The sequence below is a fragment of the Balaenoptera musculus genome, chromosome 16 (genome assembly GCF_009873245.2).
Source record: "Balaenoptera musculus isolate JJ_BM4_2016_0621 chromosome 16, mBalMus1.pri.v3, whole genome shotgun sequence".
In the NCBI taxonomy this organism is placed as follows: Eukaryota; Metazoa; Chordata; class Mammalia; order Artiodactyla; family Balaenopteridae; genus Balaenoptera; species Balaenoptera musculus.
Window position 1 is genome coordinate 63,802,285 of NC_045800.1, and position 119,000 is coordinate 63,921,284.

The 119,000-nt window shown below is 51.5% G+C and overlaps 1 protein-coding gene across 1 annotated transcript; it reads right to left on the bottom strand.

Moving 5' to 3' along the window:
* Positions 1 to 4,072: 4,072 nt before the first annotated feature.
* Positions 4,073 to 88,463, bottom strand: PALD1 (phosphatase domain containing paladin 1). Its single transcript, XM_036829671.1, is given in 22 exon segments — positions 4,073 to 6,129; positions 8,151 to 8,306; positions 25,801 to 25,941; positions 35,242 to 35,313; positions 35,550 to 35,690; positions 36,823 to 36,957; positions 36,959 to 37,003; positions 37,005 to 37,022; positions 37,335 to 37,490; positions 37,571 to 37,687; positions 38,194 to 38,313; positions 38,751 to 38,846; positions 40,765 to 40,869; positions 41,084 to 41,183; positions 41,538 to 41,689; positions 42,309 to 42,384; positions 42,582 to 42,742; positions 43,583 to 43,747; positions 44,865 to 45,044; positions 46,360 to 46,462; positions 49,426 to 49,639; positions 88,216 to 88,463. Coding segments are annotated over 21 exon segments (2,577 nt in total). The 5' UTR covers positions 49,611 to 49,639; positions 88,216 to 88,463; the 3' UTR covers positions 4,073 to 5,976.
* Positions 88,464 to 119,000: the final 30,537 nt, after the last annotated feature.

The following is a 119,000-nucleotide window of genomic DNA, read 5'->3' on the forward strand; positions in this document are numbered from 1 at the left end:
TATAGCAAACAGTCACCTCTACTAGTTTATGTGATCACAGATTCTCAATGTTTACATTTATAAGAACAAAAATAGGTTATCTGAAGATAACAAACAGAAAAACTTGCAAATGTGACCATGGAAAATATGTAAGATATTCATAAACATTAAGATTGAGAAAGAAGACAGTCACAGATGCACAGGAGCCTTCTAAATACTTAATAGAATATTACAAGGTTTTCCCTGGCGTTCCAGTGGTTAGGGCTCCGCCTTTTCCAATGCACGGGGTGTATGGGTTTGATCCCTGGTTGGGGAACTAAGATCCTGCATGCCGCTGGGTGCAGCCAAAAGAAGAGAGAGAATATTACATATGATTTTACATTAATAAACTTGAAAATCTTGACAGATGTCCATGTGTTATTCTGGGAAAATGTTGGTATTTTACCAAAGTTGACCCAAGGAAAACTACAAGTCCAGAAAAGAGTAATAAAGATTTTAAAAATTAAAAATCCACTCGAGATTTTTTAAACTCAGGATGGAAAGTCAGAGATGGTTGTTGGAAGATGAATGGATGCTAGAGGCAATGGCAATCACATGTCTACTGTACAGATCCATGTATACACAGGGACCTAACATATGACAAGGGTTGCAGTTCAAGGAGTAGAGAAACTTGGCTACTCGATAAATAACATAGGCCAACTGGATACGCATTTGGAAAAAAAATAAATTATATTCTCTACCATATGTCATTCACAAACATTTACTCCAGGTGAATTAAAGAAACATAAAGGACAATACTGTACAAGCAATCAAAGAAAACCAGAAAATAGATAAGTAACCTTGGGTAGAGAAGGTCTGCTGACACAAGACACAAAATATAAAAGGCAAAAATTTAACAAAATAAACTCCAAAACAATTACGGATAAACTGGAAGAAAGAACTGGCTGTATATCTATCTATCTACCTACGAATGAAACAGACTGTATTAAAATTTTTACGCCTATTAGTTTAAAAGAGACAACCCAGTAGAAAAATAAGCAAACACATAAGAGAGCAAATCCAAATGGCCAATAAACCTATAAAAGATGTTTCATCTCATTAGTAATTGGGAAAATCATATTAAAATAAAAACAAAAGACTGTTTCCTTATCAGATGGGCAATTCCTTATCAGATGGGCAAAAATTAAAAGACTGATGACTTCAAATGTTGGGGTGGGAATGGGGAAATGTGTGTTTTCATAAACTATTGATGTTTAATTCAGGGTGAGGTGGGCAGATGGTAGGAAAAGAAAGAATATACTAAGCGGAGGCGCAAAATGAAACTCAAAAGCCCCCATCATAGATAATCTATCAGAGTGACTCATAAGAAACAAGTACTTCTTGTGGTGTTGAGGGGAACCTCTTGAAAGAACAAAGGGGTTTGAAAAGCGTTGAGTGTGAGAACCACAAGACCTTGTAGGAAGGTTTTCAAAGTAATCATGCTTTCCCCTCACCCCCCTCCCAACCCGCCCCAGCGAGGGCACACTTCCAGAAGGACTGACATCTCTCTCCCCATCACTGAAAATGTCAGAGAGGATTCCAGTACCCAGAGCTGGCACCGACATCCACCTTTGAAATGAGCACGGGCTTGGAGTCAGACACTCTCTTGGCACATAGATCAATGGAACAGAATAGAGAGCCCAGAAATAAACCCATGCACTTATGGTCAATTAATCTTTGACAACGGAGGCAAGAATATACAACGGAGAAAAGACAGTCTCTTCAATAACCGTATGGAGGGTCCTCAAAAAACTAGAAAGAGAACTATCATATGATCCAGCAATTCCACTCGGGTATATCCAGAAAAAACAAAAACACTAATTCAAAAAATGCACCCCAATGTTCACAGCAGCACTATTTACAATAGCCAAGACATGGAAGCAACCCAAGTGTCCATCAGCAGACACACAGATAAAGAAGATGTGGTATTATATACGTGTGTGTGTATGTGTGTATACACACATACACACACACACACAAACATTACTTAGCCATAAAAAAAGAATGAAATTCTGCCATTTGCAGAAACAAGAATGGACCTAGAGAATATCATGCTTTGTGAAATAAGTCAGAGAAAGACAAATACTATATGATATCACTTATATGTGGACTCTAAAAAAATACAACAAACCAGTGAATACAACCAAAAAGAAGCTGACTCACAGATATAGAGAACAAATTATTGGTTACCAGTGGGGAGAGGGAAGGACGGATGGGTAATACAGGGGTAGGGAAGTAAAAGGTACAAACTATTAGGTATAAAATAAGCTACAAGGATATATTGTACAACATGGAGAATACAGCCAATATTTTATAAGAACTATAAATGGAGTATTACCTTTAAAAATTGTGAATCACTATATTACATACCTGTAACATAATATTGTACAGCAGCTATACTTCAATTTAAAAAAAGTAAATAAATAAAATATAAAATTAAACACATATGAGATTCTATTGTGAGCCACAAAACTAGCAAGAAGTTTTTAAAAAAGTGGAATAGACGGTGCTGGCCAGGCATGAGAAACAGCGAGCTCATTAACTGCTATTTGAGACTATCCAATAGGACATTTCTGGAGGACAAATTGAAAACCTTTATAATGGTTTACTCAGGAAATAGTCCCTCTATTTAGGAAATAATCAGAGGTTGGCACTGCCATTCGCAGATTTAGGGGTATCCACCCAGATAACTCTAAGCGCCTCAGTCCCGCCTTCCCCACCCCACCCCATCCACAGAGAAGGTGAGCAGCAATTTCCTTCCACACGGGCCCCAGTCCACAGGCCCCACAGCCGCACACTCAAGATGGAAGGGCAGGGCGGTGCGAGAGAGAGAAAGACAACTGAGTCTGGCTGGAACTGTAACATATGAAGCTGGAAACCGGGCTGGTGGTGTCCCTGCGCAGTGCCAGAGAAGGCTGCCTTAACCAGCAAGAGGGACAAAGAAGCTGCCCAGGGAGGCCAAGAAGAGGGTGAGGGTGTGTCATTCAGGTCCTCAGAGTGGCAGACGCCACGATGGGATCAGATGTGCAGGAGATTTATTTGTGGAAACCCCTGTGAAGGATAAAGGAGGAGGAGGCAGAAGGCAGGAAGAGCCTGCAGACCACGATGCGGGTCTGACGCCCGTGAAAGGAGAGAGGAAGCGAGAGCCCCACTTTGCAGGGTGGGTCTGGGGAACCCCCAGCCAGACCAACGGGGAGGCCCCAGGCAAGGCTGCCACGGGCAGAAACAGCGTGGCTAGTGGCTCGAGAGCCCTGCCGGCCTCAGTCATCGTCTGGGAGAGCCCGATCGGGGAGAGGGCTGGAGACGGAGCGCGGCCTTGGTGCGTGTTGGATCGAAGCTGCAGCGGCTGGAGCTGTGCCGTCTGCTCTTGCAGCGGGTTCTCCTGAGGGGGGATTGGAGCGGCGCACCCCCGTTGATGCTGCAGAGGACTTCTAGGGCTCCCTGGACAGTATTCCAGTTCCCAGTCCTGGTCGTCCCAAGACCCTGCCGCATCTCCATCAGGGTCCCAGGAGATCCTTCCACTGATCATATTTTTACAATCCCCTCATCCCCGGCAGAGAAGTGCTGAACCACCCCACATACGGACACACATGCACACTGGTGTATACACCACTGCGCTCACATTCAGAAGCCACACAGAGCATGCCTGGACTCTGCTGTGCTGGGAAGTAACCCCAGGAGGCCTCCGCGCCAAGGCTGGGGAGATCACCAACCCTATGCGGTCGGGGCTCCGGATTCCATTCTCACCACCCCCAGCTGACCCTGGAACTACAACCTAGAGGGTCTGATTCCCCTAATCCTGGAAGAGCTTAGAGAGAAGCCTCAGGTCAGCACTCTCTCTACCTCACTCTCCTTACTGCCTCTTTACACACCAATTTCTCAACACAAGTGTGTTCAAGCATTCAGGGGCCTAAAGGGACCAAGGGGAGCCTGTAGGGATAAGAAAAGGAAATAGAGGTTGAGGACCACCCTCCTTCATAGCCCTTGAAATTCCATTTTGTTCTGTTTCCCTGGATATAACAGTCCTTCACACTTTAGCGTAAATTAGCCTGTTATGTTGCTTTCTTCAAGAAGGGGCTCAGCACGTCAGCTGTGGGCATCCAGGGTGAGATGGTCAAACATGATTGGGGATGTGAAGGAAGGAGAGAGGCGTCCAGGAAAATCCACCTTCTCTGAGAATCAGGTGCACTACGGGCAGGTGCTCTTGGCTCTCCCTGCCCTCCCACCCTTACTCTGAAGGAGCAGGGACCCCAGCTTGCATCAGTTCTGTAACACCTGACCCACACTAAAGACAGGCAGCCAAGCGCACTTCACATTTAGCCACTTTTAATGCTCAAAAGCTCTGTACAAAAAAAAAAAAAAAAATCACGAATGAATCCTCACAACACCCCTGTGAGGTAGGTAGGCAAGTATTATTCTCCCATTTTACAGATGGGGAAACTGAGGCAGAGAGGTGATGTGACCAGCCAGTAGTCCCAGCACAGCTGAAAGTCAGGGCCAACCATGAGAATGCAAAGGATCCCTCCCAGTTCAGCCCTGATCTCTGACCCCTCCTCTAGACCTTGTCTGCAACAAAATTAACACTTTTTACTACATGCAAAAATAAAACCGAAAACAACAACAAATCTGAAAAGGTAGTGAACAGACATACAGTAGATTTGCAAAAGAATTCAGCTAAAACGGTCATAAATTTTCCAACACTAGGTAGACGTGAACAACTTTGGCCTCTTCCCCCTTTTCAAAATACCATGACCAGTGACACATCACCTGTTTCTCTGCACAAGTGCCAGTGTCCAACCAAGAGAGACCTCCCTGGCCCCAACGAGCCAGGCCAGGAGAACAGCGTCCACACCATTCAGCCCCTGTGCTTCGGGGGACACCAGCCCCCAGAGGGAGAGCCGCAGACTCAGCTCAACACCGCCTGCCTCTCCGAGCAACCCTCCCACTGTCTGCCCAGAGCTGGTCCCGGCAGCTGCTAACTCAGCAGCACTTGGCCCCTTCTGCCCCCACTGGAAGGCAGCTCAAGGATGCTCAGCAAGGATGGCCTCGAATCCAAGTGCCCCCTCACGCCATCCTTGGCCCACTCTCACACGCCCCACTGCTCGCTCAGGGTCACCCGGCAGTCTCCGGGGCTCCTGCCACAGCAGGTCGGGGCACAGGCCACTCTGGATGGCGGGGCAGGGAGGCAGTGCTTCCCTAGACCTCCCGCCCATGGTTCCAGAGAAATGGAGCTGGCCTCTTCCACAGGGCTGCATGCACCTTCTGAAAGCTCTTTCTTCCCCCGAGAGGGACTCCATTTCGTTTTCAGCTCCCTGGAAACCTCCACAGTCCTGCCAGCCCAGGGGAGGGGAGAGGGCAAAGGAAGGAGAGGCAGAGGCCCCTGCGGGACCCACCGGGCGTGTGGTTGTCCTTCTTCAAGTCTCCAGGTTGAGACGAGGCATGAGAGGCAAGAAAACTGGGTAAAGCTGCCTTTAAGGTAACAAATCAGCCAGCACACAGTCTACTCCCTAGGGATCCCGGGGCCCCCAGGGCAGTGCTCAAGCAGCAAAACGGGAGAAGCCACATGGGAGAGCCACGAGAGAGGGAAAGAGGGAAACCAACACTGGCCAGGGCTGCTCCTCGCCAGGGGCCATCAGAGCCGCTCGGGGGAGAGGGGAGGGCGAAGCGGCGAGGGGTTTCGCTTGGCAACTTGGGGAGTGAGCTCCTTGGAGACGTGATGCCACACCGGCCTTCCTGCGGGCCCTCCCCGCACCTGCCATTCACAAGGTATCACTGTGCGCCAATTGTCCGATAAAAACTCTTTCAGAAAAGGGGTCCCCACCCATGCCAGTCTCTCTGCTAAGCTGAGGAATCATTCCTCAGGGCCACTGTCAGTGAAGAGCACCGGCACCCCCAGCCTGCGAGGGTAGGAGGTGGCCCCGCGGGAGGCGGCGGTAGCAGGGGCAGGGGGAGCGCGTCCTACAGGAAGTCCCCCGCAGCGGAGGGCTCGGGGCTGTGGCTCTGCTCCTGCCACCGGCAGCGCAGCCTCGAGAAGGGCTGGTCCTCCACGCTCTCAAGCTCGGGGAAGCCCAGCTGGTTGAGGATCTCGTAGATGCCGGCCTTTGCTGCCACCTGGGGAGGACAGCAGAGATGGGGGCAGAGCTCCAGGGAAAGGGGGTAATCCTTCAGGTCCCCCGTCCCCCTCTGTCCCACCGTCCTCCCCTCACTGGGCTCCGCAGATGCAGGCGAGTCTGGGGCCCAGCGCTGCCTCCCCCCAGCTCAGTGACCTGCACAAGTTTGCGTCTTGATTACTATTAACTGCTCTGCGCTTCCGTTTCCTTATAACGGGACTGCACAGTGTGGAGGGCGACACTTCACAGAAAGCGCCCGGCAGGTAGTGAGCAAGCGGAGAGCAGCGCGGGAGGCCAAGCACGCCCCATGCCTGCGTAGCCCCGTGGGGACGCTCCCATGGGGACCTCAGGAGCAGAGGCCCAGCTGCTCCCGGTATTACAGCTGGGCCCCCAGGGAGCGCTGGGGAAGGCGTGTGGATCAGCAGCCAGCAGGAGCCCTTCGGCTGTGAGTTCCGGCTGTGGAGCAGGCAGGCCCACCAAGGGCCTCAGCTCAGGCGGGTTAACTGGGGCCTCCCTGGGCACTCTCCACACAGCCCTACGGCCCAGACCCCGGCACTAGACTCAAACTACTCAACGACCAGCCTCCTTCTCTCCCCACCGTCCTGGGGGATGCGGAGGATGCAGGCTCCACTCCAAACAGAGGTCTCCGGGCAACCCGCACCCCTGCCCTCTGTTCATCCCCTGAGGCTGGAACCCACGCTCGGGGCTGGACCAGCAGTTCTCGCCCTCCTTGACGTCCCCAAACACCCACCACCAGGGTTCAGCTGGTGAGGGGATCAAGCTCCTCCCCAGCCCCTGGTCTCCCTGATTTCAGCTCTCCGAGCAGAACCCAAGCAGAAGTGTCCTAGGTCCCCCACCACCTCCACCTCCAAGAGGAAGCTGAGCCCAAGGCCTGCTCAAGAGGGTGGCCCCAATGTGGCCTTGGTGTGACCCACGCCCTATCAGGAACACCCTGAAGGCCCATCTTCAGCAGAAACGCCCAGCAGCCACCACTCCTGCCACCAGGCCCTGTGGTGGCCTCCCTGCCTCTGTTCCCTCACAGCTCTGACCCCACGTGCACACCTACCTAAGCCCCCATACCCTTCCTATACCCATCACAGCCTCCCATCCTCCTGCCCACCTGCTCCACGGGAGCTAATTCCAGCCCTGAGTCCAGATTAGAACTGCCAGGACAGTCTGGTGAGGTCAGTAGGGGCCAGTGTCCCAGCGGAGGGGTAATTACAGGCTCCTCTGCCAAGGAGGGAAGGAGGCCTTTCTCCTGCCCTAGAGGTGCCGAGGCAGCGGCTCCTCCTCTAAAAGCAGGCGAGCCGGGGGAAGAACCAGGAAGAGCCAAGCAGAGAGGGAGGGTGGAGGCGGCATGAGAGGGCAGCGTCTTAGGCCAGACATGGTGGGCTTTGGAGCCAAACAACCTGCTCTAACGCTGACCGTGAACACGGCACTTAACCTCTCTGCGCTCAGTCTCCTCCTCTGTAGAATGGGAGCATACAGTCACAGTCGCCACGTAAGGCAGACCCGCTCACACAAGCTCTGGCAGACGGCACTGTATGCATCTCACGGAATCCCCACCACAGCCTCCTGAGGTGGTGCTGACGTGGTAACGCCGAGGACAGCAGCTCAGAGGGGTTAACTAACTCGTCTGAGGTCACGGTTGCAAGGCAGCAGGGGCCGAGCCACAGCGGGGAGCCAGAAGGGCACAGGGGAGGGATGAACACAACAGTGGGCGTGAAGCACCCAGGTGACGCTGGCCTTGGGGACGCAGGCAAGGAGGAGGGGCCCAGCCCAGCACCCGCCCTGCTCTGTCCCCAGGCGCCTCGTCTCCTCCCTCCTCCTCCTCATCCATCCACTCACTGCCTGCTGAGCGCAGAGGCCGTGCTGGGGACCCAGAGCTGAACGAGACACAATCTCAGCCACAGGGGAGCGTCCTGTACAGTGAGATGAGAACTCTGCCCGCTCAACAGGGAGCCTGTCCCTGGGCCCGGGGGAGACGCACAGGGCGGTCCCGGCCCCCGCCCCCGCCCTCACCTCCCGCATCCAGGCGCTGAAGGGCCTCTGCCAGGAGCCGGCCTTCTCCAGGTGGAGGTACGCGTTGAAGAGCACCAGGCAGATGTAGCGTTCCAGGTACTGCAGGCTCCGCAGCTGCAGCCTCCGGGCCTCCCGCTCTGACTTGGCCGCTTTCGCCTAGAGGTCGGATGGCACGGGGCGGGAGTCAGAGTGGGTGCTCACCCCCAGCCAGGGACGCTCCACACACGCTCTACACACATACACACACCCGACTCACACACTCACAGACTCTCACAATCGTACACACCACACACACACTCATACACATATACACACACCCACACACACCTCACTCACACACACCCCACACACAATCACACAACACAGTCACGTACACACACACGCACCGCATACACACTCCACACTCACACACAAACCATACACACAACACCCCCCCCCCCACATACTCACACACATACAGACACACTCTCACACAACACACACTCTCCAAGGCTGGGGACAGAGCACAGAAAGACCACAGAAGCAGGATCAGCAAGAGGTGCAGGAGCTCAGGGAGGGACAGGCTGGGATGGGGGGTGGGGCATCAGTCTTTTGAACGGCAATCCTGAGCACCTTCTAGGAGAACAGGCCACGCTAGGGAGGGAAGGGACAGCCAAGTGACTAAAGGTAGCTTCCCAGAGAGCACAGGATGCAGTTGGGCCTTGAGGGCCTGGGTGGACTCGGATGAAGACAGTGGGCACCAGACGGGGCAGCCCAGAGGCGAGGATGGTGCCCAGCAGGTAGGGGGACTGGAAAGGGGCTGGCTTGGCTGGAACAAGGGCACGAAGGGACAAGAGGGGAACTGGGCTGGCCCCCAACTGTGGAAGCCACCCTGGTGCCGAGAAGTCTACCCTCTAAAGCCAGCTTCCCAACCCTGGTGTGCAGATGCCTGGGCCCCACCCCGGACCAATCAGACGAGAAACTCCGCGGGGTGGGCCTGGGCACGGGGGCTGTGAAAAGTCCCCGGGGCCATTCTAGGGAGCCAGGGTTGAGCTCCGTGGCTTTAGCACTGGGGAGCCACTGAAGCTCTGAGAATAGGAGTGACCTGTTAACGGAAGACTCGCGGGAGACTAATGCTCAGAAGGAAGAGGACTTATACGGGGTCCTCTCCAGGTTCTCCTCAGTGTCCGGGTCAGTGGGTAGGCGGGGGGACAAGGCCCAGGACACACAGAGCCAGCTCTCCCCCTGCCAGGTGTCTGCCACCATATCTGGGCGTGCTCCTCCAACCCACCGCAGATGGACCGTCGCCCTAGGGGGGAGCCCGGGGGACTGAACGCCACACCTCACCTTGCACTTGCACCCTCCCCCCTTCTCGCCCACAACCGCCCCGCCCTGGCCTCCATCCAGGGCCCGAGGCAGCTCTCTCTGCTCCAAGAAGAGGATGTGGCATAGCGGCCGTACCTTCAGGCACCGGGAACACCCAGGGGAGGGCACAGCCAGCCCGGGAACCAGGAAGGGCAGTCTCCCAACAACTGGGCCACAGCTGGAAGCCCTCCCACGCAGGCACATGTCAGCCTACACGAGTCTCCTCTGGGCCGCTTCAGGAAGGCTCCTGGGTGGGCCCCCGCCCCCCGCCCCAGACATGACACGACCCACAGCCCTAAGAACCGCGAGCTGGAGTGGGCTTGCTTGTGGGACCTTAGTCCCCCACCTCCCACTTCTGCCTCGGGTGACTCAGCCTCTGGTGCCTCTGCCGTCTTTGCCCCCAGGGTCATGGGAGTGGACGGTTGGCCCTCCACACCATCCAGAAGGAGCTCTGGAACCTTGGGGACGGAGCAGGGGTGGAAGGCGGACAGCAAACAGGGCCCAGCTGGGGCAAGGGGACCACAGCCAGTGCCCTGACTCCCTGGGAGACACGACTGGGTTCTGGTCCCAGTTCTGCCATTTAAACTCTCAGCCCCACGTTGCTGGAGGTCACATTGCTCAGTAAAGTATGGCATGAGGAAGCACCTATAAACCCTGGGGGGCCACATGGGTCCAGCCATTCACGGAACGGGGGCCAGAGCCACGGCACAAAGGTGGGGCACACACAGGCCCTGCCTGCAGAGACACTCGTGGTCGGGGGAGACAGGGGACAATTGCCAAACACCACAGAGCAGCTGGATCACGGGATCGAGGCAAGGCAGGTAGCAGACGAGGGAGGGCCTCCAAGGGAGGAGGATTTGAGGTGCGTTAGACAGAAGGGGACAGAAAGGTGCCCTGAGAGGGGAGGAAAGGGTCAAAGAGTGAGGTGAGTTCAAGGGAGGCAGACGGGAAGGGCCTTGTAGCACAGGGGGCCCAGAGCCAGGCAAGCCCTATACCTTACACGACAAAGGGGCCAGGTGAGGGCTTCTGGCGGATGTGAGGGTAGGCAATGGCCCCAGGGCCACTGGTGCGGGAAGCTGACTGGGTCCGGTAGGGGCAGGACGCCTAACTGTTTTAAAGGATGGATCAACCAACTCAAGTGCCCAAAAAAAGCAGTTTTGTTTAGAAATTAGCCAGTGGACCAAAAAAAAAAAAGATTTTACCTAAATACAAACTGCGGCCAATACAGCACGACCTCTGCCTGTCTCTAAGGGTGACTACTTCATGCCGCGAGGCGCTGGGCATTCACCACCCGATCCCTTACGCTGCTCCCCAATCTCCATCCAAAGGCTGGGAGCCTAGTTAAACCACATTTTCTAGAAAGGAAGGAAAAGGAATTCACCCACAGTGCCACCAGGCAGAGTCACTTTAAACCTACTTTCAAGAGCTCAGAAGTAAGTTCCTGTGGGTGTGAAGAGGCCTCGGCTCGGGACTTGGCCCCGGGGGCAGAGCTCTATCCTCTTGGTGCCCCTGCTCCAGAGGGGACAGAAGCCTGCTGCCCCCAGAGATTCCAGCAAGGATTCTGAGGAACATCTTGGGTGGAGAGGCCAAGTGATTCCTTCCGAGCCCCTACTGGCAAGGTACGGTGGAATTATCTCTAAATTCAGACCCCTGGGTCAAGGTGACGCCTGACACCCACCGGAAGGTTCCATGGGCGCTTCCTGCCCGACCGCAGTCTGTGATTTGAGACAATGACCCATCTTCCTAGCAAAGCCCTGGTTTCCTTAAAATCACCCCATATTGGCACTGTCTGGGGAGGAGGAACAGGCCAGCCACCTCCAGTAGATAAAAATAGTGGAGCTGTTTTAGAGGGCCTGGCAGGCCAGGCTGTCATTAGCTGTGGTGGAGCGGGACAAGGCTTCCTCGTCCATTGGGGACTAAGCACTAAAACAGACGGGGCCCAGGGAAGGTGGCCAGGGCACTGGGTTCGTCAGGCCTCTCAAGCCTCCAGGCTGCCCAGCATCAACGCGGGCCCCGAGGTGCGCTGCTCCTTGCGGGCCACTTGGGAGAGGGCCCACGGAGGCAGGGCTGGAAAGCCTCCCCGGGTGTGCCCAGGCCCCCTGCATGCAGGTGCCAGGCTGAGCACAACGCACGTAGATCTGATGAGGAGATTCTAATATGCCCTCCAGCAAACCCATGAAGCAAAGAGGGACATCTCATGGTGCAGATGGGGCTCAGCAAGGTCACAGAGTTCCAAGCTGGGACATGAACTCCAAAACCCCAGCTCTCCTAACACCCTAGGCCTTCCCACCACAGTCAAGTTCAAGTGCTCCTCGCCTCACTCTTGCTTCTGGACCTTTACCCCTCTCTTCCTCCTGCCTGGAATGCCCTCCCCTCCGCCGGGGCTGGCCGCGTTCAGCTTTCCCTCCAGGCCCTGGACAAGCCACTGCTCTCCCGAGGCTCTGAACCATCCAGCCCCCACCGGCCGCTCTCAGCCTCCTCTGCTCTGCACCAGTTCCCTAACTACTGCGTGACATTCCATCGTGAGGGCTTCTATCGCTTCTCCAAGGCATGACTGGTCTCCTCAAGACAGCGATACGCCGGGGCAGCAGGCCCCAGATTACAACCAGGTTTCCATCTCCGCCTCCTTCCCGCCGCCCTGAGCGTCTACTAGGACCCAGCGTGCAGAGGGTGCTCAGCTGGTCAACGGGCACTCACTGCCTGGGTCATGTCGCCCTTTCAGTGTCACACTCTCAGTGGTCACCTAGGACCAACATTCCAGATTCCCTGGGGACCCCCACGTGTGTACCTGCACCGGGGCTCCGGACTCAGACGTGCAAACCGCTGCCTCAAGAGCTTCCGCATGGATAAGGTTCGGGCCTCCTCAAATTCCACAACGCGCTCCAAACGGACCTCGGGACCGCTCCCCAAACCTGCCCTGCCCACACGCTTGCCATCTCCACAGGCAAGCCCTGCTGCTCAGGCCCAAACCGACAGCCCTCCTCGACTTCTCCCTTTCTCAGCCCCACGTCCAGCCAATCAGCGAATCCTGTCAACTCTATGTCAAGACACTCCCAGAAGCTGCCCCCTCTCACGCCCCAGTCAAGCCACCTCCACCTCGGTGACGGCGCCTGACTGGCCTCCCTGCCACCGCCCTCAACCCCCGCCCCTACTGTCCAGTCCTCAGCGCGGCACCAGAGTGACCCTGTGAGAACCTGCGGTCATTACTGGAGCCTCCCTGCTGCCCTCTCCCCACCCGCTCCCCAGGAACAAGCGTGGCCTGGCGACCACCGCCCTCCAGCTAAGGCGGGGTCCAGACTGGGCGGGCGGCCGACAGCCCTCAAAGAGGGTCAGTTTCTAAGGGGCAGGGTCCCAGAGCTCAGACCCTACCCTTCTTCTCAAAACTGAACGCCACCCCTCTCCTTGGGGGCTCTGCATGAGTCCCTGCAGACTCCATCCTCAGGCCTGCGTGGGCTTGAGGGGCCTCAAGCCCAAGGATGCTTTCCGTGCCTAGTCCCCAGAAGGGAGAAAGTGGCCCTCGCCCCAGAGGCGGGTAACTGATTTTCCAAAGATGTCATATTTTGATCAGCACTTTCAAAGCATGAAGGGGCTAAACCTGGCGACATGTGCTTCTCTGTTGTTCATTCAACAAACACCGTTCACCCTTAGACCAGGCTCTGGGATTCAGTGCTGACCAGACAAGGTCCCGGCCTCAGGAGCCCACTGTCCCTACACATAACCAAGGGAGTCAGCCTGGTGTCCCGGCCACTGTACACCCTACTCCCACCTCACCGGTACCCAGGCAGGTGCTCACCACCACCCCTCAAGGCAGGCGGGGCAGCAGTAGTGACCCCGGGTGACAGATGGAAAAGCAGAGGCCCAGGCAGGTCAAAGTGATTTGCCCAAGGTTGTGCCGGAAGTTACTAGCAGAGCCTGGTTTAGAACCGGGGTTTCCAACCCCCTCCCAGGGCTCTTTTGGTTGCTGGAGAAGAGCACCCTCTCCTGGAGACCAACGATGTGGACAAAGAACCACAAGATACAGAGATGGTAGGGGGCGGGTTTCCTATTTAATCACACAATGACTTATTCAACTGTCCGCTTTCCATCCGCTCACAGGCAGACACCTGTGAAGCCCTACTTGTGCCAGGCAGGGTCTGAGCCAGGGTTTCAGGGATGAGCCCTTGCACGTGGAACAGAGATGAGCCGCAGAAAGGGCACCTTTAGTGATAACCACAAACTTGACAACGACAGCAATAAGCACAGAGGCAGGGTCTCAGGAGACGGAGAGGGTGCGGGGGGTAGGGGGGAGGCAGGGAGATGGTGGGGTTGAGATCTGAACCCCTCCCAAACCACTGAAAATCCCAAGCCTGATGGCGCACATTCAGAAACCACGCCTGGCACCCTGTCAGCGTTCACTGGATGGATGCCGTCGAACAAACCAGCATGGTCCCCCTGGAGGGTGGAAGCGGTTCCAGCTCAGCCGTATGATGGGGAGGAAGGGAAAGCAAGGGAGGTCGCAGCTACTGAGAACCTGAGCCTACTCACACACACACTCTCACACACTCACACTTACACACACAGACCCACACACCCACACTCCACCTGAAGGAAAGCCGCTCACCAATCCACTGGCTCTATTTTGGCCTGGTGTGAAAGAGCCTTGGGAAGCAACCCTTTTCTTCCATCACATTTTACGCGACAGCTCACAGCATTCCAGGGTTGCTCTAATTGCACTGCCTGAGACACTTTACCTACCAGAATGAGGTCTCCAGGGAACAACTTTGGCCAAGCCGGAGTCTTGGAGAGACAGAGAGAGACCCCACTTGGGGCTCAGGGCCAGAGTTGTCTCTCTCTACATTTCTCTTAAGAAATAATCTTCGGGACTTCCCTGGCGGCGCAGTGGTTAAGAATCCGCCTGCCAATGCAGGGGACACGGGTTCGAGCCCTGGACCGGGAAGATCCCACATGCCGTGGAGCAACTAAGCCCGTGCGCCACAACTACTGAGCCTGTGCTCTAGAGCCCGCGAACCACAACTACTGAGCCTGCGTGCCACAACTACTGAAGCCCGCACGTCTAGAGCCCGTGCTTCACAACAAGAGAAGCCACCGCAGTGAGAAGCCCACGCACCGCAATGAAGAGTAGCCCCCGCTCGCTGCAACTAGAGAAAGCCTGCGCAGCAACGAAGACCCAACACAGCCAAAAATAAATAAATAAATAAATAATAAATAAATTTATTTTTAAAAAAAGAAAAAATATTCGTCCTTGCGGCGCTGAGCTGGATCTCTCTGACCTCTTAGCAACTCTGCACCAACACAGGGCAGTGCAACCAGGAAGGGCTGGTGGCTTCCTTGCCAACCCTTTTTTTCTGCCACAAGAGAACTGTCCCCTGGGTCATGGCCACCACAGTGAAGGAAAGGAATGCAGGCCAAGGAGTTGGGAGACTGGTGCTAATCCTGCCTCCAGCTGGTCACAAAACTTCATTAGGCCTCAGTGTCTTCCTCAGGAAAATGGGTCTAATAAAACCCACCCTCACCTCCTCACCAGCTACTCTGTGGACCAGAGGAAAGACAGGGAAGTTCTTAGGAAACTCGAAAAGCACGGCTCAAAGTTAAAGCATCATAGTCTATAAAATAAATCTCAATTTGAGACCAAAGGATGTTTTACTTCTCTCCGTGTGGTTACCTTCACCTCAGATTTTCCTCAAACTCTTTCTGAAGGGACAGACGGGAGACACATCAGACTGTCTTAAACACAGAACTAACGCAGAATTAATGTCACTAGCCAAGGCTAAGGAAAAGTGCCCCTGGCATTAATGATTCTAACAGGACTTCCTTCAGGAGCCCTGACCTTGGTTTCTGTCACAAATATTTTCCCTTTCCAGGCCGAGCAGGAAACAACTCATTCACCAGATGGAGTCACCACTGTGGGCTGGGGGCCCCTTGCATTCTCCTCAGTCGGGGGCCCAGCCTTCTCACCTCTATTCCAAACTCATGGAGTGGCTTAGTTCAAAGGATTTTCTCTTTCTTTTTTCCTATTGAGGCATTTTTAAAAATACCCTGAGCATTCTGGCCGCCTCACACACGTGGGGTGATCAGGCCCTGACCCAAACTCACTGCCTCTATAGGAATGGAGGAGGCATCACGGGCTGCAGCCCCCAGAGGCCAGGCAGCCTGAGACAGACCTCGGCAAAGAGAGGCGTCCAGACTGCTACACCGGGGAAGGTCTGTCTCCACGGAAAACGTGTGTGCAGGTTTGGTCCCATGCCCTTCTACAGCCATGACCCGAGTGTGGGATGTCTTCTTGTCCTCTGGGCTCCTCCCCCTACTCAGGCAGGGAATACAAGGGCAAGGACCATGGCTTCCAGGCCTTATGCTTTCCCCCAGTGGGGCTGGAGATGGGCAAGGGAGGTGAAACTGCCCCCTCTTCCTTGGGCGGCAGTGTGGCACAGTGGAGAGGGCCTGATCTGGGAGTCGGGCGTTCCTCCTGCCATCAGCTACCAGCTGTGTGTCCTCGGACAAGCCCAGGGCCTCCCTTCCTCAAATGGAGGTAATGTTACAAGCTGCCTTGGTCAGGCACAGGCACACAGGGAAGACTGAGCCAGACTGTGGATGTGAAAATGTACAGTCAGCCTGGCGTGGACACCTCCCAGGCTGGTTCTGAGCTGCCCAAGGACACGTGGGGCCTGGGTCCCCCGGCCTCCAGCAATGGCCTCCAGCAACTCCCAGCCTCCCCTCATGAGCCCCTCCGTCTGCCCTCTCCCGGCCCACCCCCACCCAGTCACCCCCAGCCCCTCATCACAGACTCCAGTGCCATCCGAGTCTGGAGGAACATTAGGGCTTACTGAGTACCTCCCCTCGGCTTTAGAGAAGCATCTCCCAAACCTCCCCTGGGGACGGGTAAATCCAAGGGAAAAGCAAGCACCGGCCCTGCCTTCCTGCCCTCACTGCCATCTCGGGGAAGCCTCTTTCTGGAAGTAAGCAATTAATTAATGCAGAGGGAATGAGAGAGCCGGCGTATCACCATTTTACAAACCCCCAATGAAACAAGGAATCGAGGGGATGAGCACCAGCAGCTGCCAGGTCACAGTAGAGACCACAGGACCTTCCAGGCCCCCGTGGCAGCACACAGCACCACCCGCGACTGTGCCGGCCAAAAGCCAAGCCAAATCTGATCAAGCCTCTGCTCTACCCATTTACAGGAAGCACAGGAACTGCAACACGGGCTCAACTAAACCCACAGGTGCAATCAACAAGATCCAGACTGTGGGACGCCCGGGAAGATAAGCCGGTTACCTCATCACATTCACTTCAGGGGATGTAAGGAGGGGAAATGTTCCAGATTCATTGAGACTTAAGGGCCTCGTGAGCCAAATGCCACCTGTGGATCTTGTTTGGGTCCTGCTCCAACTGCAGAAATACGTCGTGAGATCAGTAAGTAAATCTAACACTGACTAGGTATTGGAGGATGAGAAATCACTGTCGTTTTAGGTGTGATAATGGCGTTATGATGGTCTTTTTTTTTTTTTTTAATAAATTTATTTATTTATTTACTTTTAGCTGTGTTGGGTCTTCGTTTCTGTGCGAGGGCTTTCTCTAGTTGCGGCAAGTGGGGGCTACTCTTCATCGCGGTGCACGGGCCTCTCACTATCGTGGCCTCTCTTGTTGCGGAGCACAGGCTCCAGACGCGCAGGCTCAGTAATTGTGGCTCACGGGCCTAGTTGCTCCGTGGCATGTGGGATCCTCCCAGACCAGGGCTCGAACCCGTGTCCCCTGCATTGGCAGGCAGATTCCCAACCACTGCGCCACCAGGCAAGTCCTATGATGGTCTTTTTTTTTTTTTTTTTTTTTGGCCACGCCGCAGCTTGCGGGATCTTAGTTGCCCAGCCAGGGATCGAACCCGTAACCCCTGCAGTGGAAGCATGGCGTCCTAACCCCTGGACCACCAGGGAAGTCCCTATGATGGTCTTTTTTTAAAAGATCCCTTCTTTGATGGATATGCTGAAATATTTATAGAGGAAGTAATATGAGGTCTGGGACTTGTTTCAAAATAATCCAGTTGGGGTAGTGGGTGGCACTGGTAGGGCTTCAGATGAAATAAGACTGGCCCTGATTCCTGAAGCTGGGAGGTGGGCACACAAGGGTGTGTGAAATTATTCTCCCTACTTTGAATTGTTCTGTTTGAAATTTTCCAAAATAATTTGAAAAACTAAGTTCCTATTTTTCAACTCAGTCAATAATCCTACTTCTAAGAATCAGCCTACAGAAACAAGCCACATGGATGAAAGAGCAGCATTCGCTGTGAGGCTCATGGTACCATCACCTGCCCAGAGAACAACAGGAAGTAATCTCATGGGCCACCTCCACAGGAAGAGCAGGTGATGCTGGAGTACATCCACTCAACCAGGTATTATGCCGAAATTACATAGGATGATGTAGAGGCTCTTCAACAGACAGGCTAAAGTGTCCACGAGCTCAAACTATTTATTAATGAGCCACTCCTCATTCTACTAGAATATAAGCTCAGTGAAGCTTCACTCACTGTCCCGTCCCCAGACACAGGACAGGCGCTCAGTAAGCATGTGCTGCCTGAGCACATGTTTAAATGCAAGAACGTCACCCAGGTGAATAAGCAGGACAGCTTGTGTACACACCGCGATCACCCCTGTGAGAGGAAGTGAGCGCACACGCACAAAGACCAGAAAGAGAAGGCAAAACTGAAACCAGCCCTGGGAGGCTGGGTAATGGTCTAATAACATTTCCAAAACCACAGACAAGCTACTAACAGTCCTCATCGCTGGTGTGTGACTTCGCCGTGCAGACGGAGACTTACACACACTGTGAGCCCTCCTTTCTGCTCCACGACAGAGCAGCAACCTCCACATTCTCCGGCTCTTCTCCACCAAGGGCCCTGAAATAGCTTTACTGCTGGCAGAAGTGCACTCGCCAAGTTCCAGGAGCCGTTTTCTTAATTGCTTGTGATTAAGGTGTAAGCTGACTGCTGGACCTGGCAGGGCCAGGGAAGGGAAATGCACTGTTTGGGGGATCTGGGGTGCAGGGTAGGGAGCTGAGGAGCACGTGCTGCTCAGAGTCTCAGAATCCCAAGGCTGTGGGATCCTGGGAGGAAACCTTCTGAGGGGCAGAATGTGGACAGGACCTGGAATGTTCCCAGGCAAATGGAGCCCATGTAGGCGATACACCCCCAACCTGAGCCTGGGCTCAGGTCCATTTCCATTCAGAGGTCCTGGGTGTCCAACCAGGCGAACGAGAGTCACCTGCACACGCAGCACCTGGCCTGCTCTGAGCAGACACCTGCAGGCTCCACCGGAGAGCACCCGGGGGCTTCCGGCTTGAAACCAGAGGGCAGGGGTCTAAATAAACAGCCTGGTACCAGGGGTGAGACATGGCTGCCAATTTCCAGAGGAGTCAGTCCCTCAGAGGGAAAGGGTAGAGGAAGCAGCTGCCTCTGGAGCCTCAGCAAGCCCACCACAGCCCACCAGGGCAACACTGACTGAGACCTGGGGTCAAGGGCATCGTGGTCAGGGGAGGGGCTCGGGGCTGGGAGTGAGGATCTTTGCCTCTCATCCCTGATCTGCCATCAACTCACGTGGGGCCCTGGGCAGTCGCTCTCCTGCTCCTCTGTAAACAGAGAGGTCACATGCTCTCTAAGTCCCCTTGGCACTAAAACCTGAGAGTCTGTTCAGGGGGTTTGAAGCTAGGAAGAACATCACAGGACACTGTGCCCTACAATGATCCTTGGGGCCTCCCATTTTCGAGCATTTACTGTGTCCTTCCCACACACAGCCTGCCCTGTGTCCTTCCCACACACAGCCTGCCCTGTGTCCTTCCCACACACAGCCTGCCCTGTGTCCTTCCCACACACAGCCCTGCCAGGAAGCAGCATTAGTCCAGCCTGTAGGCGGGGGGGACAAAGGTAGTCAGAGAGGATGAAGATGGTCCTGTAGGAACCCAGCTCCTTCCAGCTCCCACATCCTCGTTCCTTCCGCCAGTCAACCCAGGACAATCTAACCTGCTTCCTTCCCATCCACACGGGGATTGACGGTCATAATTAAGTCCCTTCCAGGGTCCACACACACACACCTAGCTGGCCAGATGGCCCCTCAAATCTGGAGGCAGCTGGGACCGCTCCGATCACCCTGACCTCAGGCAGGACAGGGGCTCTGGGTCCAGTCAGGCTGGGGCGAGTGCAGGGTGACCCTGAAGGAGGCATTCGGCCTTTCTGACTAAAGTAAACAGTGGCCTCGTCGCAATTTCCAAATCTAGGTCTATGACCAGTCTCACAACTCCACAGGAATTTAGAAATATAAATCTTTTCGAGGACTGTCCTCTATTCTGAGAACACCCACCCTACTTTTCTGGTACTAAAATATCCTTTCTTTTCTAAAATGCCAACCATGTTAGATGGTAGCTGGGTTTTTTCATTTTTGCTTCTTTACTTCCTTCCTTCCTTTAAAATGAACACATTTAATAAGGTTACATATTGGCAACCCTTGAAAGATCCTTCCCTTTGTTAACACTGGTCTGTGAAACCTGGGCTAGGAATAAGGTCTTTGGATTCTTTCTTTGTTCTCTAACAGCACTTCCAGGCGTCAATGATTAGACAACCTCTGAGATTAGTGTCCTTATAAGAAGAAATACCAGAGAGCCCCTTCCCTCCCTTCCCTTCTCTCCGTACACACAAAACACACACACACACACACACACACACACACACACACACACACAGAGGCCATGTGAGGACACAGTGAGAAGGCGGCTGTATATAAGCCAGGATGAGAGCCCTCACTAGAAACTCAATCAGCCAGAACTTTGATCTCGGACTTGCCAGCCTCCAGAACTGTGAGAAAATAAATTTCTGTTGGTTAAGCCATGCAGTCTGTGGTAGTCTGGTATGCCAGCCCAAGCTGACTAACACACTTGTGATACCCTCTCTCCCTCCCTAGGTTTCTGTCTCCCCATGACAGGGTAACATTGTATGAGGCCAATATTACCCTGATGCCAAACCAAACACATCATAAGAAAAGAACTCTACAGATCAATAGCTTTTATGAATTTGATGCAAAAATCCTCCACAAACCAAATGCAGCAATATATAAAGGAGATCGTACACCATGACCAAGTAGGATTTATCCCAGGGATGCAAGCTTGGTTTAATATCCAAAAATTAATTCCAGCAATATACTATACCAATAGAATAAAGGGCAAAAACCACAGAATCATCTCAATGGATAGAGAAAAAGCATTTGACAATATTTAACATCTCTTCATTAAAAAACACACTCAATAAACCAAGAATGGAAGAGAACTTCCTCAAAGGATATCTGTGACAAACCCACAGCTAATATCATACTTAACGGTGAGAGAATGAAAGGTTTCCTCTTAAGACCAGGAACAAGACAAAGATGTCTGCTCTTGCCACTTCTAGTCGACATTGTACAGGAAGATTTTGCCAGGGCAATCAGACAAGAAAATCAAATAAAAGGCATGCATATTGGAAAGAAAAAAATAAAATATCTCTATTTGCAGATGACATGATCTTGTATATAGAAAATTCTAAGGAATTCACTAAAAAAATAAAAGTATTAGAACGAAGAAACGAGTTCTACAAGGTTGCAAGATAGAAGATCCATATACAAATATCAGTTGTATTTCTACAGTAGCAATGAACAAAGTCAAAAAATAAAACTAAGAAATCAATTCCATAGCATAAAATAATTAGCATAAATAATTAGCATAAATAATTCCACTTTATTCCATAGCATAAAAATAATAAAATACTTAGGAATAAATTTAACAAAAGAAGTACAAAACTTACGCTCTGGAAACTATAAAACATCATGTAAGAAATTAAAGAAGACCGATACAAATGGAAAGATACCCTATTTTTTCATGGATCAGAAGAGTGACTATTTTTAAGATGGCAATCCCCAGGACCTCCCTGGTGGCAGAGTGGTTAAGAACCCCCCTGCCAATGCAGGGGACACGGGTTCGAGCCCTGTTCCAGGAAGATCCCACATGCCGCGGAGCAACTAAGCCCATGCGCCACAACTACTGAGCCTGAGCTCTAGAGCCCACAAGCCACAACTACTGAAGCCCACATGCCACAACTACTGAAGCCCGCATGCCTAGAGCCCGTGCTCCGCCACAAGAGAAGCCACTGCAATGAGAAGCCCGCACACCGCAGCAAGGAGTGGCCCCCGCTTGCCGCAACTAGAGAAAGCACTTGTGCAGCAACGAAGACCCAATGCAGCCAAAAATTAATAATTAATTAAAAAAAAAAAAAAAGATGGCAATCCCCAAACTGATTCCCTGCCTCTTCACAGCTGACTCTGACAGCAAGAGCACCCCACACACTCCCCCTCCCTCTTGGATCTGCTTGACCGCCACTCAGGGACCTTAGGGACCCCCATCCACTCCACTCTCTGCCAGAGCACCCAGACACGACCTCCTAGAGGGGCAGAGAGACGCACAGTCTCCCATGCAGGGAGCGAGGACTCCAGGCCCCATTTCACCCACAAAAGTCCTCAGTGACCAGCTAAGAAGCCACAGAATCATCTGGGCTACAGCTATAATGGATGGCTAAAATCAAAAAGGACAATCACCAGGGACTTCCCTGGCGGTCCAGTGGTTAGGACTCTGCACTTTCACTGCTGAGGGCATGGGTTCAATCCCTGGTCAGGGACCTAAGATCCCACAAGCCACGCAGCCTGGCCAAAAAAATAAATAAAATTTTTAAAAAAATTTTTTAAAAAGGACAATCACCAGGGTTAGCAAGGATGTGGAGAAATTAGAATCTTCACACACTGCTGATGGGAATATAAAATGGTGCAGCCACTTTGGAAAACAGTCTGGCAGTTCCCCAAAAGATTAAACCTAAAGTTATAATATGACCCAGCAATTCCACTCCTGTGTATATTGAAAACATGTCCACACAAATACTTATACATGAATGCTCATAGCAGCTTTATATTCATAACAGCGAGAAAACGGAAACAACCCAATGTCCGTCAACTGATGAAGAGATAAACAAAATGTGATATATCCACACAACAGAATAGTATTCAGTCATAAAAAGGAGTGAAATACTGATACATGCTACAATGTGGATAAACCTCAAAAATACTATGCTAAGTAAAAGAAGCCAGTCACAAAGGTCCAAATATTGTATAATTCCATTTATATGAAATGTCCAGAATAGGCAAATCCCCAGAGACCGAAAGTAGCTTGGCGGTTGCCTAGGGCTTGGAGAGGGGGAAATAGGGAATGACTACTAATGCGTACAAGAGGTTTCTTTTTGGGATGATGAAAATGTTCTAAAGTTGATTGTGGTAACGATGGTTACACAACTCTGTGAATATACTAAAAACCATTGCCTTGCACACTTTAAATAAGTGGCTTGTGTGGTGTGTGAGTTACATCTCAATAAAGCTGTTATAAAAAGGAGAGAGCAAGAGGGCAAGACACTACAGCGGCAGAACCCGCAGTGCGGTCCCCGCCCAGGAGCGTCAGCGTCATCTAGGAGCTTGCTAGACACCCAGACCTACAGAATCAAAAGTCTGGGGGTGGGCCCAGCAATATGCATTTTAACAAGTCCTCCAGGTGATCCTGAACCTCACTGAAGTTGGGGACCCCTGCTTAGAGTACATGGTACTTAACCTTGACTGTACTTTGGAATCACCTAAGTTACTTTAAGAAAAGCTCTGTGCCCTGGCCCCCATAGCAGACCAACTAAATCAGACTCTGGGGATGGAGCTCAGCCATGGGCCTGTTTTAAAGCTCCGAGGTGAATCTATTGCACAGCCAGGGTGAGAAGAACTGGATTAGAGGGTGTCTCAGGCCCCCCTCCTCTTCAGCTCTTTTGAGAGTTTGACCCCAGCTCGCTGGTGCCACCTGGTGGCCAAATTGGGGAATGAATCTACATCTTGCTTCTGCCCCGGACTCTTTTTTTTTTTAATTTATTTATTTATCTATATATTTATTTATTTATTTATGGCTGTGTTGGGTCTTCGTCGCTGCACACGGGCTTTCTCTAGTTGCGGAGAGCAGGGGCTACTCTTCATTGTGGTGCGTGGGCTTCTCATTGCGGTGGCTTCTCTTGTTGTGGCTCGCGGGCTCTAGAGCGCAGGCTCAGTAGTCATGGCACACGGGCTTAGTTGCTCCGCGGCATGTGGGATCTTCCCAGACCAGAGATCGAACCCGTGTCCCCTCCACTGGCAGGCAGATTCTTAACCACTGCGCCACCAGGGAAGCCCTGCCCCGGACTCTTATCCCTCCATCACCAACACCGGGAAGCCCAGGAATGGAGCTCAGGGATTCCCCTCCTCCCACTGCAGAGGTTGGCACCATCCTAGCCTTTGGAACGGAGATGAGGGGGCTGGCCTGGCGGGGAGGGGGGCGAGAGTCCTCTGCTGGGTCTGCTTCCATTAAAACACCCCACACCCCAAAGGCAGCCAGAGCATCTACTGCTGAACATAGCCCCAACAACACCACCCTTCTCTCCCACTGCCAACAGAGTAGAGCCAACTCACCCACCCAGCCTCATCTCTGACAACTTCCAACACAACTGTGTTCTCTAGCACCTTCACTGCTTCTGAACTCGCTTTGCACCTTTCAGCCTCCTGGCCTTTGCCCAGGAGCTCCCTCCCACCTGATGTGCCTTCGCCTGGCTCTCATTACTTCGGGATTGTTCAAGGCCAGCTCTGTGGGACCTCTCCTCTCTTCCCAAGGCTCACGTCCCCTTGATGCTCCCTGCTGCACCCTCGGTGTGCCCCACAATGAACATCCATGGCTGCAGAGCTCAGAGGAGGGGAGGGCCTATCACCTTTGGGGGGGAGGGCGGTCCCTGAACTGCCTAAAGGCAGTGAAGAGCTAGCAGGGCCGGAAGGAAGGGGCTGTGGAGAGGGGGACTCTGACAGAGTGTGGTCAGTGTGGGGAGAGGGCCTATGGTGCTCTGAGGCAGGGCTAGGCATCCTTTTTCAACTACTCGGGCCTCCAGCTACAGAGAGAAATGGAAGCGTCAGTTCTCCGCCCTCTCGGGGTGTCCTGAAAGGAGGAGCTCAGGCTCTCAGTTCACTGCTGCCACCTGATGGCAGTATACGAGACCACCATGAGTGAGACCCACAGGCAACTCCAAAGGGGATATACAATGGAGCTGCTGGCCCTGGGGAAAATGAGCCCATCTTCCAAAGCTCAGCAAAGTCCATTTTCTGAAACTCCTTAACCCCTTTCCCCACCCCAAATTTGGCAGCCCTTCCAAGTGACCTCTGACCTTGGGCATAGCCTGACCCCAGATGGCCTGCCTCTAGCCCAACACCCTTTTTCCCAACCATGGTCTGATCGGTGACCCTAAGCAAAGGCTGGCCTGGATCAGCCATTCACAACATGTGCCAGGTGCAGGCTGCGCGTGGGGCTGGCTTGGAGCTGCCCCTTCTCTGCAGGGGCCACAGGCAGAAGCTGACCTTGGGGACCGCTGGCCCACAGCAGACAGCACAAGGTCGGCACCCAGAGGGGTACTCCCTCACTTCAGGCTCGGTCTTCTCGGCTCCCCCCACAGCTGCTCCCTCCCACTCCAGCGCCCTCTTCTTCTCCAGCAGCCAAGCAAGGTCACTGGGCCAGAGGAGAACAGAAGAACAGGTCAGCGTGCTCCACACAGAGGCCAGAGGCCACAGAGTCTGATGCCCAGAGCGGCCCGGCGGGTTACATGGCCGCACCAGCTGGGCCACATGTGACAGAGCACGGGGAACCACAGCCGACTGGAGGGCACATTTTTTCTGGATAGGCTAAAAATCTGAGTGTTTATATGAAATCTGGACTTCTTTAGAAAACTTCGGATTTGTATGATTGAATGCCCAGTCCCTCCGGCAGCATCAGCTGTGAAAACACTGAACGGCTTCCCCGCCGGATATTAAACAGCCACTCTCCAGGACCCATCTACCAACCTGCGTCTTGCCCAGGACCCCCAGGGTCCCCGTGGCCCAGAAACCAGAGGGTGAATGCCTGGCACCACAGGGATCTAGGACAGGGTGCTCCCTCTGACTGCTCACATCCTTGACGGGTCCCAGAGCCGCAGTGGCTGCTAAATACCCCGTACCTCACCCCCGCACACACCCCACCGAGCGCTCTAGAACGCAGCCGGCACGAGCCGGGGCTGGCCGTATTTCCATGTCAGGGATCCCCTCCGCTCCCAGAAGGTGAAGAAGTGACCGAGAGCCCCTGCGGGTCCCGTGGGGCCCCCAGCCCTCACGCCCACGGTGGCCGCCTCCTGGGCTGTGCACGTGGGGACGGCACCCGGGCCGGGGCCGGGGCTCACCTGGCGGTAGGTGCAGATGATGATCTCCCGCAGGTGGTAGTGCATGGGCGTCATGGTCTCACTGACCGTGTCCAGCGCCGCGTCCACCTCCTTCTTCACGCGGTGCCCGTCAGGCAGCAGCTGCACCACCTTCATCACCACCTGGGACCAGAGGAGGGGGATGAGCAGAGAGAAGACGAAGGTGGGAGGGCCCTCCAGCCCCGGCAACAGGTTCACCCACACCAAGGGCCGCACTGGCCTCAAGGCCCGGGCCCTGACCACTCCTTGGTTCTCAGATGGGGGCAGGGAACAAGGGCGTTCCTCCGTATCTCTGAGGCCAGGGCTCCCGAGGTGCTTACTTTTTAAGCAGCAGGAACCTTGCTTCAAACGAAGCCTTATCCAGGACTCTAACCCGTAAAACAGATAGCTGTCATGTAACCGGGGCTGGCGGGGCGAGGGGCGGGTATAGGACAGGCCTGAGCTGGGGCCTCGCTGGCTCTCCCTCCACCCAGCAGCAGCCCCCTGGCACTTCGGAAACACCCAGCTCTGGGGAACGCAGTGTGGACACCGCTCATCTGAAGTAAGACCCCCTTTACTCGGGGAAACTGAGGCCCGTTAAGATCACTCTGCAGGGCAGGGCTCCTCCCCGCAGTCACCCTCCCGACCACGCCCCTGTGGACCCCCCTCCAGATGTGCCTACCCTGCAACCCCTGCGCCAGCACCAACCCAGGCCCCAAGCACCTCCCATCCCCACTGCAGCAGCCCCTCCTTCTCCTCCTCGCTGGTTGCCAGAGAGGCCATAGGAAAGTATAAGTGTGAGCACGTCCTGTTTGTGCAATTCCCGGGCTTCAGTCTCTTCCTGGCTCCCTTGCACTCAACATAAAAACCGAAAGCTTCCCCACGTCTACAAGGTCTCCCAGTGCCTGACCCCACTTGCCTCCCAGCCTCCCTCATAACCCCCCCCAGGGCTCCAACACCTTCCTGGGGCCCCCTCAGTCACCCCAACAGCCCGCACAGTCCTTTCAGAGCCCCGAAGTCGACTTCCACCTACTCATCCATCCCATCCATCCGTGTGTCCACCTGTTCACATCCACTCCCCACCAGACAAGAAGCTCCCTAATCCCCAAGAGCAATAGCTTTTCCACCTAGGAGGCACCCCGTGGACGATGCTAAATGAACGAAAGACCAAAACCCTACCCAGCTCAGCTCTTCTCTCAATCTGACCCATCTCCATGACTGGGCCCTAGCGGGATCGTGGCAGGGAGGGCGCTCCCTCACCCCTGCGTTTCTCAGAAGGAACTGGCCCAGGGATGGCACACCGGCAGGGGTGGAGCTACGGCCCAGTGGGAGAAGAGGACCCATCACCTGGGAGGACCCTCGGCTAATCCGGCTCAGGCCACACCCGGATCCCAAGCTCTGGGTCGGACATGGACATCTCACTTGAGAGGAGTATGGACCACAGGCAGGTCCCCAGGATGGCCCAGGGGCAGTTCCCCAGGCAGAGGGCTACAGCTTTTTCAAATGCAATAAACCAAACTCCTAGCCCCTCCCCCTAAATTGCTCCTCCCCTTGAATTCTTCATGTCCTTGGCTGTCACAAGTGCCAGCCAGAAACCTGAGGTCATCCTCGGTGTCTTCCCTCTTTGCCTCACAACCAACGGCCCCCAAGACCAGCCAAAGGTGACTGGGCTCCTGTTCACTGGGCGGCCCCTGCCTCACTCAGGCCCCAGGCTCTCCTCTCCACACCCTCCTCCACACACTGGCCTCCAGAATGAGAATCTGATCACGACCTCCCCTACATCTCTGCTGGCCCCAAGGTTAAGGTCAAACACACAGTGTGGTCTTCCAGGGTCCTCACAGTCGGGGCCCCCACCTCAGCCCTGCCTCCTTCCATTCTGGCCAGCTGCAGCCTTCCAGAGGTCCTGCCCCTTCCACACTCCCTCCTTTCCATGTTTGATCCCCTCTGCACACTACCCCTACCCCCAGCCCCAGCAGACTCACTCATCTTTCTAAAATACACTCAAATGTCACCTCCTCCACGAAGCCCTCTTGGGCTCCCCCAGCTGCACCTTCAGCGCTCGGAACTGATGTCTATTTCAGCACTCTTCACAGTCTATTGAATGTTCCCCACTGGTCTGTGGGCTCAATAGGCCTGATTAATTACAAAAGAAGCTGGTCTAGACATGACGATGTCTTGGGGTGGGTAAGGATGTGGGTACAGGGGCATCCTTGGGTCACATGATGTAACTTTAGAACACAGATTCAGAGGTCAACTACCTGGCTTGTGCCCTGACCCCATCACCTCTCTGACGTGGTTCTAGGGTGATGAGCTTGGCTCCCAGCACCTCAGTTTCCTCATCTATCAACTGGGAGTAGTAAGGGCACCTAACCCATGGGGGCTGTGAAGGGTGAAGAAGGGAGCACACACAGAGCTCCTGGCACAGGACTGGGTGTGAGTAGAGAGTTCTAACTATCACATCTGAGGGACCGACGTGTAGACTTGGAAATAAACCCTCGTGTATATGGTCAAATGATTTTTGCCAAACCATTCGATGGGGAAAGGACATTCTTTTCAACAAATGGTGCTGGGAAAATTGGATACCCACATGCAAGAGAATGAACTTGGACTCTTACCTTATACCATATACAAAAATTAATTCAGATAGAAAGATAGACAAGATGAAAAGGCAGAGGGCTATGTACCAGATGAAGGAACAAGAAAAAACCCCAGAAAAACAACTAAATGAAGTGGAGATAGGCAACCTTCCAGAAAAAGAATTCAGAATAATGATAGTGAAGATGATCCAGGACCTCGGAAAAAGAATGGTGGCAAAGATCGAGAAGATGCAAGAAATGTTTAACAAAGACCTGGAAGAATTAAAGAACAAACAAACAGAGATGAAAATACAATAACTGAAATGAAAAATACACTAGAAGGAATCAATAGCAGAATAACTGAGGCAGAAGAACGGACAAGTGACCTGGAAGACAGAATGGTGGAATTCATTGCCATGGAACAGAATAAAGAAAAAAGAATGAAAAGAAATGAAGACAGCCTAAGAGACCTCTGAGACAACATTAAACACAACAACATTCGCATTATAGGGGTCCCAGAAGGAGAAGAGAGAGAGAAAGGACCTGAGAAAATATTGGAAGAGATTATAGTCAAAAACTTCCCTAACATGGGAAAGGAAATAGCCACCCAAGTCCAGGAAGTGCAGAGAGTCCCAGGCAGGATAAACCCAAGGAGAAACACGCCGAGACACACAGTAATCAAATTGACAAAAATTAAAGACAAAAAAAATTACGGAAAGGATCAAGGGAGAAAAGACAACATACAAGGGAACTCCCATAAGGTTAACAGCTGATTTCTCAGCAGAAACTCTACAAGCCAGAAGGGAGTGGCATGACACATTTAAAGTGATGAAAGGGAAGAACCTACAACCAAGATTACTCTACCCAGAAAGGATCTCCTTCAAATTCATTGAAGAAATCAAAAGCTTTACAGACAAGCAAAGGCTAAGAGAATTCAGCACCACCAAACCAGCTCTACAACAAATGCTAAAGGAACTTCTCAAGAAAATGGTAATAGGAACATACATATCAATAATTACCTTAAACGTGAATGGATTAAATGTCCAACCAAAAGACACAGGCTTGCTGAATGGATACAAAAACATGACCCATATATATGCTGTCTACAAGAGACCCACTTCAGACCTAGGGACACATACACACTGAAAGTGAGGGGATGGAAAAAGATATTCCATGCAAATGAAAATCAAAAGAAAGCTGGAGTAGCAATACTCATATCAGATAAAAGACTTTAAAGTAAAGAACGTTACAAGAGGCAAGGAAGGACACTACATAATGATCAAGGGATCAATCCAAGAAGAAGATATAACAATTATAAATATATATGCACCCAACATAGGAGCACCTCAATACATAAGGCAACTGCTAACAGCTATAAAAGAGGAAATCGACAGTAACACAGTAATAGTGGGGGACTTTAACACCTCACTTACACCAATGGACAGATCATCCAAACAGAAAATTAATAAGGAAACACAAGCTTTAAATGACACAACAGACCAGATAGATTTAATTGATATTTATAGGACATTCCATCCAAAAACAGCAGACTACACTTTCTTCTCTAGTGCACATGGAACATTCTCCAGGATAGATCACATCTTGGGTCACAAATCAAGCCTCAGTAAATTTAAGAAAATTGAAATCATATCAAGCATCTTTTCTGACCACAATGCTATGAGATTAGAAATCAATGACATGGAAAAAAACGTAAAAAACACAAACACATGGAGGCTAAACAATACGTTACTAAACAGGATCACTGAAGAAATCAAAGAGGAAATCAAAAAATACCTAGAGACAAATTACAACGAAAACATAATGATCCAAAACCTATGGGATGCAGCAAAAGCAGTTCTAAGAGGGAACAAGAAACAAGAAAAATCTCAAATAAACAATCTAACCTTACACATAAAGGAACTAGAGAAAGAAGAACAAATAAAACCCAAAGTTAGTAGAAGGAAAGAAATCATAAAGATCAGAGCAGAAATAAATGAAATAGAAACAAAGAAAACAATAGCAAAGATCAATAAAACTAAAAGCTGGTTCTTTGCGAAGATAAACAAAATTGATAAACCATTAGCCAGACTCATCAAGAAAAAGAGGGAGAGGACTCAAATCAATAAAATTAGAAATGAAATAAGAGAAGTTGCAACAGACACCACAGAAATACAAAGCATCCTAAGAGACTACTACAAGCGACTCTATGTCAATAAAACGGAAAACCTGGAAGAAATGGACAAATTCTTAGAAAAGCACAACCTTCCAAGACTGAACCAGGAAGAGATAGAAAATATAAACAGACCAATCACAAACACTGAAATTAAAACTGTGATTAAAAATCTTCCAACAAACAAAAGCCCAGGACCAGATGGCTTCACAGGCGAATTCTATCAAACATGTAGAGAAGTGTTAACACCAATCCTTCTCAAACTCTTCCAAACAACTGCAGAGGTAGGAACATTCCCAAACTCATTCTATGAGGCCACCATCACCCTGATACCAAAACCAGGCAAAGATACTACAAAAAAAGAAAATTACAGACCAATATCACTGATGAATATAGACGCAAAAATCCTCAACAAAATACTAGCAAACAGAATCCAACAACATATTAAAAGGATCATACACCATGAACAAGTGGGATTTATCCCAGGGATGCAAAGATTCTTCAATATACGCAAATCAATCAATGTGATACACCATATTAACAAATTGAAGAATAAAAACCATATGATCATCTCAGTAGATGCAGAAAAGCTTTTGACAAAATTCAACACAGATTTATGAAAAAAGCTCTCCAGAAAGTTGGCATAGAGGGAACCTACCTCTACATAATAAAGGCCATATACAACAAACCCACAGCAAACATCATTCTCAATGGTGAAAAACTGAAAGCATCTCCTCTAAGATCAGGAACAAGACAAGGATGTCCACTCTCGCCACTATTATTCAACATAGTTTTAGAAATCCTAGCCATGGCAATCAGAGAAGAAAAAGAAATAAAAGGAATACAACTGGAAAAGAAGAAGTAAAACTGTCACTGTTTGCAGATGACATGATACTATACAGAGAATCCTAAAACTGCCACCAGAAAACTACTAGACCTAATCAATGAATTTGGTAAAGTTGCAGGATACAAAATTAATGCACAGAAATCTCTTGCATTCCTATACACTAATGATGAAAAATCTGAAAGAGAAATTAAGGAAACACTCCCATTTACCACTGCAACAAAAAGAAAAAAAATACCTAGGAATAAACCTACCTAAGGAGACAAAAACCTGTATGCAGAAAACTATAAGACACTGATGAAAGAAATTAAAGATGATACCAACAGAGGGAGAGATATACCATGTTTTTGGATTGGAAGAATCAATATTGTGAAAATGACTATACTACCCAAAGCAATCTACAGATTCAGTGCAATCCCTACCAAATTACCAATGGCATTTTTTACAGAACTAGAACAAAAAATCTTAAAATTTGTATGCAGACACAAAAGACCCCGAATAGCCAAAGCAGTCTTGAGGGAAAAAAACGGAGCTGGAGGAATCACACTCCCTGACTTCAGACTATACTACAAAGCTACAGTAATCAAGACAATATGGTATGGCACAAAAACAGAAATATAGATCAATGGAACAAGATAGAAAGCCCAGAGATAAACCCATGCACCTATGGTCAACTAATCTATGACAAAGGAGGCAAGGATATACAATGGAGAAAAGACAGTCTCTTCAGTAAGTGGTGCTGGGAAAACTGGACAGCTACATGTAAAAGAATGAAATTAGAACACTCCCTAACACCACACACAAAAATAAACTCAAAATGGACCTTAATGTAAGACTGGACACTATAAAAGTCTTAGAGGAAAACATAGGCAGAACACTCTTTGACATAAATCACAGCAAGATCTTTTTTGATCCACCTCCTAGAGTAATGGAAATAAAAACAAAAATAAACAAATGGGACCTAATGAAACTTCAAAGCTTTTGCAAAGCAAAGGAAACTGCAAACAAGACGAAAAGAAAACCCTCAGAATGGGAGAAAATAACTGCAAACGAATCAACGGACAAATGATTAATCTCCAAAATATATAAACAGCTCATGCAGCTCAATATTAAGAAAACAAACAACCCAATCCAAAAATGGGCAGAAGACCTAAATAGACATTTCTCCAAAGAAGACATACAGATGCCAAGAAGCACATGAAAAGCTGCTCAACATCACTAATTATTAGAGAAATGCAAATCAAAACTACAATGAGGTATCACCTCACACCAGTTAGAATGGGCATCATCAGAAAATCTACAAACAACAAATGCTGGAGAGGGTGTGGACAAAAGGGAACCCTCTTGCACTGTTGGTGGGAATGTAAATTGATACAGCCACTGTGGAGAACAGTATGGAGGTTCCTTAAAAAACTAAAAATAGAATTACCATATGACCCAGCAATCCCACTACTGGGCATATACCCAAAGAAAACCATAATTCAAAAAGACACATGCACCCCAATGTTCTTTGCAGCACTATTTACAATAGCCAGGTCATGGAAGCAACCTAAATGCCCATCGACAGACGAATGGATAAAGAAGATGTGGTACATATATACAATGGAATATTACTCAGCCATAAAAAGGAACGAAATTGGGTCATTTGCAGAGACGTGGATGGATCTAGAGACTGTCATACAGAGTGAAGTAAGTCAGAAAGAGAAAAACAAATATCGTATATTAACGCCTATATGTGGAACCTAGAAAAATGGCACAGATGAACCGGTTTGCAGGGCAGACATAGAAACACAGATGTAGAAAACAAACGTATGGACACCAAGGGGGGAAAGTGGTGATGGTGGGGTGGTGGTGTGATGAATTGGGAGACTGGGATTGACATATATACACTAATATGTATAAAATGGATTATTAATAAGAACCTGCTATATAAAAAAATAAATAAAATTTAAAAAATAAAATTAATTCAAAATGGATCAAAGACCTAAATGTAAGAGCTAAAACCATAAAATTCTTAGAAGAAAACACAGAAGAAAAGCTTCATAACATTGCATTTAGCAATGACTTCTTGGATATGACACCAAAAGCACAGGAAACAAGAAAAAATAGACAAATTGAATTTCATCAAAATTAAAAATTTTTGCATGAAAGGACACTATCAACAGACTAAAAAGGCAACCCACCGAACTCTCACATATCTAACAAGGGATTGATATCCAGAATATATAAAGAGTTCCTACAACTCAACAATAACAAAACAACCCAAATCAAAATGGGCAAAGAATTCGAATAGACATTTCTCCAAGGAAGATACAAAAATGGCCATAAACAAATGAAACAATGTTCAACATCACTAGTCGGTGGGGAAATTCAAATCAACACCACAAGTGAGATGTCATTTCACACCTACTCGGAAGGCTATATCCAAAAAAAAAAAAAACAGAAAACAACAAGTGTTGGCAAGAATGTGGAAGAATTGGAACCCTGTGCTTGCTGGTAGGAATGTATATGGCGTAGCTGCTGTGGGAAAACAATATGGCAGTTCCTCAAAATTTAAACAGTGAATTACCAGTTGATCCAGTGATTCCACTTCTGGAATTGAAAGCAAAGACTCAAACAGATACGTGTACACCCATGTTCACAGCAGCATGATTCACAATAGCCCAAAGGTGAAGACAACCTAAGTGTCCATGGACAGATGAATGGATAAACAAAATGTGGTCAATACTTACAATGGAATGCTACTCAGCCTTTTGAAAACAGAAATTGTGACACATGCTACACCACGGATGAACCTTGATGCTATTATGCTAAGTGCAATAAGCCAGTCACAAAAGGACAAATACTGTATGATTCTCCTCATATGAGGTATGTAAAATAGTCAAATTCATAGAGATAAAAGTAGAATGGTGGCTGCCAGGGGCTTGGGGGAGGGGAGATGGGGAGTTAGTGTTTAATGGATACGGTCAATTTGGCCTAAGGAAAAAGTTCTGGAGATGGTTGCACAATAATGTGAATGTAACTTAACGCCACAGAACTGTACACTGAAAAATGGTTAAAATGGTAAATTCCGTGTTATGTATATTTTACCACAATAAAAAATTAAAAAGAAAAGAATCAGTGAATCAGCCAGAAGAAGGAAGAGAGAAGTGGTCCGGAGCAAGGGAAAAGCATATGCAAAGGCCCAGAAGCTGAAAGCGCTTGGTGAGTTTGAGAGCTGCCTGGAGGCCAGGGGTGTCAGGACAGTAGGGAGGGCAGGGGAGGGGCACTGGCCAGGCCGGCCAGCTAGGCAGGAGCCGACCACAACACCGACACCGGGCAGCCACGTGCCAACTCTGAGTTCCACGTGCCCGTCTGTAAGACGGGGACACTGCCACCTACTTACAGGGTGTCAGGGAAGATGACATGAGGCACATGAGGTGCAATACATGGGTGGCTAAATGTGAGATGTTAGCACTGTCCATCCAGTGCCCTGAATTGAAATGGGGGTGGGGTGGGGCGGTCCGGGGCCCGGCACCGGGGTCACCAACCACAGCTGGGTCCCAGGTGCCCGTGAGGTGGTCGTCAATGTTACCCAGACAAGATGCTGGCCAGTAGCCCAGCAGCAGGGCCAGGAGGAGTGGGGGGGATCCGCCCCCTCTTCTCCAAACACCATCTGCCAGGGCCCAGAGCCAAGCTACCCTGTGCCCTGGTTTGCTCATCTGTGAAATGGGGACAGGGAAGGGCTGATACGATGAGGTGGAAGAAGGTAATGGCCTTAGGAGGAGCTTTGAAGATCTCCCCCAGACCTGCCAGCAAGACTCACCCCTCCCCTCCCCCAGGTGTCCCCTGGGGACCCCACAGGGCATGCTCACCTCAAACTCGCCCTTGGTGAACTTGGCATCAGGCACGCTCACGAGCTCCTCCTCGCCCACCTCGGGGAAGCCCTAAGGGAGGACAGCTGCTGGGACTGGGAGCATGGCTACCAGACCGCACCCTCCCCCCCAACTCTGCCCACAGCTGGAGCCCGTGCCGGGGGTCTGCCAGCCCATGCGCCATCTGCCCAGGGCTGATGAGAGGGGGCTCTGGGACCACACCTTCCTGCCACAGCCAGGGTCCCCAGGGACCAAATGCCCGCCCTGCCTGGGCAGACCCCTGTCCTCACACAGGAGGCCACACATACTCGGATGTGCCAGAAGGCAAGCACAGCCACCACCATGGCGGTCGTTGTCCGGCCCTGGCCGCTGAGGCAGCTGAACACGAAGCCGGTACCCGGGTCCTTGGCGAGCGCAGCCTGCAGGGTCCCCAGCAGCCGGTCAAAATCCTGCACAGGGAGACCAAGGTCTGAGTCAGTGGGTGCTCCCAGCTGCACAGACTCCCAAGATGGCCCATCCCTCCAAATGGCAACCCCGGGAGCTGTCCTGGGAGTGTTTGCCCTGAGCCTGGCTGTGTCAGGCTCACAACCTTGTATGCACACACACTCAGCTCACTGCAGTACACACAAGACCACGTGCACGTAAACACGTTCACTCCCATATAACCAGGCACTGGACGTATGAGCAGACACGGGCACACACCTGAGGTTCCTGGTGCCCACCATCTGCCAGGTGGAACAAGCACATTCCTATGTGCTGCGCCCCTGGGCTGCACGTGGACCCCCGGCCCTACTGCCCCCCTGAGGTGGACCCAACCCAGATCCCAGTTTGAGGGCAGTCCCGACCTCAGCCGATCACTGCAGCGCGAGACCACTAGGGGGCAACAAACTACGGGCAGCCAGACCCACAGAGCAAAGTGAGGGGGCAATACAAGCCCGGTCACCACCCGTCTCACAGACAGACAGACACAGACGCATCGCCCAAACAACCGACACATCACACAGGCACACAGCGACCCCCACACAATACATGCCAGGCACACACACCACACAAACTTTAAAGACCCACAGACCTTACAGACATTCACAGGCATAAACCTACAGATACCACATGCACACACAAACTCCCTCAGTCACACACAGCATTCCCCAGCACCCTCCTCCACAAACCCCCTACACACACCACACCACACAGCTCTCTACCAGACACGCTCTCCACGCGTCCCCCAGTAGACAAGTGGCACAGCACAGCCTCCATAGACACAGACCCACCACACACATACATACACACACACACACACACACACACTCCACAACCACACCCCCACCCACTCTGAACACACACAGACATGCTCACCCACCCCACACATACCTACACACATGATGCACACACACACAGGCGCGTGTGCACACACGCCAACACGGAGCTTGGTAGGCATGTGAATACAACCACCTAGGGCCGATCTGAAACCCTGCAGAACAAGCTCTTAGTCCCCTCTGGGGAGCTGTGGCCCACAGCCAAGGCCCAGGCCCGAGGGGGCAGGGGGGGCGTCCTCTCCCTCCCCAGAGGCCTCACCCACACAGCCCAGCCCCCTCACCTCCTCGCGGGGGCGCAGAAGTCTGGCATGGGGATGCGGTGGTAGGTGAGGCCGGGCAGGCCCCGCGGTGCTGGCTGAAGACCCTCCTGTGTCGTGAGGCACGTCTGGAACCTGTGGGTCCGTGGGGCCCTGGGTGCCTGCGGGAGGCATGCTCAGGTGGGCCCGTCAGCTGGGTCTCCAGGTTCTAGGGGAGGGTGGGACGGAGGGCTCAGGCCACGCGGCAGCCCCCAGGCCAGCCCTGAAAGACCAGAGCCTCTGTGGCCAGGATAGTCCTGGCCTTCGGGCCCATCTCTCCCCCTTCTCAAGCCTCAAGGTTTATAACCAGATCCGGGGCTGCAAGGGAGTCCTGAGTCAGCCACTCCCTGAGACTGCTCCTCTCAGGGCCTCAGTTTCTTCATCTGTACAACAGCAGCACAGAAGCTTCTGAAGACCCTTTCAGGCCAAGTCCCCAGAAGGCCTCCAAGGCAGGGGTGCGTACAAGGCAGGAGGGCCTCACCTCCACCTGGCTAGGGGCCGTGGGGGGCCCAGGCCACCGCAGGCTGTGGGTGCGCCCGTCACACTCCAGCACGGCCTCCTCTCTCAGGTTGACCCACACGACCTGCTGCAGCTTCCTCTTGTTGTCGGTCAGGTAGGCCAGGATACTCCCCAGGGCCTGGGGGGACAGATGGCCGTCAGTGAAAGAGCTCAACCCCCCTTCCCCTCACCCCACAAGTGGGCCCCCTGGCTGGTCACCTTGGCACTGGGCTGGGCCGTGCCGTAGATGGGCAAACGGGGCACCCGCCGAAAGTTGGCCACACCCATCTCTCTGACGGTGCTGAGTGCGTCCGGGGAGACGAGGTCATCTGTCCCCTGTTGGGAGAGAAGCAAGCCTGGGACCTCAGCGGCCAACTGAGGTTCAGAACCTGGTCCCAAGTGGGCATGGGGGGCGGGGGGGGAGACCAGCACTTGACAGTTTAGAAAGCACTTTTGCACACTTGGAGCCTCATAACCACCCTGGCAAGGGCAAGTGCAATGGTGCCCGCTCTCCGGATGAGGAAGCTGAGGCTCAAAGATGAGAGGCTGGTGGCAAAGATTCCAGCACCAGGTCTCCTGACTCCCTGCCCAGAGCGCTTGGGTTTGAGAATGAGGAGCGGGTGCTGGAACAATAGCCAGAGCTGCAAATGCTTCTTAGGGCCTGAGAATGGCCCCATTTTGTTCACAGGAGGATCCATCACCCCACAGGCCATCCTCCCTTTGCTTCCTGTGAGGGCAATGCTTAGCCCAACCCCACAAGAACCAAGGCTGTAACCAACCCCAGGGCTAAGCCCACACCCACGCCCACTTCCCCAGCCAGCCAGGCGCACTCACCAGGGAGCCAGTGTGATGAGGTCCCGAGGGGCCACAGGCCCCGCTGAGCTTAGTGTCACAGGCAGGTGGTACAGTTCAGGACGGGCACACAGCCAGCGGCTGAAACTGAGGGCAAAAGCCAGCGGGTACTGCAGCCCGAGGCAGAGAGAGACGGGAGTTCAGGGCACATGGCCATCCCAAACTCTCCCTGCTTGCCCTCTGGTCGGGGGACCCCAAGAGATACCCATCACGGCCCAGGGCAGGGATGAGGGGCTGGGGAGAGAAAACAAGGATATCCGAAGCAAGATCCCTCCAGGCCCTGATGCCCTGGCTAAGGGTATAGAGATGGGCCCAGAGGAAAGAGACGTGGGGCCTCCCTTTGCCTGACCTGCTTGGGGACCGTCCCTCTATCTGGGTCTCTCCTTGCCTCCCCCAAACCCACCTTCCTCTGGAACCAACACACATGTCCCCACTCCCCTCCTCAGCTCCACAGGGGTCCCCATCAACCCCATGCCAGTCCCTGGGTGGGGAGTCTGGAGGGGCCCCAGGAGAAAGGGGGATGGGTCCGCTCATCCCCCCACCCCACCTGCTCATGGAGATAGTAGTTAAACAGGACCAGGTAGAAGTATCGCTCCAGGCTCCACAGCGCCCTCTGCCGGACACCGCGCTGGCTGCCGCTTTCCTGAGAGGAAGGGACCAGGAAGGAGGGCCGGCAGTAAAGATGGGGCTGCTAAGCCACGCATCCCCATCCCCAGAAGGGCAGGAGTTAAGTCTCAGAAATTCCCATTAGACAATCTACCCCAACCCTGCATAACCCTGTTACGCCAGGATGGAAGTTCTTCCAACCCTATCCCATTTGCTGTGGTTTATCCATGGTGCAGGAAGAGCTACTGGTGACCGCAGCAGGCACTACAGCTCTCAGTGAGGCTCTGTGCCCAGGGACAGGCTGGGCCTCGCCGCTTTGCTCCAATGCCACCCACCATGCAGGGCCACACACAATCCGTGTTGAAGCAGCAAGTGTATACACCCTTCCCTGAACCAGAGGCCCTCACTGAAGAGCTGCGATCCTCCCCACCCCAGAGTCCTCTGGGCAGGGGGCTGTCACAGAAAATTCCAAGGGTCCTCTCTTCAACCTTCGGATCTCAGGCTTCTCCTGCTGGGTCAGCCACCACCTTCTGGAGGGCAAGTGAGATTCGTATAGGCCCAAAAAAAAGGTCATGCCCTTGGATGAATTTAATCCCATCTTTGGGAATCTAGGCCAGAGGTCAGCAAACCTTTATTTCTATAAAGGGCCAGACAGTAAATTTTCTAGGCTTGTGGGCTAACACGATCTGCCTTGCAACAGCTTGGACTCTGCCATGGCAGCATAAGAGAGGCCATAGACGGTACATAAATGGATGGGCAAGACCTCGTTCCAACAAAACTTGTTTATCAAAACAGGTGGTGGGCTGGATTTGGCCATGGGCCATTGTCTGTCAACCCTAATCTAGACCTTATAAGGGGAAAAATCCTAAATACACAAAAGCCTCATTTTCATGAAGTAGTTCAATGCAAAGTACTTACTTTAACCCCACTGTGCAACTAGAAGGGGCCTGCAGGTCACAGCAGGTGATGGCCAGGAGGAACACCTGCTCTGTCAGGCTCCCTTCTGAGGCTCTATGACCTGAGCTCACCTAATCCTCACAACAACCCTATGGGGTATTATTGTTAGTGGCCCCATTTTACGAGTGGGGAAACTGAGGCACAGAGCAGTGAAGCAGGTTGCCCAGGTCCACACGCCTCTAGGTGGCAGAGCCAGGAACAGAACTCGGGCAATCGGGCCAGAGCTCTGCTCCTAACCTATCAGGCCAATGATGGCTGAGCCTCGCAATGGCCTTGGATCCACAGCCAGTAAACCTCAACAACGACAAGCAGGCATGACATGGGAAAGACGGGGTTACATGAAATAAGCAGGACATAAACATGCCCTAGGCAACCTACAAAAGAACATCAGAAATATGAAAACTGAAGGAAGGCAGCCAAAATGCTCACGGCAGCTGGGCTTGGATGACAGGCAGTTTTATTCCTTCTCTAATTTCTCAATTTTCTATAATATAATATTGCTTTTAAAACACTTTTTTAAGTGTTAAAGAAGAAAAAGACTCAGCGGGCTTTAGATTCTTTCCATGCGCTGTGTGCGAACAAGCCAACCTCCTCTCCCCAGAGCACAGGGACAGGCCTGCTGAGACAGCCCAGAGCCCATCACTCTTCCAGAATCAGCGGCTGGACCAAACTCGGGCCTTCCCAAAGAACAGCGAGGGTTTTATTTGCAGGGGGAGCCGGGAGCAGCCTGGGAAGTATCTGGAGCCAGAGGCCCCCAGCACCTTTCCAGCAGCCCCTTCCTCCATCCTGTTTATTCTGCATCAAGGGGTCCTGGTCAGGGAAAGTAAACTTCCTCTCTTCCTACAGGTCCAGCTCCCCATCTCCCCTTCCTCTGAAAACTGCTCTGCTCATGGGAGAAGCAGCAATTAGGAAAAGCCAGTCTGAAGGGGGGCAGTCAACAGGCCCAACCAAACAAGGCTGCCGGGCTCAGGCAAAAGCAGCAGCTCTCCGTGCCTCACCTGAGCTGGGGTCTCTGGCGGGCTGCCTTCCAGCTCCCTCTGGTTTTCCAAGAGTACTTCCTCTCAGGTCGTGCAACTCTGCACAGCGGTGATGGCTCTGTCCACCTGGTGCCAGAGACCAGGGCAGGGAAGAGGGGACAGCAGCAGGGAGGGAGCAGAGCCAAGGAAAGATGGCAGGAGGTAGAAGAGAAGAGAGGGGGAAAGAGAATGACTGGCCGGGAAGGAAGGAGGGGGCAGGGGAGGAGAGGTCCCCCAGTGAGGGGAGCAAGTGCCCCTCCACCGCCCCGCCCCCAGCTCCTTGCCCAGCCCCCTCGCTCACCTCCTCCACCATCCTCCTCCCCTGGGGCACCATGTGGAGAAAGCTCTGGACCACCTGGAGCTGCTCCATGGGCAGTGGCTTGGTCTTCGTAGGGGCAGCCCTGACAGGAAGGGGCAGTAGCATAATCAGCACTCCAAAGGCCTGGAGGACGCCCCGCTGTCCACACCCTCCCGCTGAGAGGCACTGGACTACATGCTCCAAGTTTTCTTCCAAATCAGTTGGAGAGACAAGAGGCATTTGTTCCACTGGGGAAACTGGGGCCCAGAAAGGTCAAGTGACTTTCTCCAGGTCAGCCAGTGAAGTTTGCGGCAAACCGGGGAGTGAACCCCAGCTGCCCAACTTCCAGCTGTAGCTCTGGGCTTCTGACGTGTCCCCGGCAACCTGGGGCAGCCCCGCCCTCCCCTCTCCTTATCCCCGCAGTCCCCTGGGGCACTGGGTCCCACAGGCCACTCACTCCGGCCTCGAGGCAGTCCCACTGTGGTGAAGCAGGATGAGGGTGCCCAGAACCATGCCGAGGTTGGTCCTGCCCACGCCCGTCTGGCAGCTGAAGAGGAGAGCAGGGGGAGGCCCGTGGGCATCTCGGAGCAGCAGCAGGCTGGGGGTCTCCTGGGGAAGGACCATGAAGAGCAGGTAACAGCATGACCAGAAAGCCCTCAGCTGAGGACCAAATTGGGGTTGGGGGGTCATGACATGGGCCGCCCAGCCCCACGGCCCGATCTGCTCCACCTGCCCCAGGAGCACAGGCCCTGCCTCCTTCCCAGGGCCCTGGAGGTGAGAATTACTCACAGGGGACAGGGCCACAGTTACTCTGCTGTGAGAGGCAAATTAAACAAGGTGACCTCCCAAAGGGGTCGGGACAGAAACACCGGTACTCAGGAGATATCAGCTGAAGCCTGGAAGGTAAGAATTTTTAGTTCCAATATAGAAATGAGGAACTTGAGGCCTAGAAGTTAGGAGATCTGTCCAGGATCACACAGCAAATTAGCAGCCAAGCCACAGCCAGAGTCCAGTCCTCCAGACGGTCAGCACTGGGCTCTGTCATTAGAGAATGTACAAATACACACCCACACCAGACACACACAGCCCACACACTCACGCCCTCAGCCTTCCTCCAGAAGCCACACCCACCAGGGCATCTCCATGGAGACGGGGCCTCGACACAGACCCACTCTCCAAGCACCTGCCCACCCTCCATGCTCCCACCACCCCTCTTGCCCCCACTTACCCGGAGGACACTGACAAAGGCATCAAACTGGGCTTCCAGGGGGGCCCCTTGCTCTGGCAGGGGGAGACGGTGGTACCTACCGGGTGAGGGGGAGCGGCCCATCAGGCAGGCCACACACCCCGGACATCCCCTCCACCCCATATTCCCATGGCAGACACAGGCGTGGGGAACTCAGCCCAACCTGCAGATGGTGAGACTGAGGCCGCAGCTGGAGAGCAGGCCCAGCGAGCAGCCACGCCCAGCACACTGGGGCCCTGGGCAGGCCCTCGGTACCTGTAGGTGGGCCGCAGGAAGAGGGGCCGCTTGTACACCTCCTTGGTCACGTGCACATCGTCCTCGCCCCTGACGGCCACGGCGTGGGGCTCCCCCCGCAGGTCTTCAGTGTTGTGGTACACGTAATACTTGTTCTCGCTCAGCTGGGCAAAGTCGTGGATCTAGAGGAGGTAGGGGGCCAGAGGGCCATGACTGACTTTCCTGGATGAGCTCTGCAGCGCCTAGGCCACACAGAGGCCACGGACAGGCTGCTTTCCCTCCAGGGAGAACTACACACCAGAGGTCCTCTCTGTGCCCTGGGCGCCCTGATGGGACCAGGGTGGCCGCTGGCCCGAGGGCAGCCAGCTACGCCTGAGTTGATATGGCCCACAGCGGGGCCAGGCTGGAAGGGCTTGGCCCAGTGGGCAGCAGGAATTGGCTAAACCGCCAGGCTGAAGGACAGGAGCAAGCTCGGTCAGCTGGGAGCTCAAGGGGAGAAAGTCTGAGCTGCGGCCTCCGTTCCTGCCCGGGATGTCCCAGGGGAGGCAGGGGACGCCATGACCCCCACCCACTATTTACACACCTCTGTGGTGCGTCAACAGCCTCAGAGACCCTGACAAACCTTCCAGCTGTGAAGGAGGAGGACAGAGGGACCTCAGAAACAGAGGCCCATGGAGAGAAGTGACCCAGCCCAGGCCTCACAGCTCACAGGAGGCTGAACTTGTCTTGGAGCTTTTAGTCTCATGCTCTTTCCCCTCCACCAGACCCTTTTCTAAATAATGATGCTGAGTTTGGAGGAGAAAAGCAGGGTGGGAAAGGGGCAGAGGCAAATAGAGCTGAGAAGAGAAGTCCTCTCCCTGGCTGCCCGGAGCCAGCCTTGCAGCAGCCATTCACCCAAGCAGGGCAGAAAAGTGAGCGAGCGCGGGCCAGTGAGAGCAAAGCGGGGCTGGGGGCTGGGGCTCAACTCAGCTGTCCAAGGCCTACCAGGAGGGCGGCCTCCCACCCACACCGGTGGCCCTCACCTCCTTCCGGATGGCCAGCTCCAAGCGCTCCACCTGGACCCCAGGTCCGAGGCCCTGGAGGTTCTCGTGAAGACTCTGCTTGTCTCGAGGCGTGTAGGGCACGAAGTCCTCATCAGCACGCAGAAACAGCACGGGCTCCTCCCGCACACAGAAGATGACGCACTCCTGCCGGGAACCCAAGGAGGAAGGACCCATCACCACTACCCGGAGTGGACACCTGTTCCACTGCCCCACCTCTGGGCCTCCGAGCTAGCCGCTCCCCCTCATCGCGGGCCCATCACCCCACTCTGCCCCTGCAACCTGAATCCTACCCCAGAAGCAAAGCTAGGTCCCAGTGCCACCTGCTCCTGACCCTCCCTCCTCTCAGGGCCAACAGCCCTTCATCTGAATCTTGTGGTGTTCACTCCTGCTCTGGATTAACGTTATCAATGAATACATCTTTCTCCCTTTGTGGACTACAGGTTCCTTGTGGGTAGAATCATGTCCTTGTCATTTTTATGTCCCCACAATTCCTAGTGCAGAGCCCTAGGTAAATCAAGTGCTTGATAAACATCAGCTGAAGAAGTGAATGCCGCCCACCACCACCATGTAATCATTCATTCACTGAGCACCGTACAGACAGAGGGAGATGTGTGGGCAGGCCCCGCCCTGGAGAACTTGCTGGGAAGGTGGAATCCATGCTCAGCTAACACCCCCTCCCCACTCTGGTTCACTAAGGACTCTCCATCTTAACCCAGGTCAAATCACACTCGGCTGCCTGCCATAAGCCTGCAATCACAGCGGACACTCATCCTCTGTCCTGGAGACACTCAAAACCCCACCTCCACATCAGGCAGGAGAGAGGAGGCATGTAAAGCAGGCACGTGGAGTCCAGGGGTCTAGGTTTGTGTCTTGGGACACCACTCAGGGGCTGTGTCACTTATCCTCTCTGGGCCTCAGTTTCCTCCTCTATAAAATGGGAGAATAACTGCCTCATAGGATTGACATGAGGACGTAAGTGTTAGCTGTGATCATCATCCTGTGGGGTGTATAAGGGGCTTCTGACCTTGGGGCTCCCATGTCCACACAGGACAATGCAATAAACATTTAGCCAGAATTTCCCAGTTATGCTGACCACAGTGACCATAATGGCATTGAAGGCCTGGCAGGGCCTGGTCCTGGTCACCAGTCACCCTCCTTATGATATGGCCAGGCTCCTCCAGAGTCTCTGAAGTTGCCCCTCCGGGAACCCCTTTCCCCAGATTTGGGGGCTAGCCCCTGCCTGGGGAATGGCCATGCTTACCCTGTGTCCGTCCTTCTGGAGTTTCTGAAGAACCCGCCTGAATCCTGAGAGGCTGGGCTGCCCCATGCCGAACACAGTGAACCCGCCCCGCACCTGCCGGAAGTTGGGGGCCCCACAGCTCTGCAGAGTGCCCAGCACATCCATCTTCTCTGCAACATCCCGCACCAGGAAGTAGCGGCCCTGGCAGGGGGAGAGCCACAGGGGGTCACTCAGATGACTCAGGGACGTCTTCTACAAACAGGGCTCTGTCCCAGGCCCCAGGGGATGGGGAGCAGGGAGAGGGGGTGGGGGACATGGTCCTCAAGTTGTCTGCTGACTCATGGAAAAAGTAGACAAAATACGTGACTATCCGTGACGCCAGGAGGAGTGTCGTACAGTGTGGAAAAAGGAAAGGCAACTCCTCCTGAGGGGGAATCCAAAAAGGCTTCATGCAGGAAGTGGCATCTGAGCCTGGGCTTGAAGAAGGAGAGCAGGGAGAGGCACTCCAGGGACATGAAACAGAAGACCAAAGCTGCCTCTAGGGTGGGCGTGCAGCTCCCCGGGCACACAGCAAACATCTCTCATACCCAGAGGAAGCTCATGGAAAAGGGGCTCGAGTAGGGAGTCACAGCTGGGGCACCAGGAACCAACCAGGAGAAAACTGCTAGCCACTTCCTAGAGGCCTGCACCTCTGGGAATGGGCAGGTTTCTCCCCTCCCCAGGTGGGGAGGCAGTGACTACAGAGAAAAGAGGAAAAGACTACTCAGGGATCAGGTGAAAGCAGGAGGAACCAGAAGACACATTCCTGGGCAAAAAGGAACCATGAGGTCATCTCATCCACCTGTTCACCCATCTACCCATCCACTGCCACCTCCTACCCGGACCCTCTCTCAACAAATACAGTTTAATCATCATGATTATCATTCATTCATTCATTCATTCATTCACTATTTATTGAGCACCTACATTATACCCAAGCACTGTTCTAGGGCCTGGGGCTACAGCAGTGAACAAGACACATGAAAAGTCATCTGCCCTTGTAGACTTTACTTTCCAGGGGATATTTAAGGCAAAAAAAAAAAAGATACAAAGACAGATAGATAGATGTACATGTACATCTACATCTCTATCTACATTCCAGAGAAGTTCTGAAACTTCAAAAGAGAATGGGATGGAGATTCCCAGCCTGGGGGGAGCCGTCTGGGGTCCCAGGTCCTTCAGGCTCCCTTCTCTGTTCTCCCTGGTGCTCTGAGAGAGAGGTGTGGGTAGGATGGAGCCAGGCAGGGGACAGATGGGGACAGAAGAGCAGGGGGCTCCACAGGGCAGGAGGAACGGGGCCCAGGAAACCAGGGGGTGAGAGGAAGTGGGATCAGGACCCCAGAGGGTAGGGTGAGGCAGTGAAGCAGAGAAGGGGGACAGTGTGGAAAGCAGGAGATTAGGGAGGGAGCCTGTGAGGAAGGAGGGCAAGAGGGGGGGAGAGGCCGCAAGGGGGAGAGAGGGACAGGCCCAACCTCACCTGCACCAGGTAGTGCTCTGGGGTGGCATCTGAGAGCCGGCCCAGCGTGTAATGGGCTTTGAGCAGTTCATCGTGGATCTGGAACTCCTCCTTGCAGTTGTACCTGCCAGGGGCAGAATGGAGACTGAGTCAGGCAACCTCCGCGGCCAGTATCCGCTCCACCCTCACCAGGCCTATGGCAGGGCCACCCCGTCCCACCCACGCATTTATGATAGAGGCTGCCCACTGTCCCCCAATAGCCACTCTCCCCTTCTTCCTCAGCATTAGTACCCTAGAATTGTGACTGGGCCATCCAGCTGAAGACTACATGTCCCAGCCTCCCTTGCAGCTAGTGTGATCATGTGGTTCAGTTCTGGCCAATGGGATGTGAGGAGAAGTGATGTGTACAACTTCTGGCCCATCCCCTTAAAGAGAAGATGTGTGCCCTCTACCCTTCCCTCCTTCTCCCTGTCTAGCATCCAGAAATGATGGCAGAAAGTAGATGCTGATGATGGTGGGGCAACAAGAGAGGAGGAGCCTGACTGATCATGGAGCAGCCACATCAGCCTGGAGTAGCTCCTGGACTTTTGTGTAGAGAGAAGCTTCTGTCTTGTTTAAGGCCTCCTTAAACAAGGCTTAACACGAACCATCCCAGACGATCCCTCCATCAGATTGTCTCTGAGAACAACCCCACACTGACAACCCCCTAGCACAGTGCAGTGGTTCAGGACCCAGACTTTGGGGCCATGTGGCCTGGGTATGACTCCAACTCCACTGCTCAGTAACTCCAGGCTTTGGAGTTACTTGCTCTATAGCTCCGTTTCCAGTAACTGCAACCTCCTAAGGGCTGCTGTGAGAAGACAATGCGCTAATGAAGTAAGTGCTTAGCCCAGTGCCTCGAAGACTGTGATCGTTTAGTAATCTAATTACTAGCAGTAGTTCTACCTCCACACAGGGCCATTTCAAACAAAACCCACAGCTTTCTGTAGATGCTAAACCAGGGGGAGCGCTGTGCACTCAAGACCCAACAAGTTTCTGTGCTGATTATAACAATGAATAAGACACAGCCTCCCAGAGCTCGTGATCTGGGGTCTGAGCCTCTTTACAAAAGGAAAGGCAGGGTGGGGGAATGAGTGGGGTGGGGACCACTAGACAGGAGTCCAGAGACCTGGGCTCCCTCGGCCAACTCTGCCTCCATCACATGGGACCCGTGGCGAGCAAACCCTTCTGCCTCCCGAGACTCAGTTTCTGTGTCTAGATCAGTTTTCACATCTCATCTAATAGCAATCAGATCAGGAGTGAGCAAACCTTTCCTATAAAGGACCAGATAGTAAATACTTTAGGCTTTGTGGGCCACGCAGTCAGCTGCAACTACTCAACTCTGCCGCTGCAGCCTTAAGCGTCCGCTGACAATATGCAAATGAGCAGGAGTGGCAGTGTCCCAACGAACTCTTATTTACCGAAACAGGAGATGGGCCTGAAGGACATGGTTTGCCAGCCCCTGTACTGGATGATCTTCTAAGGTCCCTTGAACCTCAAACAAGCTACAACCCAAGGATCACTGGGTCACGGCTGGCTCCAGGGAGCACAGTCTCACTACAGTGGATTTTTGAAGCAGACCGGTGACTGTCCTGAGCCACACCACGCTTAAATATTTTGCATGTCATCCCCACATATCCTGACAAGGAAACTGAGGCCCCGAGAGGGAAAAGTATCTGCCCACGGTCACAGAGCAGGGCAGAGGCAGAGCCAGGCCCAAGACACGAGGTTCCAACACTGCGCTCGAGACCCGAACCTAGTTTTGTCATCTGCTAGTCCAAAGACTATATATCAAGTCCCTTTTTTCTTTTTTTAATAAATTTATTTTATTTTTTTTATTGCTGGCTGTGTTGGGTCTTCGTTGCTTCGCGCAGACTTTCTCTAGTTGCGGTGAGCGGGGTCTGCTCTTCGTTGTGGTGCGTGGACTTCTCATTGCGGTGGCTTCTCTTGTTGCGGAGCACGGGCTCTAGGTGCATGAGCTTCAGTAGTTGTGGCTTGCGGGCTCTAGAGCACAGGCTCAGTAGCTGTGGCGCACGGGCTTAGTTGCTCCGCGGCATGTGGGATCTTCCTGGACCAGGGCTCGAACCCATGTCCCCTGCATTGGCAGGCAGATTCTTAACCACTGAGCCACCAGGGAAGCCCTCAAGTCCCTTTTATTTAACATCTCTTTTCCTCCCCTTATCATGAGCACAGTAACGTATTATGACTGCAATTTTCCTGTCAGGCCCCAAAGGCGGCAGGTCGGATTTATCATTCCCATTCCTCAGGTTTCCTTATACAGAAGGCCCCATCTGCTAACTCTCTGCCAAACGTCTCTGCGTGGAACACATTTAATTCTTAGTTCATCATGTCCCACTTCCTCCATCCTGGAGGGGTCCAGAGGCAGGGAAGCTCGGTGGGCAGATATGATATAAGACAAGGCTTCCTGACTCACCAGGAGACGGATCCAATGCCCCTTCTGTCTCCCTGGCCTCAGGCTCCCAGCACCCGCTCCTTCCCTGGGCCCACAGGACAAATGCAGTGTGTCCAGGTCTCTCAAAATATGGGGCCAGAACAAACCCTCAGCCCCCTCTGGGAATGTCCTTGAAGGGCCTAATTAGGAGAGTTGACCAACAGCTTCCAGCTTTTTCAGCCCAAGGCCCTTTAATGGCCCGGTGTTAACCTCAGTTTCGAACCATAATTACAGGTTGTGGGGGGGGGGGTGGAAATCTACATTTTATGCATCTAAGAATTAAACTTCCTTTGAAAACGTCAGCCAAAAATTACTCTCAAAAGGGTGTACCCCCTCCCCCAGCCACTCTTCCCTCTCCACACTCCCTGGCACTGTGACATGGTAAGTAATATGGGCTAAGAGACCCGCGACAGACACCGGCTCTGCCACCCACTTCCTGTGTGACTCCAGACAAACTGCTTAACCTCTCTGGGCCTCAGTATCTTCATCTATGAAAGGAGTTTGGAGACGTTAAGTGCTGTATGCCACCACCCCTCCAGGCAGTTCCCCCCAGCCATGTCTTCAGGGGACACGGTCACACTCGTCCTGGCACTCACGTGATCACGACGGGGGCCACCTTGTTGGGGATGATGGACTTGGCCTTACTGTTGTGCAAGCCCGTGGTCTGGAAGGAGTGGACACTGAGTGAGTGCCGACCGTCCATCGTGCCGCCGTTCTGGAGGCCCTCAAAGGGGGCGCTGGCTGAGACCGTCTGCTGGGCTGTGCTGGCCGTTGTACCCATAGTCTGCCGGCGGCCTCAGGACCCAAGACCTGTGGGGCAAGAGGTCAAGGAGGGCGTGGGAAAAGCCACAGCAGGAAGGGACCCAGCCCACCCACCATCCCTACCCTGTGAACAGATACACAGTCTGAGGCCCATGAGAAGGCCAGCTCACCCTGCAGCTGGAGACAGAGGGTGGGTTTGCTGCCTCCACGCCGGTGCCCAGCAAAGCACATGTTCGTGGAGCACCTACCGTGTGCCCGGCCCCCTGCTGCCGCCTTGGGGGCAGTTATGGACATGGAGAGTCAAGAAGATGTAGCCCCCTGACCCCTTACAGCTTACACTCCCCTAGTGAAGATAAGACAGGAAGGGGTTAACCATCCCCATCAGGGCAGGACCTAGGGCTCCAAGTAATTGGGTCAGGCCTCATGAAGGCCACGCCCTCTAGACTGCGAAGGAGGAGGCCATCACCAGAGGGAGAACCAGAGGCAGAGGCAGAGGCAGAGGGAAGTCTGGAGGCAGATTTGAAGGATTTGGATGGGAACAGGACGCAGGAGGATATTCTAGCCGTGAATGTCACAAAATGAGGCCAGGGAAGTCCAGATTGGGTGAGTTCTCAGCAGATCAAGGGTTCAACAAAAGCACCAGGCCCCTGAACTCTACATCAATAACCTCAACACCATCAACATCTCAACAGCCAAAGCTTTTGCCCAACATCCGGCACGCCAGGCATCCTCGTGGATTCCCAATTCCTCTCACAGGGCTCTCTCCTAGGGAAATATTGATAGTTAAGGATGCGCGTAACAAGCGGGCTATAAGGGTGTTTTGTTGATCGCAATGTTACTTATAGTAACAAAACACTGGAAAGAGCCTGCAACGGGATTTGCTGAATAAATTATGGGGTATCTCTAAGGTGGAATGTTAAACAGCCTTAAAAATATCTTATTGACTGATGTGGAAAGATATCTAGGAAACAGGAATGGAAGCAGCAGGCTGCAAAGCAAGTACAGGCTATAATCTCATTTTAATGCATGAACATGTATCAGGAGAAAAATCTGGGGGGAGGCACATCAAGATGCTAACCCGAGTCATCACCTGGTGATGAGATTATAGACAATTTTTATTTTCTCCTTTTTCCTTATCTGCATTTTCTGATTTTTCTCCTCTGAACACTGGGTAATAAAATCTATTTAAAACAAATAAAAAGAATGGCTGGGGAAGCAGGCCAGGAGAGCTGCTAAGAGCTGGTAGAGGGTGTGGGGAGGACTGACTCAGGCGTCCAAGAACCAGGGCGGCTGGGAAGGGAAGGGAAGGGGCTGGGAATTCCACACAGACCCAAGAGAGGGGGCGACAGACGTGGGAGACAGAGGCTCAAAGAACTTTCTGAGAGCCCAGCAGCAGCTGGCCCCATGTGGCACTGACGGACCAGGATCAGGAGGGGGAAGGAGCGACCTGCCTGGCCAGCCCCCACCCCCGACCTGCACCCTGAGATACTTCCCCTCTGAGAACACAGAGGCGATAAGCAGTCTTTAGAACCTGACGACTCCCCTCCGCTCCCCAAGCTGCCCTCAGCCTGGCATGAGCTGTTCCCCCTCAGGCAGCGGGGGCTACCTGTCCCCCACCATCCACGCTCCGCCCCTGCCCTCTCATAAGCAGCAGCGGCACCTCAGGCAGTGGATGGTGGGGTCAGGGGTCAGCATGTCAGTCTGAAGGCTGAGCTCACTGCGCCCTCTCCCCTCCCAGATCCTGAGTCAGAGTTCCTGGTCCCAAGGCGGGCGCTCCCAGGGCCTCCCCCGGCTGTGCCCTCAGGCTCCGCCTCCCCAGAGCCACCTAGACAGAACGACCACTCATTCCATCCCTCCCAGCACGCCAAACCACCCCCCTCTCGCTCTCCGGTTTGGAAAGGGCTCCCCACCTCTCTCCGGCCCAGCCTCGTCACCCCTGACAACTCCCAGCAGCTGGGTGACAGCGCTGCTAACACGCTAACCTAGTGTTTCTGTAAGAGCCTCATCACGACTCTCCACACCCGGTCCAATCTCTCTCTCTTCTTGTTTTTCTCGGTAGAAGGTGGAAGGAATGAGCCTCTGTTTCCAAACAGAAACAAAGGCGCTCAGAGCGGGTGAGGGGCTCCACAGTGGACCCCCAGCTGACCGTCAGCAGAGCCAGAACCTTCTCTCCGCTTCACCTGCCACAGCAGGCCCCCAACACGGCTCACCAACTTTCCCCAGACCCCTCTCAGCAGCCTGGGCCAAGGAGGCACGGGTGGGGACAGCCTCCTCCCAGAACAGGACTCGGGAGGCTGTCCCAAAGGAGGGAGTGACGGACAGGACATGGGAAGGGCCTGCAGGAGGCAACAGCTGGCTACAGCTGCCAGGCCAAGGCTGGGCCCTGCTCCCACGGGGCCGGGCCAGGCCTGGCACCTCCATCTCGCCTGCCCCTCGCCTCCCCCAAAGCTCCAGCTCCTGCCTTCTTCGTCTCTCAAGGGCTCCACAGGCGGTGACAGGCCCCAGCCGGTCCCTATAAGGACAGCCCGGAGACAATACAGATGTGCACAGCTGCAGGCGTGGGGGAAAGACCGTATCGTCTGAAAGCTGACCTGTCTCCAAAATGTCTAGAGGAGGGGGAAACCCTGGGATTCCCAGGCTTCTCACTCTGCAACTCTCCCCCTGAAGCCTCTCCATCCCACCTGGAGTGAGCCTCGCCAGCAAAGGACCCTTCATCCTGCTGGCCACATGCTGTGGGGCCTTGGGCAACTTACTTCTCCCCTCTGGACCTCGGCGGCCCCAGCCATAAAATGACAGTGAAGGATGGGACAGTCTGAAGGCCCCTTCCAAATGGATCTGGCTCCTAAGATTGGCAGTCCTAGTGGTGATACCACTGCTGTCCACTGCCAGGGCCAGGGGTCAGCAAGGGCAGACATGTAGGTGGGGTCCCTAGTGCTCAAACCTCTGCTGGGGGTAGAATCGGGGTAGACTAGGATGAGACTAGATAGTAAGATGGAGGGGCGGGGGGTGAGGGGCGGTCTATGAGCCTGGATGGTTTTGCAAACAATTAGGCCTTATTTTCCTAACTTCTAACTAAAAGCTAACATTTCCTTAACCACAAGTGAAGGTCACTCCTGCTGTGTCGCAAAGCCCAGGACACAGTCACCACTGAGCTCAGAGACGTTTTCACATCACACAGCAGCCGTGCAGGTATCTGGAAACGTGGCTTGCACTCATCACTCCCTTCACACCACTGTAATTATCAGACCTGGGTCCCCTGCCCCCCAGATCTCGGGTGACAGGACCGGCCAACTCTGGGCAACTCTGCGCCTGGTGGTCTTGATCCCCCAGAGCGGGATCCAGATTCACACAACCGTCTTTCACTCAACAAGCGTGGAGAATGTGACGATCCGAGCGAGAAGCCTAGCCTCACCTTACGAAGCCAGCTGTAAAGAAGCTGCCATGCCGTTTGCAAAATGGGGTTCTCCACACTTGGGACCATCGAACCAATCGCAAATGCCTGCATGTCCACCATGCTGGCCACATGCCCTCAAAGGCACACGCCAGATGAATGTCCCCATCAAAGCCAAGCAACAGTAGCCTTGACGCTGGTGTGTCTTTAAAAAAATAAAATTTAACCTTAACTCACTTAATGGATTATCGTGTTAACGCAAGAATATCTAAGGACACGTATTACTACATCACAAGTTTGTTTTTTAGTATTTTGATAGCACTCTCAATAAAATTTACTCCCTCTGTAATCCCAAATATTTAATTTGTGCATTTAAAAACATCATTCCGAGAAGGGATCTGTGAGCTTCTGCCATTCTGCTACAGGGGCTCTTGGCAAATAAAAGGGAACCACTGCTTTAAGGGAAGACCATGCCCCACCAAATACAGGCCCCCTTCCACGTTTCTCCTTTGCTTCTGTTTGTTAACATTTCAAAGCACCTACTAAGTGCCAGGCACCATGTTGGGTGTTTTACAACATATGGTGCCCCCTACACACAACCCTATAAGGTTCAGGCCTCACTGTGTCCATTTCAGGTGAGGACAGCTGGCCTTTGCTAAGTGGCAGCATAAGCTTGCCTCCCTGCCTCTTCACAGCTGACCCTGACAGCAAGAACACCCCACACACTCTCCTCTCCCTCTTGGATCTGCTTGACCGCCACTCAGGGACCTTAGGGACCCCCATCCACTCCACTCTCTGCCAGGGCACCCAGACACGACCTCCTAGAGGGGAAGAGAGACACACAGTCTCCCATGCAGGGAGCGAGGACTCCAGACTCCATTTCACCCACAAAAGTCCTCAGTGACCAGCTAAGAAGCCACAGAATCATCTGGGCTGCAGTTACAACAGCATTTGAGAAAGTTCTACACATGGACGTGCCACCCTCCTGCCTCTGGGCAATCACACAGCAGTCAGTCCCTGTCGGGAACCAGCTGCACGCTGACACAGTCCTTGCAGCTTAAAGCATGGCAAAGTCCTGCTTAATTCTTGACAGGACCCGAAAGAGTTATTAGAGAAGATATGAGTCTTGGCCCATGAGGTTGCTTGCGGTTTCTCTAACTATAGTTTGTCCTTGGCATATTTTGGTAATCACAGTCTGTTCTCACGCATGTTTATATTCTGGTTCGCAGTATGTTTTGTACTATAACTTCAACATTAAGGAAATACTGTCTGATGATTCTGTCTTGTGATTTTAACAAAAACATGCATTGCCTACTGCAACCTATAAAAAGAGTTTTGATGGGAAATAAAGGTGTGTGTGCTTGTACACCACCATCCTGACCCCGTCTCTTCTTAATCCCCTCACCTGCTCTCAGGACTTGTTCCTCAGTCTAACAGCGACTGACAAGTCCCGAGAGAAAAGAAACCACCCTATGGAATCTTTCACAGAGAGGTGACCTCATTTCTCCAAGAAGAATCAAACTTCAGGAGCTGGAATATTAGCTCCAAGTCATCAACTAACTGCCTGATGCTATAGCATAAACAACCAGCTTGCCGGAGCAGTGAGCCTCTCGTCAATGGCTGTATTCAAGCCAAGGGGATGCTGCAGACAACCATTCTGGGTCGTAGAGTGGGGATGACAGACAAGAGGTTCAACAGCTGATTCCTAAGGCCCCGGACCTAAACATCGCAGGAGCCCAAGTCCATTTCTTTTCATATGATTCTTAGTAGAAGTGGATCATCACCATTCTGGTCTCAATTTCCCCATCTCTCATCCAAAGCTCACAGTCCCCCCTCTCCCATGTCTTCTGTCCTGGTCACGGAACAGCAGCCATGACCTCCAGCTTGTCAAACCCTACGGGTTTGGAAAAGATGAATGGTGGCTTTTCCAAAGCAGAGTCTGGCTCTTGCAACTGAAGCAGAAAGCTGGACATCTGCTCCTGACCCAGCCACCACCCTGCCCCATCCCTTTCTCCTGCCATTCCTGCCCGCCAGACCCTCTTGCAAAATCCCAAGTCCTGCCTTAGGGAATGCTGTGATCACAGGAACTTCCACAAATGGCCGTCACCAAGGCCCCCAAAAGCAGAGATTCAGAGCTGGCTACACCCCTGGAGGTTACCTAGTCCAACCTTCTCTTTCTACAGATGAGGAAACTGAGGTCCAGAGAGGGAAAGTGATGCGCTCCAAGTCATAAGGGAAGAGGTCATAAGGACAAAACTGGGACGCAGGGCTCCTGCCTCCCAACTCCAGGCCCCCTGGCTGAGCCATGCTGACTCTGGCCTGAGGCAAGGGGAAGCTTTTGCAGTGAGCGCAGGAAGATCGATTTGAGCAGACATTGTACCGCTAGCCAAATCAGGGGGTGTTGGTCAAGTATGTGATTCCTATGCCTACCCTGGGTGAGCAGGAAGGGGAGGGTCTAAACAGGGTGCCTGAGATAGCCAGTGACCCTGAGTGTTGACCCAGAGGGACGCCAGGAGGGCCAGTGGGTGGATCTCTGATTGCAAAGCATTTGACGTATATTATCTCATTTAATCCTGACCAAAAAAAGAGGTGCCAACTCTTACAACTCAATATTAAGTTAACCAAAAATCCAATTTACAATGGCAAAAGATTTAAAGGTACATACGGATGCCAAATAAGCATATAAAAGATGTTCAGCATCTTATGTCATCAGCAAAATGCACTAGAATGACAATTTTTTTTTTCTCTTTTTGGCTGCACCGCACAGCATGTGGGATCTTAGTTCCCTGACCAGGGATTGAACCCGTACCCCCTGCAGTAGAAGCATGGAGTCTTAATCACTAGACTGCCAGGAAAGTCTCATAGAATGACAAATTTTAAAAGGCCAACAACATCAAGTGTTGGTAAGGTTGTGGAGGAACTGGAGACACGGTGCTTAAGTGTAACATCGCACAGCCACTTTGGAAGACAGCTTTGTAGTTTATTACAAATTTAAACATACAATTACCATATGACTCAGCAATTCTACTCTCAGGTAACTAACTACCCAAGAGAAATGAAACCATGTCCAGAAAAAGGCTTGTACACAGCAGCATTATTCATTGTAACCCCCAACTGAAATCAACTCACATGTCCATCAACTGGTGAACAGATGAAGAAAATGTGAAAAACGTGCACATTTATACAATGAAATACTACTCAGCAATAAAAAAGGAACAAGTTACTGATATACACATGACATGGGATGAACCTCAGAAACATCGTACTAAGAGAAACAAGCAGGCCCCGGACACTTCAAACTATTTGGCTCCATTTATATGACATCCGAGAAAAGGCAAAACTACAGGGGCAGAAAGCAGATCGATGGCTGTCAGGGACAGGGGAGTCGACCGCACAGGGGTTCGAGGGCACCTTTAGGGGATAGAATTGCTCTATGTATTGAATGTGGTGATTATACACAACTATATACATTTGCCAGTGGTGAAGTGCACACTTAAAATGGGTGAATTTTGTCGTATGAAGTTTGCCTAAATAAATCTGTTAAAAACAAAAGGAGCTTGCCCCCCTCATCACACCTTCCTCCTTAGCTCCGCAACTCACCCACTGTTCAACCTCAGCCAAGTTACCTCTCTGGACCTCAGTTGCCACATCAATGAAATGGGGACAACAGCAGTACCTCCCCTGAGAGGTTGCTATGAAGGTTCAACAATACAGTTGACCCTTGAACAACACGGGGGTTAGGGGCGTTGACCCTCCGGGCAGTCTAAGATCCGTACCCGCAGTTCCGTGTACCTGGATCCAACCAACCACAGATCGTGCAGTAGCTATCTATTGAAAAAAACTCACGTATAAGTGGACCCGTGCAGTTCAAACCTGTGTTGTTAAAGGGTCCACTGTGTAACTATGAAAGTCCTCAGAATGGGGCCTGATCAGTGAGTCCTCCATAAAAATCAGCTGTTATCATGCACTGCAGAGGTGGGGGCAGGGATCAATCAGACTCTGGAGCTGGGCTGTGCAATACAGTAACCACCACCGCACTGGCTGCTGAGCCCTTGCGATGTGGCTGGTCCACACTGGGATGTGCTGCAAGTGTAAAATACACACTGGAGTCGAAGACGTAGTACAAAAAAAAGTGAAATATCTCATTAACAATTTATTATGTTGATTATATGTCAAAATGATAATATTTTGATATACTGGGATTAAATAATACATGTTACTAAAATTAAGTTCACCTATTTCTTTTTACTTTTTTATGTGGCCAGTTAAAATGACACGTGGTGAAACTAACACAACACTGCAAACCAACTATACTTCAATTAAAAAAAACACGTGGCTCACTTTATACAGGTATCTCCAATTTTTTGAAAGTTCGCTTTATGCCACTTTGCTTTTACGGAAGACCTACATTAGTAACTGTTTCCGCTAACCAAGAGAAATCTGAAGAGGATTTTGCTTTTACCACAAAAAAAAAGTGGAAAACAAAAATAGCGTTGAGCGCTTGTTTTGCAGGAGCCGTTACAGGGGCCGCGCACCCCTCGCCAAGCTCCTTCCCAGGAACCACTCTTAACGTCTCAGCAGCAAGCCCAGAGGTTTGAACTGCATCGGTGCACATCTGTGCTTTATCCAACTTATTTTGTGCATCGTTAGCAAGTGCATTTGTCCTAAGGTAATTGTTTCTCCGCTGGATGCCACTTCAGCTAACGAAGCTTCCACAGGAATGCTCTGCCTTCGGGTAGCGGGGAAACCTGTACTCCTGTTGGACAGTGCTGCTAAGTCTCAAGTTCTCCGTGGTCCTTGAGGGCCCCTCTCGGCAGCTCAGGGTCCTCAGAGTTGAGCCCAATGCCTGCTGCAGGCAAGAACTTAAAACCCTCTGTTTGAGGCATGAGGAAACCCCAGGAAGGCAGTGGCCGCATTTCCATTTAACAGATAGAAAGTGAGAACTCCCCAACACCCTCACACCTAGTTGGGGGATCCAGTGGTTTTGACTCTATGTGAAGCATGGACTCTGGGGCCAAAATCTGGCTGATTCCGATCTTCTCATCTCTACCACGTATTAGTCGTGTGGCACATGCTTAACGTCTCTGAGTCTCAGTTTCCCCAACTATAAACTGGGGACCATAACTCTGCCTCCTTAATTGGATCGTACGGGAATGAAATAAGTGAATGTGTGTTTAAGGCAACACCTACCCAGCCCAAACACAGCGAGGGCGCGACTCACCAGCAGCCCTTCATATCCCCCCAGGCCCCACTCTGCCTGCACTCTCTCCCCACCTTCTCCATATCCCCTCCCTGCAACCACGGACTGGTACCAGATCTAAACCTCCCAGGCCAGGGCCAGGGCCGTGCCCAGACATTGCCTATAAAAGGAACGGTCTCAGGGAATAAGTCGGCTCTGCAATCCCCTGGCTCTCATCCCGGGCAAACAACAGGGCAGAGTGGGGCTGGGCCGCAGCAGCTGCCCTACTGTAGTAACACAGAATTACAAATCTCCCCGTTTCACTCTGCCCGGTGAGCCATCTAGGGAGATTTCCATCTGCTTCTGGTCTTAATCAAGAACCAAGAGAGCCTAGCTCTGCTCTGGGGCCTTGGGCAAGTCCTCTGCCTGCTCTGAAAACCCACCCACAGATGAACGGGTTCGCACCCCTAGTCGGTCCAAACTGCTCTGCCACCACTGGTCACTGGCCCCTGCCTAGAGCGACTACAGCAGCCTCCAGGAGTCTCTCTCCTTCCCTCCGGAAGGATGGATGACCCCTGCAATCCATCCTCCATGCAGCAGCCAGAAGGACCTCTAAAGTCCTAAATCACATCGTTAGCCCTGCTTAGCTGTTTCCTCTTCTGCAAAGTGGGAGCCATAAACCCTGTCTCGCCTCCCTCAAGGGCTGCTGTCAGTTGCAGAGACAGAAAAACCACAAAGACACAAAAAGCCTCACCAGACTGTAGGAATGGAAGGATTACCACGGGAACACGGACGATCACAGGCAGAGGGCGCTCGGGCAGAGGTCATGTCATTTCCTTCCATCACACTGTAACATGCAAACCCCTCAGCCCCGCGGACAGGCCCCCACCCCTCCCTTCGCTATGATGCCCCAGCCACTGGCCACGTCCTCCTCCTCCTTCCAACACCCCAGACCCTCTCCTACTCACGAAAGCTTCTTACCCACCACCCCTCCACCTGGAGCACCACGCAGCCTGCTCATGTGCCTGCCCCCTCCCCTAGTCTTGGCTCAGACGTCCTTCCTCAGAAGCCTCTCTGAGGTCCTGGCGATCCGGTCTGTCCACACACACCCCTCAATTCTTCTCCAGCTTATGACCTCCTTTTATTTTTCAATCGCCTCATTGACGGGATTATGTCTGTAGCAGCAGCCTCCCTGACTTCCCAAGAGCAGGACGGTGCCTAATTTGTCCACGCCATGGCCCCAGCACCAGAACAGTGCCCGGGTCCCAGTAGATGCTCAGGAAATGTTTCTGAGATGAATAGATGACAACCTGGGGGCACCTGCAGCTCTCAGGACTCACAGAAGAGCGAGACCCGGCATCAAGGAGCAGGTCTCAGTGCACAAAAGAGGGTGCGGGGGAAGATGCTCCCACCCCGCACTTTCTCACCTGGACTGCCCTCCTCCCCCACATTCTACCCACCCTTGGAAGTTAAAGCCCAGCTCCTCCAGGAAGCTCTCCCAGACTGACTACACACCCACCCCCATCCCTCAACTCCCACAGCCCATTGTGAGCATCACAAAATGGGACATTCCATTCCCTTCCACTGCATGCTGTTCCCAGCAGGGGCCATCCTGTGTCCTTCCTGGCTCTGTCCCACTGAGGGAGCCAGACACACAATTGCTGATGGAACAAATCAGCTCCATCACTTCACCTTCCCACCCTGCCCGGCTCCTTGTTGATGGGACCAAGGATGGCACCCAACAACAAGCAGGCACAAAAGGGGGAAGATGTTTAAACATTATGGTACTCATTCCTGAGCTGGGGGACTGAGTACGGTATTTATTTTCTTTTTTGCTTATCCATCACTTCTAAATTTCCTACAGTGAACATGATTACTTTGGGAAAGTTTTTAAGTGCAGTTATGTGTAATAGTTTCAAAGTTGGACAAAGGTCACAGCTCCTCACCCAGTGCATCCCCCACCTCACCCACCCCCGAGTCCCCCTGTGCTCCCTCGGCTCAGTGCCTTTGCCACCCTCTGCCTATGGTCATCCATGTTCCCATGATAATCATTCCATTCCTGCAGCCTGGTGGCGCTTTTTGTGTCTTTGTGGTTTCTCTGTCTTTGCTGCTGACAACCACCTTCAAGGGAGGCGAGACGGGGTTTACGGCTCCCACTTTGCAGAGAGGAAACAGCTAAGCAGGGTCAATGACGTGAATTTCCCCAGGCTATGTGGCTTAGTAGAACCAGAGTTCTGGTTTCTGCTGCGTCGTAGCCCCTCACCTCATGTCTCTGGTGGTCACCCAGACCAATCCCTTCGCAACCGTTGCCCCTTAGCCTCCTTCTTTTTAAAATTAGGACAAGATCAATTTTTAAAAAATAAAGCTGTCTGGGGTCTGAGACTGCAGGAGACCTTCACCAGCTAAATTATATGTTTCTGAAGTGTTTTTAGATTTTCTAAACCAAAAAAAAAAAAGGTTAAAAATTAAAAACAGAAGGTGGATGAATGTTTGGAAATAGTGCCATGTGTCCATCAGGTGGGCTGCCTCCGTGAGGTGGGCCCTGTGTTCCGGGCTTCAGTCTGCAAACCGGGGGGAGCCTCTGGAGGTGGGGCGAAGGTGGGCAGAGTGACCGGGTGCCAGCCGAGGAGCTGTGGAGAGTGGGGGCCGGTGTGGGGCAGCAGCGGAGCCGGGGGATCACCCTGCAGATGGGCCCCTGGGCTGAGAGAAGCTGCAGGCCCCGCCCTCAGTGAAGGGGCAACAAGCTTCCCTCTCGGCTCACCTGACAGGCGGAGGGCAGAGAGGGGGCGCCTGCCTGCTCCGCGGCCAGCAAAGACCCTGAACTTGCTACCAGGCGCTCCAGTGGGGCTGGGGGTTCCTGGAATTCAGGACCCTCGGGAAAGAAAAGGGCCCTTTCCAGCACCCCTAGTTACCTGCTTCCAGGCCGGGGGAACCCCCCATGTCTGGAGCTCCCCATGGTGGGTCAGCTGTGCCTGATAGGAAGCTCTGCTTATATGGGATCTTGGACAGGGGACAGCACTTTCTCAGCACACTCCGACCCTCTGAGAAGAGGGTGGCCCACCTCCCTCATTCTGACCACGCCACAGGGCTGGCTCCAGCCCCCTGAAAGACTTTCTCCCTCAGGCTCAGCCCCTGCTTCCCTTCCTGGCCTGGGGCGTGTGGCTTTCTGGTCCCAAGGCAGGACTGGCCTCCTGAGAAATCTCCCTGGGTGAGGCTCTGCTGCCCCCGAACCGCTGGCCCAGTTTCTCAGCCTGGGAACATCCTCAGGTTTGATCAAAATGCCCACAATGCCTTCATCCCCTCCCTCCCTCCCTCCGTCTGCACTACACAAACCAGAGGAGGGACAGGGCAGCTAGCTGAGCTCATGGCTGCCCACGGCCAAGACCACACTCCTTATCTCCTGTGCAGCTACCTGGGGCCAGGTGACTAATTCTAGCTGATGGAACATAAGGGGCAGTACGTGCCCTTGGCAAATTCCAGATCCTTCCTTACGAGCCCCCTTTGCCCCCTTCCTCCATCCTGCTGCCTGGAACATAGGCGCGATGGCTGACGGTTCAGAGCCATCTTGAACTGCCAGCACGTGAAGCCACACCCTGGGAATTTGTGGAGCCGAACCACCGCACCAGGCCTGGACCGCAAAGCTCTGGGCTCGGACAGGACAGAGGAATACACTTCCCTCTCGTGTAAGCCACTGTTATTTGGCTTTTCCTATTGCTCACAGGCAAATCTAATCCTGACTGATGCACTCCGTCATTTTTAGGGTTGGCCCTCAATGACCATACACCGCAAGGCACAACTTCCTTCTTTCCCCTTTCACGGTAGAACACTGGGTTCCCTGCCGGTCATGCTCGAGCAGGTCGATGCCAGGATCCTGTGAGCCCAGCCCTTGCTGGGGCCACGGCGGCTCACGAATACAGAAGACACTATCCCTGGCCACCAGGGCCCATGGGGCAGCTGAGGAGATGCACACGCGTCACAGGACCATCAACTGATAGGCCGTGTGGTGCAGGAGCTCTCCCCGAGTCAGTTGTATAAATCTAGAAAGTTCCAAGCTGCTAAATGTTTGTTCTACAGTGTAGGTAGAGCCTTGGGCTCCATTCCTCCAAAAAGGTAGAGAGAAATCGCAAGAGTCTCCCCATCTGGAGTCTCTCTGTGTCCCTCTCAGGGGCCTTTCTGAGCAGGGGAACTCCCTGGAAAACAAGAAGGTATTATCTGGCCGGGAGGGACCCTGCCTGTAGGTTCTTTCAAGGACGAGCAGGAGGCGAGTGTAAAAATCCCCAGGGAGGCGCCAGTCAACTCTGGAAAGGACATCCATTCTGTGCCTGAAAGAGCCTAAAGCCCCCGTCCATCTCAGATTGGGAGTAGGGGGAAGGCCCTGGGGAGAGCAGGGTTAAAAGTATATGGACATGCTCATGTGCTCAGTGATGGTGCACAAGGAAGCTGGGCATTTGGGCATTTTCAAGGTCAGCAGAAACCTAGAGTCTCCTGACACCACGCCCAGGACCCTGGCCCTGCTGACACTCTCCTGGCTGCTTCCAGGGACTGGGCCCCAAAAGGCCAGTGGGAACTTACACTTGAACCCCAATTCTGACCTCCAGCAATGCCACAGGGACCCAAAGTATCCTTTTAAGGAGCTGGGAAGAACCATGACCCAATTCTGGGATTTGTCCCCATCCCTCCCACCCCGGCAGCCTCCAGTCCAGACTCCCTTGCCTGGCCTTCAAGACCCCCGTTCCCACCCTCATCATCCCCTATTTACCCTCCACACCCCCGACATTCCAGGCAAAGCCAGGTCCCAGCTGCCCTATGGTGTGGAGCAGGAAAAGCCCCAGGAGATGATTCCCTCCAGCACAGGCTCTCTGAGAGGCCTCAAGTTCAACACAGCCCTCTCTGGGCCACACTTGATTTCCACCTGGAAAGTGAGGGAGCTGGACAAGATGAGTAGGACATTTTAGCAGCTCAATCCTTTGCACAAAATCAATCTTTCATGGAAGTCCAGTGTGTAAAACAGCCAGAAGCAGAGCTGCTGTGCTGGCTACCAGCTCAGGAAGGGGGTCGCTGGGCTTCTTGCCCCCAGACCCACCGTGGGGCCCCTTCCTAGGGGAGCAGCTCCAGAGCTGTCGGCCAGAAATGCTCAAGGCCCTTTACTGCTTGGACCTCCCAGGACACATCCGGCCCTTCCCTGCCTCCATGCCTCTGCCCTCATGGTCCAACAACCAGGAACACCATCCCCACCCTCACCCCGTCACCCCATCCATCAACGTCCAGTGGAAATGTCCCCCTCCCCTCCAAACCTTCCAGAACGCAGCCTATACCCCACACGACCCTGACCTTGCGCCCACTGGCCCAGTGTTTGGAAAGTACATGCCTCATCTCCCCACTCTGGATCTGATGCTCCTCCGGGGCCCCCACAGGGTTGAACCCACAATAGTTGTAGGTTCCTAATGTCATTTTGCTAAACAAATTTCACATCCACTATCTCATTTCAGCTTCAGAACAACCGTATGAGAAAGGCAGAAGTGCAAGCTATTATGCCATTTAGCAGATGGAAAAACTGAGGCATGGAGAGTTTATTACATGACATAACAACACAGCCAGGCCTCTAGTTCGCAGCCTGGGCCCTTTGTACTGCATCATCCACGCATCCATCTACTCTTCCATTTTTCCCGTAGCCACCCTCACTTTCCCAAAAGACACTGGGAAGCTTAACCCAGGGACCCGGCAGAAGGCAGAGAAGAAGCTGAACCCAGGGAAGAGTGCCCCTTCCAGGGCCACAGCCTCTCACACACCCCTGGCAGCCAGATGCCTGGGGTGGGTAACAATGGAGCTAAAAATAGGACAGGAGGCTGAGTGGCCAGCTGCAGGAAACATCTGCCTCAGCTGCAGAACAAACACAGAGGAAGTCACCATGCTCCAGGGCTCCCCTACTATGGGGCCAGGGGAGAGCTGGGGGAGGAGGTTAGAGAAGAAGGGGGCGTAAAACTTTCAGTCTGTACCCAGGGTAGGGGCTCAGACTAGCCCACTGCCTGCCCCGGGCCTCATCCCCCAACACCCAACACACACACACACACACACACACACACATGCACTCGCAAACACAAGACAGGGTCTAAATTCCCCTTAGGCACCAACATGTATCTTAGAGTCATAGCCACCTTTGAGACCCTAGTCTGTCCCTCTCATTCTACAGAAGAGGAAACTAAGGTATAGAGTAGGCCAGAGACCTGCCCAGTCACAGAGACAGTGGCCAGCAGGGCCAGGACCGGGGGCCTCCTACCCTTCTCCCTGCACCTCCCTGCTGTTCTGCTTCACTTTACTGAGCAGGGAAGACCCTGACCAGGAAGAGCTCTCTTGCTCCAGAGAATGAAGCACAAGGTCAAAGTGTTCTCAGGACAGTACTAAGACATCGTTGCCTTTCTCACCATGAGGAGCAAAGGCCACGGTGGGTGAAACTGCTAGAGGCTCAGCAGGAGGCCCAGCAGTGGCCCGGAACTGGGCTGGTCATCACTTGCGGTGACAAAATACACCAGTGTCACTTAAGAATGTCCTTGATGGAGCAGTGAAACCAATTAATTTCACTGACTCTCAGCCCTTGAGTACATGTCTCTTCAATACTCTGTGTGCTGACCTGGGAAGAGCACATGGGCTAGTTAGTGGCAAACGACAGATGTCTGCAGGACAAGCCCTTGTGAGCTGCTCTGCGCTGTCGGCTGAACCAGCCTCTCTGTTCGTGGAGCACCACTTTCATGTGAAAGAATGGCTGACAAACAAATGATGGTTATTCACAATTGGATATTTGGTAGACATTTTCTCAAAACTGAACAAAGTGAGCCTGTCCCTTCAAGGAAAACAACTGACAGCATTTATGGTCAGTGATAAATTTTGAACTTTTAAGGAAAAATTACAATTCTCAAAAACTTGCATCATCTACCAGGAATTTAAAAGCTTCGTAAAACACAAAGATTTTGCGATGATATGGTTAACATATGTAATTTTTGGATATGATGAAATGAATTGTGCCACATTTGGAACATCTGAACAAGTCAGTGAACCAATATTTTCCCAATGACTGATATATGGTGTTACAAAATCACACCTGGTCAAAGAGCCATTCATAGTAGAAGAGAGTCCAGTGAATTTTAATGTAACAAAATATGAAAAGTTCATTAATATGTTTTCAGATTCTACATTCCCTTTAAGAAACTATCACTTGTTGAACTTTTATGTAGTATCAAAGGAAAATATCCACAGGCTAACAAAATACTCCTCCCTTTTCCAAAAACTTACCTGTGTGAAGCTGGATTTTCTTCCTATACTTCAATTGAAACAACATATCAAAACAGATTGGGGACTTCCCTGGTGGCGCAGTGGTTAAGAATCCGCCTGCCAATGCAGGGGACATGGGTTCGATCCCTGGTCCAGGAAGATCCCACATGCCGCGGAGCAACTAAGCCCGTGCGCCACAACTACTGAGCCTGCGCTCTAGAGCCCATGAGCCCCAACTACTGAGCCTGCGTGCCACAACTATTGAAGCCCGTGTGCCTAGAGCCCGTGCTCCGCAACAAGAGAAGCCACCACAATGAGAAGCCTGCGCACCGCAACGAAGAGTAGCCCCCGCTCGACGCAACTAGAGAAAGCCCACACACAGCAACGAAGACCCAACGCAGCCAAAAAAAATAAATAAATACAATAAAAAAAAACAAACAAACAAATTGAACGCAGGAACAGATATGAGAATCCAGCTGTCTTCTATTAAACCAGACATTAAAGAGATTTGCAAAATGGCAAAACAATGCTACTCTTCCTACCATATTTAAAACACAGTTATTTTTCAGGAAAAAATTTATTTATTTTAACATATAATGGGTTTGCTATCATTATTTTTTAAATGAATGTATAAATATATGCTTTTAAATATACTGTTTTAATTTCTAATATTGTAAATATCAATTTATAAATACATCACCCACATAAACAAGAGCTCTTTGGGGTCTTCAATTTTTAAGAGTGTAAAGGAAGGAATATTGAGACTAAAAAGTTTGCAAATAACCGTGATTTAACCCCCACCATAGGCCCTTGGTTATTGTGTCCTAGCATTATTCCCATTTTGCAGCTACAGACACTGAGGCACAGAGGGCCTCTGTAATCTGCTCAAGGGTACACTGGTGGCTGAAAGCCTCTGAGTGCATGCTCTTAACCTCTAAGCTGTCCCTCACCTAACATCATGCTCCTAAGGTAAGTACAGAAGGATGAACAATGACACACTACAAAGGGAACCAGAGAAGCGAAAGAAGAGAACATAAGTAAATATTTATATAATCTTGGGGCATAACAGAACTTTCTATGCAACTGCTAGAGGAGACATAAAGTTATATATCGATAGACCAGACTACATTAAAAAATGGTCAGCTTTTAACCAACACAGAAAAACCACAAAGTTATAAGGCAAATGACAAATTGGATAAAAATATTTTCAACATATTTTTATATTTATCATATTTAATATAGAGGGTTTTTTTTTTAATGAGAAAACAAGTATGTCTTAAAAGGAAAGCATACCAGGGACTTCCCTGGCGGTCCAGTGGTTAAGACTCCGAGCTTCCAATGCAGGGGGCGCGGGTTCGATCCCTGGTCAGGGAACTAAGATCTCGCATGCCGCGCAGCGTGGACAAAAACCTTAAAAAGAAATTTTTTAAAGTAAAGCATACCAAAAACAAAAGCAAAAACTCAACAAAGAAGAAATACAAATGACCATGACTGTGAGAAAAGATATTCACCTAATTTAAAAACTGGGAACAAGGAGCTGCCACGTGTTGCCTTTCACGGCATCATAAGCACAGCAGGATGAAAACAACAGATCTCTGCATGGGTGCCAGGGATGGGCTCCCTCCTAAGCACCTGGCAGGATGTAAATTGGCACAGCTCCCTAGAGGACAATCTGGCAATACTCCTAAAATACCTTAACAATTTACAACCCTTTGACCCAGCAATTCGTCAACTGAGTCAAAGGAAATAATCAAAGATACGGCCACAAAGGTGTTGGGTACAGTTTTGTTTATATTAGTCAAAGACTGGAAACATCTTTCACATCAACAGTGGTCAAAGTTGAACGTATCATGGACATCATCATAACGTCATTAAAATGGACAGAGCATCAGATGACCGTCCCTAACAGAATGTGGAGTCAAAGAAGCCAACATAAGCAAACACTATGTGATTCCACTTATCTAAAACTCAAAATCAGGCCAAACTAGTGTATGGTGTTGGAAATCAGGCACAAAGTCATGTCTGGAGCAGGAAGGAGGTGGGGACGGTGATGGGGTACAGGGTCGGGGTGCTGGAGGAATTCTGTTTCTTGACTTGGTCAGGCTCCGAAGGCTGTGCTCACTTCGTACAATCATCGAGCTGTATACTTGTGATGTGTGTTAAATTTCAACTTAAAAGTTTCCAAAAAAGGTTTCCTTCAAAAGAAGCAAGGAGCAGTTTATTTACTGACATAGGAAAATATCTATTGTATGTTGAGTTTGAAAAAAAAAAAAAAAAAAGACACTAAACAGTAATTTACAGCTTCATCCCACTGAAAAGGAGAGAGGGTTCCTGTACACAAGCACAAACACTCACACACAATCACACACACACACCACGAAAAATGTCTGGAAGGACAAATCTCAAAACATTAATCATAAACTGTGGTTATCACTGAGAAGTGGAATCACAGATGATTTTTCTAATCTTCCTGCATACCTTTATTTACTCTGATTTTCCTATATATACTATTTATAGAAAAAAGAAGGGGGAAAAAGGAACTACACAGTATGCACACGACACTGATGCCAGGGACCAGGGTTCTACATCAACTTTACAGCCCAAGGAGACCCTGATCCCACAGGAAAAGAGCAGAGGAGTGGGGATGTTCCTGAGTTGCCACTGAGGAAAAGCTAAATACCTTCCCGTGGAATAAACCAGGACATTGGGGTCAGAGAGGCCTGGGTAGACTCCCAGCACCATCCCCCCACCAGAGACCCAGGTCAGTTCCTGAGCTTCTATGAGCCTCAGGGTCCCTGCAGTGAAGTGAGGATTAAATGAGGTCAAGGATGTCCTGGGCTGACCAGGTCAGTTCTCGAGGCAGATCTGACACACAGGTTCCCCCAGGTTCCACAGAAGAAGAAAAGGAGGCTCAGGGAGGCTGAATGACCTCCTCACCTACCCTACAGGCCTGCGACCCTGGGGGACACCCACAGAGGCCCCACAATTGCAGTGTGGTCCAGAGGCCTGACCTCGAGAAGTGCCCTGCCCTCCCTGGGCCCCAGTGCCCCCAGAATAAAAGGCATCAGCTGGGCATTGAACTTGACCTCGGGAAGCCTCCCTTGGACCCCACACCCATGATTCCCATGAAACCCGCATGTGGAAGGCTGTGGCAGGAAAGGTGGCCAGCTTATCCAGACAGGAAGTGACCTCGCCGGATGAACCACAGGCCAACATTCCATGGGGAGCCCCACCTGCTGGTGACCTTCAGGGTCATGGGAGCCAGGAGTGGGTGGGCACACAGTGGCCAAGGAGGAAACAGGATTTACTGCAGAAGGCCAGGCACATGGCAGACCCCCAGGCAGGGAAGTGACTTCATTTCACACTCTGTCCTCCTCACTTCCGCCCCTGGCATGGCAGGGAGTTAACCCTGAAGGGGCCAAGCTTCACCAGCCCTGGTGAACTCTACACAGGCCAGGGCCTGAGAATCCAGGCTTTCTCCTTTCCGTCGTCCAATGATCTCCAATCCACAGATGAGGAAACTGAGGCTTAGAGAGGCTGACAACACGGCAGGAACTCCAGGACCTTTCCCATTACCCTGAGCTACACAAAGGAGGGAGATGCTAATTCAGGGTTGGGAACTCCAGGAAGGCTTCCTGGAAGAGGAGGCCACTGAACTTTTCCTGGAAGAGGAGGCCACTGAGCTGGGCCTTGAACGATGAGCAACATTTGATAGACAAGAAAGTCATTCTGAACAGAGGGAACAGCATAGAGAGAGAGATGCTTGGCACTGTGCAGAACCTCCTAGGAAGTATTATTATTATCGCATTGTGAGGCTAGAATACAGGATGGGGTAAGGTTGGTTTAAGCCCCAAGTGCCTTGGGGACCATGTCAGAGAGTTAGGATGTTGCTCCGTGGGGTGAGATGTGCTGTCCAGGCCGGAGCAATTGGAGAGAGCCATGACGACACCCTGTGTCAACCTAAGATGGCTGCATGGAGGAGGCAGCCTGTGGGAAGCCAACTTAGAAAGGGCTAAATATTGCTCTGGGACTGCTGGGGCCCAGAGCTCAGCAGGCCTCACCCCACCATGACATTACCCCCAACTAAACTTAGTTTCTCTGTAAAAGAGAAGGGAAAGCAATTAAGAGTACCAACAGTCCAGTGTGCCAAGGTCTGTACCAGATGCCAAACTGATAAAATAGAAGGGCACTAAGTACACAGCTGCCTAGGTTCGAGCCCAAGCTCCACCACCAGCAGCTGTGTGACCTTGACAGAAACACTTAACCTCTCTGTGCTTCAACAGCTGTCAAATAAAGACAATAACCCTGCCCACCTTTGAGGGCTGTGAGGATTAACTGACATGATAATCCTTGTATATGCCCACTTGAGCACCCACAGCCAGTATTCAATGAATATTCACTACGTCCATTCTGACCCATACTGAGGCTGAATTAATTAGCCTGAGATCACACAGCAAAAGAAACAGCGGAGCCAAGATTCAAACTGGGGACTCTCTGGCCCCAGCGCCCAGGCTTATCCCAGCCCATCAGGCAAAACAAAGCCTGAAACCCTAAAACCTAAAACTCGCCAGCCATGGCTCCCCAGGCCTCAGGGCGGTTTCTGACAGGCGAAGAGCTCCACCACCTCAAACCTCCAGTGGCCAAGGGGAGAGCAGGGAGAAATCTCCAGGGCACAGGAGGGGAAGAAAAATATTTCTAAGCTTCTCCCTCTTCCTGTTTATCTATCCTCTCAATCCAAAACTCCTGGTAGTTATTTGTCAGAGAAAGTTCTGCCAAGAGTGACATCCTGTTGTTGGCTGCCCTGCCAGGCTTGTGCTGGACGAAGTGGCCCCTGCCAGCCTGTGCTGGGGGGGGGGGCGGGCACTGAGGCCCACATCCCTGCAGACCCTGCCCGGCCCAAGGAGGTTGCTTCACAAAGGGCTTTCAACAGAAACCAGGGCCCAGGAAGGGGGACCTGGGCCAGGGAGGAGGAACCACTGCCATTGTCCCTCGGAGCCAGCTGGCACCCATCGGCTCCACACTCAGCTCCAATCAGCTGATGAGAAGAATTCGAGGAAATGACTCTCAGCCTGAGCGGGGCACTGCCCTGGGTGGCGGTGGGGACTCGGATCACAGGCCGTGCAGGCAGGCAGACCCAGTGTCCAATCCTGGCTGACCAATGACTTGCTGTGTGACCTTGGCCAAGTTACTGAGCCTAGTACCCCTGATCTGTAAAATGAGGATTAATATAGTACCTACTTCATAAGGATGTGGTGAGGATTACATGAGACAACATAGGGGAAGGGCTGGCGCCTAGGAGATGTGAATAAATGTTATTTATTTCCCACTCCCACAGTCAAGTTGACCCCTCACTCAATCCTGAAGATCTGAGGTTGCTTTAAAATGTGCTCCAAAGAACAATTACAGCCTTCAAAAGGAATGAAATTCTGACACATGCTACGACCTGGATGAACCTTGAAGACATTATGCTAAGTGTTACATAAGCCGACACAAAAGGACAATTACAATGATTCCACTTATATGAGGTATCTAGAGTAGTCAAATTCACGGAGACAGAAAGAAGAAGGGGTGGTTACCAGGGGCTGCGGGTGGGTGATGGGGAGTTAGTGTTTAATAAGCACAGAGTTACCGTTTGGGAAAATTTTAAGTTCTGGAGCTGGATGGTGGTGATGGTTGCACAACAATGTGAATGTACTTAATGCCATTTAGTTGTACAATAAAAATGGTTTCAGAAAGAGAAAAACAAAACACAGTACGCTAACACATATATATGGAATCTAAGGGAAAGAAAAAAAAAAAGGTCATGAAGAACCTAGTGGTAAGACGGAATAAAGACACAGATCTACTAGAGAATGGACTTGAGGATATGGGGAGGGGGGAAGGGCAAGCTGTGACAAAGTGAGAGAGTGGCATGGACATATATATGCTACCAACATAAAATAGATAGCTAGTGGGAAGCAGCCGCACAGCACAGGGAGATCAGCTCGGTGCTTTGTGACCACCTAGAGGGGTGGGATAGGGAGGGTGGGAGGGAGGGTAGATGCAAGAGGGAAGAGATATGGGAACATATGTATATGTGTAACTGATTCACTTTGTTATAAAGCAGAAACTAACACCCCATTGTAAAGCAATTATACTCCAATAAGATGTTAATAAATAAATAAAAATAAAAATGGCTAAAAGGGTAAATTGTATGGTATGTTTATATTTTACCTCAATAAGCACAGGGAGCTCAGCTCAGTGCTCTGTGATGACCTAGATGGGGGGGGGAAGGGGAGGAGGGAGGGTCCAAGAGGGAGGAGATATAGTTATACATATAGCTGATTCACTTCATTGTACAGCAGAAACTAACACAACACTGTAAAGCAATTTACTCCAATTAAAAAAAAAAATGCCCATATTCTTTTCTGTCCCACCCTTGGAGAGTTCAGGGTGGAGAGGTGGGACAGGTATGGAAATAGCTAAAGGCACCACCTCCCGAGGAGCTGGTGCCACAGAACTGAGTGGAGGGAGCTGAGGAAAGAGACAAAGGCTGCCTCTGCGGCCTGGGAGGGCTGCAAGAGAAGGCTGGTCCCAGCCAGGCGTGCACCAGCCCCAGACGAAGCCCGCTCCGCGAGGCTCTTTCCAGTACGAGGAGGGTCTGGCCCTCCACAAGGCTGGGGTGAGAAGAAGCAGGCCAGGGGTGGAAAAGTGTTGGTAAGACCAGGGTGAGAGGGCTTCGGGGGTGGGGGTAGATAGGCTGATTTCACCCATGAGTCATCGTGTGACCTTGAGCAAGTACTCCCCTTCTGGATCTACACTGGATCTGCTTCTGGATCTATCCCAGCACCCAGCAAGCACCCCTGGATCTACATGCTAGAGAAGTGAGTGTTTGTGTCCACAGGCAAGAGTGTTCAGCAGCTTTTCTCATAATCCCCCCAAAACTGGAAACTAGCAAAAGTCCATCTACAGGAAAAAAAAAAATATATATATATATATATATATATATAGTGATACATCCACACAATGGAATAATACACAGCAATGAAAAGACAAGCATATGAATCGCAGAGTTCACGCTGAGAGGAAGAAGCAGAAGAGGCCAGATAAAATAGCTCAAACATATGGTTCCAATCACATAAAGTCAAGAACAGGCCAAGACTCATCCTGAAAGGCACTCAGAAGCATGGCCACTTGAGAGGATGGGACGGTCTGGTAACTGACTGGGAAAGGACCCCAGGGAATCTTCCAGGCCACTGATAATGTTCTATATCTTGATCTGGGTATGGGTCACACAGGTGATATACCTGTAACAATTCATCAAACCACGCCCTGGTTTACTGTCTGAAAATTTTATCTCAGTTTACAAAATAAAATACAAACAGCTAATAACTCATACTCTGTCCTCCTCTGAGGACTGCAGTGAGAGGACACTGCGAAGCTGGATGTGGAAAGGTTATGGAAGGTGTTGGGTGGTGGGTAAGAACACAGGCTGGGAGTCAGAAGGACCAGGGTTCAAGTCCTGATGCTCCCTCTGGCTGGATATGATCTTCTCTTTTGTGATTTTTTTGTTGTTGTTGGCCAGATTTTTTATTACGGAATTTGTACTTAATGCCACAAGTCAAACAAGGATGTATAAAGAAAAAGTTTATGCCTGTCTCATCTCCCTCCAAGCCCACCTGTTAAGCTTCCTTCTACAACAAGCTTTTTTTCCTTAGCAAGACAACACAAACAGCCCCTTCCAGTTAATACATACAACTCCAACCCTGTCTGTTTAATGGTGGTGTGTCATTTCATTGTATCACTATTCATTCAACAAAGAGCTACTAAGTATTAACCATGTCAACCAGATAGGCACCTGGGAGCAGACGTTCCCACAACAGAGAAAAAGAGAGGGAGGGAGTCAACAAAGAAATACAACAGTGGGGCTTCCCTGGTGGTCCAGCGGGTAAGACTCTGCGCTCCCAATACAGGGGCCCGGGTTCAATCCCTGGTTGGGGAACTAGATCCCACACGCATGCCACAACTAAGAGTCTGCATGCCACAACTAAGAGTCAGCCTGCCGGGCTTCCCTGGTGGTGCAGTGGTTAAGAATCTGCCTGCCAATGCAGGGGACACGGGTTCAAGCCCTGGTCCAGGAAGATCCCACATGCCGTGGAGCAACTAAGCCCATGCGCCACAACTACTGAGCCTGCGCTCTAGAACCCGCGAGCCACAACTACTGAGCCCACGTGCCACAACTACTGAGCCCACGTGCCACAACTACTGAGCCCACGTGCCACAACTACTGAAGCCCGCATGCCTAGAGCCTGTGCTCTGCAACAAGAGAAGCCACCGCAATGAGAAACCTGCGCACCGCAACGAAGAGTAGCCTCTGCTCGCCGCAACTAGAGAAGCCCGCACGCGGCAACGAAGACCCAACACAGCCAAAAATAAAATAAATAAAATAAATAAATTTATTTTAAAAAAAAAAGAAATACAATAGTGACACATTGCATACACTGTGATGAGGGCTCCAAGGGCTGAGATGCTGAGATAGAAAATGAGGAAGGTAGGAAAAGGACATTCAGATCTTCAACTTATGACGGGGTTACCTCCTAATAAACCCATCATAAATTGAACATATCGCAAGTCAAAAATGCATTTTAACACACCTCACCTACTGAAAAACTTAGCTAGCCCACCTTAAACATGCTCAGAACACTTACATTAGCCTACGGTTGGGCAAAAATCATCTAACACGAAGCCTGTTTTATAATACAGTGTTGAATCCCTCGTGTAATTTATGAATACTCTACCAAAAGTGAAAAAGAACGGTCGTGTGGGTGCAGAATGGTTATACGTGTATCGGTTGTTTACCCTCGTGACCGCGTGGCTGACGGAGCTGTGGCTGCTGCCGCCCAGCATCACGGGAGAGGAGCGCACCGCACATCACTAGCCCAGGAAACGATCCAAACGCAAAATTCCAAGTACGGTTCCTACTGACTGCATATCTCTTTCACGCCATTTTAAAGTCAAAAAGTCATAAGTCGAACCACTGTAAGTTGGGGACCGTCTATACTGTAGATATGATGGTCACAGAAGGCCTACGCTGACATCTAAAGAACAGGAAGGTTTGGGCCACGTGAAAAGCAGGCCAGGAAGAGGAACACAACCCGTGCCAGGGTATTGCGTGGGGAGAACACAGAAGTGAAAGGAGACAGCGTGGTCTCTGGGGTACGGCGACTCAATCCCTGTGCACAAAGCCTTATGTCCTGATCATTTGACTTCTTTAGGACAGGCTACCAAAATTTGGACTGCTTAGATGAAAAGGCACGTGCGTTTTAAAAACTAGAGTAACTAAGTGCCGTATTACTTTTCCAAATGGTTGTAGCACAGCAACCAGAATTCCTTAAGACACGTCCTCATTGGTTCAAGAAGTTATGGATCCTTTCCACTTTTGCCCACGTGAGAGCTCTCTATTTCCACACAAAAGCTCTCCACACCCAATTCACAGAATGGGGTAAATGACACCTCCTCCTCCTCAGGATGCGGTGAGGTTTAACAGAGAAATAAATCCATCTAAGCTGCTGAGCCCAGCGCCTAGCACAGAGTGAGCGCTCAACAAACGGGGCAGCCTGTTCCATCACCTGCATGAACGCCAACTCCGTAGTTACCATTTTAACAAAGGGAGCTTCCTAAGGGGAGCCTGGAAGCCTCAGACCCACGAGGTTTAGCATGGCTGTCCCTAGACACAGGGCCACAGGGAGAAGGAGGTGGAACTATGGCTCAGCAAAAGAGCACTGGGAGTCAAGAGACTAGGTTCAAGTCAACCTTTCTGAGACTCAGCTTCCTCATCTATAAAATGGCCCAATTCACTCCCTCTTGATGCAGCCATTCTACAAACGTTTCTGGGGCATCTACTATGTGCAGGGCATTGTTCTAGGAGCTAACAGTACAGAATAAAATTCCTGCCTCATACATGCTAGCTGGAGACACAGAAATAAACTATACAAATTAGTAAAATATATGGTATATCAGGAGGTGATAACTGATAAGAAAGAAAAGGGTTATGGAGATGAGGCATGGAATTTTAGGGTATCCAAGGGAGGCTTCACATTTGAGTAAAGACCTGAAGGAAGTTACATGGCAAGCTATGTGGCTCTGGGGAGGAAAAGCATCCCTGGTCAAGGGATCATTCGTGCAAATGCCCTGAGGTGGGGTGTTCCCAATGTTTTGCAGGAGCCGTGGGGCAGCCACGAGCAAGGTGAGAGCGAGCGTGTAGGTACTAGATGGAGGCCACAGTAAGGACACTGGCCTTCACTGTAGGTAAGTGAGGAACTACGTGGCGGGGGCTTGGGCCAGAGAAGTGCCCTGAGCTGACTTTTACATTCCAACAAGGTCACCCTGCTGCTGTGCTAGTAGAGGCCGTCGGGGGGCGAGCACGGAAGCCAACAGCCTGTTAGGAGTCTTCCGCAACCGCGCAAGTGATGCTAGCGGCTTGGGCCCGCAGCATGGCTCGTCCTGGACCCATTTTGACGGTAAGCCAAGAGGACTTGCTGACACGTTTCTGAGGTGTGAGAGACACAGAGGAACCACGGACGACTTCAGCTTCGGCCTGAACAACTAAAGGGACGGGGCTGCCACTCACTGAGATGGGACAAAGGGGGAAGCAATGTGCAGTGAGGGCTGAGCAGACAGACAGGGCGGCCATGGTCTCCATCCCACTGCAATCTCAGAAGGAAGCAGCAGGCCCTGGAGACCTGAAAAGAAAGAGGAGCTGGCCCTGAGGCCTGTGCGGCTCCCTCTGGAAAGCAATACGAAAGCCAGAGAGGGGAAGGTGGCGTTGGAGGTCTGACCTGCCACACGTCTGACCCACTACAGGCCTTGCTGCCCACAGAGCCTGGGCCACGGCCACGGCTGGCTGCTCATGGGCCCACGTCACAGGTGGGGAAACTGAGGGCACTGAGTTCTACAGTGAGCACCTCTCATTTAGAAGCCAGAAAGGGCCAGGGTGAGCTAAGGCTGGGAGGCAGACAGCTCCCACCTACCACCCCAAACAGGGACCATGGGGCTGAAGCCTGGTGTCCTCACCACCCAGGAAGTCCGCAAGATCCCAAGAGGTGATGAGAACTCTGGGTTGCCCAGAGCTGAGACTATGACTCAATCCAGACTCCAAGGATGTCTGCTTCGGGATCCGTGAGCTCTCCCCTGTCCCCCTCACCACTGGGATTTAATTCACATAACCATAAAATTCTCCCTTATAAAATATACAATTCAGTGACATTTAATACATTCACATTGTTGTACAACCATCACTACTACCTAATTCTAGAATATCAAACCCAAAAAGTTAAACATAGAATTATCATATGACCCAGCGATTCCATTCCTAGGTACATACCCAAGAGAACTGAAAACAGGTACACGAATGTTGTAGTCACAACAGCCAAAAGGTAGGAACAATCCAAATGTCCATCAAATGATAAATGGATAAGCAAAATGTGGTATATTCATACAATGGATTATTATTCAGCTACAAAGAGAAATGAAGCACTGATACACACTACAATGTAGTTGAACTTTGATAACATTACACCAAGTGAAAGAAGCCCAGACACAAAAAGTCACATATTGTATGATTCCATTTCTATGAAATACCCAAAATAGGTAAATCCATAGAGACAAGAGTGTAGATTAGTGGTGCCAGGGGCTGGGGAGAGGGGGGAATCAGGAGTGACTGCTTTGTAGATACAGAGTTTCCTTTGGGGCGATGAGTATGTTTTGGATGCTGAACATCACTAATCATCAAGGAAACACAGATCAAAAGCACAATGAGGGCTTCCCTGGTGGCGCAGTGGTTGAGAATCTGCCTGCCAATGCAGGGGACACGGGTTCGAGCCCTGGTCCGGGAAGATCCCACATGCCGTGGAGCAACTAAGCCCGTGTGCCACAACTACTGAGTCTGCGCGTCTGGAGCCTGTGTCCCCAACAAGAGAGGCCGCGATAGTGAGAGGCCGCGCACCGCGATGAAGAGTGGCCCCCCGCTCGCTGCAACTAGAGAAAGCCCTCGCACAGAAACGAAGACCCAATACAGCCAAAAATAAATAAAATAAATAAATAAATAAATAAATAAATAAATAAAAAGCACAATGAGATATCACCTCACACCTGTCAGGATGGCTATTATCAAAAAAAACAAAAGACACGTGTTGGCAAGGATGTGGAGAAATTGGAACCCTTGCACGCTGTTGGTGGGAATGTAGTATGGTGCAGCCACTGTGAAAACTGCACAGGTTTAGAGGTTCCTAAAAATTAAAAATAGAACTTCCAGATGATCCAGCAATCCCACTTCTGGGTATTTATCCAAAAGAATTGAAATCAGGATCTCAAAAGAGGTATTAGCATACCATGTTCACTACAGCACGAGGACACAACAGCCAAGAGGTGGAAGCAACCCAAACGTCCATTGATGGATGAATGGATAAAGAAAATGTGGTTACATACACACAATGGAATATTATTCAGTCTTTAAAAAGAAAGAAATTCTGCAGTATGCGACAACATGGACGAACCTGGAGGACATTATGCTAGGTGAAATAAGCCAGTCACAGAAAGACAAATACTGCGTGATTCCACTTACATGAGGGATCTAAAATAGTCAAATTCATAAACTCACAGTGGAATGGTGGTTTGTCAGGGCTGGGCGAAGGGAGAAATGGGGAGTTACTAATCAACAGGCACAAAGTTTCGGTTAAGCAAGGTGAATCAGCTCTAGAGATCTGCGGTACAGCACTGTCCTTATAGTCAAAAATAAGATATTATACACTTAAAAATGTGTTAAGAGGGTAGTTCTCAAGTTAAGTGTTCTTACCACAATAAAATAAAAATGTTTTCAATGTTTTGGAATTAGGTAGACGTGATGGTTGCACAATTTTGTGAATGTGCTAAATACCACTGAATTGCACACTTTGAAACAGTTAATTTTATGTTATATGAATTTCACCTCAATTTAAAAAAAGTCTCCAATAGAAATGTTAAAAAAATAAAAATTAAAAAAAATAATAAAAAATTTTTTAAAAGTAATGAGAGCATGCCCTGGGTCATCCAAATGACCATCTCACAAGCAAGTGCTGCTGTGCAATTTGGGGTTTCGGTCTGCTCCTGTGTTTATGATTCAGTTCCTTCTTTGTGAAGGCCAAATGACATCACTGCACACAACACAAACAAAGGTTGTGCTTCAAATAAGAGAAGGGGGTGGGGTGGAGAATCGAGCCACCCTGTAGCCCATGGCAGCCTGGATGTGCCCAGTTCAAAGGCCCAATCTCTTAGCAGTCAGGACTGTGTTCACGTTGAGAGCATCCGTGTGAATTGAGCAAAGCCCATCTCTGTGCCAGGTTCCTGATTCCCACGAGAAGTGGGCTTATCAGCCACTATATGCAGATTTCAATAACGCCATTATTACACCCGTATCTTTGATCAAATGAGCCAGCTTTCCAGGTTATCAAGTGGTGTTACTATTAAAACAGCCATTTGGGATTACTCATCGCAGTTCAGGCTCAATGTGGGGTATAGCCGGCCCAGCCACATCTTTGGCTTCTGTAATCCTCGGATTCAACCAACCTCAGATTGAAAATATTTGAAAAAAAAAAAAATTCCAGAAAGTTCCAAAAAGCAAAACTTGAATTTGCTGTGTGCTGGCAGCTATTTACATAGCATTTACATTGTATTTACAACTATTAACATAACATTTACATTGTACTACGTATTATAAGTAACCTAGAGATGATTTAAAAGATAAGGGAGGATGTGTATAGGTTATATGCAAATACTGTGCCATTTTATATAAGGAGCTTGAGCATCTTGACTTTGGAATCCGTGAGGGTCCTGAAAAACCATCCCCCCGCCCAGGATGCTGCCGAGGGACAACTGTAATCAGAATCACCCCAAACCAGCCAGCCAGCCCAGCAGGCACAAGCGACAGAAGCAGGGGAAACAGAAGGGGCAAGCTCTCTGCTATCAACCCAACGATGGCAATTTCGTTTCGGTTCACATCCTTCCAATTAAATTAACATTGCTGGGCTTCCCTGGTGGCGCAGTGGTTAAGAATCTGCCTGCCAATGCAGGGGACACGGGTTCGAGTCCTGGTCTGGGAAGATCCCACATGCCGCGGAGCGACTAAGCCCGTGAGCCACAACTACTGAGCCTGCGCGCCTGGAGCCTGTGCTCCGCGACGGGAGAGGCCGCGACGGTAAGAGGCCCGCGCACCACGATGAAGAGTGGCCCCTGCTCTCCGCAAATGGAGAAAGCCCTGGCACAGAAACGAAGACCCAACACAGCCAAAAATAAATATAAATAAATAAATAAATTTATTTTTTAAAAAAAATTAATATTGCTCATTTGAAATGGGCCGGCTTTCTGGTTTTATTAGTTTTATTCTGGCTTTATTTCATGTTTGCTTTATACTTATGTAAAAACTATGTAAGTCTGAGGCACTTACACCGAGTTTTATATTTGTACATTTAAGTTATATTCTAATAAGAAAGTTTAAATCAACAGGTGAGGCTTTTTTTTTCCTTTAAAAGGGAGTCCAGAAAAAACCACATACTTATGATTCCATTCATATGAAATGTCCAGAACAAGCAAATCTATAGAGACAGAAAGTAGACTTGTGGGGTGGGGAGTGATGACTCATGAGTACAGGGTAATTTTCTGGTTTAATGAAAATGTTGTAAAACTAGACTGCAGTGACAGATGTACAACTCTTTGAATACACTGAAGGCTACTGAACTGTATACTTTACATCACTGAACTGCATGGCTTGTGAGTTAAATCTCAATAAAGCTATTTTTAAAAGGGGGGGGGGGAAGGTCGACCTATTACCCAGGTTTGAGCTGCATTAAGCTGGAAAAATCACAGGGAAATCAACAAACCCACCTATTCACCGCTTCCCTTTCAGGCCTACTCTACTCTTCCTCCGCCTATACTGTGCCCAAGGGCTCAGGAGACAGAGGCTAAGACGAAACCCTAAGTCACAAGCCAAGCCCACCCAGGGTGAGCAGCTGGCTGCCCTCAGACAGGGCAACACAGGATTCCTATCTCTTGGAATCCGCTTCATACAACAGTATTACGGCACTATTTGAATTATTAAATTGGGGAAAACTTAAAAACAATGAAAACAACCAATGTCAGTAAGTATGCAGGGAATGTGATTCACGTACACAGCAGAGGCAGCGTCAAGGAAAGAAGCATGACGGTCAAGATTCCGCACCTCAGTGACCCAGCTGGCTGGGGATGGGGCAGAGCCAGGAGCCGGCACATCTGAGCACAGGCAGGCAGTCCCCCATCCTGGGGAGGCAGCCGACATCCTCACCCTTCACCCACACTCGCCCAGCACAGCCTGCCCGCGGGACAGGGTCCCTATCCAAGCACGCTGCTTGCCTCCAGCCTCAGCAAGGGGCAACTCCGCGGCAACAAGAAGGGAGGCCTCAAGGGTCCATCTTCCGCCGACCCAGCAAATCTCCCTCTCCTTGGGCCTATTCCTTCCAGCGGCACTTTATACAGAGACAGAAAGAGGAAGCCCCTGCTGGCAGCTGCTGGGTGGGAGGCGCTGGTGAAGCCAGCAGGAGTGCACGTCCACCCCTGACAGACGGACCCCTTTTGTCCCAATGCCTCCCTCCTCCACAAACCTCTTGGAATTGACCACCTCCAGGAAGCCTTCTTCTGCCTCCCCAAAGGTTCACTGAGCCCCAGCTCGGAGCCGGGGGAGGGGGAGAGAGTGGACACCTGTTCAACTGGCCCAGGCCCCCACCTCTGGGCCCTCAGCTCAGGGCTGGCTCCCAGGGAACACGAAGAACTCAGATGGCTGTGCTGGGAACACCCCCAAGACCAAGGACTAAGTGAAGAAGCGGGACCCAGAGCCATGGACCAAGTGCCATCCCATCTATATCCCCAAATCAGAACTACACAAACTCACACAGAGGCACAGAAAAGAAGATGGTGGGATATTCACAAATTGCTGAGAGGGATACCTCGGGGGAAGAGAGGAAGTCAGGAGGGGGAAGTGGCTTTCAGATTCTATTCTCTCTCTCTCTCTCTCTCTCTATGAAGCTACTACCTGAATCCTTCATAAAGATAACTACTTAATTTTGTTTTAACTGAAAACATTTTCAAAAGCAGGGTAGACATCCATCAACTGGAAACTCGGTAAGCAAGCTATGCTCCCCGCACACATTGGGATGAAAAAGGAAGGCACTCCCGGAACACACGACAACGTGGATGAGACTCGAGAACATTACGCTTAGTAGAATAGGCAGAAATAAAAAATACTTATTATCGGGGCTTCCCTGGTGGCGCAGTGGTTGAGAATCTGCCTGCCAATGCAGGGGACACCGGTTCGAGCCCTGGTCTGGGAAGATCCCACATGCCACGGAGCAACTGGGCCCGTGCGCCACAATTACTGAGCCTGCGCGTCTGGAGCCTGTGCTCCGCAACGAGAGGCCGCGATGGTGAGAGGCCCGCGCACCGTGATGAAGAGTGGTCCCCACTTGCCACAACTAGAGAAAGCTCTCGCACAGAAACGAAGACCCAACACAGTCATAAATAAATAAATAAACAAAAGAACGTGAATTTCTTTAAAAAAAAAAAAAAAATACTTATTATCTACCTGAGTCCACTTATGTGAAAATCTAGAAAAAAGCAAAACCAGAGTGACAGGAGATAAGCGGCCTGGGACCAGGCGTGAGAGTGGCTACTGACGGCAGGGGAGCCCCAGGAAAGCTTCTGGGTGATGGAAGCGTTCGCACACTCGACTGGAGTGGGGCTGCACGCCCATGACCTTCACCGACACTCAGCCGGCTGCCCCCTAGGCTGGATGACTGTTATGGTATGTGTACCTCAATAAAACTTCTTTTCTAGGTGAGGTAGAAGGAATGGAGTCAGTGCTTAATGAGAAAGGGATCTTCCTTTGGGGTGATGAAAATGTTTTGGAACTTGATGGAAGTGGTGGTCCCACAACACTGCGAATGTACTCAATGCCACTCGACTGTGTACTTCAACACAGTCAATTTTACATCAAGTGAATTTTGCCTCAATTTTTTTTTTTTAATTTTAAGTAGACATAAAAATTTATTACGCCCATTTTGCAGATGAGAAAACTGGGCTCAGAGGAAGCAGTCAACTGCTGGTCCCGGGCTTATCCACCTATGCCTCAGACCCAGTTCAGAGCATCTACACCCAGTAGAAGAGAGAGAGCTGCTCTGTACTTCCCCAGAAGGCTCTGCGGCACCGGGGCCCGATCTCCAGAGAGGCCCTTGGCTCTGGGGCATTTGAAAACCAGAGCTTCCCGACAGGCCTTGGAGCAAGCCAGCACAGCAGCACCTGCAGGAGACTCCCAAAGTCTGTGAGCTCCATCAATAGACAGGGCTGCCATGGGGGCAGGGAGTGAGCACCACCAAGCGGGTGGCCTAACTAAGGCTAAAGCAAGGATGTGGGTAGGGAGGGTTCCGATCAGATCCAGGGTGGATGAGGTCTTCTAGGTCCTGCCAGTCAGGGCCCTGGGGAGTTGAGGGGTCAGCACCAACGTCAGGGACCCTGGAGAAGGACTCAGTAACTAGAGGGCAGCAGTCAAAGTGGACACGTCCACCAGCCACTTTGTGACTGGCAGGAGAGGGGTTAACTCCTTCCTGGGGTCTGCAGTTCCAGGAAAAGGAAAAGGAAATGGGGAGAAGTTCCCCTCTGTGCTTTCTAAACAGAATCTTCAAAAACGCCCAGTGTCCCGGTCCTCCACTCTGGGGAGGGCCAGGACAGAAGACACACCGCCTGCAGATAGGCAGGGCCTGGGGCTCAGCGGGATGCAGTGTCTGGCAAAGCCCAAGGTCATCTGAGGGCACTCACTTCTCTCCCCCCACCCCCCCGACATGCCCCCGACGCAGCCTCTTGGCAGTGGGGCTGTTTCTCATGGGCGAGGGAGGGAAGCCAAGCCGTGCACCCACAGCTGTCCCAGCACCACACCCTCCCTCCTCCTGGAATTTCTGAAAGCCCTGCTCCCTGGGAGCCCGCAGGGTCAGGAGCGGCACACCCAGTTCCAAGATGCTCCCTACTGCCTGCCATGGGCATGGAGGTAACCCCAGATGCCCCATGTCTCTCCCTCATCAGTGTGCCCCAGCTCCAGCCCAAGCAGGGGCACCCTTCAGAGCTAAAGCCAGTCCACATGTCAGCTACAGGAAATAAAACACCTTCTAATTCTACTATGAGACATTCACTCCTTAGGAGAGGTCTCAAAGGCTTCAGTTCATTCCTGAGGAAGGGGACCTGTTAACCTATAGGCATCTCAGCTAAGAGGAAAAATAGGCATGTTGATGCTGGAGTGAGAGCAGTCTGGAGTCCCCAGCTCAAAAATGAGGGGTCCCAGGAAGGGCTGGCAGGCATTTATAAGAGGGTGGGGAGGTCCCCTGGAGAATGGGGGGATGGTGAATGTGATTCTTTAAAGGAAAGGGGGAGGCCAGAATTCCAGGGGGCCTCTAGCTTATGTCCTAAGAGGCACACCAGGGCTGCCTCTGAGTCCAGTGTGGGAGGGACAGCAGGACGCAGAAAGGTCTCTCCTGACAGGCCAGGAGTGCTGAGCGTGGGTCCCACCCCAGGTCCGTGGATCCGCTCACATTCCCTAAACACGCCAAGCTGTCACATCTCTGCATGGGCTGCTCATTCTGCTTGGGAAGCCTTTCTCATCCTTGCAAACTCTTGGCCATCCTTCAAAGCCCACCTGAAGCACCACCCCGTCCCCAGGCAAGCCCTTCCCTCCCTCCGGCTCCAATCACAGCTGGCACAGGCCCCGGGAAGGTACCAGTGGGAGAAGGTAGACATGTGCCTCTCTCATCTGGCAGGGACTGAGTCTCACTCACCTTTGGTCCCCTGCACCTCATACTGAACCTGGGGGCAGGAAAGGCCAGGAATTGGAACCAAGAAGCCATCCTGGTGCCTTCCCACCATGAGGCACTGTGCAAACAGCCTGGCCTCTGTGGCCTCACAGGTCTCTCCCTCTGCTGAGATTAACTGGAACCATGATAACAGAAGCACCTATTGTTTACTGAGCACTTACTATGAGCCACACACTACCCCAAGGGCTCTCCATGTGCTACCTCCTTTCACCCTTGTGACATTCTTATAAGAGAGTTACTATTATTAATCCTGTTACACAAGGGAATCAGGCACAGTGAGGTTAAGTGAGTTGTCTGATGCCATACAGCTAGCAAGAGAGGAAGCCGAAAATCAGACCACAGTGGTCTGGTTCCAGGCCCGGTATTCTTAATCGCTACAGGTCTGTTGAGGGGTAGGAAGATGGTCACTTGTCAGGACAAGCTCTAAGTGGAAGAGGAACTCAGAGATTTTAAAGGCTAGTTCTCCCCGGACCTTCCCTGTCCCCAGGTCCCAGCCAAACACCTAGGAAGAACAGCAGGGCCTCCTCCCAGATCCGGCCTGCTGCTCCCAAGCTCATCCCAGTGCTGAGTACCAGTTACAGGAAACACAAAAGGCCCATCTGCAAGCCCCCTGGCCCAGGCTGGGAAGATGCACGGCTGCCCGCTGGGAGGCAGAGCCATAATTTGGGGCTATTCTTAGCAAACCACTGGCTCCCCTCCCAGAGGCCCAGCAGGAGGCAGGCCCAAGCTTCATACACCCTGCGTGCAGGCGTGCAGAGGTCCCACAGGGCTAAGGAGCGACTGGTGGGCAGGAGGTGAGGACAAAGCCCTCCATCTTTCAACCCAGAGGTGCCTGGCCTGCTAGCCTTCCCAGGGCCAGGCACCTGGCTGCTGAAGCAGCTCTGGAGAGTCCTGGCCACAGGGGAAGGCTGGTCACCAAGGCCCCACTGACAGTGCTCGCTCTATGCCAGACCCTGGGCCACACATTTTCCACTGATTATCTCACATTTAACCCTCACCACACCCCAAGGGCGAGGGGTTACTGGCACCATTTTAAAGATGAGGCGTTTCACTTTAAAGATTTAGTTAAGACATTAAAGATTTAGTTAAGACATTAAGTAACTTGCCCAGGTAACACGGTGAGTTAGTGTCGAGCTGTATCTCCCAATCTCCAGGTTGAGCCATAGCCAGATTGGGGGCAGGGGGGCCTTCCCCGTCCAAGGGCTTGGGGGAGGGGCAGTCCATCCATACCAGAAAGCAAAGGTCTCATCAAAGACCCATCTGCATGTCTACTCTTTCTCTTCCCCAGGGATTGTCCCTTCCCTGCCAAAAACCCTCAGGCTTGGGCTCAGAAGGAGAGTCCCCAGCCAGGTACCTCCCCTACCCTGACCACACGACCTCACTTCAGGAAGCTCTGGAGACCCAGGGGAGATGAGCCCCAAAGTTCAAGGAGTCCCTGATGGTGTTTAAGGCATGCACCCAGCCCTGTAATTTAGGGAGTAGGGAGGTCAAAGAACTCTCAGGGTGAAACAGAGGATACTGAGCCCTTTGGGGTCTTCAAACTCCAAAGCGGGAATCCAGAAATGAAGCCACACCACACAGCACCTGTACCACCTCCACCCCAAACAGGTCAGCTTTCAGGCACTGCTGCCACACAGAGTCACAGGGATAACTGAGCAGCACTTGCCTCATACTATATCTTGGTACCTACCTCCGACTGTGTTCTGCCCTCTGCTGCCGGAAGACTCAGCAGGTATAACTGTCTGTGTGGTCTGTGTCCCAGGTGCCCAGAGCCAACTCCACGTCTGCCCAGGATTCAAGGCACGTCCATGTGGCTCCATGTCTCGCGTTGGTGAATGTCAGCTCACATCCCTGTCTGTGCTTCCGTGAGCCCACCCATATGTCTGTCCACTTCTATCAGCCAAATCTCCATGATAGCGTAGGTCCATCTATAGAGTATCTGCGGCCTGTGCGTGGTCCACACTTGTGTGTTCACACTGTCTGCCCCTGCACGTGTCTGTGCCTTGGGTTGCTTGCCCACCTCCATTGCCTTCGTGTCCATCTGTATCCAGTTCCTCACAGCCCTTGCCCACACAGTTATAAACCTGAGCACGCGCGCACATCTCTTCCCATGCCAGCATTCCCCACCTGTGCCCGGGTGACCCTGTGTGTGCCACCTGTTTGGAGGCAGGTGGGTGTGTTCACCCAAGTACTCACAGTGCCGGCCAAGGGCTAAAGGGTGAGTTCAGCAACTCCCACCCCCAGAACAGCTCCCAAGACCACAGGCACAAGCACACTGCCACCTCTGCAAAGTGTTCCAGAAAACAGAAACTTGCGAGGGATGATGTGGGAGAGGGCAGAGCCCTAGACAAAGCAGAACCTCAGAGGTGAGGTCAGGATGCCCCAGGTACCACTCACCTCAAGCCAGCCCTGCCAGGCCTGCTCACCTCCAACACCCCAACTCCAATCCCGGATGGCCAGCGAGGGGAAGATTGTCTGTCTGCACTCACAGGAAACAGTGTCTGGCTCAGGGCCTCCAGCCCGACAAACTCATCCCCAGCCCCCAGCGACAGAGGCTCTTCCGAAAGGAAGAGACGACTTCCTCCTGTAAGGCTGTCTAGACCCTAAACCTCAAGAGCCCCAGGGAGGCTGGGAGAGTCCTATGGGCAGCCTGACCCCAGAAACCAAATGTGCTTCTTCAGAAATCCACCAGCAGGAAAACATAAAAACAAAAAACACCTGGGAGTGGGGCTGGGGCACACTCCAGCTGCTCCCTATCCATGGAAGTGGTGAGAGGGCCTAACCACTAGCACGGTAATCACAAAGGATGGGTATGGAGGCACAACATTTTAAACATATTTGCACGGCTGCCTGAGAACTGCATCCCAGCTCCCCTAGCAACTGCAGACCCTGTCACTCACTCAGCAATTAATCATGTGTATGCTCTTGGTATTTCCACTAGTATTATAATTAGTCCGGAACTGGGATGGAAACCCTGTTATTAGCGAACTTTCTTTGTGTTTATGTCTTGTCTCCCCCCGTGGAGCTGAGCCACCTAAAGGGAGAACCCTCCAACACCTTCCACCACTCCCACCCTCCCTGGCGTTTAAGAAATGCTCAGTCACGGGTCCAGGTTGCTCTGCAGGAAGCCAAGGAGTCGGTGCCTGGAATTCTGGTCTAGAGAGTAGGGAAGCTGGGAAGCTTCCTGAAGTCAGGGAGCTTTTCTTCCATTTCTGACTCCCCAAGAGATAAGAACACGTTCCAACCACCCTGGCCACTTTCAAAAGTCCAAGGCAACAGTCTCCCGCACGCTGCACTCTGCTTTCTGACCAGGCCTCTTGCCCCTTCAGGAAAAACCTCTGAAGATGAAAAGGGGGCTCCCCTCGGAGTCCCAGGCCTACAGAAGGACAGGACCAGATGGGGCCCAGCATCAAAGCTTACACCCACTGGGTTCTCTGGACTCTTCTCGGTGCCATGGGCCTCAAGCCCCTAAAGATGAGCCCAGGGACCCCAAGTGTGGATCATGAAGCGTCCTGCCTCGCCGCAGCTGCACAGGAAGCCCAGCTCTCGGGCCTTGCCCCAGGCCTAGCCATTACGAGCGGAGGTGTCGCCAGCCCACATCTACCCCAGTCCGAGGGAAACCGCCTCGAGGAAGTCGGTAGCCCAGAGCCGGACAGACAGAAGGACTCAATAACTCCTCACTGTTTAATATGTGAGGTTCCCCTTCTCTCCCAGGCAACGATCCCGCGCGGGTTTGGGTGGGGGCCCAGGACCTCTCTTCTCCGCGGAGCCCAGGGAGGCGTGCGATCTGGGGGATGGGAAGTGGGTGGTCGGCGCAACCCCGGCCCGGGAGTGCTCAGAGAACTCCTGAATCAGCCCTCCCTCGCCAGCCCGGGTCCGGACGCATCGGTACCTGCCAGCCCGCGGCTCCGGGACATCCGCGCTCCTGCGGCTGGCGCGCTGCGCCCGAACGGCGGGCGCCGAGTCAGGCAGCGGCGGGTCGCGCCCGGCGCGGGCTCCGGCTCGCTCCTCCCAACTTCCCCAGCCCATCCGTGGGCAGAGGCGGTTCCGGAGGCTGGCAGGCCGGGCACGACGAGGCGAGGCCACGAGAGAAGGAGCCCGCGCTCGCCGGCGAAGGGAGCTGCCCGCCCCAGACCGAGCGCGCCGCTCCGCTCCCCGCGCCCCACGACCCCCAAGCCGAGGGGCGGATCCGGCCAGGCCGCCAATCACCGAGCCCGCTGCCGCCCGGCCAGCCCGAGCCCCGGCCCAAGCCGCCAAGGGGGCGGGGGTCTCGGATTTAAAGACACACTCACCAGGCAGCGTCCAGATTGGCATTCCAGAGCCTCGGCAGCCTGGCGGGGAGGAACGGCTGGCCCCACCTTTCCCGCCCCGCTTCCTCCCTTCGCCCATCCACCCTCCGCCTGGGAGGAAAAGTTTGGGACGGGGGAGATGGCCTGGGAAGCCAGCTCCTCTTCCCTTGTCATTAGTTCGGCTAGTTCTGGAAGAAGCCCAAACCCTACGTCCAGCCTCCCTGGCAGGAGAAAGAAGCAAAAGCTCTCGGCGCCACACCCCCTCCCAGACTCCAGCTCCCCGGGAAATCGGCTGGCCCTCGCCACTCTCTGCTTTTTAAAGCCAGGCCAAGCCTCGGCGGGACCGAGACAAGCAGCTGGGCACCGGAAGAATCCTCGCTGTGCTGTGCAACCTGAGCTAGGCGATTGCCCTCTCTGGACCTCAGCCACCACAGGAATCAACGGTTGAGCCCTTAAAAAGCAGACTGTCCACTCAATCGTGGGCTTCTCCCAAGCCCTAGACACCCTCAGTCCCCGGAGGCGAAAAGGGAAGAACGGGGCAGAAACTTTGGAAGGGGAGGGGTCCCTCTGCCCCCACCCCATGGCTCCCTGCAGTGATACGTACAATCCCCACCCCCAGGGGGGCCTATCCCCGCCTCCCACTGACAGGGCTCGGCAGCCCAGCCAGGCGCACCCTGACGACGCCCCAGCAGCCATGCCAGCCCTCCGCTGGCGCGTGCCCCCAAAGTCACCCAAGGGCATTCGCTCTCTCGCCACTGTTTCCTCTGGGGGAGATGGGCTTTGTCGTGGTTGGTGAGTCACTTCTTCCTTCACTCTGCTCCACACTGGGGAAATCGGTCTTCCTCATCTGTCACTACCTGCCTCACCCACAATCAGGGCTGCAGCAGGAGTCGGTGAAGTCTGAGTTTCCCCAGGATGAAGGCAGCACAGGCCTCACCTCTCTCCAAAGTCAGGCCAGAGGCGCTGGGCTAGGAGAGGGGCAGGCAGGCCCTGCAGTCCATGGGAGCCCTAAGAACAAATAAAGACAAGCGGAATGGCTGTTATTTGTGGTGCTCTTACCAAGTCTCCAGCACCCAGGTCTCAAGTAGCTTCACTGGATGATTCTATGAGATAACTACTTTTATTATCCCTCTTTTAGTGGATGAGGAAACTGAGGCCCAGGGAACACTTGCTCTCAGCTCCAGGCCTCCTCCTGTAACAACCAAGATGTGCGAGGAGGAGAGGAGGGGAGAAGACCCAGGAGTGGCCTTGGGAAGCAGACCTGACCTTCAGAGACCAGCAGAGCTAGGCTCAAGTTGGCTCATAGTTTACTGCCTGTGTGGTCTGTGACATAACCTGTCTGATCTTCAAGTGCCTCAGCCAGAATATGGTCTGTCCTCCTTCAAAGAGGTGTTGACAAGCCAGGAAGCTGGGGCATGTGATGCCTTGGCGTGGCATGTGGCACATTGTAGGCACCATCTTTGGGCACTGCTCCCTTCCTTCCTCCTCTTTGTACAACCTCATAAACCACCCCACCCCGTGTCAGATTCCCCAACTGAAGCCCCTGCCATACTGAGGATGCTGATAATGCATCCTCATTATCCTGCATTATCCAGGATAATACCCCCTTGCAGCCAGGACTAAGGTAGGGGTACGTATGTGCACTAAGACTGTGCTCGAGCACACACATATACACATATACAAACATGCACACACACACTACTCTTCCTCCCTGGGATCTGTGGCTGGCTGCCTCTCTAGACTGAGCTCCTGGAGGACAAAAGTCTGTGTCTGACCTGTCTTTTGGTCCCCAGCACAGTGTCTGGCACATTGGTCATTCATTCATTCATTCGTGTTCACCATGCACACAGTAGGTGTTCTTGTTGAATCAAGCAGAAAAGACCAGGGCAGAGATGTCCCCGGAAGAACCAGAATCACTGCCCTTCTGGCTCCAACAGACAGCCTCGGGGCTCAGCTGGTAGACCCCAGAAGTAGAGGGCTGGGGGTTTAGAGGTATCTCAGAAACAGGGTACAGATGGCATCCAGATCACAGCGTCCAGCCTCACCAGCCCGCCCCCAGCCCCTGAGGTTCTGCCAAGTCCTTGCTCAGAGCAGCAAATGCTGGGGGTTCCCCCCACCACAAGAAAGCCTGCAGGACAAGATCCTGCCCCCCACCGGACCCAGGGGCCTGGAAGGGGGAAGGGGACTGAATGTTGAGGAAGAGACGAAGGAAGGGACACAGCAGCCCTAGGTATACCCCAAAGAAGGCACTCTGCCCTCTCTTTCCAACCCCAGGCAGAACGGAAGAATCAATTGCGCCAACTCTCTCAGCGCAAACTGCAGCAGAAGCTCCCCAAGAAGTCTGTAAGCTCAGAGCAGAAGCCCAAAAGTCCACTGAGAAAGGATCAGTGGTCCCCGAACAGGATCTCAGAAACTAGAGGGCTCAGGACCCACCCCTACTGACCCAGCACCTCCACCAGAACTACCGCCACCACCCCACGTCCCAGATGCACAAGCACCCGAGACGCCACCTTATCATCTAAAGAATACCAGGGCCCCACAGGTGGCCCTGCGGTACAACTGTGTGCTCGTGTGTGAACACATGTATGTACACATATGTGCTCGTGTTGCTCATGTATGTTTGCATAGATGTGAATGAGAGTGTGCATGTTTGTGTGAGTGTCTAGTGGGTGTGAGTGTGGATGTAGGAGTGAGCATGCGTGTGTATGTGGGCATGTGTAGCACACACACAAACTAACCCACCACCGTCCAAAACCAGGCGAGCCGCTACTGCAAAGGGTAGTGAACCACCCCATTACTCACGCTTCCAAGAGAATCGCCAGTGGCCATCCACAGCCCCCTCTGCCCAGGCAAGCAAGTCCCAAGTTCAATCCCTGCGAAGAAACATAAGCTGTGCGAACCCCCGGTTCCCTCGTGCGAACGCTCAGGCCAAGAATTATTTCCTGACAGGTAGAAATGACTCGCCGGAAGGCAGAGGAGCTGGGTTCAAACCAACAAAGATGAGACTTGACAAAAGATGAGAAACAGGCTCTACTGCTCTTCTCTGCTCCTCGTTGCACGCCAAGTCCACCACAGGCTGGGGGACACTGGGCCCGAGGAATAGACAACATCAGGGCAGGAAGCCAATCTGGCGCTACTCCCCGTGGCCACGTTATTGCCAAGACTGGGACCCACATGGGCCCTCCATGGTGGGTGTCTTGGAGCCTGCAGTCTTCCCTGTGAGCCAGGTGGTCTCTGAGGCCCAACACAGACCCGTCCCCACCTGCCCCAGCTGCCTCAGGGTCCTGCTCTGGCTGTCTGCCCCTCCAGGCCCACCGCCCCACCACCAGGATCCAGCAGCCCTCGCTTGTTCGGGCCTTGCTGTGTGCAGTCCAGGGCTGAAAGACACGGGCTCTGAGTAGGGCCAATTTGCCTGGATCTAACCTCAGCAATTTTACCACTATGTGACCCTTACCCTAAAAGTCACCACATTTCTCCAAGTCTTTTTTTCCTCATTTGTAAACTGGTATGAAGAGCAGTTTAGGCCTCCAGGAAAAGTCTGGAGGATTGAAGGAGTGCCTGGCACTTGGCCAGAGCTCACTGACCGAAGCTATTGTTATTGTTACTATTATTGCCACCTGAGCTCACACCCTCACCCAGCCCTGAACCTGCCAGGGCAGAGGGGTTCTTCGAGGCTGAGTTCAGTTCAGGTTCCACCGCCTCCAGGCAGTCTTCCCTGCTCAAAGGATCTCTGTCTGCCCTGGACTCCTTCCCCCTCACCTCTGTGCAGGGCCCTAGTACTTGAGCACTCCTGCCTGGCACAGAATACATGTTCAATAATTGACATTATAATTATCAGCTGTATTATTAATTTCATTGGTTGGCCCTCCTTTGGGTCTAGGTCCAAGGATAGCATCTCCCACCTCCCAAATTCACACACTAGGTTCAAACTTTTTTGACGAAACTCAAAGTAAGAAATACATTTTAGGAACTTCCCTGGTGGTGCAGGGGATAAGACTCCACGCTTCCAATGCCGAGGGCCCGGGTTCGATCCCTGGTCGGGGAACTAGATCCCACATGCATGCCACAACTAAGAGTTTGCATGCCACAACTAAGGAGCTCGCAAGCTGCAACTAAGGAGCCCACAAGCTGCAACTAAGGAACACGCCTGCTGCGACAAAGACCCCATACAACTAAATAAATAAATAAATAATTTTTTTAGTAGTTTTTAAAATTTATTTATTTATGTATTTATTTTTTGGCTGAGTTGGGTCTTCGTTGCTGCGCGTGGGATTTTTCTCTAGTTGTGGCATGCACGGGCTTCTCGTTGTGGTGGCTTCTCTTGTTGTGGAGCACAGGCTCTAGGTGCTCAGGCTTCAGTAGTTGCAGCACGTGAGCTCAGTAGTTGTGGCTCGCAGGCTCTAGAGCACAGACTCAGTAGTGGCGCGTGGGCTTAGCTGCTCCACGGCATGTGGCATCTTCCCAGACCAGGGATCAGACCCACGTCCCCTGCGTTGGCAGGCGGATTCTTAACCACTGCGCCACCAGGGAAGTCCCATAACTAAATATTTTTAAAAAAAGAAATACATTTTAGGGTATATATCCGGAAAAACAAAAACTCTGATTCAAAAAGATACATACACCTCAATGTGCACAACAGCACTATTTACAATAGCCAAGACATGGAAACAACCAAAGTGCCTATCAACAGACATTTGGCTTAAGAAGATGTGGTATATTTATACAATGGAATATTACTCAGCCATAAAAAAAGAAATATTGCCACTTGCAGCAACATGAATGGACCTAGAGAATATTATACTTAGTGAAGTCAGACAGAGAAAGACAAATACTGTATGATATCTCTTATATGTGGAATCTGAAATAGGATCCAAATGAATCTATATACAAAACAGAAACAGAATCACAGACATAGAAAACAAACTTATGGTTACCAAAGGGGGAGGGAGGGAGGGACAAATCAAGAACATGGGTTTAACAGATTCAAACTACTATACATAAAATAGATAAGCTATAAGGATTTACTGCATAGCACAGAGAACTATATTCAACATCTTATAACCTATAATGGAATAGAATCTGCAAAATATATATTAGCTGAATCACTTGGCTGTATTAACACAATATTATCATGGCCTGAAACTAACACAGTATTGTAAATCAACTATATTATATATATATATATATATATATATATTTTTTTTTTTTTTTTTTTTTACCTTGGGACCACCAGCTACACAGAGACATAAATATACCAAAACAAACAAAAAAAATGCTTAGCCTTACTGCATGTGATGCACTCTGATACTTTCTACTCTATCCTATCCTACTTCTTTCTTTTTTTAAAATAAATTTATTTATTTTATATATTTTTAATTTTTATTCTTTTGGCTGTGTTGGGTCTTCGTTGCTGCGCGCGGGCTTTCTCTAGTTGCAGTGCCTACTCTTTGTTGTGGTGTGCGGGCTTCTCATCGTGGTGGCTTCTCTTGTTGTGGAGCATGGGCTCTAGGTGCACAGGCTCAGTAGTTGTGGCACACGGGCTTAGTTGCTCTGCAGCATGTGGAATCTTCCCGGACCAGGGCTCGAACCCATGCCCCCTGCATTGGCGGGCGGATTCTTAACCACTGCACCACCAGGGAAGCCCCTATCCTATTTCTTTTTGTTTTTACTGATTACAGTGCACAAAACTGATTTTACCTGTGACCTGCAGTTTGAAAATGCCTTGAAGAACAATGAGGTCCCCGAGGGCAAGGGGACCTCCCCCCTACCCATCCCCCAGCACTTCTCAATGCCTGACTGAAGAGTGCCCAGGACATGTGGGAGGAGGGTGATTCTATCTCCAGAACATTCCTCAAGTACTACAAGGAGAGCCCTCCATCAGAAGAAGAAGAGAGAAAAGGGAGAAGGAATCCTGGTTCATTCAGTCAACAGATATTTCATTCATTCATTGTCAGTCAGTCAATCAACAAACATTTACAGAGCCCCTTCTATCTTCCAAGCCCTGTTCTAGGCCTTGAGCAGTGAATGAGGCAGACAAGTTCCCTCATGGGGCAATGTCCCTTTATGGGGCTGACATTTTAGTAGGGTGGGGCAAAGGATACAATAAACAAGTAAATAATAACAGAGGCAACATCATTCCTGAGTGATTCATGCAATGAAGAAAATAATAGAATGGTAAAGAAAAGTGGGGTTACTTTAGAAACAGTGGAGGTCTCTGAACCTCAGGTAGCTCATGACACTTACCTCACTTACCTGAACTGGTGGTTGTAGGACTTAAATGGGGTGATGACTTCAAAGTATGTAGCACAGAGTGGCCTTTACCGTCATCGTTATTCAATGGATAAGCGTGACTGAAGGCAGGTTGTGATAAAGTTCCGCAAAGTGTAAGGTTGTACTGGGGTTCAGAGGATGATGAGGGGACACGCTGATTACAGCACAAACCCAGGACCCACGCACGTATTGGCTTCTTCCTCTGCACAGCTCACCTGGCATGTCTCTCCCCATTTCCCAAGCCACAGCTCCCTACTCCCACCCCACCCTACAATTCAGCCCGGCCCAGTTTGACCAGTCCTCCCTAAGAGCTGGGCCACTGAAGAGTTAAGTTCCTTCTGGTGGGTGTCCTGAGCTGCACAGGGACAGATACCAGCAGCCTTCAGCACCCCACCTGCGCCTCTGTGGACTCCCGCTGATCAGATGACACCTGCCCGGGAACATGGGTGCTGACTCCCAGCAAGATAGCAAGAGGGTGGAGATCTGGAGCCCAGCCCCAGGAAATGCTGAAGGGTCCGGGTCTGTTCAATTGGAGCAGAGAAGGCTCAGAGGCAGGACACTGTCTTCTGGTCCCTGCAGGGCTGTAGGGAAGTGAGTGAGGATCCCTGTCTCAGGTGAGCTGCTCAAGCATCTGAGCTCCAAGCTGCAACGTTAAGTACCTACTATGTGCCTGACCCTGGTCTCAGGGTGCAGACCCCACCCTGCCCTAGGTGCTCCCAGACCTGTGAGGCAGGCAGAGCAGTAAATTTTCAGAGAGATGTGTTTCCTGCAGGGTGGAGTGGGGACCAGGGTGCTGGGAGGGCTGTGAAGAGGACACCAGCACCACCTCCCAGGTCAGCTCAGAGTGGAAGTGGATGTCCTGGGAGGGCCCTACCAGCTCAGTGATGTACACTGATTTGTTTCGGCTTTGGCATCAGAGAGACCTGAGTCTGAATTCAGTTTCTGCCATTTCTTAGCTACGTGACCTCAGGCAAGTTTCTGAGCTTCTCTGAGCCTCTGTTTCCGCATCTATAAAATGAAGATTGAGACCTCCCTGGCAGTCCAGTGGTTGAGACGCTGTGCTTCCACTGCAAGGGGCGTGGGTTCGATCCCTAGTCTGGGAACTAAGATCCCGCATGCCAGGCAGCCTGGCCAAAAAATAAATTAAATTAAATTTTTAAAAGGTGCTTATAAAATGAGGACAGTCACACATACTTCGACAGGATTTTGAGATTAAATGAACTAACAAATTTAAAGCCCTTAACAAATAGCTGTCCAAGAAGACGCTCAATAACATAATAGTAGTTGTGGCTGCTAGCATCATCAGAAGATCCCCTCCTAGGGGTCTCCGTCTGCCCTCACCTCCTCCCTCCTCTCCCTCCCCTCTCATAACGTGCAGAGAATCCCCTGCCCCCACTGCTATGAGAAAGGAGCTCCAAGTGGCCTTCTGCTGGGTCTCACTGCAGAACCCCAGGCCCTGGACACCGAAAATAATGAGGCGGGGTGGGATGGGGGGTGTTGAGAGGGGGTCTGCCAAGTCGGGCAGCAGGAAGACCATCCATCCCTGAATAAATAGGCTGTCACCCCTTCCCTCCCACTATCCTTCTCCCTTAAATAACCCAGATCTGTTGCCCAGTTGTATCCAAGCAACACTACTCAGGAGCCCAAGGATGTTTCACTCTGACAGAGCCATTTATGAAAATGCTGCAAGGGAAAAGGGGGTGGGGTGGGGGTCAAGGGAGCTACAGAGGCCTGATAGCGCCTTCCCAAGGCCTTCAGATGGCAAGTTCCTGGTCCCCAGGAACAGAGCTCCTGGGCTGACCCCTCACCAGAGGGGTGGGCAGTGAGGAGTGCTTGCTTACCAGAAACATTCCAGCAGAGGCCAAGACCTCCCAGACTTACAGGGAAGATCCCAGACTCCCCAAAGTTTGGGACACACAGGAGCCAACGAAGTGCCTTGGAAAGATCACCGGCCCAGGCTCAGCCTCCTGAGGTCTAGTCTCGGTGCCAAAACTCACTGGCTGTGTTATCCCAGCCAGGTCACCCACCTCTCTGAGCCTCAAAGAACCTTAGTGACAGAAGAGGGATAGGAAAAAAAAAGGAAGAGGGATAGGAAAGGGACGGTCTCACACTTTTTGACAGTATCTATCCACATGACAAATGCAGACTCTTCCCCTCAGCAATTCCATTTCTAGGAATTTAGCCTAGAGATGTGCCTGCACACGGACAGATTGACAACTGTGCAAGCTTATTCCTCGTTTGCGATGGTGAAAGATTGGAAACAGCCGAAAAGTCTGTGGACAGAGAGATGATTGGCTAGATAAACTCTGGAACATCTAGAAACTGGAAATGCCATGCAGCTATTTTAAAACACAAGGCAGATGTATGTGGGCTGATGGAAAATGATCTCTAGAGCTGGGAGCAAAGTCCAGGAGTGGACATGGACAGAGACGATCAGGGCAGCGTAGTCTGTGACAGTGGGCACTGGAGCCAGCGTTGGCATCTGTCTCTAGGGGAATAGATAAGTCACATGGATTCCAACCACAGAATCCCATCCAACAGGTACACCCAACAGTCCAGGTGCACATGCAAAGATGTGGAGTGAGCTTGAAAACACAGTATCCTGTGATAAAATAATAGAGCTGGATTAGCCATACAATACCATTGATGTAAAGTAACAACACTCATACACAGAAAAATAACCATAGTTTTTAAAAATGAGGATATGTGCACTATGCAAGAACACTGATCAAACACACTACCATGGGTGCCTATGAGAAAAAGGAATACGATGAAGGGGAAATGAAACAAAGAGAACAATGCAAGAGAAAGGCCTCACATATATTGATGATGATTGAGGAAAATTATTTACTAAACTGCAGCTGAGGTAAAAAAGAAGGAGGGAAGGGGGGAGGGAGGAGGGGAAATTGCAGGACAGGTCTCTAATATTCTAGCACTTTAGGAGCTGTATAGATATAGTCCCTCAATATCCACTGGGGGATTGGTTCCAGGACACCCATGGATACCAAAATCTGCAGATGCTCAAGTCCCTTATATAGTAGTACAGCTGTATCAGCTGTACGTACAGTGGGTATCAGCTGAGGTGGAAACTGGATATGGAGGGTTGCTTATATATACGTACATACACAGAATACAGTTGACCCTAGAATAACACAGGTTTGAACTGCAGGGGGCGACTTATACGCAATTTTTTTACTACAATACTACAAGATTCACGGTTGGTTGAATCTGGGGATGCAGAACGGGCGATACCGCAAGGGGCCAGCTATAAATTAAATTACATGCGGATTTTTGACTGCACGGAGGTGGGCACCCCTAACCCCCGCGATGTTCAAGGGTAAACTGTACATTAAATGTCTCTGAAGAACAGGTAAGAAACCAGTGATTTTAGTTGCCTCCAGGGAACTGGGTGGCTGGATGGAAACTTCTCACTGCACACCTTCTTGTGCATTTGAATTTTGTTCCATGTGGATGTGTTATCTATTTTTAAATAATAATAATCAACTGATAGGCTTGTATACACAGGGTCAGTCTCTGGAAGGCTACAGAAGATGCTGGGAAGAGGGCTTAGCCCTCAGAGGATAAATGAGGCCTGGGGAGAGGAAGCAAGAAGCTTGGGGAGGGGAATTGGGCTTGCCCTCCACTCACTATCCTTTTGTACAGTTGGCTTTTTTTACCCTATGCATCTACGATATATTCAAATAACTGTCTTTTTTTTTTTTTGGCCGTGCCATGAGGCATGTGGGATCTTAGTTACCCGACCAGGGATTGAACCCTGGCTCTTGGCAGTGAGAGCGAAGAGTCCTAAGCACTGGACCGCCAGGGAATTTCCTAATAACTGTCATTTTTAATTTTTATTTTGAACACTTTATATATGCACAAAAGTAGAGAATAGCATAATCGATGCTATATACCCATTATCAGATATGACAATTATCAAGATTTTGCCACTCTTGCTTCATCTACTGTTATCTTTTTTTCTCTTTTGGTTTTCTTTCTGGAGTATTTTAAAGCAACCCACAGACATTACACAATTTCACCCCAACCTCCATCAGAATATGATGGATGCAGTAAACATATCTTAAAGAAATGAAGTCTACGAGGCCAGACAGAGCACCCTGGCAGACTTAGAGGGATTCCCTGTATGAAATCTCTTCAACTTCAACTCTGTTCAGAGTCCCTGCCTCTGTTTGACTGTTCCCAGAGACGAGGAACTCACTCCTGACCCAGCCTCCTTCTTTGTCCTAATGGCCTAGAGCTAGGCTTCTCAGAAGGGACAGACACCACCCCCCATTCCCTTTGTTGTCTTGGAGGCACGCAGCCATGGGCAGAAGCAGCTCAAAGCCACAGAGAAACAGCCCAGCTCATTAGAGTCCCTTCCTTTCCAAAACAAACTCAGAAGCATAATGGCACGCCAGGCACGTTCACGTAAACTGGAGGCCACTAAAGACCTGCTGGCTTGGAAGGCCTCTCCAGGCGCCCCACCCCCCACCCCAGGCCGTCTGAGACAGGCATTCACTGTCCTGGCAGTCAGGGGTAAACCTGGGGCCGGGACTGGACAACTGTTCCCAGCTGGCCTATGTGTGCATTTGAATCACCAGCAGGAAGGATTCGACCACAGATTCCCAGGCTCCACTCCAGCCCTCCTAAGCCAGAATCTCCAGGGCTGGAGCCTGGGAAAGCCCCCTGGGTGGTTCTAAGGCAATAGTCAAGTATCTGGTGTTTGGGGACCACGGGGCCAAGTGACTCCAAGGCCCTCTTCTGCAAAGGGCCAATCCGACTCTTAGCAGCCTGCCTCTGTACCAAGATTCTGGCCTGCCCCCAGCCCTGCCCAGGGTGTAGTGTTCCCACCTGCGGCTGGCAGGGGACCAGGTGATGCCAACTCCTCTTAAGAATGTGCTGGCCAAGGCTCAGAAGGGCACAGACAGCCCCCCAAATCCAGGGTGCTTTCTGAGGCCAGAGGCACAGATTCAGAGATGGCATCTCGCCCCCTCCCCTGCAAGGTCTTCCCTCCTACAGGGGAAGGGAGACACTGAGCGTTTACTCTGTGCCACAGTTCACATGCATTAACTCACTGAAGCCTCACCTCTGCCCCACGAGGCAGGAGTCGTCTCATCCTCCTTAGCAGATGAGGAAACTGAGGCTCAGGGAGATGCACTAACCCACCCCAGGGCACACAGCTGGTAAGGGGCCAAGCTGGGATTCACACCAGGCAGCCTGACTTCAAAGATCTGCTTTTCTACCCACAGCAAAAGCTCAGCCTGCCCCTGTGCTCCAGTGACCGAGCCAGACATCTGCCGTCCAAAGCGTGGTCAGCGAGACTATGCTCTATGTAACCAGGCGTCCCTGGGTCAGGGTATGTGTCCCTCCACAGTGCGTGTCAGTTATGATCTCTGGAAAGCGGGCGCCAAGGCAAAGTTAGCAGTGCAGTTGGTTTATTGGGGGAAATGCCAGTGAAAGACAAGGGGCGAGGAGGTCGGAATGAGTGGGGAGAGCCTTCAGACCATGTTGCAGGTCTGACACCTATGCAAGGATGGGGAAGGAAGGAGGGTTGAGAGGAAGAGCCCCAGGCCCAGGGCAGCCCTGAGAACATCTCAGCCAGGCCAAGCAGGAAACCCGAAGAAAGACTGCCCACTAGAGGAGTCCTGCATCTGGCAGATGTGGCCCAGCTCTAGTACCCGCCCGGGGCTCAGCCACTGGCCAGGAGCCCAGGGAGGTGGTGGCCTCCGTGTGAACGCAGTAGTGGATCCCAAAGGTGGGGCAGCTGAGGGCAGTCAGCTAACTGCATCCTGCAGCAAGTTCTCTGCAAGGGAGCTCAGAATAGCACACCTCAAGGCTGCCACCCCTGGCATGATCCATTGGCTTGCCTGTCCCTCCGCCACTAGGCAGGGAAATATGTACTGTTACCTCTGAGCTCCCGGAGGGCAGGGAAATATGTACTGTTCATTGCTGTGTTCTAGCCCAGGGCACAGCATATACTAGGAGCTTAATAAGTGCTTGTATAATTGGCCAGGCCAAACCTCCAAATGCTGCAGGACAGCCGCTTCCACTGTAAGAGGTGGTCTTGGGCAGAGGAAACAAGGAAGAAATTCAAGTCCTGAGTACCTACATACACCAAGCTTGGACTCAAGGCCTGCTTTTGGATTACAAAGGGCTTTCTCAAAATTACCGTGCTGGCTATTTTCAGCCAACCTGAGAAGTAGGTGCCACTCCCACGTCCCAGAGCACTGAGGCTTGGAGTGGTGATGTCACTCCTCTGAGGATGGCTCTCCTGACGCCAAAGCCTGCTGTGCCCTGCTCACTGTAGCAGGTCCACAAGAAGCCCTGGGCAGGGACCCCTCCTGGGGCAAAAGCAGGGAAAAGGGGTCCACATTTAGGCCCTGGGGAAAAGAAGCTTCCTTAACCTTGGCTGGTACCCCTCATCCCACCTTTTTTCCAGCAAGAGAGTCAGGCAACCCCTCTAACTGAGCAGAAAACCAAGAGGCCATGGGCTTGATAAAGGCCATGACCAGACGGGTTGTTTGGACAGAGCCCTTGACCAGACTTCTGGAGATTCAAGCCCTAATCGAGATCCTGCCTCACCATGTCTACACTGGGCAATTAAAGGAAACTCTCTGGGCCTCAGTCTCCTCATCTGTAAAATGAGATAAATAACTCTTGCCTTGCACATAAACACAGGTACTCTTCTCAGACCCCATCTATGGTGGATAGGTGGACAAATTGCCCATTTGACGGTAAGTGACAAACTTCAGACAACTCTGGTGCATTGTCAGAATGAACCCCATGGTTCTCCTTCCATGGAACATCAGGGCTGAGGGGCTCTTTGTGGGAATTTAACCCAACTCCCCACCTCACCCAAGAATGCTCCCCACTGTACTCCGATCCTTTACTGGGTGCTTTCTAAGTGCCAGGTACTGTATTAGACTTCAGATCCATAATCCCATTCCTCATTTTTGAAAAGCATATTCCACTACTATCCTCATTTTTTGAATGAAGAAACCGAGGCACAGAGAGGTTGAGGAACTTGCCCCACGTCCCTCAGCCATCTCTGACCTCAGAGCCCTTGAGTTCAGCCAAAGTGCAACCTGACTTTAATTCCCCCGGGATGGGAGCTCACCCCCTAGGGAGACTTCTCTGCAGAACTGTCCTCCTCCTCCTAACATGAATCTGACCTCCACTTCCCAGCCACTCTCCTCAGTCCCCAGCTGGTCCTGTCCCGGCCACCCTGGGACCACCAGCGCACAGGTACATACCTCTTCCTTTCAAATATTTGAGAAATGCCATCTCTTACCCTGCCTGCAGACTTCTCCAGCTAAACAACCCCTGGGCTTTCAAAGCCCCGTGGGAGCTTCCAAGACCCGTGAGAACCTCCAAGACCGGAAAAGGTCTTAACTGTTATTCCACCTCCAGGTCCCCCAGGGAGCTCTTTCTCAAGGGGGTCGAGAAGAGAATGAAACCCTTCTCTCTCACCACTCAGCACCTCCCTACCCCCAGGGATCTGGTCTCCAGGCTCTGACTTCACACCTAGCTGACATTTGACATTCAGAAACCTGCAGACAAGTGTCCTTCTGGAGCCCGCAGGCACGCACCTCCCAGCCTGTCACCGCCCCCCTTCAAATCTCTAGCTGCTGCTGGCAGTGAAGCAGTGAAGCCGTTAAAAATGCTCACTATTCTGTAGGGAGACAGAGGGAGAGGCCAGGATGGGGGTGGGGCAGGCAGCCGGAGGCCGGTGGGAAGGAAATAAAGAGCCCCGTGCAGGGGATCAGGACAGCCCAGGACAGGGTCTTGGAGGGGAGCCGGCTAAGTCTCCCTGCTCAGGGGCCCCAGTTTCTGCCACAAATCCCTGCCTTCCTCACTAGTTTGTTCCACATTCTCTTACTTCCTCTCACAGTTTCCCCCTGGTCACTCAGGGACAGCGACCTCCTACCCCCACCTCCAAAAACCACTATTCAATAAGTTAGTGTTTAATGGGTATGGCGTTTCATTTGGGGAAGACGAAAAAGTTCTAGAGATGGATGGTGGTGATGGCTGCACAACAATGTGAATGCACTTAATGCCACTGAACTGTATACTTAAAAGTGGTTAAAATGGTCAATTTTATGTTATGTATATTTTACAACAATAAAAAAAAAAAACCCGACCTAAATGGAGGGAAATCCAAAAAGGAGGAGTTGTATGTATGTGTGTGGCTGATTCATTTTGCTGTGCAGTAGAAACTAACACAACATTGTAAAGCAACTATACTCCAATAAAAATTAATTTTTAAAAAAACCCACAGAATGGAGAAAATAATTGCCCCCTCCCCCCGACACAAAAGGCCTCACCAAGAAGTCCCAAGTGGGCCAAAGTTCCAGCTCTGAGTAGGAAGACCACTGTCTGGGAGGTAGAGACCCCACACCAGGCCCATGGAGCGGTCCTGGGAGTCCCAAAGCCGCCTCTCCCCACCAGCCTCCCCAGTGGCAGCCCTGGAGCAAAGGGCACCTGTCAGGCCAGTGAAGGCCTGGAGACCCCCAGTCCCAACCCCAGGTCAGAGCCAGAAGGTACCAGAGGCACCGAGAGGCAGTGCCTGGCCCAAGGTCACACAGCAAGTTAACCACAAGGCCCACTGAGCAGACCCAACCCTGAGCTGTCCTCAGAAGGGAAATGCAGGCCAGTTGGGGTCTGGCAGCAGTTTAAAACAGAATACCTAGGCTGTTTCTCCCAGCTGCTTCCCATCCTGCCTGGGGACCTGCTAATGTGAGGAGCCTCTCAAGTTTCTCATTTCCCCGCAGGTTCTATACTCGGCCTTTGCAGCCCTGGCACGTGGAGCCTTCACTCCCCTGGGTGGCAGCATGTCACGGAGGGATCAGGCTTTAGAATCAGACAGGCCTGCCTGAGTCCTGATTCCATCTCTATAAATATGCTTCTTAGACTAGGCCCCCCATCTGTAAAATGGGCACAATAATGCCTAATTGGTGGTATTCTTTGAGGATTAGCACAAATGATATAATACCTATGAAGGGCCTGAAACGCAGTAGGTGCTCAAAAAATTTCTTTTCTTTCCTCTTCCCTCCTGGGGATCCAGGGCCTTCTGCCTAGCACAAGTGGTGCAAAAACGGTCAGCAGCATCCCCCCTCACCCACTGATTGCCTGGGTAACCTGGGGGCAAGTCCATTCCCTTCTCTGGGCCTGTTTCTCCACTTGCAGAATGAAAGGGTAGAGCTTGCTGATCCTTCACTGGTGTATATAACATACCTAAAAGTGCATGTATAATATCTTTTCGGGCATGCTATCTACAAGAATGTTCCTAGCAGCATTATTCAGAATAGCCCAAAATATGTAAACAACTCAAATGTCCATCAAGAGAAGAATGGATGAACAAACTGTGGTGCAGGGGACTTCGCTGGTGGTGCAGTGGTTAAGAATCTGCCTGCCAATGCAGGGGACAAGGGTTCGATCCCTGGTCCGGGAAGATCCCACATGCCATGGAGCAACTAAGCCCGCGAGCCACAACTACTGAGCCCGCGTGCCACAACTACTGAAGTCCGCATGCCTAGAGCCCGTGCTCCGCAGCAAGAGAAGCCACCCCAATGAGAAGCCCGTGCACCGCAACTAGAGAAAGCCCGCGCACAGCAACGAAGACCTAACGCAGCCAAAAATAAATAAATAAAAATAAATAAATCTATTAAAAAATTATCTTAAAAAAAACAAAAACAAATTGTGGTGCAGTGTCTTAATGGAATACTTCCTAGCAACTAAAATGAATGAACTACCAATTCACCAACATCATGGACGAAAAGAGCTAGATCCAAATGAAAATGTAGTGTAAGATTCCATCATTTAGACAAACTCCTATGACAGGTAAAACTAGCCTATGATGATTGAGGGCAGAAGGGTGGTCACCTCTGGGTGAGGGGCGACATTGACTGGGAGGGGGCCTGAGGGAAACTTCTGGGGCACTGGGGATGTTCTATATCTTGATCTGGATATGTTACACAGACGAATACAGCTGTGAAAATTCATCAGATTATGACTTTAAAATCAGTACACTTTATGCATTATTTTCATCATCCCCTTTGCCCACTAAGTTCCAGCCTAACTTCTTTCAGTTCCTCAAACTGGCCAGTTGTGGTCCCTCCTCGGGGTGTTTGCACTTGCTGATCCCTCTTCCTAAGATGCTCTTCCTCCAGATCTTCCTTCCTTCCACTTAGGTCTTTGCTTACCTGCCACCTCCTTGGAGAGGCCTTCTCTGCCGCCTCCACCTGAAGCAGTCCCTCATTCTCTCCCTATTCCGTCACCCTAATTCTCTCCACAGCACCCATCACTATCTGATACTTTCCTTGTTCTGGCTGTTTGTTTGTTTATTGTCTTTCTCCCCCTACTAGGATGTCAGCTCCCTGAGAGCAGGAACGTGTCTAGCTAGGTTCAAATCTTGGCTCCACCTAGAGCAATGGCTGGCACACAGTAGGTACTAAATAAATATTTAGGCCATTTCTAGAGAAGGTCAGATTATGTCTCAAACTTTTACTCTTCAAAGTGGTGAGAGGGAATTCATTGTTTGTGTTTTCATTCACCCCAAAAACATGCAAGAGAGGCCTACGAGGTGCCAGGCCCAACCTGAACTCACCAGGGCTTCTGAGGGAATGCCCAGAGTAAGTGGCTGGCTCAGCCTCCCAGTTCCCAGGGTAGGGAGACTGGTGGGCTCTGGGTGTGGCCAAGGCTGCCCTTGCCAGCTGAATGTCTGGGCAGCAGGAGGGCCTGCGCCTTGGCAGGAAACCACCCCTTCTAAAGAGTCAGAGAGCTCAGCAAAAGCCAGCCACTGTCCCTGTCTGCAGGCCGGGTCACTTGCTGCCATGGCAACTGTCCTGCCAAGCCACTGGCACTGAATGCAGGAGACACAGTGCCAGGAAGGCAATTGGGCATCTGCTGGGCTCCCCTGTCCTGGCAAAGGAGGCACCTTGGCCTGCCTGAGCCCACAGCTGGGAGAGGTATGTGTTGTTCCTGCGTTTTTCCCTGTGTGTGTGTGTGTGTGTGTGTGTGTGTGCCATGCACAAGCACGGACAGTCTCTCCCACATCTGGAATGGGGATTCCCATAGGGGGTAAAGAATTGTTCCGTAGTAAAAGCTGTCATTCACTGAGTATTTACTACACCCAGGAACCATGCTAGATACTTGTGTATTTCCTCATTCTAGTCTCACAACAAGCCTATGAGACAGGAACTATTCCCACTTTTACAGAGGAGGAAAATGAGGCACACAGTGGTTATGTAACTTGCCCAGAGTCTCACAACTAGTAAGCAGTAGAGTGAGGGTTAGAACCCAAGCAATCAGTCTCCAAAGCCTTAATGACAACCGCCAGGAGCAGAGCCTCTCCACGGGACTGAGTCATTTGGTTTTCCCACTGGTCATTCAGTTTTCTGAGCTCTGCACAGGCACCAAGGAAAAAGAAACGGGTTTGATCTGGCCTCTGGCTTCAAGTTGCCTCTAGCGCCCTGCAGGAGATGCCGGTAAACATAACCACGATGCGGAGCCCCAAATCTCAAAGAGTAGAGCGGAGTACAGAGGGCTCTGTGGGGCAGGAAGACGTTAAGAGGGGAGCCTGACTCCTGCACTTGCTGCTTGACTGGGGGCTGTGGGGTCGCAGTGGGAGCTGTCCTGGAATCAGAGGACCGATGAAGTTCTGCCCTGGGAGGCCACCTGCTGGACAGATGGCAGCAGGAGAGCCCGGGCAGCCGGACACTCCTCTCCTTCACAACAGGTGTTTCCCGGGTGCTCTCCGTGTGCCTAGCACCATGCTAAGTGCAGGGGTGCAGAGCAACACAGACAGTAAACCCAACAGGCTTTGCAGCGCTTACAGTCTGCTGGGGGTGGGGGGCAAACATGAACCAACAGCCCCCGAGCAAAGATGTAACCACAGCTGACAATAAGTGCTCTGAGGGAGTGTGAGGGGGTCATCTTTCAACCGCGTGCTGGGGGAAGGTCTCTCCAAGGAGGTTACATTTAAGCAAAGACTTGAAGGCTAGTAGGTGTTTGCCAGGCAGAGCGGGAGAAAGGGCATTTGGGCAGAGGGGACGGCAAGGGCAAAGGCCCTGAGGTGGGAACAAGCTCACCAGATTCCAGGAACTGAAAGAAGGCTGAAGGCTGCTGCAGGTGGAGGGCAATGAGGCATGAGGCACAGGGCCCGGGCTTCAGGAGCTTGTATTTGATCCCGAGGCAAGGGGAGCTCCGAGGGCTTCAACGAGGGAAGTGCTGCAGTCCCACCCACGGCTGCCGCTCCTGGGAGGAATGGATTGTGGGGACCAGCCAGAAGGCCAGTGCAGAGCAAAGGGTGGCTGGGACCAGGGTGATGACAGAGGAGATAGAGAGGGACAGATGGATTCTAGAAAACGATTTTAAAAGCAGGATCGGTGGGGCTAGTGTTGGATCGGATGTTGGGATGTTGGGGAGAGGAGGGAATCAGGGTGTCTGGCTTGAGTAGAGGGAGGGGCTTGAGTGAAGTGGGAGCACTGCGCGAGCAGCACGTGAAGAGCTCAGTCCTGGATGGGAGGGGAGCTGGAGAAGCCCATGAGGGAGCCCGGGGGGGATGCACAGGTGGGCGGTGGGTGTGGGTCCTGGACGCAGACGTAGAGAAAGGCAGGGCACCATCAGCATGGGGTGGGGTTTAAGCCTTAGAAGGGCAAGACGCTCCAGAAGAGGGATGTAGAGGGAGGGGAGGGACCCATCAGTGCCGAGTGGGTGGGGGGCACCAGAGAACGGGAGCAGGAGCGCCGGGGAGGTGGGAGGGAAGCTTGGTGGCACCAAAGTCAAGGGGTAGGAGAGTGTTTCAACTGTGTCAAAAGCTGCCTTGAGGTCAAGCAGGACTAAACCAATTTGGCAACATGAGTGTCCCACAACCCAAGCCAGGGCAGTGTCCATGGGGGGTGGGGGGAGATGCTCTCAGAGGTGAAGAGTGACCAGGAGGCAGGGAGTGTGGGAAGGCAGCACCATCAATGACAATTCGAGAAGATGCGCAGCTGGAAGGGGACTGGGGTGTGTGGCTGTAAAGACGGGGTGTCAGGGCATGGTGGGGTGCTCTGATGGGAACTGGCCCGGGGCATGGGGGCTGGGAGAGCACGGAGGACACAGGCAGGGCTGCAGGACGCCGCAGCTTTCCAGAGCCTCTTTCTTCTGCCACACCTCCACTTTCACCCTGGCTTCTCTAGTCACCCCTGTAACAACCACCCCTTTCTCTGATGAGGGAAACTGAGCCCCAGAGAGGGGCCCAAGGTCACACTAGGGCTCTGCCCAAGCTGGCTCCTTAGGGGGCCAGGGAGCCGGGTGGTGGGCAGGTTGTTTGGAGTCATGGGGAGCCAAGAATGGTGCAGAGGTCATGTGGGCCCCTGACGGGTCTGCACACCCTTCCCTCCCTGCCAGGCCTGCACTGCCCGGCTCCGGCAATCCCCCACCCTGGGCAGTGTGGCAGGGGACAGCAGACAAGACCAGGTACCCAGGAAAGATCACTTGTTATGGGGCCCGAGCCTCATACTGTTGGGAGAGGGGGTTTGAAGGAAAGAACACAAAAATACAAATACAAATTAGAGCTGGGGACCTTGGAGGGGCGTGAAACTTACCCTTCATCAGCCTCAAGGTAACTAACTCCACCTGTGGCTGCCCTCGCCTGAAGCAACTGACATCATCTCTCAGCACCCACCGTGCAGAGGTGTGAGCACTAAATGAGATAACTGTGCAAAGGGTTGCGGGTGAGCTCTGACAAACTGTGACAGTGGCTATTGCGGACTGGGCTCCCCTGGGGGTGGGGGTGGGGGGCTCTGCCCTCCCTAAGTCCAGGGGCAGAAGCGCTGGGGAGCACGAAAAGGTGGTGGTGACTCACCGCACCTGTCCCACCCCCACCCCAGAGCCAGCCTGGCACCAAGTTGGGGCTCTGCAGATGGCCCTGAGCCATAACGTCCTCCTGAGGCCCCAGCTTACAGAGTAGGCCCAGGGTGGGGACAGGATAGACAGGAGGGGAACACATCCAGCGGACCCAGATCCCTGACCACTACGTCCAGGTCGGGGGCTCACTCCAGAGGGTCCCTCTTTCTCGGGGCTCCAGTCCAGGACCAAGTGGCAAGACTCGCAGGGCGGAGGAGCTGCCCGAGGTGCAGCACCAAGTCGTGGGCACAGCGACACATGGGCAAGACCTGCAGCGCTCACACCCACTGGGGCCTGGGGAGGAGACACCCCACCGCCACGCTGGGGACCCGCGACGGGGCTCCAGGCCACTCACCGCCTCCTCCAGCTTCCTCTGGCGCCACAGCCCACTCTGCTCTTTCGGCTAGCTGGCGGCCGAGTTGCCCGGGTCGCCCACCGAGCGTTTTCCCAAGAAGGCGGGCGCAGCAGCCTGACGCGGCTGGCAGGGCTGGGCACCGCCCTGCACACATCCCTTTAGGACTCCTCTCCACAAACAAGAGAGCAAAGCCAGAGGCAGGCATGCATGCTGAAGGGCACGGCTTCCATGAGTGTTCCTTTCCTTTGCCTCCATCACCTCCCGATGACAACAATCAACCTGCCTGGGGAAAGCAAGCTCTATAAGAAAAGTACTTTTTCATCCCCCTTAATTAGCACCTATTGTACACATGGCACTGAGTGCAGGGGTGCAGAGGTGACTTCTGTCCCCTAAAAGCTCATAGTCTAAGAGGAGGTGGGTAATAGGGGGCATGATTTAAGGGTCCTGAGAGAGGGCTGACTGGACTGCAGAAATCTCAGCTGGCTTCCTGGAGGAGGTGGTCTCTTAAAATAAGCAACATTTATTTTTAAATAGTGGTGAAGGATGCTTATTGGCCTGGAAATATGTTCAGGTTACATGAAAGAAGCAGTTTACAGAACAGTTCACACAGTGTGATTGTTCTAAGTAAAAGACGCATGTGCACATAAATGCCCGGGGGAGGGGGGATAGGAAGGACATACTCCAAAATGCGAACCACAGTTACATAAGGATTGCAGGATTAGAGGGGATTTTTCTTTTCCTCTATGTACTGTTATGCAGTAAATTTTCTACAGTGAATATACGTTAATTCTGTACACAGAAAAGCACAATACAAGGAACTAAGCGGAAAAATTTTGTTAACATTTCATCAACTGGTTGGGATGAACAGAGGAGGAAGAAACTGCAAAGCCCACATGTGCAGGACCTGAATGTTAGGAAACACTTCCACTCACTGGTCTCAGATCTCCACCAAGTCCAGGATAGCCAAGTTGGGGACAGAGCTGGGGACAAACCCAGATGCAGAAACTGAGGTTCAGCGAGGCCATGTGGCTTGGCCAAGGTCACATGCTGGTCTGGGTTGAGCTGAGAGGAGGCCCTAGATGTCCTCGCCCCCTCCCCGCCCTGCTCTTTGGGAGTTTCCTTGACTGGACTCCCCAGCAGGGCAGCACCCTCTTACCAGTGTGGAAGGAACACGGTTCTGAGGGGTGTAGTCCACAGGGAGGATGGAAAAGGGGAGCTGAGAGCTGGGGTGAGAGTGGGGAGGGCAAGAATGAAGAGAGCCAGGAGTAGGCTGGGAAGGGGGCTGGGCCGGGGTCTCCCGGGGAGGGAAGCCAGTGTGGCCAAGACTGGAGCTGAGGAAGCACAGCCTCCTGCAAGCCTCACAACCCTGATCCTCTGGCTCTGAATCAGCAGAGGAGACAGTCAGAATGAAGGTTAGGGTCAAAACAGACCTGGACTCCAATCCAGCCGAGCTGTTTAGCACCAACTTGACCCTGGGCAAGTGTTTAAGCAATCCAGCCCTCAGTTTTGTCATCGGTAAAACGGGAATCATTATAGAACACAGTGTGAAAGGAGCTCCTTAGAGCTGTGCATAAGGCATGTGTCCAAAGCACTCAGCACTATGCCCGGCACAAAGGTAACAGCTGGCTTTCAACATGTTTTTCCATCTATGAAATGGACACAGGTTTGGCTCAGCCCTCCCCTCACCCCCAATTCCCAGGTGTCTGGAGGTTCCGCCAGTAGCCATAGAATGAAAGGCTCTGAGGGTGAATGGTGGGTGAGAATGGATTCAAACTGCTTCCACTGAGTTATCTGCTTCATGAAAACTCTTCCTGCCCCACTGGGTCTCTGGTTAATCATATTAGCTCTCCAGGGCTTCCCTGCATACCCAGCCAGGTATGTGCATCTCCCTTCAAGCTGTCTTTGAAGTCTGGGGTTCTTTGATGTGAATGGGGGATGCACCAGCCTGGGATCCCTCTAGCCCTGAGGTCAGTGGCTAACAGGGCACAGGGCTTGCGCGGGGGTGGGGGTGGGAGAGTTGGAAATACAAGTCCCCCGCGTGAGTTACCCCACGTGCAGGCTTTGGAGTCAGACTGCCTGGCCCCAAATCCCAGCACTGCTATTAATTAACTGCATGACCTTGGGCAAGTTGCCCGGCCTCTCCGAGCCTCAGACTCCTCAGCTATAGAAAGAAGCCAGCAGAAGCATCTACCTTGTGTGTCTGTGGAAAGACAGAAGAGAGGGAAGAAAAGAGAAAGAGATGATGCTGTGTTTTCCATCTTACCTGATAAGGCTCTCTGGAAGGGCAGGGATTCCTGGGTCCCATTCCAGGCCTACTGAGCCCATAGACCTATGAGACTTTGGTGTCCTTAAAGTTTAGTGCATTCTTAAGCTGTAGTAGAAGTACAGGAGAATATACTATTTATTAGAATATACTTAATATTTAGTCGAATATACTTAATATTCTATTAAGTATAGTTCTATTTCAGAAGTATAAATGCTACAAACTTACAAAGAACACAAAGTTTATCTACATTTCTTTTGTTAAATGGTAAGAAATTTGGGAAAATAAAAAATATAAAATTTCTTTTGTTTATTTAGTTATATGAATTTTTAATAGTAATTCTTATATTTTAAAAGTTTATTGTATTTATGTTCATTTTTACAGCTTTAGTAAAGTATAACTGACACACAACAACTGCAAATAAAGTGTGCATTTTGGTAAGCTTTGACACATGTATACAACTGCCACTACAATCAAGATAATGAACATATTTATCACCCCCAAAACTCTCCTGCTGAATCCTCCCTCTCCCCTCTCCTCCCAGACAACCACTGATCCACATTCTGCAACTAATCTGCTTGTCTGCAAACATTAGTTTGCATTTCCTAGAATTTTATATGATTGGAATCATACAGTATATACTGTCTTTTGTCTGCTTGTTCAACTCAGCATCATTATTTAAGATTCATCCTTGTTATATATATCAATAGTGCATTCCTTTTTATTGTCAGGTAGTACTCCAATGTACAGATATATGCCATTATTTGTTTATCCAATCATCCACTGTTTTGAATTTTGCATAATGAAATTTTAATTATGTTTTTTAAAAATAGCAAATGTTTACTAAACAAAAAATTTTAATTAAAAATGTATTATTAAAAATTCACAAAACTAGGGACTTCCCTGGTGGCGCAGTGGTTAGGAATCCGCCTGCCAATGCAGGGGACACGGGTTCGAGCCCTTGTCTGGAAAGATCCCACATGCCGTGGAGCAACTAAGCCCGTGCGCCACAACTACTGAACCTGCACTCTAGAGCCCATGAGCCACAACTACTGAAGCCTATGTGCCTAGAACCCATGCTCCGCAACAAGAGAAGCCACCGCGGTGAGAAGATTGCGCACCGCAATGAAGAGTAGCCCCCGCTGGCCGCAACTAAAGAAAGACCGCGCACAGCAAGGAAGACCCAACGCAGCCAAAAATTAATTAATTAATTTTTTAAAATTCACAAAACTAAATAGGTGTAAAAGGAATTTAAAAAATTAAACTATCAAAGGATGGTTTTTGTAAGTTTCTATCATTTATATTTTTGAGGCTATTAAAGCTTAAAAGAGCACTAAAAATAGCACACTATGACTTTTGGGACTCCCTTTATTTTAATAAGTGCCCCAGGGGATTGTTATGGTCAAGCAGTTTTGGGAGACACTGAGCTAATAGTGCACATAAACCTCTTAGCATAGTCAGTGCCTGGTCCACTGTAAGCGCTCCCCAAGCACTCCTTACCCCCACAGGAAGCACTCCCCTAAGGGTTTGTTCTTAGTAGTGATTCTTTTCCTTGCCCTCCACACACACACACACACACACACACACACAGCACGCACGCGCGCACGCTTGTACACAGGCACAGAGCTTTCTCCCAGTCCCAGGCTCAACTGGGTCATCAAACTCCAGCTCAACTCCAAGACCAGTGAGTCTCTGTGGAAGGGAAATAGGGGGGTGGGAAGGCGAAGGCAGGGGTGGCAGGCTGCGCTGCGGGAATCTCTGAGAAGCTTCTGGGGTGGGAAGAGAGGGACCCTCCTGGTGGTCTCTCTGTTTGTTTCCCAGGGCAGGCTGAGCCTTCACCTCCTGACCCTGTGGGAAGCACAAGTCGAGCCTCGGCTCCACCCAGGAGGGGCTGGGACGAGAGTCTGGCCACGGCAGCTGGAGGGAGCAAGAGATTTAGAATCAGACAGGCCTGGCCCTTACCAGTTCTACCATCTCGGGCCAGTCACTCTCTGGGAGGGAGAGACCAGCCCTGCTCAGGTCCCTCAGCTCCTGCAAGGATCAGGGGAGAGGATGGAGGCGAGAGGGCGGCATGAGCAATGCATGCAAAAGGTGCAATAACGTGAAGCATGTTCACGAGGAGTCACAAGCGCCAGGAAGGCATTCTCTTGCTGGTGTCAAGACATCCGCAAGCCAAAGCAGGTGTACTGAGCACTTACTGAGCACCTACTATGTACCCCACATGTGCTCAGGAGAGTGAAGAACTTGAAACCAGAGGAAGCTGGTGACCTGCGGGGCTCATACCCTTTTGGTGGCCACTGGAGGAGAAGGGACTCCCCTATCCTCGCCTTCTTACCTCTGTGTCCCCCAGTCCAGGGACTGGGTTAAATGTATTCCTTCAACATATACGTACTGAGTCCTAGAATCGAGAACTGTGCTGAGCACTGGGGGTTCAGTGGTGAACTGAACAGACAGGAGTCTGGCTGACAGCCCAGTGCTGGGGAAGGGGAACAGACAAAAAATAAACAAACAGTACCAAAGTAAACAACTTAATTTCCAACCATGGAAGTGCTGTGGAGGAAATGAACGGGGTGACGTGATGGAGTGCAGGAGGTCCATTTAGACAGGGGAAAGGCCCCTCCTGTAAAGGAGGTAATAAACGACCATGTGGGGACATGGCAATATCCAGTCTGGCTTCCAGAGTCAGAATGACTGAGTATCCATCTCAGCCTCACCGTTTGCAAGCATTCCATCCTGGGCAAGGGGCTTAACTCTGCAGAGCCTCAGTTTTCACACCTGTAAAATGGAAGTAAATATCCAGTCTGCTTCATGGGAGTGATAGGAAGGGTAAATTAGATAATTCAAGCACATTACGGTAAGTACTTATTAATAAGTGACTTTTTAAATTTTATTTTTATTTATTTATTTTTGACTGCGTTGGGTCTGCGTGCAGGCTTTCTTTAGTTGAGGCAAGCGGGGCCTACTCTTCGTTGTGGTGCACGGGCTTCTCACTGTGGTGGCTTCTCTGCATGGCCTCTAGGCGCACGGGCTTCAGTAGTTGTGGCGCACAGGCTTAGTTGCTCCGTGGCATGTGGGATCTTCCCGGACCAGGGCTGGCACCCGTGTCCCCTGAATTGGCAGGCAGATTCTTAACCACTGCGCCACCAGGGAAGCCCAATAAGTGACTTTTTAAATATTTATTTATTTAGGCTGTGCTGGGTCTTAGTTGCAGCACATGGGATCTTTATTTTAGTTGTGGCATGTGGACTCTTAGCTGCGGCATGCATGCAGGATCTAGTTCCCTGACCAGGGATCGATCCCAGGCCCCCTGCATCGGGAGCGCAGAGTCTTACCCACTGGACCACCAGGGAAGTCCCATGGTAAGTTCTTATTAAATAATAGATTATTTCTATTTCATCCAGCCTGGGCCAGGTACCCACAATCCATGGGTTAGTTGGAGAAGGACAATGGGGTGGGCTGATCCCGAGCCTGCACTTCCAAACTGATTCCGGAGTGTCCTACTCTCGTCCAACATACAGCAAGTGTCTCAAACTCATTTGTCTTTAGGGCCAGGCACATGGGTGCAGTAAGTTAAGGAGTGGAGGGGACTGTGCCGCTCCTTAGAGAACAGACCCTGCCTAAAGGAAGCAGATCCTATTCAGCTTAAGGGAACGCTTGCTTTGTTAAAATGAGGGCCTAGCCCTTTCCATTTCTTAAATGATGAAAACAAACTATTTTCTGCAAAATCTTATGAACTTTCAGTACTGGTGATTTAAATAAAAACCTTTCAAAACACTGTTGGGAGCAGACAAAACACTGTGGATCAGCCAAGGTGGGCTGCAGGCAGATCTGCAAGCTCTACCTACCAAGGCCAGGCCCTTTGCTGAACACTGCAGAATACAGAGCCAGCCAGCAGGCTCCTGGTGGAAAACTTCTAGGGGCTCCAGGGACCAGAGCCTGAAGGGGGAAGGAGGCCACGTGGAAGAGGAGACCCTTGAGCTGGATTCTGTGGGATAAATAGGTGTATTTTGTGTGAATGAAGAGGAGGCAAAAATCATTCTGGGCAGAGCAAGAACAGCTCTGAACTTTGGGGAAGGGTGGGTGTTTCCATGGGGCCAGAGTGCACTTGGGGTACAAGGGGATTGTAGAGGAAGGCTGAGGTCTCTATCTCCAGATCACAGAGAGAGCCACGTGTGCCCAGTAGAGGCACCTAGATGAGCCCTCCAAGACCAGCAGTGAGGGGTACAGGAAGGGCACCAAGTACTGGAGGTGGAAGCCAGAAGCCTGTGCTTAGTCCCGCCTCTGCCATTTGCAGGACTGCATCAGGCTGAGGATCCCAGCAAGCAATGGTCGGCTAGGAAGCAGGGGCTGGGGCTTCAGAGACAGGAGTCGTCTGCACTTCCAGGGAGCTCACAGTCTGATGGCAGTTACTCATGAGGGCTGGGACAACTGCTCCTCAGCGCTCTGCTTAGAAGAGGACTCTGCCAAATTGCTAGGGAGCTAGTGACAGGTTTGTAGAGGAAGCAGCTGTGTTTAAGCTGTGTCTTGATAGGTGAGAAGGAGTTTACCAGGGAGATTAAGTGGAAACAGCAGGAGGCTGCATGGAGAAGGAGCATGTGAAAGGCAGAGGTGTGCTGGGAACCTGTTCAGGAATATGGACCTCATTCAATCACCTGACAAGTCCTTACTGAGTTCCTGTGTGCCAGGAGCTGTGCCAGGCATGGGAGGAGCGTGATAAAGCAGACGCCCTCCACCTTCAAAATAATGATGCTATTTAATTCCTCTGTACCTCAGTTTCCCCATCTCTAAAATGCCTTACATACCTTACAGAGCTTCAGGGAGGGGTAAACAGGATTACACAGGCTTCTATAGGCTAACATATATGCGAGGACAGCCAGTGTCACACTGATATAAGAAATGCTCATTAAATATGTGCGGAACTGAAATGCCTTCCTGCCCTGACTTCCTGAGAATCTAGCACTTGCCGGTAACCTGCCTTAGACTCCTAGATAAGCAGGTTTGTTCAATGAATGAATAAACAAATGACCAAGCACTACTTTACATACATTTACTGCTTACAGCATTCTTGTCAAGTAGATACTATTCTTTATCTCCATTTTACAGCTGAGGGAGCAAATGCTTCAAGATGGTAAGTGATCTAATATGCCCAGGTAGCGATAGAGAAGGATCCAGAGTCTGCCTTCTGGCAGCCTGACCTCAGAGCCCCAGCACTTAACCCTGCATATCGTTGCTCACGTGGAGGAAGGGTCCGGAACGGCCCAATGGAAAGCATTCGAGAACTTCGAGGGACTTTGCTCCCCACTCTCCAGCCAGCTGGGTTGGCCCTGAAAGGTTATCTCCCAGGTCAGGTAATCTGTCGGTCAGTCTGTCTGGGGCAGGGGAAGCGAGAAGGTGTCATTCCCCTCCTGGGAAGAAGGCACTTCTGGTCCTTCTTGCAGGAAACAGATCATGGATGAACAAGTACCTTTTAAAAATGAGAAGAATGACTGTTAGCCTCCGTCCTGAAGAGTGCCCCAGCTGGAGAAAGTTCAATGATGAATGGGCTTTGACAGAGTCCCTCTTGCTGGTCAGAGAGCAGGTCCCCAAAGGGCTTTGGGCCAATACACATCAGAAATGAGTTGTGTCTGCTGCTCCCGGACCCTGGGAAAAGCAAGACTTTATTTGAGAGTTGTTTTTTTTTTTTTAAGTCTTAGGACAAGGCCCATGTCCATCCTCTCATCTATGGGGAAGCCAGAAGGCTATAAGCATGGGTTTGGGTAACAAGCAGTACACTTCACATACTGGCTGTTTTCACTTGTAAATGTGTGGCCTTGAGCAAGTTACCAGGTTCCCTCTGAGCCTCTGTTTTCTCATCCCTGAAGTGGGGATGATAATAAAATCAATGCAGTGATTACCAGAATGCCTACTGCATTAGGCGCTCAATAAGCGTTAGCTATTATCAGTCATTTTAATTGAAATATTTACTGAGCTCCTACTATATGCCACATAGTAGGAGGGACACAGAATGAATAAAGCTTAATTTCAAGAAGCTTCTGGTCCAGTACGGGAAGGAGATCATCTGTTTTGTTCCTTCCCTAATCCTGGTGGATAAGGCTACTACGTTCTGAATGCCCCTGTTTAAACAGGGACCCCCTGGATTCCAGGACATGTAGGTTTGGGGGAAGGCTGACCCCTATGCCTCTGTCCAACCACAATCTCTCATTGTTTTTTATTTATATATTCATAACCTGGGTGAGGGCACCTTCTGCCTCTGGGGAGGGGTCTGATGCAGAGGGCCGGGACTGACAAGCCCCAGGCTGCAAGCCCCCAGGCTGGGGAAGTTGAATGACAACCACGGAGCACCCATAATAATCTGTATGCTTAAGGCTTTACAAAAACACCAGGTTTTAAGCACTTGCAAAGCATTTTAGCATTTGTTTTATTTAATCTTCATGGAAGGAAGTATCTCCAGTCATGGTTTACAGATGAGGAAACTGAACGCAGAGAGGTGGGTTCCAAGCTGTAACTAGACCCGAGCTCACCCAGGTTCTCAAAGTTGTCTGATAAGAATCACAGGGGTACTGGTTAAATATGTAGATTACCAAGGTCTCTCTCCAAATTCGAATGCTAAAGGCCTGGATTGAGACTCAGGAATCAGTAGTTTAACATACACCCCAGGTGATACTTATCTTCAGGCAAGTCCAGACACAGTGCCATTCATTGATTAATTTACTCAGACAAGATACTTTGGGTCCCAACCACGATATGTACTGGAGGGAGAGCACGATGAACAAGACAGTCCCCAGCTTTAGAAGGAACTAACAGTCGTCTGGCTGAGCATATTGTCCCGGTCCCATGGTCGGCACAGGTCTACAACCCACATCTCTCCTAGGCAAGGCCCCTTCCTGCTGGCTGGGCCGGCTTCCACCTGGACACGGGTTTGGAGCTCCTAGCTGAGCCTGCTGGGCCTCCTTCCAATAACACCTGCTCAGGGCTGAGCGTGTGGTTCTTTGGAGCTGGAGGCATCCTGTGAAAGAAGCCTAGGTGTGCCTGGCACGTAGTGTTTCGGTAAATGCTGGCCAGCTGCTAATGTGCACGTCAGGGCTAGGAAAGGACCGGGGGGCGAGGGCGGGGGCATAACGAGCCCTCCAGTGTTGCAGAAAATAGCTGGGGCCTGAACAAGGGGCAGAGATTTACATTTCTTTAAAGGTAATTTCAGCTTCAACCTGACTTTGCACCTGAAGGGAGGCCAGACAAGGACCACTCTTGTGTAGGTGAGGAAAGCAGGGCCCAGAGAGAGGAAAGTGAGAGGTCCTGAGCTGAAACCCAGGTCTCCAGGGTAACTGCCAGGGGAGGCAGGGACTGCAGGACATGGATGACACAGGCAACACCTTTTTCCTGAAACGCTTGGGGTGATGTGAACCTGTGAAGGAAGACCCTGATACCACCACAGGCGCTCCACTCACCCCGTTAGATATGCCCTCGGCTCCAGCTTCTGACCACTTCCTTTTCCAGTGGAGAAGTCTGTCCTTCATCCTGGTCACTCCTGTCCTCTGTTTTCTCCAGGAGAGAGCTTCAGTATTTGAAGCAGGTCCCCATGGACCTTCGTCTGGCACTCATCTTTTTTGTTC